Source organism: Pipra filicauda, unplaced genomic scaffold (assembly GCF_003945595.2).
Source record: "Pipra filicauda isolate LSUMZ 115617 unplaced genomic scaffold, ASM394559v2 scaffold80_size11013439_pilon, whole genome shotgun sequence".
In the NCBI taxonomy this organism is placed as follows: domain Eukaryota; kingdom Metazoa; phylum Chordata; class Aves; order Passeriformes; family Pipridae; genus Pipra; species Pipra filicauda.
In genome coordinates, this window is record NW_024104987.1 from 2,349,884 (window position 1) to 2,471,779 (window position 121,896).

Consider the following 121,896-nt stretch of genomic DNA (forward strand, 5'->3'; position numbering starts at 1 on the left):
ACTGCGGGCAGAAATCTCCCTCCTGCTGGTGCCCCAAGCCATTTCCAAAGGGCAAATCCATGGGCTGCGTGATCCAGCACAGCTCATTTAGTGCCATTCTTGAGGTAGCTCTTCACTGACAGTAAATTCTGCCAGACAACTGCTCCTCCAGCTGACGGCCACAAATCCGGGAGGCTCCGGCAAATCTCCACCAGAGTTCTTTCATTTGGATTTCACTTCCATAAAGGCAAGGCAACAGCAGAAGATTAAAGTGAATTATTGTATGCTATGGGATTCGGAAACATCCCTCTGCTTCCTTCCTAGGTCAGGCAGAGCCCTGGGGGTTGGGACTGCAGGCTCTGCTCCCGTTCCCAGCAGCTTTCCATTCACACCGAGCTTCTCCCAGCGTCCGACCGAACGTGTCTCCCGGTGTGTTTGGAAGGGGAAATGATTAACTCAAACCAGCTATAGAAAGAGATTCTTCCTATTTAAAGACACTCCTGACAAAGCTGAGTAGGAAAAAGGGCTGTGGTGGCTTCAGTTAAAACATGCATCACTTTTTCCGAAAATGTCGGAGTGTTTTCCGTGAAGGATAAAGAGCAGTTTCTGCAGGAGAGTATTTGAAATCCTGCTCCAAATAATTGCTTTTGAAACTAATATATCCACTGCTTCCTCCTTTGAAATAAAGTCCTCTGCACCCAATGGAAATATTGATTTCTAAATAATCTCTAGTTGGAGTGAGAAATAAAAGTGTAGACTGAAGGTGTAGTAAATTAAAGAAAAGGGATATTTAATTACACAACAATTAGTATTTGGACTTGTATTTAAGTGGTGATGGGAAAAAACATGACACCCGTGGACAATCAGACTCAAAGCATTTTTATTTTATTTTATTTTATTTTGTTTCAGAACTGTGTTCAGGACTGAGACATTTATCTCCAATGTCCTCCCTGCTGAAGATTTTAAACAAAGGTTAAATCAAAAAAAAAAAGAAACAGCATAAGCAAATTTCAAGGGACGGGATTAATTACAAGGCATCTGCAGCTTTTTTGCCATTCTGCTAATAATGCACCCTGTGATATTTGTGTGTTCTCACTGTGCTGCCCTGTGCCAGCAGCCTCTCACTGCAGTGATCCCAAGCCATCCCAGCAGCTCTGAACTCACCGCTGGCCTCAAGTGGCTGCCTCGAAAGCCAAATGGAACCAGCCCTTTTCCAGAGGGGTCATCTTTGTCAGCAAATTTTCAAACTGGGATGCTGGTTTTTCTTTTCCTGAGTCATCAGTTTGCCTGTGCCACAGCATTTCCAGCAGAGTGGGTTGGTTTTTTTCCAGGCATCTGCCTGGGGGGCTGTTCAGGGGATTCAAAATCCATAGTAGGAGTTTTCAAAGTTGATGCCCTGACCCGTAAATTCGATGTTTAGGATGAAGCTGTTCCCATGCATATGCCCAGAATTCTTTCTCTCCCTGTAAACAAAAAGAAATGCTTTCAGTTTACATGCTTTCAGCTTTCATGGCATGGAATGCTGATATAACAACGGGGGGAAAGAGAAGAAATGAAGGAATTCCCAATAACCCAGCAAGGCATCCAGAGCTAAACCTGTCAGGCTCCGGGCTGGGGAGGATGCTCGTGGGGAGAGCTGACAAGTGAGACTGCAGAACTCCAAAGATTTATTGCACACCGAAAGAATTCCTGTGCTTGCTGAGCAGAATTGCTGCCCCAGCGTAACTGCTCTCAGAAACATTTTCCATCGTCAACTCCAAGTGCTTTTCCTTGCCCAGATTCCATCACAACAAACAGCCCGAGGATTTACGTGCCTCCCACTTACCTTGGGGTGACTTGGCTGCCTGAGGGACAGGTTTTATGAAGAGGAGAGTGAAGGGGTGCAGCCCCTTTGGAAGTCACAGCAGAGGGAAGCTGAGGATGGTCCATGCCCATGGGAGCAGAGGTGCCCAGGTGGGGTCCTGGGAAGTGGGTGCTGCCTCAGCCCTGGCTCTGTTGTGAGAGCAGAGCAAGGATGTGTCTCACCCAGGACTAACAGTGACCAACTTCAAACCCTCTGGGTTTTTTTAGAGGCATTTTCAGCACTGTTACATCACTTCCTCGTGGTTGATACCAGACTAAAAAGAGCAGGTTTGGAGTAATGATGGGGAAATTTAAAGTTCTCATTCTGTTTTCTCATGCAGGTGCCCAAAATCAATGGGACAGAACATCATCTTCAGAAGAGACATTTAGTGACTGCCATTTACTTACTGCAGCTCAGCAGCTGGAACTGGCTCAACTAAAAGTCACCACTGCCTTCTTGAAGGGGATACTTCACAGGGAAATTAATCTTATCTGACTTCAGGGTGTCCAAAAATTAAATTAATAATCCTGGGCCTGTGCCCTGGACTCCTTTTATATTCACTGAGGAAAAACAGACAACTCCAGAATTTGCTGTGTGCACAGGTCTGAGGATGAGACAAACCTGGGCTATAAAGGGATCACAGATAACAAGCCCAGACTGAGGTGTCAGTGGCCTATTTATAGGATTTCAATAATAAATCAGGGAAATTATATTGTCAGAATTCCAAATAATATCTTTGTCCCACTGCCCATCACACACTGCTGACAAAGATGGCCTGGAAATGAGAGAAGGGGCATCAACAGGGGCTCCTGTGACAAACAGGGCTGAAAACATTGCAAATGGAAAAGAGATGTGGCTGCATTAAAAATCACAGGAGGAATGAGCCATGAGTGTAATAAGAGCTGAAAATCATGGTGGATTTTCAAGGTTGGTTCAGGAGGGAGAAGGAAGGTCCCTCCCTGTGTGGGGCACTGGGATCAGGATCTGGAGCAGGTGCAGAGGAAGATGTGGGGCGATCAGGGAGGTGGAGAAGAAGCTAAAATAGCTTTGTTTAGGCTAGGAAAAGCAGGAAAACGCTAGGAAAAGGATTGCTTTCTATAAATAGCCCAGGTAAACCCCCAGGGAAGGGAGAGAGTTATTTAAGCTAAAGGACAATGCTGGCCCCAAATCAAACTGGTTGTGAGTAAACAGGGGGTGGAAACATGAAGAAGGTTTCTGAGCATCACAGGAAAGATGTTCTGAGACAACTTTCCAGTCACAGCAGGAACCTGAGCACTTCTAAATCTGTCAGAGTGGGAAATTGGTCCCCGTGCCAAGACATCTTCCAGATCTACATACACATTACTCAGGCTTTATTTAATCTTTATTTTGCCAATGACAAATTTTTGCCCTTCCTTAGAAAATAGGAGCGGACAAAAACTTGAGGGACTGCATGGCTGAGAGCTGGAGTGAGGGCAGGGCCATTCCTACTGGTGGGAGAAGGGCTGGGACACCCACAAGTGACATCCCACAGCTTTCCAGGCCCCCACTACCCTTAGTAATGCAACATCTTGCTGATAGGTTGTGGTTTTTTCTTGTTATCTCCCTCTCTGCAGTTTTAGATCATTAGGTTAAGAATGGTTTATAAACTACTGCAGAGTGGCAGGATTTTTTGGGGAGCAAACGCTGTGAAATCACCCTGGGAGAAACCCCAGTCAGCAGAGACTGTGGAAACAAAGCAAAAGCAGGACTAGTGCACTGGTTTGAACATGGACAACCAGTAAATGGGGAAACTGAGGAAGCTGGGCTCAATTTTCCTTTCCTCCAATTAGCCATTTCACATGGGCATAAACAGAGGAATTTGAGAGTGATGCAGGAGAAAGCTGCATTCCCACAGAGCTTCTGGTGCACACACTCGAGCAGCAGCACACGAGGATAAACCAGGGTGGTCTCTCATTTTGGGATTAGCCTCAGATGATCTTTAGGCTTGACTATGCACCTAGCAAAAAAAAAAAAAACTCTTCTAGCCCAGTTTGCAGAGAGTTGGATTGTCAGTGCTACAGAGTTCTACCAAACTCCTTTCTTTTTAAATCTTTCTATCTGAGATAAATTGTGCAAGACAGGCACCAGCTCTTTAAGAAGTTAATACATCAGTTGAAGGGGTTTCTTTGTTATATGGAAGAGATTCTACCTCATGGCCCTAAAACCAATAAGTGATTTTATTAAAACTAGTTCACTTTTAAAAGGAATTCTTATAATGAGATGAGAGATAAATACATAATTTCCTTTTTTCCTCTCTTTCTGCTTCTTAAAAAGATCAAATTCACACTACCTTGAACCTCTAATTTAATCAGGCCACTGTAATCTTGAGTCATTCACCACTGAATTGACCAAAGTACATCAAAGCAAGAAAATGGCTTTTTCACAGCTGAAAATGAGTCAACTGGCCATCTCATGCCTTCAAATGAAGAACAGGCAACGTTTGCAGCAGGCTGAGATGGGGAGGGAGGTTTTGTCGATAGAACCAGGCTGTGACCCCCCCACTCACCTCGAATATATAACCCTGTGCTTCAAACTAGGAGGGCAAACAGACCCTCTGCCAAGTCCATCATCATCATCCACCTCCCTCCTGTGTCCTGTCTGAGCCTTCACACCCAGCTCCAGAGCAGTGGGGGGTTATCAAGGGCTGAAGAACAGCCTTTCCTCCCTGGAAATTCTCTGTTTAGTAGAAGCTCCTGCTGTGTCCCAACAGCCGCCCCGGGAGCCCCGTCCACCTCCCGTGGCCTAAAAAACCCACTTGTGAAAGCACAAGAGCTGAGTCAACTTGGACACAGCTCCCAGCCAAGTCATCAGCCCGCTGCCAAACATGGAGAAAAGTGCATCTGATTCTTCTGGTGAGGCGTCCAAGGAGGGCCACAAAATTATAGCTCAAACTATAAACAGAATGAGTACATTTTGTTCATTTTCCTGTTCTCCTCCTAATCGATGCAATATGAAGAGCTGCTATCAGTGGAGAGTTATACAATCAGATGGCAGCAATAAAAAAGAACGTTAGCAAGTCTGGGATATCGCAGGAGGTTGAGTGGAGGAAGCAGTTACAAAACAAACCGTTTATATCTATTTAGATGAGAACATCAGATTCGTGACAAAGCCATTTTGATGTCTGCCTGCCCACTTAATAGTCCACTAATGGACATCTGCGTGGAGAGTCACAGTGGTTGCCTGGAGAAGGATCAGTGCTGAGGATTGTGTGTGCACCTTGGATGAGATGTGAGTTATCCACAGCCATCAAATATCCACGTAGACATGAGCCCATCTTATCTACACAAGGTATCATGTGCATAATTTCATCATTATTATTATTATTATTATTATTATTATCTGGGTTACTGTTTTCTCATTCTGTTAGAAACGTGGAAAGTTTTATTGGCATTTGAGCACAAATCAGGCTGCAGGTACACAAATCTGTGGTGTGAGGGATACAGTAGGAATACTGTAGAGGAATACAGTAAGTGCAGGATGGGCACCTCCACCAGCTGTCAGCAGGGAGCCTTTGCTGTAGAGCCTTTTGTTCTTTGGCATCTGAAAAGTTCCTGGTTCTCAGATGGTCCTCAGACTAGTTTTCTCCTCTTCCAGCCACCTCTCCTCTGGTATCTGCACAATGCACTTGGAAAACTCAGGGACTATCAAAATGAGAGCTGTAAAGCTTTAAAAACAAACAGACATTTCACCTGCCTCCAATCAGCCCCATCTCATGGTTTGGCTTTGATTTCCCCAGTGCAGCAAAGAAACTTATAGGATCTTAATTTCCTTGGCTCCCCAGAGCAGGATGAAGGAGCTGCAGCACTGCTTTGGCCTTGTGTTATTAATGGGCTCCATGCTTGCAAATGTCTCATTCAATATGTTTGCTCCAAGTGCTTCCAAAAAGGAGGGGGGGGGGGGGGGGGGGGAAGAAGAAAGAAAACCTCAGGTTTCTAGGTCTAATGTATGTGACCTGACAGCATGAATACATTAGATCCTCCACAGAAACACAACAATCCCAGACTGTGCATTGGATCTCCAGCCTTTTTATCTTCATCTGGGCTCTAATCAATGTGTGAGTGTACTGCTGGAAACCAGCCCTGTTCTCCTGCCATTCTGTCTCATACTTTCTATCCCTTTGAAAGGGTATGACATGCCTGCTTATAAAGTGCCTGGGAGCTGGGAATGTTGCTGAGCTCTCTCTGTTCAAGCTTCCTCAGCATCTTCCCGTTGAAGTTTTCTCTCGAGTTTCTCGGCCCCTCTGTGCCAAAGCCAAGAGTCCCCCAGACCCTGTGCAGGCACCACGGGCTCTGCTGAAGGGCCTGTGCTCCTGTCTCACTGCTGAGGATCCCATACATCATGAAGAAGGTACAGTCCCATAATCCTAAACTGAGACCTACGAGATCTCAGTTGTTTTCTAAAACTTCAGGCAGGTCGTGTCTGTGTCTGGTTTTCCCCTCCCATGCTCTGGTTATCTGCAAGTCTTTAAGTTCTTAAAAGGAAGAGCTGGTTTATGTTATGGATCTGGACAGTGTCTAACACAGGAGGGCCCCACTTTGATTAGGGTCTCTTGTGACTACTGTAATACAAGCACTGCTAATAAAACGTATTTCAACCAGGAAAAGGGCAGTGATGCTCCTTTTCCAGTTATCTCTTACCTTGGGAGAATCTGGGGAGGTGGGATTGCAAACCAGAGGTGGCCTGACTTGACCCATCCCAACCCCTTGAGCTGTCCTTGCAGAGCTGCAAGCTGAGCTTAGCAAGAGCCGTGCTCATCCGTGCAGAGCCTTCTGTGCACATCCAAATGTGCCACATATTTGCCTTCCCACAGCAGGACCTGCTTCTGTTAACAGCAATTAATCACTTTACAGCCAGTCTTTTATTATTATGAACGCAGCAGATGTGTTTCCATTAATAGGTCCCCAAGTGAGCCTTATCCAGCATCACTGATACTTAATGAAGGAGATTATGTGGCCTGAATAGACTTTTCATTTTCAGCATCCTCCCATTTCTATCTGCACCACCAAGTGAGCAAACAAACCGAAGTGGGAATCTCGTTTCAGGCTCAGTTACAGGACAGAAGATAAACTTGTTGCCAAATAATAAAATGTGTCCATTAGTTTCAAGCGATTAGAAACAGCTAAACCTTGCCCTGGTGTGTTTACAGGGATCTGAAACCAAACCTGAAACCCGAGCACGGAGATGTCTTTACACTGCAGTGGTAATACAGAGCTCTCCACTTCCCCAGCTAATCTCAGTATTTGAGCAGTGGGAGAGCAGGCACACATCCCCCCTCCCCAGGGATGTGTCTGTCTCCAGAATGTGGTTCAGGCCTGGGGAATTTTTCTGGTGTGCTGGTTGCCATTAAAAAGTCATCACTTCCAAAACAGTGGCTGAGACCGAGTGAGTGTTTGGGTGCTCATAAAACAGTGTCTGATGGTGGCAATCAGGAGGTTACCAAGCAGTGCCATGTGAGGTTTCTCACGTGAAGAGGATGTTTGATATTTTCCAATGTTTTTCCATTAGAAGGTCAGGCTCTGCAATTGCTTTTGCTCCCCTAAATTATTTCCTGAACCAGATCCCTTCTACCCCAATGGCCTCTTCACCTGTTTTCTGGTCAGCATTGACTGAAGCTTATTGAATTTTTGTCTGTAACTTACTGGAAGTTAAAAGCAGATAGGCAAGGAGCTACACTGCTCCTTATTCCCAGTAAATAGAGGAGGCAGTTCCTTGTGTGATACAGACAGAAAAAAAACCCTCTGCATTTCAAATAAATCCTCCGGGATTCCTAAGGAGCATCTCCACTAAAAATGTATCGTAGAATTTTAATTAATCTTATCAGTTCTACAGATCTGTCTTCCTCTGCTTTGTGCAATGAAGGATATTGAAATATGTTGTGTGTGCATTTCTAGATCAGAGTAGAGTGTAAATAATAACAAAGCTGTCTAAGGTTTGAGAATGAAGTTGCTTGGGGGGTGCTGGTTGTGTGTGAGCCTCTGCAGAGGGAGTTCAGTCCCTCAGGGTGGAGGATTTCCCCCTGGACAGTGAGGAACTGGTCTCCCTCCTGCAGGCACGGGGGGAGTGCAGGCAGGGGTGGGATCCCAGGGTGTTGTTGCACAGAGCTCTCCAACTCACCAGCGGGTCTTGGGTCCCTGCACGAAATGCTTGAGGTCTGAGAGAATGGAAAAAACTGGGAACTTTCTCTCACACGCCCATCAGAGCAACTGTGCCATAAAACCCCCAGAGATAAGAGGGGAACCGTCCCCCCCAGCCGTGTCCCTTCAAACCCAACCAAGACAAAGCGCTGCGTTTTTAATTAAAGCCCAATTAATTTGAATAAAGTGAGGCAATCACATCTGGGCCCTCGCTGCTCTCGAGCTCCCAGCCACAGCCTGCGTGAGGTGATGTCAAGGACTTGCCTGTCAGCTTTGCTTTGACTCACATGTGGGACCGGGTAGGAAAGAAAACCCAAGAGTTTCTACTTTCTGCAGTAAAAGCCAAACTAACATAAAATGAGATTAATGGCAACAGCAGTGACTGCTTTCATTTCCCAGTGAACTGTCTCAATGGTACCGGTAATCAAGATCAGGTTGGCTTTCCTTCTTTTTTTTTTTTTTTCTTCTTTTCCCTTTTTTTTTTCCCTTTTTTTTTCACTAAAAAAACAACTTTTCACCAGAGAAAAGAAAAAGAGATACTTAAAATACATAGACACATCTGTTCTCCCACATTAACAACATTACGTCTTTCTCCATGTGATACATAATGAATCATCTCAGTGTGTTTTGCTTTATACTTCTGTACAAATCCAATTCCTTATGACTTTTACTGTAATAATAATATTTTCCAATTCAACAGCACCTTTCATTTTGAGTTTCTCAGTGCTAACAATAAGTGAAGTGTGTTGAGCCCATTGAAAAGGGAGGCACAGCTGTAATTACCAGAATAACAACTTGCCTTATAATGGGGAGAAGATAACAGCACATATAGGGTTTTTTTTCTTTAATGCAGACATATAATTTAATAACAATAACTACATCCTGGTTAAACGGGCAAGTGTTGTCATCCCCATTTTTAATGCTTGGAAACACAAGGCTTACAGCACCTTACAAGTGCTTTAATCTTTTTTTTTTTTTTGCCTTCTTAAGGGGATTTAAATCACATCCATCACATTCACTGGGCAGGGCAGACCTCCCGTTGAAGCTACGACTGGCCCTGTGTGATGAACACAGGGCAAATCCTGCAGCTCATCCATCCATCCATCCATCCATCCATCTATCCATCCATCCATCTATCCATCCATCCATCCATCCATCCATCCATCCATCCATCCATCCATCCATCCATCCATCCATCTATCCATCCACCCATCCATCCATCTATCCATCCATCTATCCATCCATCCATCCATCCATCTATCCATCCATCCATCCATCCATCCATCCATCCATCTATCCATCCATCCATCCATCCATCCATCCATCCATCCATCCATCCATCCATCCATCCATCCATCCATCCATCCATCCATCCATCCATCCATCCATCCATCTATCCATCCATCCATCCATCCATCCATCCATCCACCTTTGGAGAGATGGTGCTGAGGCTGTAACAGGGCACAGTTAAGAACATCCAGCCTCTGCTCCCTGCCCTGCTGCTGTTTGGATGCCCTGGGGCACCACGTTTGCCTTTCTGGGCAGCTCTGGATTTTACTGATGCTCCTCGTGGACCAAAATTTTCCTTTTCCTTCTGAGGTAATCTGAGAGAGCTTTTTTCCACTGAATTAGTTAAACTGCAGCAATCCCCAGCTCAGACTCCCAGGATTAGTGGGGATTAATGCTCCCAAGGAGGTACCAAAGCCATATCTACACACTTCCAGTCAAGGGAAAACCTCTAAGCTTGGACACCTATCTGGGTTTTATGGGAATTGTTAATCTGATTTGGCAGCAATAATTAACAGTTCCTTGAAAGACAGAGATCCTGAGACACTGGACCACGTGTCTGAAATGCTGCACGAGGACAAAAGTCTTGTTTGTGTTTGCTACCAAGACCCAACGGGAGCAAAGGAATGTTTTCTGCAGCAAGGAATGGGAATGATGGTTCTTTATTTAAAAAAAAAATAATAAAAAAGAGGGAGAAAGAGAGAAGAAAGAGCAAAAAATTCTTGATTCAATTAAGTCTTAGTCATGTAAATAGTTGGGAGTTTCCAAAAAGTAATGTCTTTATAGCAGGATGCCAATGCAGTGTATAATTAAAATGTAAAAAATGTAGGAAGTTGGCCAAGCCTTTGATTACAAACAAGATTTTCCTAACCCGCCCATGACTTGGCATTTTGATGCTGAAATTTATCAACAGGAAAAGGTGATGATTTCTTTTTTTTTTTTTTTTTGGACTGCAATGGAAAATAAGTTGGTTTGTAGAGAAATAAATCTTGTTCACAAACTTTATTTGCTCGTTACAAAGGCTTTTAGCATTTGATCACACTTTAAAGGAGAAGGATTTTCTGGAAAGGGGGTTTGTTTTGTTTGATTGGTTGCTTTATATAATAACTGCTTTCTATTGTATAATATGAAAAGCAATGCAAAGCAATCAGCTTTTACATAACAACAATTTAATTACAATAATTTAATTCAGCTTTGCTGTGCTGTACCAGAATGATAACAAGACTAAGCCTGGTACTGGCAACAAATATTGGTGTTCAGCACAGAGGAATCCCAAAATATCATGGAACAGTTTATCCAGTGTTTTAACCAGCACCCCCCAAGCAACTTCATTCTCCAACTTAGACAGCTTTGTTATTATTTACACTCTACTCTGATCTGGAAATCAAATAAAGTCATTGACACAGTGACTGAATGGGTTGATGAATATAGTTGTATTTTACTGTGTAAAGGTAATATCATCCATCAGGGGCAAACAGTGAGAACCACATCATGTCCCACCCAAAACCCCTAAGCCCAGGAAGAGTTTTTCCATAGACTTTAAGCACTGCATGAGGGTGAATTTTAAAATTCAATATTGTCTTTTGCTTTATTGCACTCCCCCTTGCACTAAAGCAGCCATTAAGTGGAATATTGTAAGCAATAAATCTTCTTGCACAAACACAGCAAGGAAAGGCTTTTTGAACTCTAAACTCTGCTTGTTATAAAGTTCCTTTTGGTATGGGCAAGTCTTCCTCTCTGATAGGACTTTTCCATCTGAGCTCCTCAGTGTCCTTTCACCACGAACCTCCAGCAGCATCAATGACTTTTGCCAGTGGTTGTTGCTCAACCCCCTGTGAGCTGAAAGCTGGGGAAAGAGACCCAACAGATAATCAAAACTACCCAGAGCTGAGGAGCTCAGTCGGTTGTGAAGTTAATCCTCCAAACAGTTCACCCCTGGTGCCCCAATTGGGTGCTGCCACACGAAGGAATGAGCAAAAGCCAGGCACAAGTCCTGCCCTCCTCGCTGGGAAGTGGAAAAGTCCAACTCTCCCAAAATGCCACCAATTCAAGCATCGCTTATACTTCAAATTAGGAGCCTCCAAACCTGTGATCTCCAGTGCAGAGGCTCAGCTCCTTGTCCTGTTGATCAGGACTATTTTTGGCCTGTTGATCACCTATTTTTCGTGGTGAAGTCCAGGCTTTACATTTTAAACCAAGAGGAGGTGGGATCAGTGAAAGGTCACATGGCACGTGATGCCTCATGAGTCACCCCCAAACAGTTGGGGCTACAGATTTTCTCGTCCAGGTGTCTTGGGTACAAGGCACATTCCTCCTTATTTTTCTCCAGAGCAGTGATTGCAACGCTCGAATTCTGCAAAACACAAGCTGTGCGATCTCATCAGAATTTATTTGCTATCAGGCAGCTAAAAGGGAACATTGTGCCAAGAAAATGCAAGGAAAGAATAATTCACAAGCCATATATTGTTCAGCTACGCTTCTCAAAGGGTATTTGTGCGTTTTTAGCAGAGCACCCCAAGCATGTTCGTGTTTTTCACGACAGAATAAAGCATTCAGCATTCAGCCTGTGATACAACAATTCAGACTGTTGGCAGCAACCAGCCAGTTTCCATTTCTTTGAGTGCAAGATTCAGGGTGTGGAAACTTTCTACTTCCTTGGAAACTCTTCTGAAAAAGGGTTTTCACTCAATTCAGCCTCTAAGTGTTTAAGAGGTGACTGAAATTCTGAAAGTGGACGGGCTGTTTTAGTGCCATTGGCAACCTTGGGAAGTTTCTCACTATGTGAAGGGAAAGGAGGGGAGAAAAGTGGGGGAGAAATCCACTTTATTAAAAACCTAACTCAGGGTTTTCAGCGAGCACCTTCCCTCTCTCTCTCCCCCTATTCCTTTGAAAAGCAGGAGGTGAAAATAGCATGATACTTTTCACTTCCATGTATTATTCACCCTCTGCATCAAGATTTCTGCCCAGGCACTCGTGGCTTTGCTTTCTGCTGTTGCTCAGCGCTGCTGATTCAGTGACATTGATTTAACCAAAAAAAAAAACCCACACTTGAGGTAATTCCCACCACTGCCCAAGCAGCAGGCAAGATTTTGCCTAAATATACGTCATGACTCCAAGGATATTACCAAAGAAAGTAGGAACAGTAGTAACGGGACACAGTTAATGGATCTGAGATAGAAAATCCCACTGGATGGGATTAATTTTACGCAAGTTAATCAATTTAAGGTTAAATATCTATTTAAAGCTGATTGCAAGTCCTCTGGAGTCACTGGTGGTGGGAGCTGGCTGCTGTCAGAGGGTGATTCACCCCATCCAGGCATGAATCAGCCCCTGGATGCTCCTGCCATTCCCTGCTGACATGGGCAGAGCACAGCTGATCTCTGGGATGGTTCTGCCCATGGGGTTGGAGCTGGCACAGATTTCTCCCCCCACCATGAGGCTGTGGATGGTGTGAAAGCAGGAGGACCTGGGGGTGCTTGTCCTGGCTGATGTGTAACAGGGAGAATAGATCATGGAGAACTAATAGAGATACAGAATCAGGGAATATCCTGAGCTGGAAGGCACCCACAAGGATCATCAGTCCAACCCCTGGCCCTGCACAGACACCCCAACAATCCCACCCTGTCCCTGAGAGTGTAGTCCAAACCCTCCTGGAGCTCTGGCAGCCTTGGGGCTGTGCCCACTGCCCTGGGGAGCCTGGGCAGTGCCAAGCACCCTCTGGGGGAAGAACTTTTTCCTAATATCCAACCTAAACCTCCCCCGACACTCATCCTCCCTGATAATAGAGAAAACCTGTGAAACCTTTGTTCAAATAGATATTTCTATTGCTTTATTTACAGCTGGCAGGAGAAAGCTTCTATCAGTGACTTGATATATCTCTGTGTAGCATTTAACAAGATAGTCAAAAGCTTTTATGAACTTTCTGCCAGGCTGAAATAGTCTGATTTGTGTCTCCACTTAACTTTGGTCTCTAAATCTTGTCCTAATCTCTCTTTTTTTTTCCACTCCACTTTTAGATCTCAACATTCCTTACCTTTAGGCAACCTTCATTACACAAGAAAAAATTAGTACTGAACAAACTAACCCCGGGATTGTTAAAGAAATAACTCTTTTCCCAATGGAAATATCTGAAATTCCTCAGCAATACCATGAGAAACTAATCTTGAATGTGATCTGATTTCAGAGGATGATTCATGGTTCCTGACTCAAGGAAAGTAAAGTTGTTGATTACGGTTTAGGTGTCTCATCTTAAACAAAGAGACACTTTTTATTTTGATACTTTCTTTAAACAAAGAGCATCTTTTTCTTTCCATGTTGCCAATATATTAAGGATATTCACAGCTGATATCCTCTGTGGGCAGAATGACATGTGGAAACTTAACATTTCCCCCTGACCAGCCAGAGGAGACCCAAAGCAATGGGGGAGTTTGCCCACGAAGCTCCTCCTGAACTCTGCCGTGGATTCAGGGCCAGCAGAGCCTCCTCTCAGCTCAACTTCCCTGACTTCGTGCTGGCCACCTTGTTTTTTGGGGTTGCTGCTGTTTTAATGGAAGTTCTTGGAACAGCCTGTGTGTTTCTCAGGGTAAGGATAACGCACGTGCCACAACACAGCAATTCCAGTTGCCATGGAAGGAACGGGGCTGGTTTTACCCCCTGGGTGAGCTCTTGGTGCTCCCCGGGGTCTGGTCACCCACTGGCAGGTCTGGATGGGGGCTCCACGAGGTGACTGCTCAGCATTTCCTTGATCCCAGCACCGTGTTTGCATTCCTGCACCCAAATGTCCATCATCTGACAGATTTACAGGAGATTCTTCTCTTGTTTGGTGATTACAGTGACTCCCTGTATCCCACTCCCCTTCAGCTGTGGGTGGCATTTGTGCCTTTGGGCGTGAACGTGGCAAAACCAGAACACAAAGCGAGCAGGAGGCAAATAAAGCCCCAATCCTGCATTTATCCTGGTTCCTACTGATCATGCAGCAGTGTCAGGAGTCCCTCTGCCACCAGTGGGTGGAAATGAGAGGGAGCTGGTTTGTCCCTGCGTGGTGGCCCTGCAGCAATGGGGACACCCCTCGGGAGCCAACATCTGAACTCAGGCACCACCAGCAGGGATGCTGGCCAGGCTGCAGCAGGAGCAGAGCTTTAAAGCAGATGCTGAGAGACTGGGCTGCCTCTGCCTCACTTGCTGGGAGAGAACAGGGAATATTAAATTATGAATATTTTATTATTGTTATCTACAATAACACAGCTACGCTCACTGTTGTCAGAACGCTGCAGCAGAAGGAAAGACTTTTGAATTATTAATTCCTGAAGGCTAATTAATAGGAAGGATGCTGGAGGAGTCTGCAGCCACGAGTTCAAAGCCTGCACGTCTGTAGCTGTGAACAACCATCACCTGGCCAAGACTTTCAGTCAGGCAATTACACCCTTTGACGTCACACACGCATCCAAACAATGCTCCAAATAATTACACAGGCACACCAACCTGGCAGGGCAGAGCCTTTGTTAGCAGCAGAGGACAACTGAAAGAATTTGATTTATAATTTTTTGATTACAGAAAAAAAACCAAACACAAATACAACAAAAGCCTCTTGCCGGCTGTTCCTTGTCACTGAGCCAAGAGAGCACACGATGCAAAGCACAGTGCCCAGACTGAATTTCTGACTTCTGGACTTGTCCTTTTTTTTTTTGACATGTGCAACTGAAATCTAATTTAAGGTGTTGTTTCTACAAGGTAAAGATGTTGCTGCAGTTATTACCTTTTTAACTTGCTGATTCACTGCCTTCTGCAAGCAAGGGCCAGAGGAATTAGGAGATTGCAAAGCAGAGTGTGCTGGGAAAATGGAAATTGCTTTTGCTGCTGCAGCAGCTCTGTTTTAGCCAGAGATGTGGGCTGTGCTGGCTGAGATTCCACTTGTCCAGGATTCTGGATGGACAACACGGACATCCCTGCTTGTTTGCAGCTTGGTCCATGTAGGATGTTGAAGAGCAGTGGGGTCTGTATCCCACTGACTAATTCCTGCTGTGCTGGAAGGAACTATCAGGAACAAGCTGGAACTCCATTAGCACATATTCAAATCACTATTTCTCACCTTGTTCCTTCCTTTTGGGGTGATCATGTAAAATCCTGACCATCTTCAGCTCTGATGGGACGAAGCACAGAGCTGAGAAGCCCATGGGAAAACTAGGACTGTTTTTTTTTTCCTTTTCTCACCAACACACCCTTACTATCAGCACAGTGAAACCAATTTCTCAGGTGGCAGAAGAAGGGATCATCAGTATTATCATCCCTAAGTACTGGTGATCTCAGAAAGGGCTGTGACTCAGAAACTCTGGGTACCTGGGATGACATGATACCAAACAAACCTTGTCCCTCACCCAAAGATGCTGAGATTCAGCAAACCCTCTTCTAGATAACATAAAAAATACATAGATCAATGTATTTAATAATTTAATAATTTAATACAATTGATACATAATTTAATCCCAGTCTCATATTAAGAATATCCTGATATTAAGTGCACTTGTGCTGTGGTCCCACAGCTCCAGCAGGAAATGTGTCAGGAACAGCCTGGCCCAGGCTCTTTGCTGGGATCACACGGACTCCAAGCTCTGCCTTCTGTCTCTGATTCCCCTCAAAGTGGTGCCATATCATGTGTTCACACTCCCAGTCACATGCAAGCATCAAATCCATGAAAAGAAGGGATGTAACCCATCCATTTCCACCCCGGGTCCGTGTGAGCAGCGGCAGCACCCGCAGTTCAAGCAGCTGAGCTCACATTGATTTAACACTGAGGAAATTTAAGATGGTAAAAGAACATATTTTGGCTGGTCCTAATCCTTAGCAACCTCCTAATGGTTTAGGCAGCTGCTCATTTCTGAAGGACGAGCACATCTCAGACTGTGAAGGTTAATATCTGTGAGAGAAATTTTTCCCCCATAACTGTATTTTCTTTGCCAGGTTTTTTTTTTCCCATATGGAGGATGTTTGTCTGTTTGTTTGTTTGTTATAAATTGTACCCAGCAAACAGGTGAAGTAAGTTCTCAATTATTTGTTTTTTTTTTTTAGGGGGAGGGGAATTGGAAACTTAAACGAAGGAAATCCAGGCAGCCAGGTCTGGACTATCCTAAAATATCCTGATTTCTGCAAAAATGTAATTTTTACTTGACAGAACATATCCAAGGGATAGAAATTCCTTTATCATCAGTTGAAGGGTGCTTCAGCCAAAGGACTTTGTGAAATTGTCTTCCAAATTTTGATTGAATTTACTTCATCCTGTGTCACCTTATAACACAGCTGCTCAGTAAGAGTGTTAGTAAACACAAGGTTTCTATTTCTATTTCACTTTCTCTTCTTTTTGTTTGTTTTGTTCTCTTCTTCTTTGGTTGGAAGGGGTTAGTTAAAAAACTGCATGGATTCGGGGGATTTTTATTGCCTAAATGGTCTGGCCCTCTGAGCCACCACTGCTACCCAAATCCAAGAAGAAGGAGGATGAAGCAGAGCCACCCCTCCTTTGGATTGCACGTGGTTACATCCCAGTTGGAAAATAGGGCAGCATCCCCTGGCCTGGAGACATCAGCCTTTGGGAAATTTCAACAAGAAAAGATGGAAAATTGAGAGGAGCCTAAAGACAGTGAGATAATAAAGGAGATCTTGAAAGAAAATGGTGTAACCTCAAAGAAAAAGGCAGAAAATTGATCTAAGGATCCATGTGATCAATTGGAATGAGGAAAAAAGTGAGATAATCAGGCCTGTGATGGAAAAGGGTTTGGATTGTTTGATAGCCCCTCTAAGGAAGATATTCTACTGTATTATGCTCCATTCTGGCAGCAGGATGAGGGCACATTGCTGCCAGAGAGGAGGATAACTAGAGGAGAAAAACAAGCAGAAATAAAGATGGGAAACACGTTGGGCTTGATTGTGAAGAAAGGTCAGCCCAGGTCCATGAGTGCTCTGTGTCTGTGCAGTGATACCACGGAGTGGAGCAAATCACAGCGAGGGAAATGGTTTTGGGAGAGATGCTCTGGGAACACAGGGGATTCTGAGGCCATGAACAGCCTCATCCCAGCCAAATGTGTGCACACAGCCACCCGTGCTAATGGACAGGTCCCACTGCAGAGGTGGGAGGAGGTGAAGGAGGTCTGGGTACAAAACAAGGGATAAAACACCTCCTGCAGTGATATCACCAGCTAATGTGTGTGAGGGCCCAGCAGGGCTGTGAGGAGGCAAAACACTCATTACTGAGGAAGGGAAGGAGATGAAAGCAGTGGGAGTGGGTCACCAGGCACCTCCCAGCACAGCCCTCACCCTGTCCATGCCTCTGTCCTGCCTCCAGCATCCCCTCCCGTGGCCCTGGTGCTGCCCCTCACCTTGGGGATGGATGGACTGATGAGATCCCCATTCCCACACCTTCCAACATCCATCTGCAAACCCTGGGAGGGACAAACCCAGAGCAGCTGCCAGCTGGCCTCACATTTGGAGGGCTGACATCCAGTTGGCACCCAGCAGGTTATTCACACTGGGACAGGAAGCGAAGTCCTTGCTGCAATTACCCTCCAATTTCTACTGTTTACCCCAGGAATAAACCACTTGCTTCTGTAAAACACCCCTCCCAGCAGGTCTAGGAGGAAAGTATGGAAGAAATGCATGTCAGCCAGTTGGTCAGTGGCCAAAGGACTGGCCAGTGGCCAACTGGCATCCCATGGCTTACTGGTGATGGAGGAGGGCCCGGGGGCCTTGCTGAGATAACCTGCCTGACATTTGCTCTTTACCCTACAGATGTCACATGCTAAATCAGTGTTTCCTTGGTGGCCTGGCAGAAACATGGAAACCAGGACAGGTCTTCCTTCTCCCACTGAATAAAGTCAATTAATTTGAGAGTTAGGAGCAGGGTCTGAAAGGGAGATGGGAGCAAGCTGGAGGAGGGTTGGATTATTCCCATGGAGATGTACAGTGGACATCCCTCAGTGATTCAGACAGAAATGTCATCTGCCACTGTACATCTTCAGTATTTTTCCTTCCTTTTTTGTGTTTGCTCTCAAGAAATGTGGCAGGGATGGTCTCACACTGGGTGTGAGCTGGCAGGCTGGAGGGTTCACTGCCTTGCAGTTCTTGATCCCTACCTTGGACTTGCTACCACTGGTTCCCTCAGGCCCTGAATCCTTTCAGGAGGGGGCAAGCTGGTTTGTGAGCCCAGCTTTGAGCAGCATCCTGCCTCCCTCCCAACTTTCTAGCAGCTTTACATCCCATGCAGGGCAGCCAGCCTGGATGGAGCCAGTCCACCTCTGGCTTCAGCTGGAAGGAGGAGGAGGATCTTAAGGGCTGTCTCTTAATTGCAATGCAATCCACAATCACTCCTCTATTTCTGTCTTTCTAAATTCTGCTCACAGTGGCAAAGCCAATTTTGGACACTGGCAGTAAATATCACTTGTTTTTCCCTTTAGTGTTGTTATCCCAGCAAAGAGGAGTGACAGGAGTGAGTCACTATGGCATTTTGCAAAACATCCCAGGAAAAGTGTTTGTCTGAAACAGTGAGAAACCTTGACCCAGGAGAGGTGACAGGATCCTTCAGAGCCTCTCAAAAACTAAAGGGACAGAATATTCCAGTGATAAGCAGCAAAAAGCAGCTCCCTCCAGAGCTGTTGGAGTGCTCCACTCTTGCCTGGTAGATATTAGCAGTTGTATCAGGTTGCATGCCTGACTTTTCCTCTTTTTCCATGAGGAATGACTTAGCTCAGCAGCTCAGGTCCCCTGCTCTGGGCTGAGCTTTGCAGAGCTGCTGCCCCGTGGAGGAGTCCCCTCTACCCCTGGCCCTGCTCCCAGTGCCTCAGCTGGGCTGGGAAGAGCAAAGAACATGCAGGGATGTGCCTTTGGGCAGGAGCTTTGCTCCTTATCCAGTGGGAAGGATGCACTGGGGCTGTCCCAGGACTAGGGGTGAGCTGGAGAGGGCTCTGTGTAAAAATCCAGCCTGCAAAAGTGCAAGGATTCACTGATTCAGTGTTTCTACAGAGCATTTCAGCCTGTTACCATCAGCCTTTCCCAGCTGGGATCAGTGATAAAGGAGGCAAAGGAGGTGAGGGCAAAACCACTGCTCCTAAACTTTCAACCTCTACACACTTTCCACCCCGTGGGAACAGCAGCAGCTCCAGGTACCCTCAGCACATCGTGGGCAGGGACACAGAAACCTTTAAACTGTGAAAAGATAATTAGGAAAAAAACATATATGAAAAAAAAAATCCAAAATTACCCAACCCAGTTGGGTAAAAATGCCCCTCCCTCCTTGTCTCACTTGTTCTTAAACCTTGCAAGCACCATCACCTGATATTTTTAGCCCATCAAATGTCTGTGTTCCACTGAAGTGAACCCCAGAACCTGTGTGCAGGGCTGCAGAGTGTAATAGCAAACAGATCACATACTTAGCAATAGACTAAGCACAATTAGGCCTCACATTCCTCTCACTCCTATAAATAACTCTCAGTTTCCTCTCTGTGTCTGCAAATTTCATTAGTATGATGGAAAGAAAAGAAAAATACACACACACACACACACTCACAGTCACACACCCCAAGCTCTCTCCCTTCTTGCAAAGCCCAGAGTTGATCTCTCAATCAAGAGCTTTGTTCAGCCCTGGGGGAAGAAGGGGGGAGTTAAACCCCCCACCCCCAGCAACCCTTGGGCCATGTGTTCCTGGCCATGAAGGGGAAAATTTTCTGCAGATGGCTGAGGAATTCACCTGCAAGAAACAGCAGAGACAAAAAGAAAAAATCCCCCTCTTGGCTGGTCTGGTTGTGCAACCTGCAGCTGAGGCTGTGGGGAGCAGGGATGTGCCGCTGCCTTTTGGAGCATCATCACCTCTGCTGCTCCTCCATCCCAGGGGAAGGCTGGGGGTTATTCCCAGGTCAAAGCCATCCCTCAAACACCTCTGCTGTAAGTGTGCTCTCCTCAAGGTCTCCATCTAGGCTCGAGGGTTCCCAGTGCAGGGATTCAGGATTCGGCTCTGAGTTTCCTCCTCTATAAAGGATGACTCTATAAAACTGTTAACTGAGTATTCAGGGTTTGGAGGGCTGTGAAGTGTGTGCAGGTCTTCATCATCTCACCTTCCCTGAGTGGAGACCCACCCAGTAACCCAAGCTCTAAGTGCAAACAAATACAGGGTGTAATTGCATGGGGAGCAAGAGCACATCGTGCTGGTTTCTTCTGTCCATGTGACCTCAGCTAAGTCATTAAGAGAAAAAAAAAATAAAGTCTCTAATTAATTGCAGGGAGAACAGGGGGAAAAAAAGGGGAAAAAAAGGTCAGGCTCAGATAGAAGATGAGAAACCCTTGGATACTTGCTACAGTCACTGTGGTTGAATTGATAAAAGCTGGAGATGTTTCCTGGGTCTCAGTGCTGTTGTGTTGCACTCACTGGCTGTTTAGTTTTCAGAGATGTCAAAATTAGATGACTGAGGTGTAAGGCCTGGGCAAAGGACTTCTGCCACGTGGAAATGGTGGCAGTGGAATTCAGGTGAGAATGTGGGAACTCAGGCTGTGTGTCCCATTAAAGGGTGCCTGGAACTCTGCACCAACACAAACACTAATTGTTAGTGTAACGTTTGGCAGGAGAGAGGTTTGGAGAGTTACACCAGAAAAAAGCTCTTGAGAGACAAAAATGATGTTTCACTGTGCAAGGCTGAGCTGTGAGCCTCATCCTTGGAGCTGGAATTGTGTCTGCCACCCATAACACATCATCCACAGCTCCACAGCACGAGTGCCAGCAGTGGCACAGTTAATGCCACCATCCCCTCAGCCTGAATTCTGCTCATCTGGCTCTGTTCTTCTGGGCATCCTCCTTCATAAATCTCAGCAAAGGTAGTGGAGAGAAATGAGGTGGTGGGGGTTTTTCACCTTGATGGCAGAGACATCTTTATTTTAATTTCTGTATGTTCTCTAACATATACTCACATGTTAGTATTCTCAGGTATGTTGAGAATAAATGATAAATAATAAATAATAAACCCCATGCAGTTAAATTAATTATTTTCTCTTTATTCCTAAGAAAAAGCATGATTTTTTCCCCCCTTTTTTCCCTCCTCCTTTCCCACACCCTTCTCCTTTCATCTTTTGAAGACAGACCCTATAGAAATGATGAGCAGCCACGCAGGAATAATGAGACAAAGATGACAGTGGAAACTTCAGAAGGAAAAGAGTTGGTTATTGCAGCAGCCTTTTTTGCATTGCAGGGCTCTGTAGGGCCAACAGGAGGAAATATGGCCTGTGAGGCATGGAAAGTACCCCAAGAGACATTAAAAGAATATGAATACAAGGCACAGTCACCCTCCTGAGTCTACACTGAGGTGTTAAATGTGAGCAGCCCAACTCTCTCAGGAGTGGAGCATCTCTAGGTAGGTCCAAAGCTGATACACAGACCCTCCAAAAGAGCGCTGGTGTTGGAACTTTGGGATAAAATCATTGCCAGCCTCCAAAGGGGAGCAGTTACTCACTCACATTTGGGTCTCTGACGTCAGGATCTCAGCGACCCACTTTAGTCCCTGTGCCGTTATCTGCCTCCAACTCTGAGAAATCCATTAAATTCTTACTGAAGTGAAATAATTGCCTGGCTTTCTTGCTGCATTCAGCCCATTGTTGTTTTAGTCTCCAGTGGCTGGAGGATGCTGAGATTGAAAGATCCAGATGAATCTAAGGAGTTAAAGGCTGGAAGAGCCCATTGTTCTGCCTCGACATTTAATGAGTTCTTGCCCAACCTATTACTCTGCCTCATCTCTCCTTTGCTATCAGCTCCACGTGTCTGCAAATAATCATGTCCTGGTCCTACAGCCCATAATGAGCTCATCCCAATGCAAAAGAAATGTTATCTCCAACGTGTTAAAAAGCCAAATTGCTGCCTACCTTTGAAGTCCTGTAAAGTCCCAATCAATGGTATTGAGGGAATGAATCACTCCTGAAGCCACACTCTGAACAGCCCGTCGTTATTATTAGAATGGGGAAGCAGAGTTCAAGATAAAGTTTGATTCAACACAACGGGAAATTATTGTAATAATAATTTCTCAGAGGGAGAGAGGCCTGCCCGCTGAAGAGATAATGCCAAGGTTGAGGAGAAAACACTTAATATTTCCTCTCCCTTGAAATCCCAGTGTACATTTTCCAGGCTGACTGGAGAGAAGCTGTCGCTCAACACCTGGGGAGAGGAGACCTCCCTTTTCCAGATGCAGAGGCAAAGGCAGCACTCACCAATACTGTGTTACATCATAGAATCATGGAAGGGTTTGGGTTGGAAAGGATTTTAAAGCTCATCTCATTCCAACCACTTCCCATGGGCAGGGACACCTCTCACTAGCCCAGGTTGCTCCAAGCCCCGTCCAACCCAGCCTTGGACAACTCCAGGGATGGGGCAGCCACAGCTTCTCTGGGCAACCTGTGCCAGGGCCTCCCCACCCTCCCAGGGAAGGAGAAGGAAGGGAAGGCAAATGCCAGGGGACAGGAGGACAAGGCTGTGGAGGGCAGGAGGACACCCTGGAGTTTCCCACCTGCTGTGTCCATGGGGCTGCACACGTTGGCATCCCGGCCATCCGTAAAATCCCACCTGGGATGTTTCTCCTGCAGCAGGTGCCCAAAGTGAGATCTGAGCTGATCCCGTTCCAGTGTTTGGTCTGTGGTTTCAAAGACAGGAGGTTTTCAAGCGCTAGGAGAGAATGTCAGCTCTGCTTTCTGACGGGATGAACATCTGCTTTTGCTGCTGTGTGAGCACCACTCGTTTCACAGAGCTCAAAACCCCGTTGTCTGTCAGACAGGAAGGCCCCTCTGTGGTGCAGAACACACGTACAGTCTCTCCTGGGGCTAAAATATCTTCTTATCCATTCACCTGATTTCCACTTTGGCTGGATAAAGTTGATTTTTTTTTTTCTTCTTTTTCCCTTTTCATTCCTGTGCTCGGCAACCTTCACGTCTTTTCCACCCAGGGATAATGGAATCTCCAAAGCAAAATGCCACTATCAACATTAAATCTTCCCTGACATATATATGCACTTTATTGAATTTTATTAAAACACATGGGTGCTCCACCAAAATCACAAAAAAGCATCTCCCTGGGAAACTAAATCTTGTTCAAGAAACCAAAAGTCTGTTTTGAGGAGCCCGGAACAAAGGATGGCAAAGTCTCATTTTATGGAGAAAGCTTTCAGAATCCAGGTTTGAGTCTCAGTTCTTATCCATTCCTGATAGCATAAAGGCATGAAAAAAAGCTGTTTTATAGAGGGAGGGAAAAAATCCTTTGTTGTTTGAGTTTCTCCTAAACAATCTCAGTAAAACCTGCTCCTTCTGAGGGCCCATATGCTGAAATTTGCATTTTCCCTCCTGCGAGTCTTTAAAGACACGGGGAGTTCTGTGAAAACCAGGTGACTTTTCTCCTTTAGAAAGCCATGAACAGCAATGTTTAATAAAATATTGTACTTCACAATGTGCCCATTTTACAGAAATAAGGGACCAAAGTGATCTGAATTAATTACTCAGCTCTGGTGACCACAACAGCTTCACACCTAAATGTGGGAAAAGGGCTTGTCAAAGGTTGCCAGCTCTTGCTGAGGAACATTTTTCCCTTTGCCTGTTTTTGGGAACCTCAGAGTGAAATAACCAGCGGAGGTTCTGTCCACAGGTGAGGGAAGGAGTCAGGAAATATGGGATAATTTCTCTTAGAAGAAGGTGAATTACTCTTTTAAAAGATGAGATCCATGTCCCCTGAGTGCAGGCGTTGTCATTGTCCTGTCCTGGTGACACACAGCGTTGTGTCACCTCCAGTGAAGATCCTGTGACATGTCTGGGCACATGGATACTTCAGGAATACAAAAACACTTCCCTGTGAAGTCTTAAGCTTTGTCTCTGCCTCGAGCATTGCGATCAAAACAAAGAAAAATAATACTTTTGTTTGACTAATCTTCTGTAGACTCAGTAAAAATATATAATACGTTCCATTAAGGCCAAGTTAGTTAATTACTAGGTAGGAAATCCAATATCTTCTCAGGGTTATTTTCCAGCTGTCATTTTTGCAGGAGAATTTTGCTTTGACGTCACCGAGAGACAAAAAACACTCTGCGGACAAAAGAAACCACAAATAGGGGAAAATACATCAATATTGTTTTTCTTATAGCCCGCCACTCATTGGGTGGAATTTTTTGCAATATTGTGAGCCTGCCTCTGGCAAAGCTCCCTTTTCAACCCTAATGTGTGCAATAATAGAAGGCAGCTTATGGAGCCATTCCTGGAAAAGTTCTGCAGATCTTGCAAGTCCTTTAAGGGCTGCCTTCAGGGAGGCCAAACACTGACCAGCATCTCAAGGAAGAGTCCCCACTGGGGAAAAAAAAAAATATATATATGAAATAAATATAGTATATATATGTATATTTACTTATATTTATTTATTATACGGAATAAAAATAATATATATGCATATTTTCATGTTGAAATTCAAGACCCTTGTTTAATTGTTATTTCCATAAATTCCACTGCATCCCCACCCAGGTGTAAATCTGTTCCACGACCTTCCCTGGTTAACAAGAATATTAACATTACCAAGATGCCATTCTTCAAACAGGGAGACAATTGTGCTCATTAATATTAATCTGATCAGCCACTCCATCTATTTTCCTGCTGCAGCAGTAGTTGAATTAAATGAAAAATGATTTTAGTTTCTAATCTGATTAATTTCTATCCAGCTTATTTATACACAAAGCCATAAAAGCACCTATCAAGACAAAATACCTGGTCATTTGCTTTGCTTGTTTGTGTGTGGAAGTGCTGACTGCAAAAATTGCTACAGAAAACCCCTATTCTCTCAGATTTTGCAAGGTTGAAGTGGAAGTTAAATAGAAATCTTAATGAAATGTTGGGTTTTGGTGTGTTTTTTTTTTCCTCTGGAATTTTGTTTTGGAAGAGAACCTGAGGGAAAAAATTCTGACAATGTCAAAATATTCTGTTTTGACTATTTCAGAACAAAATGTTTAGAGTTTCCTTTTCGAGCCGGATTTTGTTTTGAATTTTTTTGGTTTTGTTATATTTTCTCTAATTTTTTTTTTTTTAGATTAAATATATTACATTATAGGAAGAAAAGTAAGAGGGCCTTAACAAAAATAGATGGTTTTATCTACAGAAAACATTTTCTGGATTCTTTCTGTGGAAAATTTGACTTTGGAGCTTTGCACAGAGTGTGGTTTGTAACAAAGGGCTGAAGGCTGTGCTGGCCCTGGAGGATGCAGGGTTGGTCCTGTGAGAAGCCCCATCAGATGGACATTTTCCATCACACATCCAGCTTGGGTTCAAAACTCCAAGGAGTCAAATGATGAAGAAACAAAGAAAGTTTATGGACTGGTCCACATCCCATTATGGATGTGATGCTTTCCCATGTTGTTGGATATGTGTGATACAGACCCAGGAGAAGGCATTTCCCTCCAAAAGCTGCATCCTTGTTATGTGCATCCAGCCAAGGAGGCCATTAATTAGAATAATTTTTCCAGGGCACTGATAGAATCATGGAATAGTTTGGGTTGGAAGGGACCTTAAAGCTCATCTCATTCCACTCCCTGCCATGGGCAGGGACACCTTTCACTAGCCCAGGTTGCTCCAAGCCCTGTCCAGCCTGTCCTTGGACACTTCCAGGGATCCAGGGGCAGCCACAGCTTCTCTGGGAAATCCATTCCAGGGCCTCCCCACCCTCACAGGGCAGAATAAAATCTTCACCTCTTTGCCTTTGGCTTCTCATTGCTCATTATTTAAAGAGTTAAATGTCTACTTTGGACACGGTCCCTCTGGTAGCTGGCAAACAAAATGCCAACACTCCCTAGGCTGAAAGAAGATGTGTAATATTAATAAAATTATTTCCCTAATGAAATTCAAGCCTGGAAAAAAATACCCAGCAAGGTTTGTTCAGGGAGGGGAAAGTTTTCTTGCCACAATCTGCTTTGCTTCACCTCTGCTGGGAGGGGTCTGGGAGGGAGGGAGGAGGTTCCTGAACAGAAAAGCTGCAGTCTAAAGGCATAATGAAGAAGGTATCTTATTTTTAATCTCTTGCTGGGTCATTAAGTTGATGACACAGCGTTGGCCTTGCTCCTGTTCCCATGGCACAGCTGAAAAGGTCTCAGCAGTCCCAGGCTGGATCCTCACCTCGACCAGTGATGCCCCCAGGACCTGGGGCCTGGCTGAAGGTCCTCCCCAGGAGGATGCTGCAGATCCTGACCATGCTGGGGAGCAGCACCCTTGGCTGGAATATGGAAATTTGGAAGCTTATTACTATAATCTGTGGTTATGATTTCCAGCCCTGCCAGCGGTGCCGGGAATCCAACCACAGTCTCCCGAGTGCAAAGAGCCTTTATTGTAATCCGATAAAACCTTAACAGCCAGTCCTCTTCCTTTATGGTAAATTAAGGGCCTCATTTACTCTGCAGTGGCCTCCTTGCCCTTTTGTTTGAGTCCCAGGAAGAGCCAGGCAGGGAACAGGGGCAGGGAAAACGGATCCCACGTTCCCCTGTTCAGCCTTGTGGCTTCAAAGAACACAAACCAAGCCCCATTTTGTCTGATTTCCAGACCCCCAGCTGCCTGATTTCCAGCTGGCACTTTGGCACCTCACTAGAGCACCTTGGAGCTGGAAACCAGGCCAGTGGAGAGGCTGCATGGGATGAACTCCAGTGCACCTACCCTGCAGCCCTGTCCAAGTTTCCCTGTTTCGTTTCTTGGAAATGCAATCAGCTCCGAATCTTAGATTTCTCCCACACTGGCAAGAGGGAGATTTTGCCTCAAAAGTCTTGACTGGAAAGCTCCCAGTGAAGCTGTGCTTTCAACTGTCCTGATTTCCACGTCAAATAGTCCCAGTGCAGAGCACTGTCCCCTCAGATGGAGCTGTGACAACTGGCAGCACTAATTGCAGGGATCCGTTTCTTTATGGGATGCAGATGGGATATGGGATACCCGGGGATGCTGCTGCTCCCCGAGCCCCTCTGCAGAAAAGATCTGTTTCCATAACTGCAGGGTAATTTATGAACTTCCTGCATCTTTTTGGCAGCCTGGGGCTGATGCCCCGCATCCCGCAGCCCCGTGGAACACACTCCTCTCCCCCCGCCGGTGCCGCGGGTTCATCAATCACCCCCCCGACATCCCTTAACATCCCTTAACGACTCAACCTCGACATCCCTTTAACGACTCAACCTGTTCAAAGCCACCCCCGAGCTCTGGGGAATCCCTTTTATCCACAGCAGTTTGGTTTTCCCTTCCCAGTGCTCTCCTGTTCACTCCTCTGTTGCAGCCTTGCTCCTGAGAGGGGAATATTTGGGAATAGTCATTTTGGGATAATTTATCCAGCTGTCACAGTCCCAAGTGTGAGTGGTGATGGACACAAGGACAGCAAGTAGTGCCCACTTGTCAGGAGCTGCCACCCCTGTGTTGTTGCACCAGGATTTGGGAGGGTTTGCCACATTCCACATCTCTTTGATTGATTCCATAAATAGGTGTCAACCCTCCCCATAGCTTTAATAAGAAAGGAAAAACATGTTTCAGCAACCTTTTTTCTTCCTTCTCAGTTGTTTTAATATATTCTACCTCAAACAAACAAACAAAAAAAACACCACCAACAACCAAAAAGGCAAAATAGTTTTAAATAATTTATAAAAGACACGTTAGATTCTCAGTTCCTTCAGGCTGACAAATGAGAGGGAGTTACAATTTGAGTTTTGTGCCCAACAAGATGTAATTTCAGGTGTTTTAAAGGAGCCCTGGGCACCTTCCTTTTTCAAAGCATTTCAAGCATTTCTGAAAACCAGGCCTGAGAGAGGTCAGCCTGGATCTCCAAAAATGAAGAAACCTAAATCAGAAACCAGCTCAAATCGTTGGTCTGAAATGCCTCAGGCACCCTCCCTGCTTCTCTTCTCATTTCCCAGCACAAACTCGAGTGGAGCTTGTTATCTGCCTTAATCACCCAGAGAATCACAGAACCCTTTTAAAAGGCAGAACCAGCAAACAAAAGAAGCTGGAATGAAGATTTCAGGCATCATAAAATGCTGAAAAGTACCAATGGTTTTCAATAAAGACATCTTGATTTAGGATTTCCTTTTCAAAAACTGCAGATCTTGATTATTAACAAAAAAAAAAAAAAAAAAAAAAAACAAAGCAAACAACCAATCTTGAAGGTATTTTTGTCAAATATTTCCACTCTTTTTCCAAAGGAAATGGTTGATTTTATAACTGCAGATGCCTCTTCGTGAGCTGCTCGAGAAAAATCCCATGATTTTTCCACTCATTAGCCAATCCAGGCTCACTCTCTCATCCACAGAAAGGTGTTGCCACGAAAAAACTGGGACACAGTGTTTACATTTTTATGATGTGCTCATAATTAGCAACTTTCTTCGATGTCCCTCTGGTGACTCATTAAAGAGCAGCCGATACTCGATGGAAACTTTAAGAACATCCTGTTTTGAGATTATTCTGCCACTGCGCCCCATGTTTGCTGCTTTATATTAAAACTTAGGGTAGTTCCACAAAAACAAGCTCATTATTGTTTAAGATGGGAGCCCTGGTGCTCCAAATTCTGATATTGTCATGTTGCTGAGTGACATCCTAACGTCACCTGCAGCACCCAGCTCTGATGCCACAGTGCACCAGAGGCATCATCATTTCTGCCCTCAGGACACCTCTGGGCATGAGAAATTCAAGCAAACTCTCCAGGAGTGGAAAATATGTCCCTGAAAACTCCAGGCACCTGGCATGCTTGCTGAAATAATAGCAAAAACCAGGTATTTTTTTGTATTCCCACGTATGTGGGAAATTAATCTGAGACAAAAATTATTCCACCAAACAGGTGCTTCTTGTTTTCTGCTCAGATCAAGGCTGTAGGTCCCACCAGACACCCAGGTCCTGCAAAGTACCAAGCCCCCCATGGGTTTCCATGGAGCTGAGACCAGCCTGCTCCTCACCAGAGATCCATGGTCAGCAGCAGCACAAGCCCCTCTTGCCTCTCTCCGTTGGAGCCAGTGGGAATTGGGGCTGGAGACCCTCAGCAGGTCTCTAGAGAAGCCCCTCTGATACCTCAAGTTGTTATTTATGCCTCTGACTCCAGGTCTGCTGTGCAAATCTGATGAAAGCTGTTCACCCCCAAATCTCATGTCCCTGGAGAGGACCCCTGTTTGGCCAGAACCGAGTGAAATTTGTCACAAATTTGGCTCCTCTCCACACAAACACTTGCACGTGAGTAAGAGGAGGGCTGTTAAATCCATCTGTGAGCAGCGTGGGGAGTTTTTGCTTTCTGCTCTGCCTGTGTTCAGGCTCCATGGCTCCACTGCCTGCCAAAGCAAAAACACAAACCAAACCACCCCCAAAGAAGGTGTGGGATCACTCCTTGCACCGGGAGGGAACTCAGAACTAAATGAAGAACCTCACATTTACCAAAGGCTGACAGATCCTGCTCACAGCTTTTTGCCTTGTCTCTCCTGATGGATTTTTCACCCCTGGCAAGCTGATAGAATTCCCAGGTTACAGGTGCTACAAAACTGCTCCAAAAGAGAACTAATGTCACCTTTTAGCTTTGCCATTCTCTTCCAGATGACCTCCTCCAGCTTGGGTTATCTGTCTGCCACACAGCCCCCCGTAGGCAGAGAGTTTGTTTTTCCCACTGGTGGACAAATTTCGAGACTCCACCACTTCTCTCTCTCCTCTGCTCCCTCCTCCAGCTATTTTTGGACTCGCTGGTGTGGCTCTTGCTCTGCAAATGACCATTTCCCTGCGTGTCTGCCGGGTGTAAACACCATCTTGCAAAACAGGGCATGTGCTTCCAGCAGGTCTGAGGAGCAGCAGAGGGAAGGGGAGTTGCTCAAAGCCCGTCTGATCTTGTAGTAACAGCGAAGAGTTTCTCAAATTAGAAATCTGGCTGCAGGATTTCAGCGTCTCGGGCTGCTGGAGCAGTCAATGAGTGAGGAAATAAGTAATAGATGGAGAAAATAAGCCCTGCAAAGCAGATCGGTGTTTTCTGTAACACTTAAATACTGCATGGAGCGACGTGGGATGAAGTTTCCTGTCTTACAGGTGAAGGAAACATTAATACCCACCTTGCTTCAGCTCTCTGGGGAGGTGTATCCCCAATTTGCACACCTGGATTGCTGCTGAACAGGGACAAAGAACACAAGGCTCAGAAGAAGTCTCAGCACAGACCAGACAGTCAGAGCCAGCCTGAATTTTCTGGGTGCCACATGAAGCCTCTGCAACACCAGCACTCCCTTTGCTCAGCAAACATCTCCCCCTTCCCACCTGCCAGGACACAGTTTGTTGTTTTGCCTCTGCAACCACTTTCAGACACCACTTAACATTTAAAAATAAACCCCAGGTTCTGCGAGGAAAGCAGGTGTGCACTCATTAATTCCTTATCACAGGGATTTTGCAGCAAGTGCAGGGACAATGAACACATGGGAAAATATAGCACCCTGCTACTGCATTGTTTCTTATATTTTTATATCGATAGACACTGACTCACCTTCAAAAACGTAACCCAAAGACAATAAGGGGAAGTACATGGGGATCTTTGCTGACTTTGTTTTGTTTGTGACCCCAAAAACGTTGCAAAAGACATATCCATAAGTGTGTCCCGTGTCTGCAAAGTGTGGCCTTTCAGCCCTGCAGGAGCTGAAAAATCAGGGAGAGCCTCTTTCCTGACACGGAGCTGCAAACGTTGGAGAGTCACAGCTCAGCATTTCCAGTTTGCACACACAGTCCGTTTTTTTCTGGCTGTATCTGCTCCCAGAGAATGAAAAAAAGTGCCATATTTTTCCCATTTGTCTCTTTCTTTCCCACCAAATGCTGCATTTCATAACACTCGAAATGTTGGGAAAATGCATTTCCGATTCTTAAAGGGGACCGTGCGTGGAACCAGCTCCAAAAGGGGCCAGCAATGCTCACAACTAATAAACATCAAAGGGAACATTCTTCTTCTTCTTGCACTGCTTGCTGTAAAAGCATCAACATTCCCACTTCAAAGTGGATCTGCCAGGCATTAGGAGTGTGTCCTGGACACGACACACCAGGATTTTGATGAAACACAACAGAGAATTCACCCTAAAAATACTGTGCAAACACACGTCCCAAGAAAAAGGTGATGAGGACTCAGGTTTCACACCCTGAGCTCTTTTTCAGGGAATCAGGGAGGATGTCCAGAGCTGCAAGTCCAGGAGATGGTTTGAAGATCATCTCTCCAAGGTGTGGACTCTTGGCAGCAGGAAGGAGCCAGGTGTCCATGGACAGGATGCTCTGGTCCAGCACCCCAAATCTTCCCTTGCAGGAGTATTGCTCCATGTGAATACTCCTCTACAGCTCAAAAAATCAGTGGAAATTTCTTGTTCTTCTCACCACCAGCAGGATATTACCTTACATGGCCTAAAGCTCACCAAAAATCATTGGAAGTGTTGCCATTAAAAAAAAAAAAAAAAAAGAATGAAAAAGGCAGAGCTTGTCCTATGGGCACTGTTGGCTTGGGATGTGTGAAAGCCACACTGCCAAGATTTCAGCTTCATCCTTTAACAGCCCTCAGCTGAGCTCAGATTCCCACATTCCCACGAGGCTCAGGGTGATGAGACATAAGTGCTTTGACTCCCCGACCAAGATTGATTGCACAGCTCCAAGGGAGGTTTTTTGGTGACAACCAGACCTGGGCAAGATGTAGGTGCTGGTGAGCAGTCAGAGCAGGGTCTCACAGGACATTTTATTGCAAATCACAGCCCGAGCAGGGGCAGGGACTGGCTCTGGCAGATCCCCACCAGCAAACCAGGTGACATCCCTGTGGCCATCTCCCCACAGGGAGAGGCAAAGTCCTCTATTCCCCCCACACCACACACCCATGGCAGTCCCCTGGGAGCCAGGTGGCAAAGGGAGCTGCATCAGCTTTCCCACAAAGACCACAGGGCATTTCTCTTGGTCCTCCTCTTTCCTGCAACACCATCCTCACTCAGCCCCTGCCTCTCCTTGCCCAGGTAGAGGGAGGGACCCCAGTGCCTCCATGAATGTTTGCCTGCTCTCAGAAAATAACTCAGCTGCTAAAGCAGGGCCCTCATCCTCTCTGTGACAGCTGTTTATCTGCTGCTACTTTTACCTGCTGTTCCAAGAAAAGTGACTCCTATCTTTTCCCTGATTTCCTTTTTCATCATGCACAAACATCCCACCCAAATTTCTCTACGTCCTTCTCTTTTTTTTTTTTCTCTTTAGTTACCACACAACAAAAATGTTTCTCTTACATTAATTTCGTTACTCAGGCAGAGTAAACCATATAAAAGCCAGAGCTGGAGTGACTCAGTCAGGCAGGGTTTTTATTTAAACCATTTGTCCTGTGGTCAGAGCAGATTAAAGGCAGATCAGGTTGCCCTCGGAGCAAGGCTGGGACAGTGAGAGTGAGAGATGTTGGCACTTGCTCCATAAACCACATGCAGCTCGCGTGACTGCGGCTTCCTCGGCCTCTCCTTGCCTTCTGGAAGTGCCTCTCCGTGTAGGAGCACCTGTGTGCACATGGATGGGGGGATCAGAGTGGCCCCAGCCAACAGCACATTTGGGGAACTGTGGAGTGATGACCTTCAGGGATGGCCAGGAAACACCTGGGGTGGCAAATACACACCAGGGATGGCCAGAACATACCAGGGATGGCAAACACACACCAGGGATGGCAAACATACACCAGGGATGGCAAACACACAGCAGGGATGGCAAACACACACCAGGTGTGGCCAGAACATACCAGGGATGGCAAATACACACCAGGGATGGCCAGCACACACCAGGGCAGGGCAGGAGGAGGACTGGGTGAGAAAGCACGTTCAGCATCCCCTCATCCCTCCACACACTGCAGGGTTTCTTGTCCCGCCTCGTGCTGCTCGTCTGCAGAAGAGTTAATCAGTCTGGGAGCATGGGGCGGGTACACCAAAGGTTTTGGGATGAAAATCCGAAGCCTCACAGAAGATCTGAAAGGACATGCATGTGATGAGCTGGCTGTTCTCTGCAGGGATGTCCCTGCTGGGCCATAACGGTCGCAGGAGGATCCGGGCGTGTTTTCATGGATTTCCTCGTGGCTGTTCCAGTGTCACCACCAAGCACTTGGGGCAGACTTGGAAGGAGGTGAAAGACAGTAAAACCCAAACCCGCTGGAGGTGCCCCAGACCATGATTTCACACTCTGAGAGCTCAGGGATGACACTGAGTCCTCTCTCTCCTCTCCCCAGCAGTGTCTGCTGGCTCTCCCACGACCCCTTCCCAGGCTCCCTCCCGTGCCAGCACAGCTGGCCATGGATTGCACCACCGACCAGACTGGGGATTGATCTGGCTGCAAAAGAACCCAGCAGCAAAATAACATTTGGTTTAATTTTAAGGAGCATCATTTCCCTGATCTGGTTTGCAGCACGTGCCAGCACCGGAGGAGCAGGAGCCGCTGGATGGGGAGGGAACCAGCCAGGGAAACACCTCGTGCTGCCACCACTGCAGGTACCCAGAGCCTCCCCCGAGCTCCAGGAACACTAACTTTTTATTTAGAAATTCAATTTAGGGCTTTATTACCTCTAAACAAAGCATTTACAAAGCTGAATCTGGCAGCAGATGGCCAGGGTCTCTTCTGGCTCTCACCAAAACACAAATCACAAAACCACAACAGTGCTGTAAAAAGGGAGAATAAACACAAAGCTGCAGTGGGAACAGCTGCAAACTGTCCTTTTCATGGCTACACAGGACATTTCTAGGGGCTAATATATATTTTTATATATATATATATATATATCACACAGGAGGATGGCTACCTAAGTCCAGGCAGTGCTCATGCCACGCACCATGGATTTATGCAAAACCTTTCTCCCAAATTTATCAATCCAGCAACTCATATAAACAATAATTTCCCCCATATTAAAAAAACATGTTGAAGGCTTTGATTAACTGCCTCATCTTCCCGAATCCACCCTTTAGATCCAGGGCACGGGGTTGCAGTCTGGGATGCATTCTGTTAATGTCAAATCAACTCATTACCCAAATCCTCGGAGAAACAAAGCCTGGCAGCCTCGCCTGGACTTTTATTATGGATTACAACTCTCGTGATCAGTTAATCCAAGAAATTACTCAGTTCTTCCAGTTCACAAAGTCAAAATATGATTGCTCTTCAAAGAATGCAAACTTGTAGGAATTAATCTCTTCATCGAGGGATATAATCGTTTTTTTCACTAATTTTGTACAAAAATATTGCCATGTGTGGCCTCCATAAATCTGTCGCACGCTGTTAGTAGTTACTTTCCCCAGATGCTTTGAACTTTTACAAAAAGTTGCTTAACCAAAAAAACACAGCTGCCACATGTTGTAATTTCCTCTTTGGGGGCATCTGTTACCGTCTTTACAAAGGCTCTGCCAACTTTTCCTGAGGACTTTTTCTCTGTTTGTTGTATTTCTCGGTATCTTTTGTAATTTTATCCCAGAAAACAAAGCTGTGCTTTCAGCACCTTCCCAACCCCCTGAAGGATGAATTGCATAAACTCAGGTTATATTCAGCATTCGGCCAAGAAATCACATTTCCCAGCCCTTTGAACTCCCTGGGACCAGTTTTCCAACGATTCTTGGGCGTTTGACTTTTTGCCTGACCAACGCTGGTGTCAAATTCAGGGAAAGGAGGGAAAGGAGGGAGGAAAAAAACTTCCGTAGGACAACAAATTAAAATGAAAAGGAATAAAAGGTCGTGGCGCGAAATTCACCTTTATGTTCTACTGCCCAAAAGTTCCCCCTCGTGCTTGTGAGTGTTTCTCCCGACTTCAAAGGCATTATTTTCAGAGGTGAGTAGGACTTGGCCCGAATTCCTGATGACAAACACTGGCATTCCTTGGGTGACCTCTCAGCCCAACACATCAAACGTTCTGCTTAAGTTGCACCGACAAAATATATCTGGAGAGGCCCAAACGGCTCCTCCACTGTCCAGCCAGCAGGCACCTGCCAAAATCCATAAAGGAACAGGGCAGGGAAGATCTTTGCTCCCTGGAGAACGGCGCCTTTGAGGTGGAAATGAGTGAAATTCAGACTTGAGGCAATGTGGGAGCACTTTCAGCCCCCAGCCCCCACGGAAAATGGACGTCTGGAAAATGCCCAGCTGTGGGCTGACATCTGACACGGGGAATGGGAACAGCACTAATGGGGTCCTGATGGGATCAGGGTCTCTAACATGCAGCAGGGATGCTGAAGGAGCCAGGGTGGTCCACCAGAGAGACGTTGCCTCCCTGTGAAACCATTGCCATGGAAAAACTGCCCAGAAGTTTCTGTTGCAAAGCAAAACCATTCCCGTGAGCATTCCTTGGGGCCAGGAACCCCCCTCACCGACCTGCTGCACACAACCTGCTCCTCCTCTCCAACACCCTGCTCTTTCCAGCCCAGAAATATCCCTGCTTTTGGGAAAGTGAGACAAGTTTGGCAGGAAGGCACCTCCTGCTCATCCCCTCAGGTGCCTCGGTGGGTTCCCAAACCCCTCAGTGGTGCAGAGATGTGGCACAAACAACTGCACACCCATCCAGGCAGCAAGTTGGCTCAATTACTCCTCCTCTTCTGTGCTTTGCAGTAAAGGATTGGTTTAAATCACCACCCCTGTTTCCAGATCCTGGGGGCACATTTTGCACCAACGTGCTGTTTCCCAAGAAAATACAGAATAGTTCAAGGTCAAGCAGGAATCTTGACTCCTTGTTTTCTAACTATACTTAAGGATCTGTTTTACTGTGTGGGCATCTAAAAGTTTATTCCTCTCCTGACTAATATGAGGAGCGAGTGAGTGATTTTATTTGGCAGATATTGCTCATTTCTCCCATTGATTTTGTTGTTGTTTTTTTTTTCACTGGCTTTTTTCGGCTTGTTGTTTCTTTTTCAAACCACGGATAAAATTAGCTGAGTTTGAGTTTTGTTTTGCTTTCTGCAGCTTAATTTTAAGTGCAGATCTTGTCATCATTCCTCTGCCCTGAAGACACTGAGAGGGGAGCGTGAGTAAGCCAGAACTTATCACCTCCTTCCTGCCCGGGAGATGTGGCTCAGGTTGTCAGAGCACTGGTAACTGTGAGAGAAAACATCAGCCTGAAAGTAAATATTTGATTTTTCCTCTTAGCTTACACTTAAAGAAATCTACTATTATTTTTTTTTCACCATGACTACAGCAAATTTGGCCTAAAAGCTGCTGTGAATCAACAGGAATTGCCTGCAAGGTGAATGTCAGGGTGCAGAGCTGAAGTGATGGAAGAGGAGCAGCCTTGGCTATGTGGTCCTTCCTTTTTCCTCCTCACACACACATGAGCCACCACTTTCCCCATCCTACAACAAACTTCCCAGCAGCTGGAGGAGTAACAGGATGGACCTACATTTCTTAGAATATCCTGACTTGGAAGGGACCCACAAGGATCATCAAGTCCAGCTCCTGGCCCTGCACAGGACACCCCAATAATCCTACAAGTGCCTGAGAGTGTTGTCCCAGCGTTGTCCTTGGAATTTTTTCCACCTTCCCTGGTTTTATGGCACTGACTAATAGTCTGGGGCTTTTCCCATCTCCCCACCAAGGCTCACGGGCAGGGTTTGTGTTGTGTCTGACGGTGCTATTTAGGGCTCTCGTGGTAATTACCAGCAAGCACAGAGGGAATTATTAGACCTCTCCACATCCCCCACGAGTGGCTGTTCATTGTAATCCCAGGCTTAGTACCTGTGGTAGTTCTGCTCCTGGAGCAAGGCAATATCCTGTCAGAATCGCAGCAGGACAGCTTTTCAAACACATCATTTCGTGGAATTCCAGCATGAAATCTGAAAAGGAAACAGGGAAAGAAAAGCCAACCTAAGCTCCAGGAGCTCAGCACCTCCAAGAGCTGGGCCCTTCAGCAGCACTGCCCTAGCAGGGGTCCCTGCTATCCCTCTCCTTTAATGGCCCATTTGACTACGATTTGCAGAAGCAGACTCAGTAATATAATTAATCTTGGACTACAAAGTAGCTGCTGTGCTGCCATGAGGCTGAGAAAAATATACCTTCTGGAAAGTGCTTTGTCTTGTAACAGGCTGCTCTGCTAATATGTATTCTAATAACAGTGCAAAGAGGAAAACCATTTGGAAGGGTATGTTATTTCTCAGCGCTCCGCGTTGGAATTCGTGTCACTGTAGAAGTTATTATTGTAATAAAAAGTAAAAATGAGTTCTCAAAATACACTATAGCATATTATTCAGGACAGGCTGTAAGCAGAGCCTTAATGTTAAGCACATGCATGGATCACTCTGAAGTCAAAGCAAAGGGATGGATTGAAGCAAACTGTTTTCCTGACTCGGGACTCCACACTGATCCTCCAGATAATATAAAAAGACAGACACGAACTCATGGGGAAAAAAAACCCCTAATCACTTTAAATCAGTGCTAAATTCCCCTGCACCATATTGCAGCCCAGTTCAGGCCAGAGTAAATTACTGTATTTATTTTAGAACCATCTCTGGGCCAGCTGTGAAGCCAAGCATTGGGCATTGCATCCATAAGCTCCTCACCACTGAACAACACACATTTCCAGAGGGATTCAGCTCCATCTTTAACATTTGGTTGATTTGCCTCTTCTACAGATTCCTCCAGTCCCCCTTGCACTGATGGTTAAAAAACTTCCACGCTGCATCCAGGGTCAGTTTTCCTTCTCCCATAGTTTACAAATCCTCCCACTATTTACAGAGTTGTCTTACATGTGTTTTGAGCCTTCACTGTACAGGGATGAGCAAAAACAACCTCTCCTATTTTCCTATTAGAGGAGAGATCCGTGTTGCACTAACACAGGTGACCTCAAAGGGAACCTGGAAATCCCTGAACTTTTAAGGAGCAAATTTAGGAAAAGCAGCAGAGCAGAATATGTGGTAAAAAAACCCCCACAGGCTGAAACACCAGGAGATTGAAGTTCTGCAACTTCAGATCACATTGTTCAGAAGATTTACAAAGTGCAGTTGTAATTCAAGCAAAAAACATCTTAACAAACCCTCTCCATGACATCTCTCATTAAACACCCCCCCCCCATATATTAGAGTCAGCACAATGTATTTGATTTTTCTTCTGGTTCAACTTCTACCATCCTGAATTCAGGGGGAAAAATTGTAGTATTTGGGGAAGATTTCTCAGCCCTGAAGTGTTTGAAGAGTCTGCTCTGCGTGCAGGGACCTCTTACAGAGACAACTGGTGCCACCTAGGCCAGGAGAGCTGCTCTGATAAACTCATCAGGCACAGCTCTTTAGTAAATAATGAAAATAAAAAAAAATACCCACAGATACAGCCATGGAAACTTATTGAAGGCTTTGACAGTACACATGAACTAAAACATTTCATTGCTGAAGGCTCCCTGTGAAGGGAGATCGTGGAACTGGGATGTAAAGGAGATGCTGACAATAATTCTTCTGTTTTTTCTTTTGATTTTTTAAAATCAGATTGTTTCACAGTCCTTCCCCATGAGGTGAAACAAGCCACTACTGCCCATCCCTACACATCTGGTGAAACCTGCCAAGACCCAGCTGTGCAGAATCCACGACCTGTCCCTGCTCTATCCGGAAATCCAGCGTGCAACAACCCACACTGCTGCCAGTAACAGCATTCAAAGAGGTGTTTCTCATCTTCCCCACCTCTTCAAGTTGCTCATTACAAGAACTTCTTCAGGCAAAAGTCAAGAGTGAAGTGTTCTTCCTTCCTATCCTGCAGCTTGTGGAGATGCTTAACGGGATTTTAGGAAGGCAAACTCACACTGAGCATCAGCCTGACGGAGGCAGAGAGCTGCCAAGTTATTATTGCAGCATTTCGTTATTATTTAATAGGAAGCATCCCAGACATCTTAACAAATAGGAGTCCCTCGAGGCTATTTTGCACAGTATTTCTTGGATCCTGTGACTCAGCACTTTATCATCACTGAAATGATACAAAAAATAAGACTCGAAGAGGCAACAAAGAGCACTTCCAGCAGATGAGAAGTGGGTGCACTGGTCAGGAAAGATTTGGTGGGTCCTGTGGGAACCTCAGACCTCTGGGCTGGGCCTTTCCAACACAAAATTGTCCATCCCACTGCCCAGAGGAAAGATGCTGCCCCCGTGCTGGGTAACCAGGATAACGGATCCGTCTGGGGGAAGCCTCCAGCGCGTTTCCCAACCTCCTCGTGGTGGCCATATGAGGGATGAAAACTGGTTTCACACCAGCATTTGCTGACAGCGAAATATAATGAGAAACATTTATATGAAACAATGTCGACCGCATCCTAATTGGCATTTTCTGTCACCACCCCGGGGATCAGAGCACTCCAGTTCAGCAGAACTAATCACGGCATCGATCCCGCTCCCGGGGCTCCCGACTGCTCTGCTGCCCCGGGGCTCCAGGGTGGGCATCCTCCTCCTCCTCCTCCTCCTCCTCCTCCTGTCAGACCCTCCGAAGCAAAATACTCAGCACGGGAAGCCCGGGGGTGGTGGCTGTGAAACAGGTCCTTTGGGCTGAATCCCAAGGAAAGGAAAAAGAAGGAATTCAAACTGAGTCCGATCTGTTGAATGTGGCCATCGCTGGTGTGTCAGTAAGTGTTGGGAAGCCTGAAAGTCTCTTTAAGCCTCTTCAAGGGTACCCAGGCCCTGGGATCTTTGGACTTTCCATCTGAGGTACAGGTGTACGATGATCTGCAGAATCCCAGAATGGTTTGGGTTGGAAGGAACCTTAAAAATCATCTTGTTCTACCCCCCTGCCACGGGCAGGGACACCTCTCACTAGCCCAGGTTGCTCCAAGCCTCGTCCAACCCAGCCTTGGACAACTCCAGGGATGGGACAGCCACAGCTTCTCTGGGCAACCTGTGCCAGGGCCTCCCCCCCTCCCAGGGAAGGGGAAAGAAGGGAAGGCAAACACAAGGGGACAGGAGGACAAGGCTGTGGAGGGCAGGAGGACACCCTGGAGTTTCCCACCTGCTGTGTCCATGGGGCTGCACATATTGGCATCCTAGCCATCCGGAAAAACCCACCTGGGATGTTTCTCCTGCAACAATGAGCACATGCCCAAAGTGAGATCTGAGCTTTTTGAGTGTTTGGTCCATGTTCTCAAAAAGAGGAGGTTTTCAGCCTCTAGGAGTCTCCTCTTTCTACCCAATATTTGCTAAGGAAGGTCACAGTGGTCCTGGACTGAATGAGATTTCACACACTGGTCATGACCTGCCACTGCTCCCGTGCATGTACGTAAATAAAACTTGTTGCATCACACTTCAGCTTTTAAACTCGTGAGTCATTTCTATCTAAACATCATTTTTGGCAGAGCATCTTGGACATTTTCTACCTTTAAAGGTTAGGGTTTTTCCTTTGCAGGAACACCAGCTACTGTAAAAGCCTTACTTTCAACCCAGATCAAGGCTGGAAAAAGCAGCAGAGCCACTTGTGCTCCCTTTGGCAGGCTGGGGAAGGCAATGCAGTAGTTTTAGTCCCACTGGTGGTTTCCCCAAGTGTCAGTCTGTTCCCACAGTTATCCTCCATCCCTCTTTGTTTTGTGTCCTGAGAGATAGAAGCAAAAAAAAAAAAGACAATGCAAAAAGTTTTGATGAATTTTCCTTCTGTTGAGCTCTGCTGTGGAGCTGCTCCACTCCTGCTCCCACCTGCCAGAGCATCTCAAACCTCCAGAGCTGCATTTTGCTTCTCTTTTCTCCTCCCTCCCACTCCAGTCCAGGGCATAAAAACACATCCATTCACACGGGAGAAACACTGAAAACCCCCCGGGGGAGCGCTGGAGCAGCAGGAGGAGCTGGTGCTCAGGCAGGGCGGTGTGTGGGCAGCCACCAGCCCCGGCCAGAAAGTAGGTCCAAGGTGATCGGAGTTAAAAACAAACCCACCCCGTCCCGCACCCGGGGTTGTTGTTTTCTCCTCCGAGGTTACTCAGGAAGTTTGCGGCAGGATACGCCGCTGACCTCTGCTCGCCGTTAACACTTCGCTTACCTTTTCTCCCACAGTAAACGGAATGTTTCCTCCCTGGGAATCTGGCTGGGGCTCCGGGTTTCCTGTGCTGGGGAGCAGCTTAACCCTTTGGGATGCGCCCCGGGGCACCCCGTGGGCTGGTGGGGTTGGGGTTCATCCCGTGGGAAGGTGGGATGCTGCAGGTGGGACCCCTTTGCTGCCCAGAGCAAGGGCAGGGTGGAATGGGGTCTCCTTGGAGGAGGCAGGGGTTTGGGGAAAGGAAGGAAAACAGAGGAAAACGGGGAAAGGAGAAATGGAAGAAATCAGGGAGGAAAACAGGAAAAGGGAGAAAGGAGAAACAGAAGAAATCAGCATTGGTTGATATTTCCAGGCAGAAAGAAAGGAGCATGTGAGCTCGGGATGGAGAGAGAGGGACCTGTGGGGATGAGTTCATGTCCAACTTCTGTCTGAAGTCCCCTGGAGAGACGTGGATGTGAGGGGGACACAGACAGGGCAGGAGGTGGCTTCAGCAGGAGCCAAGGATGGTCCACAGGGCCACAGAGTGATGTGGAGAGGCTCCGACACAGAAACCTTGGCAAAAACCAGGGCACTGGGTGCAGGGTGGTGCTGGAGGGAGCTCACGGGGCCTCTCCTAATCTGGCAGAAGAAATGCTGCAAATAACTCTGGGATAACACCTGCTGGAAGTGGCAGGGTGTGGGAGGGGAGGATGTTCACCTGCCCCATGTGCTCAGCCCTCCCAGCTACCCCAGTGGGAAGCAGCATCAATTTGGGTTCACTGGCTGCCAGGGATGTTGTCCTCAGTTATCCATGCTTTACAGGAGGGAAGGAAGGAATAGGTGATGAAAAACAAATAAATGAATTAAAATGGTTTCCAGTCAAGAAAGAGTCAAAATCAGGGGCTTTGCAGGATGCTCTGCTTAGTGCCATGACCAAGGAGGCCAGAATAGAGATGGTCCATTCCAGAGGCATGAGGAGATTCTACCACCTGCATGCAAAATAAAAGTTCATTATCCAGAAAATCTGTCCTCATGCTGAGGAGAGGGAACCTCTCTGGAAGTGACTCCTTGGGAAAGCCTTTGCCTTGTCCCAAGAGATGCTCTGTCCCATTTGCTCACTGGGACCTTGCAGCCCCTGACAAGCTTTGGACTAATTATGCAGGGCCTGGGAGGTGGGAATCCCATCTCATACGTCCATTTGAGCCTCAAACACGCCCTGGAACGGAGCCAGGAATTATCCTTACCCTCCACCTCCACCTTGCCCTCGCTGGGTCCATCCAGGGATGTACACTGGAAGAAGGAGTGGGACAGCACCATCCCCAGGGCTCTGGTGGCTCTGACTCTCATGGTTTAATGGCACTTTGTAGCCGGGGGGGGCCACGGGGGCCACAACAATGGCTCGAAAACAGGCTCTGGAAAGAGCAACTCACTTGCTGAGCCATTGAGGATGTTGTTTATATGTTAGATCCTGTTTTCTTCCTCCAGCAAAGTGCTTCTCCTCCCAGGTGCATCTCCCGAGGCGGCTTCCTGCCGCTGTGACCCGCGGGAGAGGCCGGGATCAGCCGGGGGTACCCCCTGCCACGAGGGGCCAGGACACCTTGGCCAGGGGAGAAGCCCCCCAGCCAAGGGTCTTGGGCTGGCTGACCTTGTGAGGTGGCAAATAAACTCATCTCTGTGGTGGTGAGAGCGAGGCCTGGGTGTGCCGCTGTCTGGCCTGGATTCTTTGGGTCCATGTGGGATTCCTGGCATCCTCCAGCCTCACTGGGAACCAGCCCCAAGCGTTGGGGGAGCTCAGGGTGGAAGGGGTCACCACCACCATGAGACCCTCTGTGGGCACCACCAGCCCTTGGAAAGCCCTCAGGAGCCAGGTGTGCACAGAGGCTCCTGCTGCTGCAGTGGGATTTTCCATAAAAATTATCCTGGACAGTGCTCCAAACGGACAGAAAACGGGACAGTGGTGCCATCCACCTCCAGCCCAGACCTGCTGGAGCTGCTCTGCACACTGCTGGTGGTGAGGAAGCAGATGTGCCTGTGGGGACGCTGACTCAGGGGGACAGGCCAAAAAACTGGAGATTCCTAATTATACTCCAAGAGAGGGAATCCATGAGAGGGAATCTGGAGAGGCTGCGGGGCCGTGCACGAGGACACGGTGGTGTCACCACCCTGAGGGGTTCCTGCTGCAGCTTGTGATGCCCTGGGGGAAGGACACCCACCTCCCTCCCTGCCTTCAGCATCTCCCACTTGCCTGGGCTGACACACGTCCCTCCTTTACGGGAGGGGAGACGGGAACCGGGACACGGGCTTGGGAGCGCAGCAGCTGCCAACATGGGAATGTTTGAACAAGGAGAGAAACCTCATTTAAACAAATAAATAAACAAGCTGACATCCTCCGGGCCCAGGTTTATGATAATAAAAACAGAGCGCGCAGCCTGTGGGAGGAAAATACATCGTGTGTTTTCACATCTCCCGCTTCCTCCTCGGCCGTCGCAAGAATTTCCTCCGTGTCCATCACTTCCTTCGGACATTTCTGAGCTCAGAAATCCCTATCTGAGCCCTGCTGCCCTCTCCTTGACGAGTGACGCAGGAAGAAGCGCCTTTGAAGGATCCCTCTCGGGCAGATTTTTTGTGCCTGGTGGCTTTGAAGTGCTGGAGGCAGGGCAGGGAGAGAGCAGAGCCCACCTCGTCCCAGCCTGGTGTTTCCCCCTTTTTCCAGCCTCACAGCAAGCCTGGGGATCTGTGCAGAGCAGCATTTTGCAGGTTCATTTACTCACAGGAGGGTCTTCTCCAGCCAGGCTTTTCCTGCTGATTTCCAAGGGATTTTCAGAGAAATCATGGAATGGTTTGGACTGGGGGAACCTTAAAGCTCATCTCATCCTACCCCCTGCCATGTGCAGGGACACCTTGCAGGCTGCCCAGAGAGCAATCCCTAATTATGAGGAAATAAGATGCAGCTGGGACCTGCACCTGCTGCTTGAGCTGAACCCATTCCACCTTTTTTTTAATAAAAACCTCTCTTACAGTTTGCAGTCCCACAGACATCCCCCCCACACTGATGCCGTGGGGTGCAGCAGTCAGGAGCTCAGTGCAAAGCTGTGGGTCAGGGATGGGTAAACTGAGGCACTAAGCAAGAAACTTGCTCAATCACCCCCCAGCTCCACTGCAGAGTCCCAAATAAACCCTGGGAGATTTTAGTGTTGTTTTCATGTGAGGGTGCTTACAATTATCTGTGCTTTCCAAAAGTGAGGGTGAAGCCTTTTCCTGGTGTCTCAGAGCCTCTCGTGCCTGGAGCAGCTCTCAGTTGTTTGCACTCAGTTGTGAATGAACTCGAGAAACCAAACCTAATATTACAGTAAACAGGTTACAGAGATGTGAGCTGGGATATCCTGGAAAGCCCCAGCTGCCCTAAAAAGGAAAAAAAAATAGGGAAAAAAAAAGCACCAAGTGCATTCCAGAATCTTTTAACGGAGGTGAAGTTGCCCCAACTCTTGCTCCAGCCAAGGCAATTTTTTTTTCCCAGGGAATGCATAATCTGGGCACCTCTGCCCTAAAGCAGTGACCTCCAGCTTTCAACCCGGGGCCGTGTCCCCAGGGCAGTGCCATTCACACCTTGCCAGCCCCCCACACCCCCCCGAGCCAGAGAGAGAGACCCAGCAGCAGTGCCACAGGGGAAAAAAAAAATCCAGTCACCTTGGGAAGAGAATGCTTCCCATTTTTTGGCTCTCAGAGGTGTCAAAGGAAGCAATCTGACGTCGAAAGGGCCGGAAAAAAACAGCTTCTTGGCTGCTGTTGCTCAAGCACAGCGAGGTCACTCCAAGAGATATCAGTGGCTTAAAAATAAATGCAGCGTGGAGGCTGCCATTCAGCCATATCCTGCATCCCAAAGCTGCGAGCAGGAAGAAACTGGAATGACCTTCCCTCTCCCCCCCTCCCCCATTCCTGCTTTTTTTAATTTTTATTTATTTTTGTCCCTTTTCCACGCTCCTGGCAGTAAATCACTGAAATTTCCGTGTTCTGATTGTGCCTCCTTAAAACCAGCCCGGGGAAGGGCCCCCGAGGGTGATGCCCGCTGGTCCCACTCACCTCCACGGGGGTGGGAGGCTGAGCCACGGCAGGGAGCTGGGACAGGGACACACCACACGATCCCAGGTGTTCCCAGCGGGAATTGCTGCGTGCAGTTTGTGTGTCCCTGCCCGGACAGCTGGGCTGGAGGCTGAGCTGAGCAGGCTGGCCCTGGGAGGAGGATGCCCAGGGCACTGGTGAAGGGATTTAACGTGTGGATGTGGCACTTGGGGACATGGGTTAGTGGTGGCCTTGGCAGTGAGGAGGGGACAGTTGCACTTGATGATTTTAACTATCTTTTCCAACCAAACAGATCCTCTGATTCAATGATGATGATGATGATGAGCAGCTCCAGGCAGTCCATAGTCCACACTCCTTGGCCTGTCTGCAAAGTGAGTTCATAGACATGTATGTGGGAAATAGAAATTCCTTCCTAATATATTTAGTAGCTTCTCCAGCAGATTAAAACCACATCAGAAATACATTAGTATTGTCCTGATGGAGCTTGTCCAGGCAGGAGTCACTGCTCTTGCCATGGGATGCTGAGGACAAGCAGGCAGGAGGTGAAGCTGTTGGTCACACAGGTGGTGCTGCCTTTCTTGAGGAGCAGCTCAGTGCTCTAGGAAATGCTCTGGCACCTCCAGATCTGACCCTGTTCACTCCTAGTCTTTGTACTTCACTTTTTTCTCATCTTCCCACCTCCCTCTGGGTCCTCCAGCAGCCACCAAGATGTGAAGGAAGCTCTGATTGAGGAGCCTGGGTCAGGCAGGGGCAGGAGCAGATCTTCCCGGGAAAGAAGCTCCCAGGTAGAGGTTTAAGATTTTAGACACTTTAAACATGGAGTAAAACAGCCCTTGGCCCAAATGCTTCTCACTTGAGAAGACCCCAGAGTATTGTTTCTGCTCCATCAAGCAGAGGGTGTTGGAAGAAGGACCAGGCCAAACCAGGCAGCTGTGAGGCTCCATGGAAATAAGGTGTCCAAGCTCATGGCTTGTAGTAAAATTAGAAATATTGATTTTTATTTTTTTTTTGGCCTGCACTTCCAGTTTTAGTGAGGCTTCCCCAATCAGTCCCAGGGATATCCACAAAAGGGATTATTTGAGGAGCCTGGTTCTGCTTCCTTCCCTGCCTGGCCACACTGAAAACTCAGCAGCACCATTCCCAGCATTAGCAAACTGCTGGAGGCATCTCCCCATTGCAGCAGCACAGCAGTGGGTTTACTGAAACAGGTCTGTTTGCTGGCAAGTTAAAATTCCTGCTGTCCCTTCTGCACCCTGTTCTGGTCCTTTCCAAACCCTGTCACTACATTTTCCAACTATCAGCAATGACAAGAATCACCAAAAAAAAAAATAAATCTGTGGACAGAAACCAGCTTATAAACCCGTTTACATTTTCTCCTGAGAAACTTCAGAACACAGGAAAGAATCGACACCCAAACAGAGAAAGAAAGAGGAAGAAGATTTATGTCTCCTAGGCTTACAGGATCAAAACAGGCCATGATGTCAGATGTGATGGAGCCCACAATCCCCTTTTGATGTCTGCAGGAAGGAAAGAAGATGCTGAGAACTTTCTCAGCTCTGTGGACGTTATTTCCACGTCCAGGGTCAAGAGGTGGTGGAAAGAAAAATAAAGCCCCACTGGGAAATGAGAAGTTGAAAGAGCTCTTTCCTTCCCCACTGGGCAGGGGCAGAGCTGTGCCCGGGGGTGGTGGGATGTCTGGGATGGTGCTGCCCAGGCCTGGGATGAACAGGAGCCCCAGCCCCATCCCTGTGCTGTGCCAGTGGCTGTGCAGCACCTGCACTGTGGTGCTGCCTTCAAACAGCTGGGGAGGTTCACAAAGGGATTTTAAAAAGCAAATGGCCTCAGTTGTGGCCACAGGTTGACCTGACCACGTCCCCTCCGACAATAGTCCGTGATCCCACCACGCTATTCACAGGGAATCCCTAAATTTAGATAGACCAGCTGTGAGGGCTATGCAGGGTATTTAAGGGGCTATAATTTTAGACAAAGCATAATTGTGAGATATATTTAATTGTGTTATATGTGGGGCTGAGCGATGCCAAGTATTTTCCATGGTTATTCATGTAGATCTTTACATGAATTAGCAATAGCCATGGGTGTCCCTGCCCAGCCTGTCACATGAGGGAGAGGTGAAGCCGAATCTTGCATTTTCCCCCAGTTGGTGTTTGTGAGGAAAGGGCTCAGGCATCTGCTGGAGCAAGGAAAAGAAAAATCCCCAGCTTGCCTGGGGTGGGTCACAGGTATCCTGCCTGCAATGGGAATGGATTCTGTCCATCACCACAGTAAACACAAATACATCAATAATAAAGGGAGTTTACCAAGCAAGCCAAGAAATTTAGGGAAATTTTTATCTGCTCACAGATCTTCCACAAACAAACGAAAGTAAAACCCCTGAAAGGGGCCAGGTCAGGGACTGGGGCAAAGCAGCAGAGCTGCCTTGGAGTCAAAGTGCTATAAAATGGAACAGCTGAGGGGATCTGGCTCTGAGGTGCTGGTTGAGTCACTGGGGAGCTCTGCTGGGGGAGCCCATCCCTGCCCTTCCTCAGCCATGAGCACCCAGCACACGCCTGTCTGCAGGCACAGGTGGCTCAGGAGCATCTTGGAAAAATCCTCCCAAACCCACTTCTGCCCAGCAGCTGGGGAAAAGGAGTTTTGCTTCCAGCCAGGACAATAATTTGTGCCCACAAGCCTCTGGCAGCCCTGCCCTTCCTGCTGAAGGGAGGGATAACACAGCTCCTCATTTATATGCCGCTCTCTGGGCAGCTCCAAGATTCCATGGGAATTCTCCCTTTGGGCCACCTCTGCATGGCAGGATCAGTCCTGGAGCAAAAGGGCAGTGCCAGGAAGCGCTGGAATTGCATTGGGGTGAGAAAAGCCAGGATCCTGATCACTCAGTGCAAGGGGCTCAGCGGTGGGCAAATATTTCACTGCCCACTTGAAGGTTTTCTTAAACCCCTCCGCACATTTTCCTAGACCAAGACGTGGAAGTGAGCATCTCCTGCTGCAATCCCCTTTTCTGCATGGGTCAGGCTTTCATCCCTGTGCCAGGGATGCTGCACTGCAAACCCCAGAGCACCTTAATTTCTGCAGCCTGCTGTAGGATCACTCCCAGCCGAGCCGGTTGGTCTCGGTTACGCCCTTGCCAGACAGTGTTTTAAGTAATGTCATTTTTAATAAGTCACAGCCAAAACACTGAGTTAGGTCTGGTTTGTTTTGCTGGCTCAACCTCCACACTCGTGTGCCTGGGCAGAGCTGATTGCCTGTGGTGTCTTAAGGAATTCCTTCGTGCCAGTTCGAATTATCCTGGGCGATGGAAAACCCACTGGGCGTGCTCTGGGGCGCTCCCCCCGCCAGCCCAGTGCCCGCTGGGGAGATGCAGAGCCTGTAAAATGCACCTACAGCGTGTGTTCATAAACTCTCTGGCCTCCAGGGAAATTAAAAAAGAGGAAATAAAGCAAGAGTTTTATAACTCTTGCCGTGGTGGTGCTCCTGGGGCTCAGCACTGAACGATGCGGGGTGAGAAATTGTTGGTGTGGAGAGCCAGGATTGGATCAGGGCATGGAGATCTCTGCCCTGGGCAGGGTGGACCACAAACCAGGGATGGGGTGTGTGAAAGAACATCTCCCAAACCCACTGCAGATGCCCTAATTGCAAGTTCTTGCTGCACTGCGTGTTCTTTGGTGCTTTCTCTAAAAAATATGAAAATACGGAGAAATAAAATACAGATTTTGGTCGGAATGCCCACGGGCTTGCTCGGATGTGAGGGAGTTATGCCAGATCAAAAGCCATGAGTAGTTTTATTTGAATTGCTCTGGGATCTCCTGCATTGCTGCAGAAAGGGCTCCTGGAAGGGTCTGGGTGTCCAGGATACTGTGCAGCATCCCTGGAGCTCCCACAGGAGCATCCTCACTCGTGGACCGGTCCCTCCCCTGCCCTGTGTCATCCTCAGCCAGACCCACCACGGCACCAGCTGGGTCCAGTTTGCCCCATTTTACATCAGAGACATCATCCATCCATCGTGATGGCAGTAAGTCTGTTCTTCCCCAAAGTGTTCCCAGAGTTTCCTGCTGCAAAGGCCTCGGGAAGGTTTCAGCTCCCAGCACTTCCCAAATAACCTCGTGCGGGATGAACGGGGCAGACAGCAGAGTCATCTGAGCTCCTCCAGGAGAAACAACTGCACTTTCTAAGCTGTCCTGATTTCCTTTCTCTCGTCCCCCTCCCTCCTTCTTTTCATCTTCTTGTGTTTCAGGAGGGAGAGGAGGAGGAGGAAGGAAAGGGTAATTTTGACTGATGAGGAGGAAACGGTTTGGTGTAACTCGAGCCAGTTTTTTGTCAAACACTCAGCACCCAGCATCATTTTCCCCAGCCTGGGGAGGCTCATCTTACCCTACTACCTGGAGGGTGTTTAACAGGCTGCATCCACCCCCCCAGCAGGTCAGAGCTTTCCACACTTCCACAGAAGGGGGGAATTCATGTTTGGTTTTTTTTTTTTAATTTGCTTTTTTTCCAACATGACTTGTCCCCTCTGCCTTGGGCCAGGCTGGGGAGCAGCTCCTGAGCTGGCCCCATGCTGTGGGAAGCAGCAGCACCTCTTAGCAAGGAAAAAAAGAAAATCCCAACACATGGAGAGCCTTAAAATCTGCCATTTTGGCTTTTGTGCATTGTCAGTGCACAAATCACACGTGTAGGCAAGGTATTTGTCTGCATTATGAACAACCAACATTCCTTCCTTAGCTGACTAAAAAGGATTAATTTTTAAAAACCCAACTGTTTTTTATTATTAATGTTCTACCTGGGTGCCTCGAGCTTGTGAATAAAATAAATTTGGGTTGGTTTCAGATTTATCTTCAGGTGGCTTCACATCAAGTGTTTGGGAGATAAAATGTGGTTTGCAAACAGACAGAGTGGTTTTATAATATGTTTGTGATCAGATGGTTTCATGGACATATTATTCTCTACCCATAGAATCTTATTAAATTCAGTAGATGGATTTTTATATTTGATGATTGCTTTGAATAAAACAGTTTGGAATTTGTTTGTTCGTTTTTTTCTTATCATTTGGGATGAATATAAGTACATGAAATCTGGTAAAGTTGTGTGAGCATGTGGTTTAAACCTGCCTCAGAGCAGTTGCAAGTGTGTTCTGCATATTTATCAGGTATTGCAATACCATGATTCACTACTCGTCAATAAAAAAGGAATTATCATAGCAGCTTCAATGTCACACACGGGATCACACTGCAATTAGGAAGGAAGAACCCACAGTTATTCACTGCAAATTGTGCTTTACAAGGTACCAAGGGGAACATTTCCAGGGAGAAGTCACGCCCTGAAGATGCTGTGGCTCAGCACCCACTGCTGTGAGCCAGTGCAGAGGTGTCAGGACCAAACCAGTGTCACCCTCCTGCAGTGCTGGGCAGGGGCACGAGCCTGCAAAGCTCTTCAAGCCAGAGTTCTTTTGTCACAGAAATCACTAGGAAGTGATACAACGAAGAGGATTTAGGACCTGAATGACTTCTGCAGGTCTGGGCAGATGTGGTCCTGTATGGCAGCCAACACACGAGAAAATTTAACCCGAATCCCTTGCATTAATCCCACTATGGAAAAAGAGCTTGTGCGGCGAAAGCAGAGAGGGGATGGGCTGAGTGCTCCCCCCAGAAGTGTTAAACTGCACCAGAGGGGAGCAAGGGGCAGCAGGGACGGCTGTCCCACCACCACAGGCTGCTGGAGGACCTGCATGATGCCCCTGTCACTGTGGGGCAAAGTGTTTGCTGCCAGGGGGTGACAACAGTGCCCAGAAAAGGCAGCGATTTCTCCATTGCCCCATGGTCAGACCAGGGAAATGGGAGAACTGTAAATGCTGCTGCGAGACACTGAGGGGGCTGAGACCCGATTTCTCCCTTGGCTGCTCAGCTGGGTGTGAGAGAAGCCCCTCTGTCATCACCCAGCCTCGTTCCCTCAGGCTTCCAGGGAAAGGTGCCCTCGTTTCCCAGAGCCTGCAGCGTCATGGAGCTCCTGGAGCTCCTGGAGCTGCGATCGCTGCCGGAGCCGCTGCCGGCGCCGGGGCTCTGCTCAGGCCCCGGCCAAGCACAACAAATGCCTCGACCACCAGCCCCACGAGGCTTTGGGGATGGATATTCCGAGAGCTGCTGAGATCCGGTGGAAGCGGGACAATGTAAACACCTCAGAAAACACCTCGGTTTCCACACGAGTTCCTTCCCCACGTGAAAAACTGCAGGGGCTGGTCCACCAGAGCAGGCCAGCAGTGAAGCCAGTGCACTGGCTCTTGGGCTGCTAAGACGTAGGAGAGATGGACAAACACCATATTCCTTCATTCCTGATCATTCCTGATCAGCAGAGGTCCAGAAACTTGGCAACTGAGAGCTTTTTTCCCCAGATTTTATATATAGAAGTGTCTACGACCGTTATTGATTCCTCTGCTACGGCACCAAATTTCATGCTCAAGGATGAGTTATAGCACCTAAAAAGCAAAAGCTTTTCTTTCTCTGTGGGCAACAGGGGTTGGAAACATTTGATCCACCTTTTCAATGTGTGTTTTCCTCTCCCGGAGGGGCTGTGACCTTGGGCATTGCCCATCAGGGGTAGTAAAACCCATTCTGCAGACTTTGACATTATCTTCCATCAGAGAACCCCGAGGCCTTTTTAAGCTCATTAATTAAAACTCACATGCTGCCTGGGAGGTAGACACAGGTTATTCACCTCAATTTAAGTTGGAAAAGTTTAATTGGCTTGTTGGGCCTCACAGAGCCAGGCGAGCAGGTGCCCTCCCATTCCTGCCAAGCTCCCAAATAACCCAGGACCAGGTTATTTGTGGTGGTGCCACTTTCTCTTGAGTCTCTCGCAGACAACACAGGGGAATCAAGAGAGCAATAGCAAAAAAAAACCCTCCTGCCCGTATCCATCATCGCCTGCTTCCCCTCTTGCTTTTCTTAGCATCCAGAAGAGAGAAAGAAAAAAAAAAATTTAAAGGCAACCTGAAACCACTCCACACTCCCAATGAGAAAATAAAAATGGATGTTGCAGGCTCATGTGTTCTATACGTTTCCAAATATTTCCATCTGCTCCTGAAATTTCCATTAAGAGTTGCCAAAAACTCTTACAGAATTGTTAACACGATGGTAAATTTAGATTCTTTTTATGGAGAGACGTTTCCCCACCCTCTTAAAAGTCTGGTATCAATTTGTTCTGTCACTGATAAGCCAAAGGTATGGCTGGGTTTGCCCTTTTGCCCTGCTCGGGGCTCAGAGTGGGCAGAGCCCTTTGCTAGGACGGGCTTGGGGCAGAGAGGCAGCACCCACGTGGGGAGAGGGTCCTGCTGCACCCCTGGGTGTGTCCCCTCCATCCTCCCGGTGTCAGCACCAACAACAGAAATACCTGGAAAAAAAATTCCAGCCCATCTGTAACCCGTTTCCCCAGCAAACACACCCTGACTGTTGTTCAGTTTGGAAGCTCCCAAAGGTCAGAGACTGTTGGTGCGTCCCAGGGTCCAGCCCCTGGTTAAAATTTTGGTGTTAATGAGCAGGTTTCTGTGCTCAGAAGGGTTCAGGACAAGAGCACATAGTGACAGGACAAGGGGGAATGGCTTCACACTGCCAGAGGAGGTTTAGATTGGATATTAGGAAAAATTCGTCCCAGTGAGGGTGGGGAGGCCCTGGCACAGGTTGCCCAGAGAAGCTGTGGCTGCCCCACCCCTGGAAGTGTCCAAGGCCACGTTGGAGCAACCTGGGCTAGTGGAAGGTGTCCCTGCCCATGGTAGGGGGTGGAACTGGATGAGCTTTAAGGTCCCTTCCAACCCAGGCAATTCTGTGAGGGCAGATCACCACTCAGGGGCAATGGAAACCCAAACAAAAGAGCAGGATGAGGTGGAGAAAGCAGGGAGAGGCTGACACTTCTCCTTGGCCAGGCACCAGCTGCCACCAGAATGTCACTTGGTGTGTCAGCCACGTGCAGTGGATGCTCTCATGAATTTCTGCACGTGCAGTGACGCACCAGGGCCACAGCTCTGGCGTAGCAACTGGATTCAGAGGAGGTTGTGTCATCAGGCTGCTTCATCAGGGAATGGTTTGATTAAAATACTGTTGCTTTTTCAGTGAAACAGGGCATTCTTTCCTGTCAGAAAGAGCCTTTTCGGGCTGGCTCTTGTGGGTGCTCCATTTGGTGAATTAGTAGTGGCATCATTCAGGGCTGATCAACCTGTTATTGGAGCCACAGAGCAAGAGCACGGGGAGTGCTCTGCAATATTATTTTAAGGCAATTACTCCCTGGGACCATTTAATAACAATCCTGTTCCCACGGCATAGCAAATAAGGGCCACTTTCCAGAGGAGGTACTTAATAGAGATTAAAAGATTCAGAGCCCTTACGAAGAGGCAGAAAGCACCACTCCCTTCTCGGGCAGCAGGGCTGATGTGAAGAACCCCCAGAGCCTGAGCCTCACACAGCCTCTTGTTTTGCATCTCGAGACAGACCCCACGTGGCTCAGACAAGTGAGCTCTGACCTGACTCCGGTGTGACATCAGAGCCCTCACCTCACCTTCCCTGCCCTCCTGGCAAAGCTGCTCCGTTTTCACAAGCATTTCTCCACGTGGAAAGGGATGTTTTTCCCCTCCTGTGTTCCCTGGTTGCTCTGCCAGGCTGCCTCCCCTCAGTGACCCCCCGTGGAAAAACCCCTCACAGATGCCTTTAGTTATGAGCAAACCTCTGCTAGAGCACCTAGACAAGTGGGATTGCTGGATGGACACTGTGAGGGCTCTCTAAGGCACTTAGGGATGTTATAAATCATCACCTAATTAATCTGAGTTTTACTCTGGTTAATCTCCCTTAAGGAAGGAGGGAGAGCTGCAAGTCTGGATTCGTGCTCCCGGGGGAACAACAGCACAATGAGTTCAGGGAAGGAGAATTAAAGACGCCTCATTTCATCTTTTCTGCTTCCAAGATATCCCCTGATGTGCCCCAGAGCTCTGCCCAGCTCGGGGGATGCTGTTCCTCTTCCAGCTGACTTCTCTGCCCGACTCCCAGCACCACACAAACGCGGACACGGACAAACCACGGCAGCTGCCTTTAGAAACGAGCCCTTCCCACCGAAAGGAAACCTATTTGGTCTCCTCCTGACCCGTTCCCTGCAATTACACTTATCAGATTTCCCTCCTGGAGCATTTCTTCTTCGAGAGCAACATCCTCCGCTCGGATCCCGGGGATTTCAGGGAGAGCTCTCGCGCTCCGAGACACCAACAGGAATAAATGTATTGCCACCTGCAGCCTGCTCGGAAAAGAGCTGCTGAAATCACACTCGCAGGCTGCTCTTCAACCTGCTGCTTCCAAATCCCTCAGTTACTCAGGAATGATGGGCAACGACCCTTGTTTTGTCTTTGTGTAAGTTAATTAGTCCGTTTGACTTCAAATTTCAGAGCTCGATCCGTGTCCGGAGAGGTGAGCTTGGAGGAAAGAGGGAAGTTTCCATCTGATGACATGCCTGGGGATATGAGTTACTAACAATTTGGGGTGTTGTTATTCAAACCTCCGTGTAAAAAAGATGTTAATGTCGATGAAAACCCTGTTTTTTGTTTATTTTCAGAGTAAAATTTCCCTGCCTTCAGTGTTAAATACACACAGGGATCCACGGCAGCACTCCCTGGCTCTGCAGAGATGAGAGGGAGTGTGTTTATGCTGCCATGTATTTTAAGTAGTTTTATCTTAAAAAATACAATGTTATGAAATATTAACATTCTAAGTATTAGTGACTGTGTTCTTAGCCAGATTTGGGGTGGGTTTTTTTAATATCTGTAGGAAAAAAAAAAAATCACATTTGCCTGAAGAACACGTCAAGATTTGAACAGATGGGAGTTTTTACCAAAAGAAGACTGTTTTGCTCAGAAATCATTCCACTTCCAAAGTAAAGTTTCATATCTTTCAGTAAATCTTGGAGCAGGTTTATAAATTCAAAATAAAAATGGAGAAATTTCCTATGTCGAGCTCATAAATGCCAGTTTACAGCATTTTCTGGTGTCTTAATGAGAGCCATGTGACCAAAGTTATATATTTGAGGAAATAGCCAAAAGGCACGTATTATTTTACAAGTCTATTTTTAAATGATGTTTAAAATTTTCACACAAGACGTTATTATCCTTTTTTAATTAAAAAATTACTGGTTTTTTCTCCCCCCCCCCATTTTTAATACGCTCTGTGCTGCACCAGAGAACCGAGTCCTGTCTCCAGGGTCCCAGTGCCCTGCAGATGGTCACACCAGGGACATCAATATTCCCCTTGCAGCTCCCAAAAGCTCAGACTCACCTGTTTTCCCCCCCTCACTGTTGTTTTGGGAAGGGTTGCGTGAGTGCAGCACTGATGGTGATGTTGGAGCAGCATCATTAAACCACATTTATTTTATTTAAACCCAGCAAACTAAGACAGTGACCATAATGGCTCATAATGGTGTTGGAGAGGGAAGACTCGGGGCAGTTGCTGAGCCTCTCCAGTTGTGTGTTGTCAGCTTTGGTGTCACAGGTCTGAGCTCTCTGGTCCTCACAACTTGATCTCCCTGTAATTACCCACGGTCTCACCCCTGTCTGTCCCCATCGATGAGTTCCTATTGAACCCCCAGTAATGGGTTGTAGCCTCCAGCAATCCTCCCTCACGATTTCCAGCTCAGGGAAAACACAGCAGATGAGCCCATGTGCTAAAAGGACTCCAGGCAGTGGTTCCCTGTAACGTCTCCAGAGGAGCTCACTGGGGCCTTGGGCACATGGGGCACCCACCAGTGGTGACCCAGGGGTGGCTTCTGTGTCTGCATGTGCTAAACTGTGGGTTCAGTCTGCAGCTAAACCCAGCACTGGGTGGGCAGCTCAGGGCTGACCTAAGGAGGACACACACTGGGTCAGGCTCAGGAGCAGCACAGGGATGTCCCTCAGCCCACCCTGGCTCACGTGGTGGGCTGGTTCTGCCTGGGATAGGGTTAATTTTCTTCACAGTAGCTGCTACAGGGCTGTGTTTGGGTTTGTGCTCAGCACAGTGTTGATAACAGGGGGATGTTTTCATTGTTGCTGAGCTGTGCTTGCACAGAGTCAAGGCTTTTTCTGCTCCTCACCCCACCAGTGAGGAGGCTGAGAGCTGGGAGAGGGGACACAGCCAGGACAGCTGACCCCAACTGACCCCAGGGATATCCCAGACCGTGTAACATCAGGCTCAGTGTGCAAAGGTGTGGGAAAAAGGGGGAAAGGGAGATGTTTGGAGTGATGTTTGGTGTGTTTGTTTTCCCTCTGACCCATGATGGAGCCCTGTTTTCCTGGGGATGGCTGAGCACCTGCCTGCCATGGGCAGTGGGGAAATGAATTCCTTGGTCTGCTTTGCGTATTCTTTAACCCTTAAAATCTTTATCTCAGCCTGTAAGTTTTCCCCTGATTCTCTCCCCACCCCTCCATGAGGGGAGCGAGGGGCTGTGAGGAGCTGAGCTGCCAGCTGGGGTTAAACCACAACCACTGGGAAGGAGCCACAGCTGAAATCTGTCCTGGCACCTCCAACCTCCACATGAGACCACGAGGTCAACACACATCCCCCAGACAGTCCCTTCAGTGGCACCAATTTCACTGTCAAATATTTGCATGGTTCCAATTATAACTTAGCCCAGGAGACTCTGCAACACCGAGCCTGGGTCATGGATGAGTTACATTCTTCCCTTAAGCACTGCCTGCTGGGCCAGAGAAACACTGGGCTTGCAAGAGTTAAGGACTAGGGGCTGGGAATTAATTAACATCTGCCATCTTCATATGATCTCAGGTGGATACTTTATGTTTTTGTCTGCAGAGGTTTATTTTCCTCCAGATTGATTGCATGAATTGTGTTCCCAGAGATCAGAGAGTTCAGATGGCAGAGGATCCTCTTACCAGAAGATGAAAGCCAATATAATCAACTGCACAACTTCAAAACATGCAGCTTGTTCTTGTTGGCTGTGCCTAAGTTTTCCCTGCAGAGAAGCTGTCGACAATGATTTGATATCAATCCAGTAACAATCCCTGGTTTCTAATAATAATTTGCACTTCAGTAGAAATGTTCATGTGAGGCTCTGAGAACATTTAGCAGATGGTCATTAGCAAAGCTCCCCAGTTCTCCTGCAAGGAAGAGATAACAATTATTAGCCTTGTTTTACAGATGGTAACACTGAGGTGAGGCACTGAAAGGTGAAATAACTCTCCTAATTTTCCATAATGAGCCAGTGGCAACAGATCCATGAATGAAACCCAGGCGTCCTGCTGAGATTACTCCACAAACCCTGTATCCTTATCTCTTACAGGAAAACGTGGTCAAAGAGGTGAGCCTGGAAAGCAAAAAGCAAATGACTCAAAGGCAGGATTCATGACACATTTCTGGAAATAAGGAATTAGGTCTGGGTCAATAAATAACTGGAAAACCAGGGGGACGCAATCTGAGAGGCATGTGAAATGAGGATGGATGGAAAAGAAAGAAGATAATGGAAGGGAGGGGAAGGAAAACAGAGCAGCCTCTGACTTTTTATTTCCACTCTTGGTTTCAATCAGTGTTGTAAAATTAAAGGTTAGGCTCAGGGAGAAAGAAGAACGAGCTCCATCTGCTCCCGTGGGGATAAATCTAATGGGTGAGGCTTCGAACAGGAATTGCCGATAACAAAACCCTCCTCCCCTCGTGTCCAGTGGTTCCTCACCCTGCAGAGAAGCACCAGCCATGGGGACATCAGCTGTGTTTTGATGGCAGAGACCTGGGCAGGGCAGGGAAACAGGGCTGGGTCTCTTGGGAACGCTGGCTCTGCCCAAGGGCATCCGAATCCACCAGAACACAGGTGCTGGCCGGGCTGGACAGCGCTCCCGGCTCGGCTCCAGCGGCAGAGGCCGAGCTGAAGGTGTGTGGACCAGCACTTCAGGGACTAATTTTAGCTTTCAGTTCCACTGTCTTTGCCTTTCTCACCCAGAACGTCTGGGCTGCTCCCAGGGAGGGACTGGCTGATGCTCCAAAGCGCCCCGCTCACATCACACGCCGAGGGGAGCATGGCCCAGCGTGCTGGCCCGGCCGGGGAGTTTATAAACAGCCAAATGGAAGCCAAAAGACTGGAGTTTAATCCCTCCAGTTAAGTCATCTAGATTCCTTCTCGCCACCAGCCATCTGATCTCAATCAACAACTCTTGGCCTTCATCTCCTGACCTCGCCGAGAGCCGCAGTGCTGAAGCCTGAAGTAATCTGCATGCAAAATGCTTCAGTAATGATTCCTTCAAAAGGGCTTCTTTTATTATTTCCCAAAAGCCCTCCAATATGAAAGCAGTAGGCAAACAACAAAGATGGCTTAGTAATGTTTGCCATTAATAATTTGTTAAGTGTTCTGCCACTACATTTTCAATACCTAGAATTAGAAGCATGTTGGAAGAGACCTCTTAACATGCATGTGCTAAAACCAATGGTTGGGTATCAAAATGGGATGTGCTTTGAGAGTGGAAGTATTGCCAAGTTATGTTTCTCTCATATCAGTCGAATTCAGCGAGGAAATGACACAGAATTAAACATCTGTATCTTTAACACTGATAATTACATCACCTCTAGGTGCAGTGCGTATTCTTCAAAAAATTTGCAATGCATTCAGAGATTTATAGAATCACAGAATGGTTTGGGCTGGAAGGGACCTTAAAGCTCATCCACTTCCACCCCCTACCATGGGCAGGGACACCTTCCACTAGCCCAGGTTGCTCCAAGCCCCGTCCAACCTGGCCTTGGACACTTCCAGGGATGGGGCAGCCACAGCTTCTCTGGGCAACCTGTGCCAGGGCCTCCCCACCCTCCCAGGGAAGAATTTCTTCCCAATACCTAATCTAACCCTGCCCTCTGTCAGTTTTAAACCATTCCCCCTTGTCCTGTCACTATTACAATACTTCCAGCATCACTCTGTGCACTTCCAGCCCCAGAAAGCCAGAGAGGCAGAACTGTGACCAAGTGTTGTTGGAGTGGCAACACGTGGCTTTGGAGCAGGAAACACCAGGGCAGGCTGGGAGAGCAGCAGTGATGTCTGCACTGGCAACATCAGACACAGTTTGAAGAACCCTAACCGTGAATCCCAACCACTCTGTCCATGGGAGCTGCTGTGCAGGTGCTCCTCAGGGGCACGGAGAACCTGCTGGAAGGAGCGAGTGCTCACCACCGGTGTGAAAACTGGGATGGGGATTTTGGAGTGCTTCACCTGGCATATCTGCTTTTTGGAAGCAAATATTACTGCCCACCCAGGGGGATCCCAAAAGACAGGAGAAAAGAGATCATTAAGGGCAGTTCTGCTCAGTCACCAGGACCTCAACTTTCCCCCTTCTTCTTTTCCTCACGTCAGTGTGACGTTGGTTGTGTATATGTGAAACAATGCAGGACGTTATTTCAACATTTCACTCTCTCCACATATATATGAAATAGTAGGCAAGGGAGACAGAGGGAACACGATCTGCCATTTTCTCAACTCAAATAATTGCATTACAAAGCAGAGCACAGTTCACATTATTGTGCCCTGTTCCATCAAACTCCCTCCCCAAGGTGCACATGTATCTCAGACTATTGCAGGGGTTGGCAGCTGCTTCACTGTACTTACTCCTTTTTATTTATTTATTTTTTTTTCATCTTGGGGCTTTTAAAATTGATGGGAGGCTGAAGGCAAGAGCTGATGCATTGTAGATGACAACAAAAGAGGCTCCATAAAATTGCTTTTGGCATCTCGTGTGCGTTCCGTCTACATCTTATAAATTACTGCTGCACTGCAGCAATAAAAATAGGTTTGTATTTGGAATTGATTACAGTGAGATAAAGCCTTAATAAAATAAAATTAAAAAAAAAGTACCAATGCATAAATATTCTGAACACACACAGGGGTAATTTGATTTGATAAAATAAAAGTACGGCTCTTAATTTCTCCCTTTTAAACAGAACACACACTCACATCCCGCAGCGCAGAGAAAACTTCAGCAGCTGTTTTGTTCAGGATTCTCAGACATGGGTCTGTGCCTTCTCGCAGCTCTTCTCTTCAGACATTTTTATGGCACTCTCTGTATCCCCAGCATTCCCATTGCTGACGCAGGGCAACATTCCCCCTGCAATCCCAAAGTGTTCAGCTCAGGTCACTGTGCTTCGTGCAGGGATAAAAGCTGACTCCTTACCTGTGCCCCTAGAAATTATTCTGGTAACTGGGCTATTGCTGTCCACAGCACATCGGTGCTTTTGCCCTAGCTGGGACTGCAGGATCAGCAGAGGGAGCTGGGATATTGTTTTCAGCAGTTCTAATATAAATGGAAGGCTAATTTTATTTACAGGAGAAAGAGGGAAACAGCGATTCATGTTTCGGCGTGACCCGGGCCAGGATGCTTTACTCAAGCAAAACGCTGTTTGACTCAGATTAATAAATTAAGGGTGAGCATCGGCTTTGCATCACGACAAAGGCAAACAGTCAACCTCTAAAGCAACGAGAGGCTTAACTGCAGATAACAGTGATGGGGCTGGCAGGGGAATCCAGGGCTGGATCCAGGAGCCGGTGAAACACGGAGCAAAGCACCACATCTGTTTTCCAGCCCAACAGCTGCACAAAACCCTTCGGCCACGTCGCTGCAAGGTGCTGAGCCTCCAACCCCAACAGCACGGGTGGGTGCCCAGCCCTGAGACCCACACCCCGGGCGATGCCAGGCTGTGACCCCTTGCAGCCCCTTGCAGCCCTCTATCCATGCTGGAAAGCCGCTTTTTTGGGGGGTGGGAGGCAGGAAGCCGTTGCTCTGGCCCCACCAAGGCCCTGCCAGCGCGGCGGCGGGAGCCGGGGCCGAGCCTTTGATGTGGGATGGACGGGATGTGGCTGCGCCTGCTCCCGCCAGCCGGAGCGTGGAGAGGAAAACCATCGGCAGCAACGCTCACAATTACCCCTGTGGAGCAGCCTGAGCATTCCTGAGCCCTCAGTAATGTATGATAAGCTGTTACAAGTAAGATGATCCTTAAAAAAAAAAAAAAAAAGCAGTACAAAGTGTATCCCCCCCAAACAACTTCCCCCTGGGAAAAACACAGGTAGGCCGACAGCAGGTTACTTTTAAATTTCATTTATTTATTTTTGTGTACATTTCTCTTAATTTGACTGACATACCATTGCTATAAAGATGCCCTGCTCTTTGAATATTTCATCCAAGACCACTAGTTTCAAGTGTGGTTATGAAAAGTCACGGCAAACATATGACTGGAAAGAGGTGGTTGGTTTTGACTTCCAGGCAGTTGTTTGAAGCATTTCATAGATGCACACAATATTCAGCAGAACACACGCACACACAGTGCTGAGTTTTACACACACACACACACACACACACACACACACACACACACACACACATCTGGAAAACGGTTACAGTGGTTGAAGTTTCAAAAAGGTGTCCTGTCCCCTCTCTCAGCAGCAGTGAAAAACCTTTGGATATCCTGAGAAATAAAACCAAAGTGTAGTAAAGATGATTAACTTATTCCATCAGTAAGGTTTGGTGGTGGTTTTTTTTTTTCCCAAGTCAAATATATTTTCCCAATCTAATTTCTTTTTAAGTGAAGAAGGTGGGGAGAAAGGATCTGGGGCAGTGAAGGTTAAAGAATAGCAGTTCAATTGTTCCAATATCCTTAATCCAGTACAATATGGATCCTAAAAGCATCTCAATGAAACAACAACATGAAGTAGAAGCCCATCAAACATTACACACGTGGTCCTACTGTCAGTCTCCTATTACTGATCATCCTCAGGAACAGAGCTGAGACGGATGAAGACAACACAGGTCAAGAGAAGAGTTTGAGATGGAGCCAGATGGAGTGGGGGTGAAGGCCAGGTGACCACTGAAGGACTCTAGAGCACAGGGAGGACCCTGAAGTTTGCCTGATGAAATTGCACCTGGCTGGGGACAGGGACAGGAGCTCGGGGTGATGGTCCATCCCAGCACGGGGCAGTGCTGGCTCTGCCCTGCTCCAAACCCTGGGCAAAGCCCCTGGAGACCTTCCCCAGCACTGACAGCCCCCTGTGTGCCATCTCACAAAGAGGTCAGCACCTCATTTCTTTTAAATAACACTCTCCAAGTTTGCTATCTCTGGGCCAACCCACCCTCCCCGAGACGGGGTTTGCGTTAGGACGCGGCAGTTTTGAGTCTCACAAGGAAGGAGTTTCCTCCACGAGGCTAAAAACTGAAAATCGCCCCTGATGCACTGGATGCCTTCTCATCTGACACCACCTTTGCTGTTCCTGCCACCGACGTGACCCCCGGTGATGCTCCTGAGGAGCCCCAGAGCTGTGAAGGGCCCCGTGCCCTGCGCTCCCTCGCTGCCAGAGGGGTTGTGTGAGGTGACAGGCTCTGAGCAGCGACAAGCACTGCAGAGGAAACGGGGCCAGCAAAGACTTAAGACAACAAAAACAAACACGAGGCAATTAAAAGAAGGACGGGAGATGTGGTCTGATGTACTTCTGCCAAGAAATAAATATTTTTACGTTGCCTTTTTTTTTAAAAGCAATTGCATTATGGTTTTTTTTTTTTAAGCCTCCAAAATGGTGGAGTTACTCCCTGCACCCCCCCCTACACACACCACATGCACACACACACACACACACACACTCTCTCTCTAATGCACATACTTTTCCAGCTTTGTAGAGCTACTGGATTTACTTTGAGACAAGTTTCTTGTGCATTTTGACAATTTACTTTGAGACAAGTTATTTGCAAGAAGGCAAAGTTCATGCATGGCTTTGACAGCTCCACTTTCTCATAAATGGTTTTTGAAAAGCAGAAAGCAAATGAGGGCCAAAGCTCCATTTAAAGTTCACCTCGGATGCCTGAAAAGCATTTATACCCACATCCTTCTGAGGTCCCTGCTTTATGAACTTCTAATGAATTCCACATTCTGCTACCCAACGTTTCTTATACACAGGGGGAAGAAAAAACAAACCAGAAAACCAGTGCAAGCTGTCTGAAAACAGATGCACCACAGCGTCCAGGCTGCCCAGGGAAGGGGTTGAGTCACTGTCCCCAGAGGGATTTAAAAGACATGTAGATGTGGCACTTGGGGACATGGTTTAGTGGTGGCCTTGGCAGTGCTGAGTTTGTGGCCAGACTCGATGATCTTAAAGGTCTTTTCCAACCTAAACGATTCTGTGGTTCTGTGATTTTACTATTCTTTATCAGAAAGGCTGGGGAGGCTTCTGAAGCAGCAGAGCACCTTTCAGAGAGGAGAAAGGGGATAAAAGGAACAAAAAGTGATGGTTTTGAGCCCCCAGTCCTGCTTCTCTCACCCAAGTCACAGCCACACAGGATTTCCCCTAGACGTCTCTTGCAGAGCAAGAAGCAGCTGCTCAGTAGTTGCTCCATCATTTCTGTAGGATTTGTGTCCTCCATCCCAGAGCTGACACTCAGCCAGAGGGTGCCTGGGTGACTCCCAGCCCTGCCTCGAAGCAGTCCTGGCCATCTGAGCCCCCCTCTCCAGGGCTGAAGGCAAACTCGACAGAGAAAAGCCTGGTGTGGGACTTGGAAGAACCAAGCACTTCACAAACCAGACTTTAATTTTCAGGTGGAATATGATTGTTTTCTCAGAATTCCAGTGTGATTTTGGTTAGTGATGTGACACAGAGCATTTCACCAGCTAAACTGAACTCTGGTGTTAGTCAATCCCCTCTCAACTGGTGCACCCAACTGGTGCTTCTCCTACTAAAAACTAAAGTGAGCAGGTTTCTCCAGAAGCCTCCAAGATGTTTAAAATACATTTTTTTAAAAAAGACTCCTTATCCCCATCCCTAATTCTAGAGCAAACCAGGATGCTAAAAAAAAAAATCTAAATTGCTACAAATATAATTTGAAATAATAATTAGCCATTACTGCCATCCCAGCTGTTAGGAGATACTACAGGGATTCCATATGGCTCAAGGGCAGGCTGGGAGACACCTTCAGCACCTCTTGGATAGTACCAGAAATGGATAAATAATAAATACTAAGAACATGAGAAAGAAAGATCAGCCTTCCACATGTAAGGAAAAGCAGAGACTTTCACAGTTAGAAAACAAATGATGGTACTGTAAAAAAAATCCTAAAAATAAAGTCAAATAAGGACTTGTATTACAGCAGGTTGGGAAGTCTTCTTTCTAACATGTTCAGAACACACAGGTGCTTTCCCTGTGCCCTCTTCAATACCAGAGACCACTGGGCAGTGGTTGCTTTTCCATTGTGCTCATATTTTGGTTTTTTTTTCTAGCCAAAATTATGTAGAAATACCCTTGTTACAAATTTCCCACCATCTTGAGAAAAAGCAGATTTCACACCTCAAGACAGAAACTCTAGAAATTCCATACATTGATGCTAAACGTGGATCTTTGCCAATAAAACTGTAATTCCTTAAATTGAAAATTTTGGACGTTTTTAGAGGTTTGGGTTTTTACAAGTTTTACTGCAACTCATTTCCAGCTTACAAGAAACTACATTTAGCAGCTTCGCCTTGATGTACTGCTATTAAAAAATAAATGCAAAATCCCAACTATCTGGTATGTTGTGACTATTTCCCCTGGCCCAGGGACAACTCTCACCAAGCACAAACTGCTCGAGTCACTATTATGGAGCAAACAAAACAGTGGCCGAGCTCTGGAAATTCACTTTACACACAGATTAAAAAGGGAATATCTGGAGTCAAATCCTGGTTTTGGTGATACTCTGATTTGAACCCCAACCTGCCAGAAGCCCCCCAGAAGGCACAGTCCATGCTGTGGGTGTTTATATGCAAGACTCATGACTAAATTTGGGCTAAACATGGACGGAGAGCTCTGCAGCTGCACCTGTACATGGGAGAATTTGATCCTGGCTGAGCGGCTACGACAGAGACTGTAATTCATCTTCAAGCACACCTTTTTGGCTCTCACGAGGCACTTAATCTACATCTCTCCACTCTGGCTGTGTAAATCAAGGACACCTGGCCCTTCCTGGCTTTTCACAGCATCCATCCTGAAAAAAACCCCACAGGACTGAGCTGAGAAACACTGAAGGCTTTTGGATATTGTTCCAGGACACTCCAAGATGGCTGAATGTTCTTTCCTAGAGGGAAAAAACCCGAGACGTGGCAGACCCCGATACCTCCATCACACAACCTCTGGGGAAGCTGTCTCTCTGTGTGTTTTTCGAGGCCATGGACATTCCTGCAGCCAGGCTGCTCCTTCCAGCCCTCAGACATTGGCCCCCTCTCCCTGCAGCACTTATCTCCATCCACCTTCTGGCACTGTTTGATGGGTCACAGCCTTTTGGAAAGACCATGGTCTGCTCTCTTATTTTCTCAAAAGTAATAATTATCTGGGGTAAAACCAGACTGAATCTGAGCTGGCCTGAATTATTCCTGTAAGATAAACCAAACAGAAACTTTCCTGATCGGTTCAATAACGCTTGGGGTGTGTTTAGTCTTCATTCAAGAATTACACCATTCCGAGTTTCCTGGATTTAGCTAAGCCCAAAAGCGAAAGTAACAGATCAAAATACCCTGAAATAAAACTTCTAGGAAGGGTTTTCAGGTCTGGCTAAAGCCGTGTAGCTCTGGAAATCGCCGAAAGGCGTCTGATCTTTTGAGATTTCCATCCCTACTTCCAGAGCATTTAAGGCGCTTCCAAGCTCTTCCCAGCTTATCCTCGCGGTACCTCACAGCCCCAGCTGGACTCCTGCCCCATCATTTAGAGAAAACCAAGAGCCTTTCGAGGAAGGAAAGGCGGCCCATCCTGGCTGCTGGCAGGGATGAGCCGCCCTGGAGCGACGCTGCCGCAGCTCCGGAGCTGCTCCGCTTTCCCACAGGGATTTTTAACGGAATGGCAGCGAAGCACGAAGGGAGAAGCTCTTGCTTCAGCTGGATACCTGTGGGGTAGCGAGTTCCTGGTTTGTGGCTTCCCTTCAAGCAGGGACTGGAGAGCACAGGCAGCTCCTTCCTCTCCCAAAGCCGAGCTGGCTGGAGGCCCCTTTCCCTTCCCTTCGCTCTGACCAACCGCCGAGAAAAGAGGCTGCCAGTAAAACCCCCGACAGTAAAACATAAGCCATGAAGGTGACTGAGACTGAGTCAGGTGTGGATGGAGGCAAAGGGCTTTTGAGCAACCCAGGGGGGCACTAAAGGAGGCCGCGTCATAAACATCCTGCAGCCCCAAGTGCTCCCGCTGGAACGGCACTGCCGGCTGCGCAGGCCCCTCAAGGATTCACTCGTCCTGGTGGCCTGGAAATTAGATATTTCCAGCATTAGGCTTGTCAGAGACCACCTTAAAATGTTTAGCCATTTCTCTCTCAGTTCCAGAGGCCTCTCCTGTGCTTTTCCCATGGTTTAAGTGGGAGCTCAGCAGGGGAAGCAGCGACGCACGAGGCCACGCAGCAACAACATGTCTTGGTTCACTTGGAGTTTTTTTCCCTGTGGGTTTCTTTTTGTGTTTTAGATTTCGCTTCCCTTGCTGGAGTTGGGGATGCAGTGACAACCTGGAACTTGTGAGCAAACTCACTGCCCCCAGATCTGAGCCTGAAGGAGTACATGGGGAGAGAAGGGCTGCTCTCAGCAGGCTGTGCACTCGATGGAATCTGTGGCTGTGTCCTGCCCTCTCCTTTTGCTCCTGACTTTCCCCTGGCAGGGTGGATTGGCACAGCTGCCTATCAGAGGACTCATTTTATCCCTATGCCATTAAATCCATCACTAAATTTACTGCACTCTTTTAGACTCCTCGTCATTTATACAGCACATGGGCCTTTGTGTCCAGACTGGCACCACCAGCTCCTGGCTGTGTCTATATGCATCTGCAAACACCTAAAAACTGAGATTCAATGAGCTTTTTCTGGCCCTGTTTACTAACAAAATCCACTGTTTCCATGGTGTGGGGTTACGTGAAGGAGCAGTGTCCTTTCAACCTGTCACTGCCCAGAAAGCATCTCCTCCAGCCACGGTCCAGGAGAGAGAATCTCCCAGCACTGCCAGAGCACACGTCAAATTTCATATTCTCCATCTGCTCCAGTAAAGGCTGAGCTGAAATATTAATTAGGAGATCTGATCCCTTCTCACCAGAAACAATCTGGATTTTATAGCCCAGGCAGAGGCCAGCAAGGCAGACAAAGCTCTGGGATACATCCTTTGCTGCTGGTTAACGGCTTTCAAGGAAACAAGGAACCTGGCGGGAGGACACAGACTGTAAAACATGTGGACATCTGGTCTGCTCTGTCCACCCTCCATCTCCCCCATGCTCACCCCCCACCTCCTCAGTGCATGTTCAGAGCAGAGAGAGGCGACTCCTCTAACATAAACAGCCATAACATGGCAATAAAGATTAATGAGTAAAACTTGCCATTTTATGTATAATCCGTGGGGATTTACAATCATTAATCTTTATTAGTGTGTAATAACTGTTTAGACATTAAGGACAGATTCTCGGCTGGACAAAACTGGCCTTATTCCAGCCAAGCCAATGGAGCAATGCCAGTTTACACCCTCCGAGCTCTAAATGAGACCCATCCCATCGGTAGAAATCATATCACTAACAGTATTTCCCCAACAGCAGGGGCAGAGCAGTGAAGGCAACTATTTGTCTTTCCCTGTATCTGAAAAAGAGAGCTGCATGTGTCCAGGAAGCTCAACAATAGACATGTCAATAAACATGAGGAAATTCAATGAAAAAGCAACAGCAACAAAAGGAACCCCAAGGAGCAGGGAAGTGCATGATTTTTGAGGCAAGACTATAAGATCTGGTTTGGCAGGAGAGTAACTAAGAGGGATGTAGCAATCTTTGGCATGTGGAAGAGTGAAAGCACCAAGACGGGCTCCCAGAGTTGCTCTAAGAGGAACAAGATGGAAGAGAGGAAAAAAAAAAAAGAAAAGAGCATCTTGGCTGGCTTTTCTGAGAGAGGAGTTTGGGGGTTGTTTTTAATAAAAAAGAGGTCTATTAAACAAGGGAGCTGGTGGGAACCTTGTCTGAACTACATCAGACCAGCCACTAAAGCAATGCTGTGCTGGCCGAGCGGGATTTCCTCTTCCAGAATGTCCAGGGAAGAAGGGAAATGTGCAGGTACACACTTGGCTTGTAGCAAGCATGGAGAAATCCCAGCTAAGGCTGTGCGTGCTGGGGTCTGCCCTCAGCACCAGGCACTGCTCCCTGCCTGGGCAAAGGGTCTGGCAGCCCCTTCCCACCAAGGAGCAGCAGCACATGTTGATAACAGGGAGATCAACTGCAAATCTTTCTTGAGAGCTTTTTCTGAGTAGTGACCCCATCAAGTGCCTCCTCCATCACACAGGGGAGGCCACCTGCCTCCAGAAATGTTGTTCCACCTCTTCAACAAGTCAGAGCTGCCTCCTTCCTCACCAGTAAACCTGACACAAGCCAGGGAAAACACAGAAATACAGTACAGAGATATCTGTGTAAGGGTTTGTACACCTGGAAAAAACTCCAGAAGAGATGGGCATTGCACCCACTGCAGCAGCATGTACCTGTTGTTTAAAAACAGTAACCAGAAAATGCCCTCTTTCAGATTTAAGGGGCCAGTGGGCTCTTGGAGACCCAGAAAACAGCTTTCCTGCCAGTGACACTTCAGAGCTGTAGCGATGGCAAGGCCTCAAACATTCAGGAGATTGCAGGAACATCAAGAGCTGTAAGGTGGGGGGAAAGAAGAGGATGAATATCATGCCCAGGGATACCCAGGGATGGGCTGTGCCTCTTTCCTGCAGCCCAATAACCTGTGGCAGAGAGACCCTCCCTGCCCTGCAAAAGGCTCCCTGTGCTGGAATCCATCCACGGCTGGTCCAAGTCACAGCTCAGTGCTGAGCTCCAGCAGTTTTGCTCCCCTCCCTGCTCCCTGGTGGAGTTTGGGTTCTTTCAGGTTTATGGCATGAGACCTGTGTCTTTAAAAATCCCAGTTCAGGGCAATCCAACAGGCTGCCCACAGTCCTGTGCTGTGTGAACACAAAAGAGCTTTCTGAAGAACAGCTTTAAGCCTCAACACCTTGGCTGTTCAGGGGTTGGGACAGGTTTAATGTCCCAGCAACCATATCTGTCCAAGGCAAGGCTGTGCTTGTGTTACAGCCAAGCAAAGATCTGGGCAGTGACCAAAGGCTTTTCATCTCCACAGAGGTTACAATCAACTCAAAGAGAGAAGAGTCTGACTTTCATCCTGCAGCCCAGTGTTTTTGCAGAACTTCTAAGCACACAGGAGTCTCTGGCTCTCCTCCCTGAGCCGAGGCCACCAGCTCAGGCTTCTCTCTAAGAAATGCCTGGGTCAGGCCAAGCTTTGTGTCCACACATGCCACGAGGGATGCGTGGACAGACCAACAGCCTCTGCATTCTCCCCTCCACAGTGGTGATCCCTCAGATCACTGTTTTCATCCTCACACGGATCCACACTTACTCTGGGCTGACGCAAACGACTTTTAAAGGAACAAAGTCATGGAGAATGAGCAGGGAAGGGAAGTGATTTGTTGCCTGCCCTATTGAAATGTCATTAAAACAAAAGGATTAGAGGGCCCAAGCACTGTAAGAGCAAAAAGCATAAAAGCAAGCACTCAGCATGCAGTGTGGAGGCATGTAGGAATCCTTTTAGAGGGTTACTAGCTGCAGACAACACTGACATTAATTTTCTATTGGAAAACGCTGGTGACATTAATATCTGCTATTAATACTGAACTTTGACAGTATCTCATAAATTCAACCTGTCAATTACAATGGCACTGAAATAAAGGTGCTCTGAGGTCAAGGAGATGCGGTGTCCAAATGAGACTTATATTCCAGGAGAAAAGCGGCAAAAACAATCTTTAACAAAAGCATCAGATCCATATGTAGGAAAACCAAAGGGTGGTTTTAAATGTCATGTTTTTCAAAGCGAGAATTGATGCTGGAACCACGTCTATAAACTGGCTGGCTGGACTTTTAGCTGCAGCTGAGGACAATCAATCAAAACAGCTCTGCGACTCTGAGAAAGTGAGAGAGAGAAAACACACACACAGACACACCATGGAATATGAGAGGGCAGATTACGAGCCATGCGAGGCCTCTTAAAATTACACTGTGAAGTAAAACATCCTCGTGTTTCATCCGCCACAAAACGCAACCTGAAAGGTTCCCCTCGGCACGGAGCGGGATGTGGAACCTCCTCCCCAAAGTCTGCATGACCTGTGAGCTGCACCCCAATCCCTGCAAGCCCTCTTAGAGCCCCCCCCCGAGGGGCACAAGGGTTGATAAACTCCCGTGAGCAAAGCTCTCCTATCTCTTCCCGTTTTTGGGTTCACAGCCACCCCCGTGGGCAGTGCCAGCCACGGCCGTGCCGGTGGCAGTGCCAGCCCAGGCACTGGTGGTGTCTGTGTGCGCCTTCCAAAGCGTTGGTGTGTCCCCAGCACCAGAGGTGCCACCGTTGGGGAACCCCTGCTCTTAAATTCTGCCCTCCCCATCAGCCCTTCCAAGGGATCGCTTCCCAAAATACGCTCAGACTGTTCCGGAAGCCCAGCCCGCACCAGCGGAGTCTGGAGTTGCTAAACTGGGAGAGCAAGAGCTGGACCCCAGGCTGAGTTATCTCCTGCACAATGAACACTGCAGAGCAAGGCTAGTTTCTAGCTGGGGTTTGACTCTGAGAGGCTGCGCCAAAGCGATGGATGGGGATGGGAAGCGTGTGGAGGGGCAGGAGGCACAGGCAGTGCCCTTCACAGGGCTGGGAGAAGGAGACCAAGGCCTTCCTGGCCAGGGGAGGCAGCTGGGCGGGTGTGGCTCAGTCCAACAGCGTTAAGCTGGAGCAGCCTCGCTCCAGCCCCACAACACCTCACAGTGCACAGTCCCCCCCTCTCTGGACAGTAACTGTGTGACCCAAAGGCTGAGTGATCTGTGTCTCCCTTCCCACCCCAACAGCCCCTGTTCTCCTGCCCTTGGCTGGCAGCTTTTCTCCAACAGCAACGAGCCCCTGGTAGGGGTGGGCTGTGGTGTCCCTGCATGGTTTCCAGGCTGCAGCTCCCACAGGACACACCTGCAGCCCATGCCAGAGCCCAGCGCTCCTGCTGCCTTCAGCATCCCAGCCAGAGCTGGACACAGCCCAAACCACGTGCCAGCACGGGCTCCTGGGGAGCACCAGCACTCCCAAAGTGTGGGCAAGCACGGAGGGATTGCTGCCCACACAGTGCCAAGGGCCCTAGAAACCAACTCTAAAGCATCCCATTTTTCACAGGTGTCATGCCATGCATCCTGTGATCCTGTCCCATCTGGAGAAGGAGAGAGGAACTCCCTTTTAGGCCCAAAGCAGCTCATCCCCAGCCCAAGGGAGCCTCGGGCACTGCAACGCTGCTGGGCCCACGGGCAGGCGGGCACTGACCACGCAGCCCCCTCCTCACCTTTGTGCAACTCATCTGACAACCTCCTTCCCTCTGGGGCTTTTGTCCCAGACACCATCCCAGCGATTCCCACTCCAGACCCCATAACCTACCCACTGTGAGGCCCTGGGACATGGGGCAGGGGCTGTCCCAGCTGGGGGCTGGCAGTGCCCCCCAGGCTGGGCTCGGAGCACGGTGTCCAGAGAAGGGGCACCGGGACCTCCCTTTCTTACACCTCACACTCTGTGAGAGCAGCTCGAGCAGCTGCAAGTCTTGCTTATAAATTCCTTTTACGATGCACATTAAATATTTTCCACAACAGAGACACTTCTCCTCTTCTTCCTCTTTTCCTCTGACACCTTTTCCCCCAGCGAAGCCCTACGACTGCTGCTTGCTGTGGCCTCATTTAGCATCATCATCGTCACCACGCACTCATCCTCATATAAAACAGAAATCTATTCCATCAAGCACTTAACATAAATATTAAAATAATGGAAGGGACAAAATATAAATCTACATACAACTTCATGACTACCATAGCACCTATTACCATGACAAAGCAAATTCTGGTTCACGGGGAAGGGAAGGGGGATGAGGAGCAAGTTAGGAAGAGGGACTTCGACTGTCATTAAATATGTAAATCACTCTTTTAAATTCTTTTTTTTTTTGTTGTTTTGTTTTTGTTTTAAGGTTACCAACCTTATTAAAATTCATTTCACTAACCAGCTCGTTCTATGTCACTATGGATACCAAAGAACCCTTTAAAAAACTTCGGCAAGGTGGGGGTTTCTCAGAATAAAAAAACAAAACAAAACAAAAACACGGCGACTTTCTGTTGGTGCTTCCATGACAAGTCCTGCCACGCGCCCCTCCCCTGCACCCACCAGTCCACAGAAGGGCAATTCATTTACAAGTCCAGTTCTCAGTCTCCCAGGATGAGCTTGACAAAAGAGGCGACGTCTGTCTCTTTGGATTCGTGCAGGGTGAAGAAAGGATGTTGCTGGGAAAGAAAAGAGAGAGAAAACAGCAAAGTTTATTATTCACGACGCTGAGGACCGAACCAAAAACCTTTTCAGACGACCCTCTAGACAGTGAAAAAGGGTTTGGCATCAGCACCATAATATTGGGCTTTCCATGTTTGCAGCTGAGGCAAGTCGGGGAGCCCCAGGGGCCACTCCAGGAAAGCTGCAGAGCTGTGCTGCCCTCATGGATTCCTTCTAAACTCTGGCCTGGTTAGGAGGGCTGAGCTGGGCTGCTCTCAGTGCTCAAACAGTGCCTCCATCTCTAGCACATCGTGCCCCTCGGAGCTCTGCTGCTCCTCCCAAGGCGGTGGTTACCCATCCCACCAGCTCCAGCAGGAGCAAGGAAAACCTTGCAGGAAGGCTGACTGCAGTGGGTTTTCCCTCAGCTTCCTGCTTTATCTGTGTATTTACCCTCTGGTGACTTCTGAGTCTCATTTCTTCCCTGAATTGCTCCTATTTGCAGCAGGACATGGCTACGTTACCCCAGCCACCGCACAGGAAAGCCATCCCGACTGGAAAACCATCCGCACTTGTATGTTTAACTACTTAATCCTGACCAACACGGGGAGACATCCTGCCAGAAAATCTTGCCTACATTTCAGCACGAATGGAAAAATACGTGTAAGGAGGGAAAACACAACCAAACACCCCCTGACAGCAACAGAAGCCCCTCTCAACCAACACCAGCGATTCCCTTTGGTACCGGGGGCTGCAACACGTCAGCTGAGATCAGCCCACTCCCACCTGAAATCCCCAAAACGCTGCTTGACACCCACTGTCCTGGCAGAGAAGTGGATTTATTTGTATGGAGAGTGTCAGAGAGAACCAAAAACCAGCCAGGGCCCTGCAGGGTTCACAGTGACCTCTCTGTGCAAGGTTGGAGGAGCTCAGTTTGAATAAAGACCCTCTCATTTCAAGACAGGTTTTTAAAGACAATTTGGGATTTCCAGGGGTTTGTTGTTTTTTTTTTTCAAGCTGGCCCCCCTCACCTCAGTCCCCAAGCACTGGCTGTTTCAATGATTGTTTATGGCAGTGAGAAGGGCAAAGAAAAGAGATTTTCCAAGGTGGGCTTGAGTGGAAAGTTATCGAGGCAGCTCTGAGGAGATGGGAAGCGACCCAAAGACACACCAGAAAGGAAGAGGAAGCACAATTATGTGGGAAACAGGGCTGAAATGGGTTGAGGCAAGGATCCAGGCAAAATTTAAGGTCTCCCTAGGTCAGACAGTCACAGGAATTGAAGCGTCCTGAATAACTGTGGGAGAGGTGACCTAAATGACCTGCCGTGTTATTATCCCAGCGTGATGCCGCTGCTTTCACAGCCCAGTGAAGTCACACCCAAAGCAGAGCTACCACAGCCTGGAAGCACCCCCAAGTGTGACATGGGTGGCAGCAGTGACCTGCAGCTCCGTGTCCCAGTGAACCCAACCCCTCTGCAGTGCCTGAGCCTGGCCAGAGCACAGAGCCCCCCGTGCCAGGCAGGATGTGCTCCACGCCATGTGCAGACCACCGGCCCTGCAGTAGTTTCACGCTCCACTTCACCTGGGGAAGTGGGTTTGAAAATGAAATTAAGCACCCATATCAGTTTTCCTGATGCTCAAGATAGCACAGAGTCATATTTTCCATGAGAAACCTCAATTCCACAGGAAAGCAAGGGAGCAGTCTTGGTCTAAATGACAAGTCCAATCCAGTACCGCAACTTAATGCCATAAGAGAGAGAAAAAAAACCCCAACAAAACAGCAACCCTCAACCACAGGACCTCACAACATTCATGTCAGCCATAAAATACCACAGCATTGAGATACTCCAGAGAGGTGATCCAAGAACCTAATTCAATAGAAATGCACTCGCTTGCCAGTGGGAATTAATGCTGCAACAGACGGAGCTGCTTCGGTGAACCTTTTTGATAAAAGGCCATTTGGCAAAGTTCAGAAATTTGCTTAAAATAAATATATGTATTTATTCAATAATATACCAAAAAAAGGGTGTTGTTTTTTTTAAAAAAAAAAAGTCATAAACCTCGGGCCTCCCTTTGTTTGAAACCAGTATTTGGGCAAACTGTGTGTCAATCAGAGCTATATATAGTCTAATTGAATTACAGGGCCCAGCACGAAATGCCACGGGAATTATTCATTGCTGACAACTCAGGTTCAAGAGGTACGTGGATTTCCAGCATGACCTGCAGCCAGAGCACCCTAAACCCTGGCACCTTCAGCCCTCTGAGCAGACAGCGTGAGGTGACAATGACACTGATCCTCCAGATGGCTTGTCCCAAGAATTACAGCTCGAGGGATACCACCACCTGAGGAACTTCTGCAGCAGTTTCCAGCCTTAACCCAGAAGATCTTGCCAGTGGCACCAGTAAGGGGTGGGAATGTAGGGACAAGCAAGCATTTGGGTCAGGATCTTCAGAAATAACAAAGTTAGGCACCTTCCTGCTTTTAGCAAACTGTGAATGAGGTGAGAGTGAGAAAAAGGACTAGATGCCTACAGGAGTGAAACACTGACTTCCTAAACTCTCCTGTGCTTGTTGCCAGCTTTTAGGAGCACCAGGATCAATACCAGAGAGTCAGAAGAGAGAGGCCATGAAGCTGTGGAGCCCTAGCAGAAAAGTCTGCCCAAAAGAACCTGTTCTTGCCAGCTGCAGCCCAGAGCAGTGGCTGAGCAGACCTCAGTGTCTGCTCTGGGAGCTCACCCAGAGCCCTGCCCTGCCCTGCCCTGCCCTGCCCCATCCCCAGACTTTATTGGCCTTTTCTTCCTCAGTTATTCCTCTGTCCCAGACGTGCTCCCAGCAAACAGTCTCTAAGCAGCAGATGAAATTCAATAACCGGAATTATTAGTCACAGACTTGTCTCTGTCCCGAACATCCAGGAATTACTCTGTCCAAAAAGTCTCCTCTCCAAGGCACCATAGCAGTAAAGCCCAGGGCACTCAGCTCCTGCAGCCCATGTGGATCATCCAGGGCACACTGAGGTGTCTGAATCCATCACACAAACCCAAGAGGATGATTTTATCCTCACTGATTCTTCACAGCCTCGTTCTTTTCCCTTAGCAAATCTATTACCTGCTTTTACCAATTTTTCTCTCTTGATGTGACTGGAAAAGCACCTGAATGAGATTTCAAAGAGCATCTCTGACTGGCAGTCACCCTCACAGGACTCTGAAGTGTCACAATTCTCACGTCTGTTATGAAAAAGGAGATGCTAAGCATCCCAAATCCTCATCATTACTGGAATCCTTGCCTTCAGCATCTCACTGTAACCCACTGCAGCTCTGAACCAACACACTGCTTGATGCAGCCACACTCACCATAAGCTCTGGGTATGTTGGCCGTTCTTTGGAATTCTTCTTCAAGCTTTAATGGAGAAAAAGAAAAAGAAGAAAAGATTAAAAGTTACATTCTGTCTGCAATTTAAGCCATAAAATTATACCATGAAAAAAGCAAGGTTTCAAGCCCCTGGAGAATAAGTTCAGCTACTCATCCACGCTGAGCAAACTTAAACCTTGAGGACACCTCAGCCAACATGATCAAGGCCAGTCAGATCAATCAACACAGGGCTGGGTACACAAGTGCTTTGAGCTCAGGGTCAAACAGGACCTGGAGACACCATAAGCACCAGTTAATACACTGCCTGTTGCTGGTGGTCAGGCACAACTGGGTTTTTGGGTGCCCTGCAGTAGGTCAGTGACTAAGGGAATGGATACAGCCTGCAACCTCTGACTGGGAGCAGTGACTGAGTGGCTCCAAAGCACGTGTACAACTATTTGTTTATCCCCGTGCCGTTATCAGCGGGGACGGTTCCATGGGACATCCTTTTTTTCTCCTCTCCTACAACAGATGGCTCTGGAGGGTTGTAGCTGGGAGCTATTTTGGTTTCCCTCCAGCAGAAAATAGCTTTTTTTAAAAAGACAGGACGTAATCTCTACTCACTTCCTGGCAGTGTATTTAGGGGAAAGACGCTTGGAGCAACTTGAAAAGATCTTCACACACGTACACGGCGGTGGCGGGGAAAAGGTGTCACACTGAGCAAAACAAAAGTGAGAACCTCGGCAATGATAAGTCGCTCCTCTGCTGGGATTTGCAGGAGCCCAGAGGAAGCAGGGGACACACACTGAATAGATATTTCCTGCTTGCTGTGTGTAGAGGGCTCGTGTTCAGTGTCATGTTGTGAATGGACAGAGGAACCGAGGGCCGATACGTGCCAACACCGCCGAGCTGAAGGTAACGGGATGTGTCACATCCTCTGAGCTCCAGAGCAGCCCGAGCCAAGATGACAAGGTGAATTTCAAGGTTAGGTGTGCCCAGATTTGGTATAATCCTCTTAATTTAGACCCTCTGTGAATAAAAACCTCGCTCCTAGGTTATTAATACCAGGAAATCTGGTGACAAATTACTGAAATCAATGTAAATTTTCAGGAATTAAGAGTCATACTGGGATCTGATCCTGACTCAGACATCCCAGGAACCTTCCTGCAGTGGATACAGGTGATCAGACTTCAGTGCCCCAGGCAGCAGATGGATTAGACACAGAACCAAGCCAGGCTTGATACACTGAGTGGATGTGACCTGGTTTGGTGACAGAAGAAATTCTCAGATTCCAGCAACGCAAAACTAGTGCAATCTGCAGCCAAACTCCCTGTTCTGAGTCCATGCCACAATGCTGGCGTTGACAGATCTTCAGTGATCCTAAAGGGCAGGATTTGCAAAGAGAGGAATCGCCACATGCTCCCCAAAGTGGCCGTGGATGTAACTCCTAAACCAGCCACAGCTTGAGCTGCAGGACACTGGGCTTGCAAGAGCAAATCACTCAGTGAGGAACAGCCTGCCTGGCACAAACAGGCAGCTTGGCAATAACAACCAGCATGGGAGGACAGCAGCTGGTCCAAAACCTCAGCGTGGGCCTTGTGAGAACGGTGGGCATTTTTGGGGGGGGCAGCTCCCACCTCTCCAGACACAGAGCAGTGTGGGCATGGCAGGCATTCCCCAGCACGGGTCGGTGGGGAGGTGAGGAGCTGAACGACAGGGACATGAAAACATGTTTGGACACGACTCCCAGGAATCCGAACGCCGGCACTGAGAGTCCCCGGGCAGGAGTGGCTGCTAATCCCCTTCCTGGGTCACGGCAGAGCCGGCCGGGCTCTGGCCCCGACCCTGGCACTGGGGAACAGTCTCACATTTCTGTATTTGTCGATGTGCCGTCCTTTCTTGGCCACCACACAAACCCACCATCCACCTGCCAACTTGGCAGGCGGCGCGTGGCACTGCAGCGCCTGGAAAATCCAGCCGCCTCCCCGGCGGTTCCAGGGAGCTGGAGGGAGCGGCAGTCAGGAGCTGCGGGGCAGCTGCCAGCTCTGTGAACCACGGGCTGAGGGCAGCTCTGAGCCTCCCCGGGCGCTGCAGAGCCGGAGCTCTGCACGGCCCTCACAGCTCCAGACAGCAGCGTCTGCTCCAGCCCCGTTCCTGCGCCGCAGCCAAACTCTCCCGCTGCTTCCAGCGCCGAGTCCCGTGGAAAGCGGAGGAGCAGCAGCTGGAGGGCCTTGGGAGCGGGGCAGAGTCTGACAGGGGCCACCACGGGGCAAACTCTGCCCTCAGAGCTGTGCCCCCTGGGAGTGGAAGCAGGAGGAGGCGGCCATTCCATATCCTGCTCCCCCTTCCAGCCGCAGGGACATGAGGGGGCTGGAGGAGCCCCCTGGCTGCACCTGCCTGTGCACACAGGAACCCTGTGCTGCTGCTGGGGGGGCAACCAGAGCCTCCTAAACCCCTTCCTCCTCCCCAAAACGGACCGAGTTTGTTCCTCACCACCTCAGGCAGTGAGACCCTCACAGCCACCATCACCACTGCTCTGCCCACACAGTGCCAGGCGCCCACCAGGCCCAGCGAGGGCACGTTCTACCCAAAAACCGGGTTTGTGCCCCCAGGAGCTGCCTATGGGGACAGGGGTGCAGGATGCCAATGGGCAGGTGTGTCCCCCAGCCTCCCCTAGCACGGCAGAGGCCGGGGAGGTGTTTTACCATTGCGAGGTAAAATCCACGAACTCCGCTGAGAACTTCTCTGCTGGGAGCTGCGGCGACGGCTCCTCCACCACCTGCTTGAGCTGCTGGAAGGGCGTCCCCCAGGAGTCGTAGGGAAAGCGCAGGATGGCCAGCTCGATCTGGGGAGACACAGCCCACACCTCAGGACTGGCACTGGACACCCCACAGCCCACCCGCCCCACGGATTTCGGACTCCCGTGTGCCCCACCCTGGGGTGTGGGGTTTTTTTAGGTTCCACACAAATTGGAGGGCTGGATCACCTCTGCTATGGAGATGGGCTGAAAGATCTGGGATTGTTCAGCCTGGAGGTGGGAAGGCTCCAGGGAGATCACAGAGCACCTTTCAGTGCCTAAAGGGGGCTCACAAACAGGAGGAAGAGTGACTTTTTACATGGGCAGACAGTGATAGGACAAGGGGGAACAGTTTTAAACTAAAAGAGGAGAGATATAAATTAGAAGTTAGGAGGAAATTCTCCCCTATGAGGGTGGGGAGGCCCTGGCACAGGTTGCCCAGAGAAGCTGTGGTTGCCCCATCCCTGGAAGTGCCCAAGGCCAGGTTGGACAGGGCTTGGAGCAACCTGGGCTGGTGGAAGGTGTCCCTGCCCATGGCAGGGGGTGGAACAAAAGCAGCTTTAAGGTCCCTTCCAACCCAAACCACTCTATGATTTCCTCACCACCCTGGCCATAACATCTTGCTTAACCTCCCCTAGCAAAAGGGAGAGGTCAGAGGAGATCCACATGGATCCATACTCAATTCCCTGTTACCCCCATGTCCGACATCACCCAGGAAAGAAGAAGTTAAAACCAGCCCCACACAGCACAGGGTAACTGTGCTGTAAAACAACTTTGTGAGCAGATGGATTCCCCCTAAACACTACGTGGGAGACACTCCCCATCCCTGCTCTCCTGAGGGGGACTCTGCTAATTGCTGAGTGCTGGGAGGGCGTCTTTGTGCTTGGAATCCAGCCTGCTCCAGGCGCCAGACGCCTGTGCCTTAGTCCATGCTGCCATCTCCTGGCAGCTGTGGCAGCAAGGAGCTCACAAAGCAGCTCCATCCTCCTTCCCTTCAACCCTGCAGCACATTCCCTTGTCCCCCCAGAGCTGTATTCCCATTCCCAGTCCGCCACCCTCCCAAGGAACCGGTGCCACCGGTGCCAGCAGGGCTGTGGGGTCACCCTACCATGGTGATGCCCAGGCTCCAGATGTCAGATTTGACACTGTACCCCTTCTGGTTCAGCTCCGGGTTGATTCTCTCAGGCTGTGAAGAGAGACAGAGGTGGGTGAGGAACAGGGCTGGTCCCAGTGCCATGCCCACACCCAGGGCTCACCAACCTCAGCAGGGGCTTTTAGGGGGGCTCTTAGCACAGGACCCCTCAGCCCACATCACCAGGCTGCTCTCTTGGTTGTTGTGGGGCTAAATCTGGCTCCCATCCTCACCAGTAAGGGCAGGCAGTGAAATGGGTCACCAGAAGCAGGTGGCACCTGCACCAGGGACTGGTGTGGTGGAGGTGACCTGGCACAGCTGGCACGGAGGGGTGACAAGCCTCAGTTCTCCAGGACTGTTTTCACCCCATGCTAGTGCCCCACAAAGGGTGAAGCCTGAGGGACCCAATCCCTGGGGACTGTTTTTCCTCCCAGATGCCAAGTACTATTGTCCCCATGAGGCAAACACACAAGAAGGAACAATTCCAGAGCATTTCCCAAGGTCACAGGGAGGAGAGAAGGCAGCAGGAAGCTGTGCCCAGGAGACCCACGAGATCCGACTCCCTCTCTGCCCCTTTACAAGGGATACATCTTCCCAAAGGAGTTCCCAGGGCACATGCCAGAGGCTGATCCTTCCCCCCGAGCTCAGGTTCCTTTGGCTGCTCCCCACGCAGCTTCTCCACAGCTCAACTTACAGCCATGTAGGGTTTGCATCCTGCATCCATGGTTTTAGCAACCGAGTCGACGAGGTAACCGCTAATGCCGAAATCGCACATTTTCACCTGCCCCTGCGTATTGATCAACACGTTAGAGGGCTTTACATCTGCAAGAAGGAACACAGACCACAGTCACTGTCACACGTGGGTGCCTGGGCCAAGCCAAAAACAGCTGAAGAGCTTCCTATCAGCAGAGGGCACCCAAGGAGCCCGTGCAGAGCCCTGAGCCTTGGACACGCCACAACCCCGCTGGCTGCGTGTTCAGGTGACAACCCCATGGGCCTGTCACGCGTTCAGGTGACAACCCCATGGGCCTGTCACACGTTCAGGTGACAACCCCATGGGCCTGTCACGCGTTCAGGTGACAACCCCATGGGCCTGTCATGCGTTCAGGTGACAACCCCATGGGCCTGTCACGTGTCCTGACAGTGTCCCTTCGCTTGCAGGCTCCCCTCTCCAGTTTGGGGAAGCAGGAGGTGACCCTGCACATAACCATCACATCCCACTGCATATGGGAAGGCCACAGACATTGGAGCAGCTCCACAGGGCTGGGGGCATCTCTGTGGGATGTCTGCAAAGGGCTGCAGCTCTGGCAAGTCCCCACAGATCTGGCCTCGTGCCAGCAAAGGAAAAAACCATGGAGGAAGCATGAGGAGTGGGCAGGAAAGGGTGAAAGGGAGCAGGGGGCGCAGGGAAGGAGGGAGCTGTAACTAAGACAAGGACCAAGATTTCAGAAATGAGCTCTGATTTTGAGGATCCCAGGCCTGGTGGCAGCGTGAGCAGCAGCAGGTGTGTGGGTGCTCCACACCTTATGGAAATCAGGCCAGTGTCTCATCTATTTATTACTGCCAGATTTATCTGCTTCCCATCACGGCCTCACAATCCCTGGTGTGTTCACACTTGCAGCACGTTATAATCCCCATCAGAAAGGGAAGTAAAGGCACAGAAAGATGCCAGGAAGTGATATCCAGGAGAGCATGGAGTTGCTTTCCTGCACAGCAGACAATTGCTCCATGAGGATAATCCCAAATGAAATCCCAACACAGCAGAGGTGACTCCAAAGGGAGCAATCCTTTCCCTGCTGTCACCTAGAAACCCCAGGTCTCTTCTCCTCTGTCTGCATGTGATAAGCTATTTAATACAAGGCTGAAACACCATCTGAAGGAGGCCAGAAGCTGCTTTTGAGTCCTGCTTATTAGAACTGGGTGGTTTACAGCTCATTAACATCTGCTCTCTTATCAGCATTCTGCAATCAAAACCCTCAGGTATGAGATCCTCGCCCATCTGTTACTAGGCTGAAATAAGACAATTTTCAGTGGAAATCAAACAAGTAAACAGAAACACAAGCAGCACTTTCCACCTCCTGTAAATGATACAGAGAGGGCAGAAACTCAACTCCCAGCCACAGGCTGAATGTACCCAGTGTGGCTGCCTGCTCCAGCTCAACTCTGCTGCTTCAGATGCTCCTTCCCAGGCACTCACACACTCCAGGGAGGGCTTTTTCCTCCTCGTGACAAATTGAAAATGACCCTTTGAAAAATAAAGGTGTCAAGCAGCAACTTCAAATTTGCTTCTTTCTAAGTGTGTTCATGGCATCTGTGAGATGCTCTAGAGGGGAACATGTCACAAGAGCTTAAGGAGGGTATTTATGATTTCACTGGAGGCTATTTTAGCTATCAAACTGCTCTGCTCCACCAGTGCTCAGGGAAGCTCAGGGAAGGGGAGAGGATGGGTAGATCACTGCATGAGGCATCACTCTGGCACGGAGATGCCTCTCCCTGCACATCAGCACAGAACTGGGGGAGAAACCTTGGCAAAGCCTGGTCCAAAGCTCACCAAGCTCAGGAGGAGAAGACTGGCTGAATTTCACAGAGGTGCTGAAGCAGACCACAGATTTAGGGAAACGGGGCAACCAGCACAACCAGGCTGGAGCTCACTTCTCCACCTCAGGGAAAAGTTGGGACCAGCAGGCAGTTTCCAGCAGCCATTTCCTCTGACTGGGTTTTGCTGCAAGTCATGAGATGCCGGGGAACAGTTTTGCTGTCAAAGGCCCATTTTATCTGGGGTGTTTTGGGAGCCCTTGCCAGGCTGAGAGCAGGGCAGACAGACAGACAGACAGACCCCAGCATGGCCAGGGCTGTGTGCCTGGCACTCACCTCGGTGGATCACGGAGAGCTTACTGTGGAGATGTTCTAGTGCTTTTACAATCTGAAACAACAAATGCAGAGTCAATCACGGCTGGCAGCACCTTGGGGAGGAGGAAATGACATCTGGCTTCACCCCATCAGACCTGCCTGGAGGGTTTCCCACAAGTCCTGCACCCTCCCAGCAGCCCAAGGTGACAGTGGGTGCCCAGGGATGTCCCAGGACCCTAATGAGAAGGCAAAGGAGCTGCAGGACCCTCCCCACATTTCATGCTGTGTTGTTTCTTCATTACATGTACAGGCACTTTTTGGATTATTTACAGCTTATAAATAACATCACCTCAGACCTGATCCTGGAAGCCAGCTGGGAATGGCCACATGGGCTGTGGCCCATGGACTGTGCTCTTCCTGGTGCAAACAGAGCAGGGAGCTTGGGTCATGTAGGACTTGGCTCAGAAGGAAAACCCCCTTTCCCTCCCCTCCTCACCCTGCTAATACTCACAGAGACGGCGATTTTCCCCAGGATGTCCTCGGGAATTGTCAGGCCTTTGTCAATGACATGTTTGTAGAATTTGTCCAGTGAGGTATCCATCAGCTCCATGCAAATCCACACGTCTCCCTGTAAAAAAAGCAAGCAGATATCTGCCTACTGGAACCAAGCATCCTTTCCTTCCTTGCTTTCCTTTCCTGTCCTGTGCAGGTTTTCCTTTCTTTCTTTCCCTTCCTGTCCTGTGCAAAGCTCTTTGGCACTTGCCCTTTGCTGACCTGTTTGCTTCTTCCCTGTCTTTTAAAACTCATTCAGCAAAACTGTGCTGAGCTTTCCTTTCCCTCCTCTCCAGCTGGAATTAGGTGCTGTCCACATTCCCTACCATTTAGGGTGTGGTTTTTGCTGTCTTTTTCCCAAAGCAGAGTCCTGGTGATTTAGGAGCCCAGAAAGTTATCGGAACTCAGGCTCCTAATGCCCAGCCAGGAAAAGTTCAGCTCTGCAGGGTTATGCTTAAAGCTCTTCAGTAAATCCTGCTTCTCAGAGCTTTCCACATTTTCCCTCCCTGTGGCTTTCTCATCCCAAGCCAGGGCAATATTAACACCAGAGGACCAGGCTGTGGGCTGGTGGCCTCGGTGCCCGGCTGTCCCCAGCACTAAAACTCACTGTATGTGACAGATCCTGGGCCAGGACTGAGCAAATCCATATTGTACCAAGTCCTGTGTTTAGACAGACATTAAACCCCTGGCACCTGGAGGGATGGGAATTCAGAGCCTGGGAGAAGGGGCAGCAGGGCTCAGCCCCAGGATCCCGTACCTCTCGGAAAAGTGCCCCGTAAAAGGTGACAGTGAAGGGACAATCCACCGTCCTCATGGAGATATCCAGGTCCATCAACAACCTCTTCTGCTCCTGGCTGTTCACTGTGGCTCGGATCCGCTGGAAGACAGGGAGTGTCAGTGGTGACTGCCAGACCTGGGTGCCACAGCCACACCAGGGCTGGCCACGGGGCCCTCACACCCCCCCTGACCCTTCCAGCACATCCCGTGAGCCCCCCGTTATCACACAGGCACTTCACAAGCCCAGCACCCACGGCAGGAGCACAGGGATCCTCCCTCTTCCCTGCAAACACCTCTCTTTGCAACAGCCAAAAGAAATGAGTGTTGGCAGAGGAGGCAGGAGGAGGAAATCAGACTGTAGGTTGGTGGAAAGCTGTGATTTTGGAGCTGCAGTGGACATCTGTTACAGCAGGGCTCCAGCCCTGCACCAGAGCATGGAAAATGGGCATTTCCCAGTCTCCCAGGAAGAGATGTCATTTATGGGATATACCTGGAGACCCTCAGCTGGGAAACGCCACAACAGGGCATGACACAGTCCAGCATGGGTCACACACAGATTCCAGGCTCCCTGGCCAAAGCCCCTCGGGGCCAGTAATGGCACAGAATTAAACTGTTCAGCATCACAGGCAGCCTGAATGCTCCTGCCATACCCTGTTCAGATCTTTCATCACACTCACAGGCATCTTTTGCACTTTGGTAACCAACAAAGCAAACAAGAAGACCAAATGCAGAGCACAGAGGCCCTGAGGAATGTCCCACCCAGGACCCACAGCAAAGTCTATCCACAGCTGAGGAGCTAAGAGTCTTCCCTCAGTTTGCTCACAGCTTCCAACTCTGCATCTTTTTTTTTCTTATTCAGAAAGGAAACTTGAGGGAAAATTCAGCCAAGCAAAAACTGGTCCTACCCAAACTACAAATTTTCCCATGACCATTTCCCTAAGCTCCAAATTTATGAGTCTAAGCTGTTGTTATGAAAACTTTTCATAACAGCACCTACAAGCCTGCCATGGATCAGGATCCCACTGCAGCAGGCAAAACGTGAAAATCCCAACAAAAATTTCCCCTTCCAAATAGCCTAAAAAAAAGTCCCAGGCGGAGAAAATTCTCCTGTGCAATTGAATTTGCTCTTCTTTACAAAGTGCAGAGCCCTGAGTCTGAGGGCACGGCTACATCAGAAAAAAAAAATGTTTGTTTAAAAAATCATGGCAAAGAGAATTCTAGGGAGACAGGGATATTGTGGATGAAGGTGAGTGATTAATGCACTGCAGTGCTGGAAACACACTGAGCATCATAGTTTTAGAACACACCCATTGGCTGAAAGGCCTGAATCTCTCTGAGCACTCTTTGAACCCCTCGAGCTCAAAACTGTCCTGGGGGTTTTTTTGACTGCTATTTTTTCAGACCATCAGGTGGACTGCTTTTCCATGCTGTCAGAAGGATCCAGGACAGCAAGATCCACCCTGAGTCAGACTCCTGAGGAGAGATGGCCTTCAACATTAGCAAAGGGAAACACTTTGGCTGAAGGCTTTAAACCAGCAAAGGAACTGCAGAGAGTAAAACACCGTTAGAGAATGTCTGTAGAAAGAAGAGTTTCACGAGGAAAGAAGCAAAGCAAAGGCAGTAAATCTCAGCAAAGGCACGTGTGAGAAGAAGTGAGATGAGAGCTGTGCCCACACACCCCGACAGAGACACGAAGCCCCCCAAAGGCTCACTCTACCTTCACTGCCATGATCTGCCCGCTGGGCATGTGCCGCATCTTCTCCACCACCCCGTACGCACCTCGTCCCAGCTCGGAGATGGGCTCCAGGTCATCGGCCTTCACCTCAAAGTTCTGGGGGAGAAAAAACAGCAGGTGGCCACGGCTGTGCAAGGGGAGAAATGCCCCCCAAACCCAGCCCTGCCTGGGACATCCCCTCACCCTGCGAGTCCCCTCCCCAGGACACACAGTCGCTGTTCTGCAGGGTCACAGAACTATGGAGTGATTTGGGTGGGAAGGGACCTTAAAGATCATCTTGTTCCACCCCTTGCCATGGGCAGGGACACCTCCCACTAGCCCAGGTTGCTCAGAGCTCCATCCAGCTGGCCTTGAACACCCCCAGGCATGGGGCAGCCACAGCTTCTCTGGGCAACCTGTGCCAGGGCCTCCCCACCCTCACAGGGAAGAATTTTTCCCTAATATCTAATCCAAACCTACTCTCTTTTAGTTTGGATCTATTCCCCTTTGTCCTATCTTTACATGTTCTTGTCTTGTCCCTCCCAGTCACCTTCAGCCTCTCCATCCTGTAAGAGCTGGGATGGAAAACACCACAGCAGTTTCTCCCCTGGGAATCACCTTCAGTCTTATTTTAATATTTCTTTTTCCTTCCACCCTCTTCCCCAAAACAATCACAGAAATATCTCCCAGGTTTTTTAAGGCCTGTAAAAGCTTATTTCTCCAGACCTGCAGATGGGCCAAATACCAGCTGAGTGTGTCCCATTTTCACACCACAGAGGATTTATTTTGTCTTTCATCTCTTTCTCCTGTCCTTACCCAAAGGATGACTCTGTTTGGACCCTGCATCCCAACCTGCCCTTCTCCCTTTCTGTGCATCTGCTCTATTTTTTTATTATTATTATTATTATTATTTTTGGATGTTTAAAACATGCCTTTGCCACTAAACCCAGCCATTCTGTTTGCTGAAGGCACAACCACATCAATCAGTCACCCTCCAGAAGGCAGGGGGTGAGTGAACTGATTCACAGGGAATAATCCCATGTGGCTTTTTGCTGGCACAGCAGAAAAATTCCTGCAGCCTGCAGTGGCTGGGGATGCCATGGGGAGCAGGGATGCACTGTGGGAATGTGCACAAGGAGCCCTGACTAACATTTTGGAGTGACAGCAGAGATTTAAGCATCTCTGACACTGCTCCTGCTGTTCATGAGGACCCTTCTCCAAAAAAGCACTTGGAGCGCTCTCTTCAAACAAGCAGCAAAGTTTGAAGGGAGAGGAGGGAAAGTGGCTTTCCCTCGGGATCAGGGTGAGTGCAGAAAGGCTGGTGGAAGAGGGAGCCCATCCTAAAGGAACCTGGCTGGATAAACAAGTAGCAGATCCATGGGAAATGCAAGCCATGGCACGCCAGTCCCTCTGGAACAGGCCTGTAACACACCGAGCTCTGGGGTTTATGAGTGTGTTTGTCTCTGCACCATCCAGCACTGCCTCTGTGCACAGAGCCTTTCTGGAGCACTGGAGCCTTTTCTCATCCCTGGGACTGCAGGGGAGAAAGGATTTTCTTGGAGCCTTGCTTGCTCTAGCAGCAGGCAGCATTTTCTCTGCCTCCATGCTGCACAGTTTTGCTCCAGAAGCATCTCACACTGTTTCCACCTTCCAGCCCCTGCTCCATGCCAGGGAAAATACAAAATGAAAGAGAAGCAATCCAAAGATAGATATTATAAAACACTATTGGGTTAGCATTTCACTTCATAAATTAACTCGCTGACACCAAGGCCTACCTTCTGCACCTAATAAATCTGTTGTCCAGTTTTGAAGTGCTTTTATGGGTTCTGTTCTGCCCTTTTTTTTTTCCTATCAAAATAACTGTCCTGGGTTTTGGTTTTTTTTCCCTGCTATTTTTTTTCAGACCATCAGGTGGACTGCCTTCCATGCTGTCAGAAGGATTTGCTTCCAGGACAGGAAGATCTACCCTGAGTTCGACTCCTGAGGAGAGATGGCCTTCAATATTAGTGAAGGGAAACACTTTGGGTGAGGGCTTTAAATCAGCAAAGGAACCGCAGAGGAGAGTGAAACACTCTGTTAGCAACCCCCTCGCTTTGTAATCGTTATTTCCAGGGGATTAGCTGCACCTTGTTGCAGGAGGGAAGGAATTTCCAGGGTGGAAAATATGAAGGGAACCCACGTGCCAAGGGAGGCAGAGGGGGAGTGTTTGGGGCATGTTCATCAGAGCAGTGCCAGCCAGTAGGTCCCTCTGCAGCTGGCCAAGGGGCCACACTGGTGTCCCACACACACAGTCCTTGCTGCAGGAGCACAAACACCAGATGCCAGTCAGATATTTTAGGCTGGAGGTGGCTGTCAGGGCTCACAAGCCCCCAGAGCTTCCAGGCTGGCTCTTCTCAGCTTTTATTTATCCAGTAACTGCCTTCCATTTCAAGTAAAATGGGCTGTGTTGTTTTTAATAGCTGGTATTTATTAATCTACCCTTTTTGGAGGGGGGGGTTGAAGTGATGGTCACCCAAAGGTCCCCCAGCCTTACCTCCTCGCCAATAGAGATGCAGGCTTTGGAGTCTAGATCTCTGGGTGGCCTGAAGAAAAGAAGAGGGAAAAGATGTGAAATGTGCCTTAAAAAGATCAATTTTCCCTCAGTGAATAAATACAACCCCCGGGGTCCCCCCAAGCCATCCCCTCACACCTTCACCCAGCAGCCCCTGAAGTCCTGAGCAGCCTTAGTCTCCTGGATCAACAGATAGAGCCAAAGGCACCCCAAAAAGGGCTCAGGAAGGAACTGCTGGACTCAGCATTTCTCACATCCAACTTCCCCATGCAGGAACCCAGAGAGATTCATTGTGAAAGGCAAGGCAGTTGGCAAGCACCAAATCTCTGCCAGCCTGTATGAAAAATGGATTAAACGGGCATAAAGGTCTAAACCCAGTGTAAATTATTACCTCAGCCACACAGCACACGATAACAGGCTAAAAAAAGTGAATTCCCAAGGAAGCAAGGAAAGCCAGGCTGGCTGGAGCTGCACAGATTGCCTCAAAAACAGAGGGTTTCCTTTTGCAAGGCTGAGTACATAGAGAAGGGGACACATTTTCATGCCTTGACCAAATGCATGTTATGCAAACTGGGTGATCAGAGTGCCACATGAGTCAAAACTGGGTGCCCATTCTGCTTTTTGACTTTTCCTGCATCATTAAGCAGCACATGAGACTTGGGGATGTGATGGGTACAGGTGATGGGCTGAGATGCACCTGAGAAATACAAGGGCTGTGAAGTTACTATCACACAATCCTGGAATGGTTTGGGTTGGAAGGGACTTTAAAGCCCATCCAGTGCCACCCCCTGCCATGGGCAGGGACACTTTCCACTCTCCCAGGTTGCTCAGGGCCCCATCCAGCCTGGCCTGGGACAGTTGCAGGCTCCAGCAAAGGCTGGAAGCAACTGGGCTCTGTGGTTTTCTCCTCATTCTGCCTTTAGTGTTTGCAGACTTACGTGGAGCTTGTCTGTGGTTGCTCAAATGCTTCTTTAGGAATTTTCAGCCCAGGGTTTCTCTTCTTGCCTGTGAAACAAGAAAGAGGCAGAGTTAAAGAAAGGCGCTTTTTTTTGTTGTTGTCCTTGTTGTTGTTGTTGTTGTGATTGGGTTAATTTGCAAAATGCAGCTTGTCTATATTTGTTGACCTTATTTAACATAAATGCCTGGCCAGGCTGGTGGTGTAGACTCAGGGCACAGAGTTCAAACATAAAGTGCCTTTGTTCAGTAAGTCTTCATTTAGACCTGCAAGGTCTGGCTGCCAACTTGGTACAGAAAACAGGCAAAAGCTCTGGCAAAGGCAGAAAATGCAAAGGGAGAGGTATTTCTCCTCCTACCCACGCAGGATCCCTTAAAATATTCCTCAGATTTTAAACCATGACAGATACATAACTGCAAACCCTGGCAGCATTAAAAATCTTTTTTTTTAAATCGAATCTGAAAGTCCAGATTCTGATTCTGGACTTTCTGGATGTTTAACTGGATGTTTCATCTCCTGGTCATTAAAGTTGTGCAAACCCAGCAAAAATAAAGCAGAATTAAGTTTTGCAGGCTTCAAAGCTGTTTGTTTCTGTTCACACTGACCAGCCAAGCTTTTCTGAGCTGGATGCAGCTCAAGCTCTCAAGGAGTTCAACTGCAGCTCTCCTGTAAAGGGGGTCCAAGCAGGCACACACAGAGCCAGGCAGAGAGCAGAGAAACACAAGAACCTTTTTATGACTGCACATATACAGCCACATTTCAGCAAGGGGTTTGGAATCCAGGGATAAAATAACCTGGGAACATAAGTCATGTCACCAAAACCCCAAGGTAAACATCTGGCTGTGTAAGAAAATCCCTGGTCCCCCCTCAAAAAGGCACAGGCATCTAATTTAGGTGTTTGACATTTTCAATCTAACAATTTGTATCAGTTACTGCCTTTCTTTTAAGCAGGAGTTTTACCCTCTATTCCCAACACTCCCTCTCAAACTTCACCTATCCATGTTCCAATTTGTTTTTCCTTCTGACACAGACTCCTGTCAATAGATGCCTGTGAATCCCAGTGCCAGAGGGGTGCTGGATCAAAGTGCAGGCACCCAGGATGGAAAATGACCTTTAGGAATCAATTAGTCAATTCAGACTGCCGTTATTATTATTTTTTTAATATTTTTTTTCCTTGTCTGCTCCAAAAGATGGGATCAGGCTCACTCCTTTTGGCAAAGAGTCATTCCAGGATGGGACAGGATGGAAGAACCCAGCTGACACCTCAGGGGAAAAGAATTTATTGGAAACCCCTGTGCACACTCACTGTCAAGATTAGAAATCAACAGAGCTGTGAATTTACATAAGAGGGAAAACTGGAAAAAAAGCTAATTCTCTGCTCCCAGGAACTTCCAATCTAACACAGAAAAGGCAAAATAAAAGCAGCAATGTCGCTCACAAGCACAAAGAACAGCCCTGTCTTCCCAACAGGTAAAAGCTGGTCTGTGAGGAAGCAAAAATGATACTAAAACCCAGTGGAGGAAGTCCTGCAGTTCTGTGACCCTTTTCCTTCTAGTTTTCGTAGTTGAACTACACAGGCACCCAGAAGGCACAACTGAGGAGCAAGCCCTGCTGTGCTGGATGCTCTGGATTCCATTCCTTGCCCAAGCTGTGCCAAGTGCCCCTCGGATCCATCGGGATGCTAAATGGGTAACAGTACTCTGGATGGTGGTGTGGCAGCTAAAAAAGGAATCCCAAAAATACAGGTCTGGCAGTGCAGGCAAACAAAACCCCTGTTTCTGTGGATATTCCAAGCCTGCCATCCCAGTGAACTCTCTGCCCCCAGAGTTCATTCTGCCTGCATCCCCGAGCAAACGAGACAACCACAGGCACAACAAAAGCATCTTCATCCTGATTCTGTGTGCGGAAATCCAGACACAAACATCCACCCAGGTGCCCACAGAGGCAGGAACTGCCTCCTCAGAGCTGAGCTCTCCCTCTCAACACTCACCAGCTGCCTTTTGACACAGCACAAGGACCAGCCCTCCCCTCTGCCACAATCGCATTGGCACCACCAAAATCAAACAGGCACAAATTCGCTCTGTTATTGCCTTTCTTCTTTTTTTTCCCTTCGTGGTTTTGCTTGCACCACCCCATATGCTGCATCTGAACCTCAGGAACCCGCTCTGGGGCAGCTCTGGGAGGGTGAAAACGAACCTACTGGAAATTACCCTAATTTGAACTGGAACCAGAACAGGTTGTACAGCGTTTAATCTTATCGTGGCTCACAAGTGGTGTCAGCAGAACTAGGTAGCCAAGTGCCAAACCCAAATAAATATTAAAAGCCTTCCGCCTTCTGGTGAAATAAAATCTGCATTTTGGGGAGTTTATTTTCCTTGTCTCTTCTTCACAGAACACAATATTTTGAAACTTTGCCATTTTTTTGAAGCACAATCTGTCGGTGCGTTCGAGCTGCCAAGACGCAGGAACAGTTTAACATTCTTTGGGGTTTTCTTTTCAAGAAAGAAGAGAGAGAGACAACAGCAGCAAGAATAGAACATGGATTTCACGATGGCACAGGGAGAAGGGATTGCAAATGGGAATTGCTGTATCTGGGACTGGAACCTGCAGCACCAACGGGATGAGCTCGGGGTGAGGAGGGGGAACGTGGTGACTCCACTCACCGTGGGGTTCTTTAATGAATCCTGGGCTGAAATCAGGCAATTCCAAGCCTCCCAAGTGGATCAGGCCAAGTTTCTGAGCTCCTTTTGTTCCAACATGCAAAGCACTCATCTCTCCAAGCCTCTGGGGTTGGTGGCTAAGAGTGGTTTGCAGGAAGCATCAGCAACCCCTGACACTGCCTTAAAACCAGGAACACGGAACAGAGCAAGGGCTGCCACCCCAGCAGGCTGCAGTGGGGTGCAGGAACTGGGATCCCCTCTTATCCCAGCCCCCAGGTCTCCATTGCACAGGAGAGGCTCAGCTGAGCCCCTGAAGCTGCTCCAAAACTCAATGGTCCAGGTCACACACCCTTGAAAGAGTTTCTCCCCAGACACGGCTGCTTAAAGGGTTTAGGGTTGTTTTCTTCAAGGAAAAAAAAATAATTGGAAGTCCCAAGATCAGTTCTGTTCAATAGGAACTGCCAAGCAAGTGTCTTGCTGTCAAAATAAAATCCCCCAGTTTGCCACAGCTTTGAGAGATGACACCATATTAAACTGCAGTTTGCAGAGAGAATCATCTGCACAGGAGCTCGGAATGTGGAGGCAGCTTAATAACATACAAAATTGGATGTTACCTGTTCCATCCACCAGAAAACCAGTATTTTCCACAGCGTTTTTATGATTCATTACTATTTTTGGCTTTGTTTCCTGAAGAAAATCGCCCCACGTGTTTATCTGACGGTCTGTGTCCCTTGTGGTAAGTGTAAATCCACTGGCCCATTCCAGCCCCATCTGACAGAGAAACTGAGCTTTGGGAGACTGCAAATCTAATAAAAGCAGGTGATTAAATAAAGAAATCCCCACTTCAGAGACAGGCTGCAGCACAAAGGCCACCCATGGCAGGACAGCCATCCACACCCAAGCTGTGCAGAAGCCCTGAGTGCCTCAGACACCAAAATAACAGCACAAGGTTTGATCCTGAGGCCCAAACCAGGGTTTGAGCACCAGTGCAGGGGGTTCACTGCAATTCCTTGGGATTTGCAGTAAGGAAAGGCCCAGTGAGCCATCACACACAGCACAAAGTCTACACGTGGCTCCTGCTGCAAAAGGTTCCCTGTGCTGGTGAATCAGCAGATGGGATTGTGCATCTGCTCCCCAGCACCCAAAAAGCCATGAGCTTTCTGTGGAAACAACCCCTGAAGCCTTGCTGGTCCCTGAGCCTTCGAGCTAAAGCTCTTTTGAGAGCTCTCCCTGCAATTTGCCACACGGAGACATCCACAAGCACTTGACTCAAAAGCCAAGTTTTAAGAATAATTGAGGGGAAAAAAAAAAACCAGCCTGGCTTGGAGCAATGCTGAGAGACACCTCCAGAAGCCAGTCTGGATTCAGCAAAACATCCAGAGTATCTGCAATGTTAAGCACAAGCTTGAATCTACTTTCTTTTAGCAGAAAAATTACCCACAGTATGTATTGAACCGACTGGGGCTGGAAAAGTTGCCACCTTTACAAAGCCTCCGTCCTTTCTCGCAAATGCACTGCTCAAGGAAGCTGGAATAGTCTCGGGATGAGAGGAAAACAGCCTCTGGTTGTGCCAGGGCAGGTTTAGATTAGATTAAGGAAGAATTTCTTCACCAAAAGGGTGGTCAGCACTGGAACAGGCTGTCCAAGGGAAGTGGTGGAATCACCACCTTTGGAAGTGTTCCAAGTGTTCAAGTGGATGTGGCACTTGGGGACATGGTTTAGTGGTGGGCTTGGCAGTGCTGGGTTAATGTTTGGACTCGATGATCTTGGAGAGCTTTCCCAACCTTAATGATTCCATGATTCCATGATTTTAATTCCAGCAGTTGGCTGCAGCATCACCACAACCTCCCGTGCCCCAGCACCGACCCCTGCACGGCTCAGACCAGCCCAACTGAGCCAACACTAAGAACCAAATGAGGTCTGAAAGCAAAAATCCTAATAGGAAAAAGAAACCCTGACTTAATGAAAACACATTAAATACTTCCCTGTGAAGGTCTTAAACCCAGTTCCTTAGGGAGGGGAGAAAAATACACTTGCAGTGGGCTCATTGACCTCCTCCCACCAGCACTGACAGAGCACAGAGATGGATGTTGTCAACTCCCCTCAAATAGGGCACCGTTAAATATCAATATTGAAAAAGGAAACTTCAAAGTTTCGCAGGGAAAGGGTAGGAAGCAGAACAGAGAATAACAAAGAAAGGGAAGACAGAGGAATTCACTGCCCACATAGGCTGTAACAGAAAACAAACTTCGACTTCAGAAGGAAAATCCCATTCCCCTGTCTCCTGACATTTCGCTGCAGTCAAAAACTTTTTCATGATTCAATCCAAAGTTAATGGTTCCTTGCCACAAAAAGCTCCTATTTCCATCAAAGGATATTAACTAGTTCTGTCTTCACCACAATTTATTATTAAAGCTGTGTTCAATAGCCATGTAGCAACGTTTTCCTTTCAAATAACACTCTTTAGCACAGAACTTGCTGGTAAAATCCCACAGGCAGGAAATGCCTCTTTCTCCCACTTTTTCAGGAGGTAAAATTGGCTCATTTACTATTCCTGTCTTTCCTAAGGATTTTTTGGTCTGATTCCTTGGAAGTTTTTGAAAGCCAAATGGTCTGGTTTTCCCCTATCAGCTGTACTCCCTGTGTAAGCAAACCCCCATCTCTAACATGAGGGAAAAAATGGAACTGTTTGGTGGATTTCCATGGAAAAAGAGTGAAACTGCATCTCATGGAAACCCCTCCACCCCACTCCTCCACAACCAATGTCCTGTCTGATCCTGAAGTGCCACTTTGCAGTGGGAATGGCTTAGGTGCAAAACCCCAAACCGAGATGGTTCTTGCAAAACCAAGAAATAAAGATTAAATTTTTTTGTTTCCCAAACACCCTGGAAATGCCCAGCAGGAGAGAGTTCTTCATGCAAAGGCTTTGTCTTTAAGTGCAAAAGGGCATCTCTTATCCCATAGCTCAGTTCTAGCCCATATTTCAGCAAGCAGTGGGAGGTCTGATGCTGTCAAAGAGAAGTTTAAGCTTTGCAGGACACGTGGAAATGGTCAAATCTCTGAGAAATTCATTAATGAACAGTCCTGGACATAAAAATTGAGAAACTTTAAAGCTGCTAATGATACCCAAGGCAGAGCAAGGTCACCTGGAGCAGCTGCTGCTGCTGCAGAAGATGTAGCAACCTCATATTTAACATCAGCTTCACACAGAGGGGAAAAATACTTTTAACAAGTATTAAAGATCATCTCAGAGGTTCATTATTTATGCTTGCAAATTATTATGGTTATTACACAAACCCATCTTAGCACACTTTAGAGTCCAAGGGCTGGGGATGGACTTGCCCATCTCCTCCAGGCCTCAGTCACCTGCCCCAGCACCAGCTCGGCACCACTCCCCACTTCTCAAGGAAAACACCCTTTAGTCCTGCCCAGGTCTTTCCACCAAGGAATCCCACAAGTGGAGACATCCCAGGAGCAGGAAGGTGTCCCGTGAGCATTCCTGGTGTCCCCACAGGCAAACACTCATCACCTCCAGACTAAACAACAGCCACCCAGCAAAGGTTCCTGAGGTTCCCAGCCAAGCTGCTGCTTAAAAATGAAAATACACAGAGATAACAAAGCACATTCTGAACGAGTGTGTCCACGCTGCTGTACCTGGACTCGTTCTCACAACCTGGCTCTGTTCCAGCTCCAATGGGAATCGAGTCCTCAAAGAGAACAAACACCAATGGGGGAGAAATTCCTTGAACCAGCCACTTCTGGTGGTTTTAGCAGCACAAATGTATCTGCCCCCAGCGGCCACTTCCCCGAGGCAGCCCCACAGGTCCTCCCTTGGGTTGTTGTGGCATCTCCACAGCTGTGACCACAGTGATTCCTGCACCACCACCTTCCTCCCAGGGGCTGAAACCCTTTGAATTCTGCCATACAGAAAGTCCAAGTGTGGAACCAGACCGTGGCTTTTCCATTGAAATGTCTACGGGACAGAACTGCAGGTGACAGGGAGGTGGGTGTTGGTGACAGGGGCTTGGTGACTGGGATGGGGAGGAACGAGGGAAGTTCTCTCACCACTTCTGCCCCTGTGTCTGGGTTGTGTGTCTCGAAAACCCTTTGGTGAAGCTGCCTAAAATCCCTCTGGACAATGCTCAAAGCAGGGTCCCAGTGACAGGGTGGGTGAGTGGCTGGAGCTGCACCCACCATCCAGTTTGTAAATGCAGAGTTTTAGCCAAGCCCTAATTTCTGGAGAAAACCAAAAGCCAGGTGTTCACACAAGCATCAATAATATGGAAAAGCAGGCCTGAAAATCTGTTTTCCAAGCCCTTGTGAAGCCACAGAAAAAGAATTTAATATGCAAACAACACTTAAAAGCTGCTGAAGTTTCAACCAAAGGCCAAGGGAAGGGATGAGGTGGATAATGTGCTTTAGTTGTCTCCTTGAAATAAACTGAGCTGCTTCCCTGGCCAAGTGCCACTGGCTGCTCTTCCATCACTGCCACGAGAAACTGGATTGGAGGCAAATGGAGATGCTCCAGCAAGGATGGTGGTATGTCCTCTGTGCAGGACAGGGACGTTTCCCACACTTCCTTTATCTGTGTCTTCCCTCGTGGTTGTTTGCAATAACTCCTTGGAAACGGCAAATTTGAAATCTGTTTCCTTAACAACTCGTTTCAGGGCTGTCTGGGGAACAGAGCTGAGCCTGCCACGGGTGAGGTGGCTCCAGCTCCCGGCTTTCTTCCTCTTGTTTCGGTGCCATGGAGCTGCTGGGTCATTTGGTGGCCACTGCCACATCCATGTCGGACTTAAAGCATTATTTATTTTCCCTTTTTTTCCCCCCAGGAACCACATTTTGGGTCAGGAAGAGGGAAAGGCAAGAGGGAGAGCACTTTTATGCCTGTGATGGGTTTTGCCAACGCGTTTCAGAAACGACATCAGAGTAGGAAACCCTGAAACCCTGGCACAACACACGAGCAGACCATGCTGCAGTCACGGCTCACTTCGATTCCCAAGGCTCCCAAAGATGAGAAGAGCAAGGCAAGGCCTGGGCACAGCTTGATACCACTTCCACCCACATTAAAGTGCTGAGAATGTAAGGCACTGTCCTGCCTGGAGGGTGGCCCTGCCCCTGCACCCAGACACAACCCAGCAGCTGTCCATGTCCCAGCACCCAGCAGGGCCTCAGCACCCAGCCATGACCCAGCATCCAGTCATGTCCCAGCATCTGTCCATGTCCCAGCACCCAGCCATGCCCCAGCATCCAGATGTGCCCCACGTCCAGCTGTGCCCCAGTACCCAGCAGCGTCCCAGTACCCAGCCATGCCCCAAGCACCCAGCTGTGCCCCAGACATGCCCCAGCACCCAGTTGTGCCCCAGCTGTGCCCCAGACATGCCCCAGCACCCAGCTGTGCCCCAGCTGTGCCCCAGCACCCGGTCGTGCCAGCGCCTGCCCTGGGGTTTCTCCGTCGCAGGGCCCAACTTGCTCCTCTGACTCAACCCTGCAACCTGTAATAAACCCAGGGCAGGAGAGGCCCCAAACCAAAATAGCAGGGCAGAGCAGGGAGCGGTGGAGGTGCACCCAGTGCACCGGTGGCAGGGGTTGAGCAATGCCAGGGTTATTTGTGTCTCTGCTGCAGGAGCAGCTCCCAGCTGGCGGTGGCTGACATGGGTCAGCTCTGCCGAGGCACAAACACGGCCCAGACAAAGATCTCCAGCTCTGCTGAGAGGTAAATCACAAGGTCAGCCCTCCGTGCCTGCCTCGGGCTGGCCTCCAGCAGGAGACACTTCTGAGGGGAAGCTCTGGACAGCACAAAACGCTGGAAGAAGGCAAAGTACAAAGCTCTGCAACACAGACTCCAGGAGACTAATCCCTGGATCCTGCAGTGCAGACACACAGAGAAATGTCACCAAACCCTGCAAATATCAGAACCTATTTGCCCCCCTTTCAGTAAGCTCTGTATTTCAGTAATTCAATTTTGAAGGTAATTTCCTGATTCAGGCTAATCTCTCTTACTCTGCCCATTTTCCTCTCAACACACCCCACAAAAGGGCTGCAGGCTGCTGGGTTATTCATGTCAGCACAGAAACCAGAGGGATGCAATTTCTTCTTATCTATCCGCACATTTTGGTTAAGAGAGTCTGTCTGTCACTCTGATAAGAGTGCACCTCCAAATTTTAGAAGACCTTCCAAGGGCAAAGCGGAAGAGACACTTTGATAGAGGTTAGACATGAGATCCTGTGCTATGACAAGCACTGAACATGGGGTTGCAGGGACTCTGGGGAGGGGGCAGGGAGCTGATACAGCTTTGGGGCAGTTGTGTACCCTCCTGGAATCCCCCAGCAGGGAAAAATGAGCCCCTCCACAGCTCTAGCCCATAGGAGCTGCAGGGAGCACCGGGATAATCACATGCTGGAACAACCATCCAGCAGGTTTTGTGGGACACCAGCACCCAAGGCCAGTCTGGAGACGAAGGCTGGTCGTCTGATGGAGAGGATGATACAGAACAGCTGCACAGGAGAGGGCTGGGGAGTTCAGGATCATCTTTCATGTCTTGTGGAAGTCGCTGCCACATCACTGAGCTGTTTCGTGGGCTCCCACACGGGCTTGGACATTCCACTGCCAGGACTTTGGACTTCACTTCCCAACTGGGCTCTGCCCTGTGTGTTCCCTGCACCCCATTCCACTGTTTCCTTGCAGGGAATGTCGATATGAGAGGAAAAGGGCCTTCAGCACCTGTTTTCACGCTCACAGATCAGCAAAGAGCAGCCACATCCTCCCTTCTGATGTTAACAGGCAGGTGACAACAAACAGCTTTTCCAGATGATGTCCCTTCCCAGCCCAGATGCAGCATCACTTCCAATCTATCAGAGGAACTGCAGGCACAGCACAGGGCCACCTTCATGTTCCTGCTGGGCTGGTGCCAGGACCACACTGGTATCTGCAGATGTGACAAGGCCAGACAGAGCCCTCCCCTGGCATCCTGCACTGCCAGGCAGCCTTTGGATCAGCCAGCTTTCCTTCAGAAAACAGATGCAATGCAAAGCAGCCCTAAATCCATCCTACCTGAGGTGGGAGATGGTAGGTAGGAGCGTTCTGCCTGCCTACAGCTTTCAGCACAGAGTACAAGAGACTGGAATATTAAAAACCTTGTTACAACACTTTGGTTGAACTCATCCGGCGTGTGCATCGAGCTGCTCCAACCCCCATGGCCTGGGGGAAAGGGCACAGCTCCTCCCAGACTGCAGCACCTCCTGCAGACAGTGCAACATCCCCCAGCAGGAATGGCCCTGATGCCCCCGGGCTGGGAAACCTGCCCTCAGGGAATTCCACCCAGCCAGGGCTGGGCTGATCCCGGCACCAGCAGGGATCACAGCCATCCTCCTTGGAGCCAGGACCTCCCAGGTGGGTGAAAATGGGAATGTTCAGCTCTCTGCTCACTCACCCCAGCTGCAGGATGCTCTGTCAGGGACAGGCACTGCGAGGTGGTGGACAGGAGGAACAGGGCACCGGGATTTGCACACTCCAATTCCAGCAACACCCACCCCATCCACGGCCATGGAGTCAGTCAGAGAGTCACAGAACATCTCCAACTGGAAGGGACCCATAAGGATCTCACCAAGCCCAAGTCCCAGAGTTGCACAAGCCTTGTTTGTGTGCATGTCCCCTCGGCCTGGCACGGGGGATGTGTGCAAAATGAACTCAGACAAAAACACCTCTGTTGCCGTGGGCTCTGACTCACATCCACCAAGGCAAAGGACTTCCATGGATGAGGGCACTGGCAGCCACCAAAGGAGCAGCCCACATTGCACAGGGGGCACGAGGCAGCAGGGGCTCACACCACCATCCTGCTCCCCCCTGGCACCTGAGAACATTCACCCAAATCCATGGAAGTGGTTCAAGATAAGGATGGGAAAGCAGCACTGATCCCCACCAGGCTTGTGAGACACCTGAGACCCTCTTTAGCTGCAAGGAAACACATGCCTGTGCCAAGGCTGGGGCTGTGCCTGGATGCTCCAGAGATGCTGGATCCTTCCAGAGACCACCGTGGAGGCAGAAAGCAAAATGCAAACCCACAAAATGCAAAATCCAATGGTTTGCCCACACACATTCCCATCTCCAACAGCCTGACATAAATCCTACAGGGACCGAAGCCTCTTCTTCCTTCTCACCTTCCTTTGCTTAACTGTTTTTCCACCCAGCAGCTTAATTTCACAGGTGGCCCAAGCCTCCCCTCATCACACACAGAGGAACACCACTTGCACTCCTCTGTCCCCACCACGCCACCTCAAACACCCTCAAAGCCTGCAAATCACCCGTGGCTGCACAACAGGAGAGCCAGAGGCAGCCCGAGGCTCAGGGGAATCCCACTGGGGTCCAAGAGATGCCCAAAAGGACTTGGTTTTCTGCTCCTCGTGGTCGCTGGAGCTGGTTGCATCCCTCGTGGTGTTCCTGCGCCTCCAGCGCTCGGGCGGCCGCCTCCTCCCGCTGCTCTGGGAAAGACGTGATGGTGGTGGAGATCCCACGGAGAAACAGAGGCCCCTGGGGCCTCATGGCCCCTGGTACCATGAGAAATCCCAGCAGTGGAGCTCCGGGGGCAAGAGAAGGGGCAGGCACTCCCTCCAGCCCCCGGCACACCATAAATCATGCCCGTATTTTCCCTCTGCCAAGGTCCACCGGCTTCGCTGCCTCCCCATCCCAGAGCCTGTTTTCTTTGCTGCTTATCTCAAATTAGGAAATCCACAGGAATTGCAGGCTGGGGAAGCTGTTTGTCAAGAGCCTCCAGCCCCTCGTGGGGATTTTTTTTTTTTTATGAGGGACTTTTCATTTGGTTGCTGCTTTGTTTCCAGCCCTCCAGCCTGTCTGCTTGCAGTGGGAGTTCGCTGGAATCAAAACTGGAGAAAAGCTCTTGGAATTCACTGGACAAACAAAAGGGCTTTTGTGCAGGAGGATTTGGAGGACGAGGCTGCTTTCACTGCCACCACCTTCGTGCCTGTTTTCTCGGTGCCAAAGAGCACCTGCCCGTGGCACTGGAGGAGGTGGGCTCTGCCCGGGCACAGGGGGACGTGTGGGCAGGGGCACGGACACCTCCCACACCTGCCAGCAGAGGAAGAGGAGCACAGGAAGGCAAAGAGCTTTCCCAATGTTCCTGCATCGTGGCGTGCAAGGCTTATCCAAGCCTTTGTGCTCCCTGCCCCTCAGGAAGGCAGGGTGGGCTCTGCTCCTCGGGGCAGCAGCAGCACCCTGAAGGGTCTCCCTGTGCTATGGGTGCTCCCCGTGCAGCCCCACAGAGGAGGGGCTGAAGCTCCCACAGCAACGTGAGAGCTGAGGGGATGCTGAGGGTCTGCCCACGAACTGGGCATCATTCCCAGTGCTCCACTTGCTTTTTTTAACTTCCCCTTATCCACCAAGACTTCACCTCAGTGAGTGACCACACGCAGCTACGGGGCTCTGAGCGACTTCCCACACGAACAGCGAGCAGGCAGCAGCAACTGTCCTATATTTAACATAAAAGCAGGTGCTCCATCTGCCTCAATGCAAATCCTGCCACAATGGGGGCAGGATTTGCCTTAAATTCATGTGCCACAGCCCAGCTACAAACACTTCTGTGCTTCCCAAACCCGCTGCTCCCTGGGAAACCTGACACAGTGAACCTCATACAATCACAGAATCATAGAATATCCTGAGTTAGAAGGGCCCACAAGGATCATCGAGTCCAATTCCTTTCCCCATTTCTCTGCAGAGCCTCAACCCCCAATTTTCTTAGGGTGATAAGATCCCCTCCCCATCAGACACCCCACAGGCACCCTTTTGCTTGAGCTCTCCCTCCAGTTTCAATTTTGCTTTTCAGGTTTTTTTAATGTGCTCAGTGCACAGCTGGGATTTTCTCCCAGGGGATCCTGCAAAGTGTTTTTAGGGAAGCAGAGCGGGGGCCCTGCAGCAGAGCTTCACCTCCCCTGAAAAACCAAATCAGCTCCTGCATCTCCCCCAGCTGCCCAGCCCTGAGGGCTGCCCAGGAGAGGAGGGGCTGCTGTCCTGGCAGAGCCAGGGCCTCTTGGAGCTGTCGGATGTGCTGCCAGCACGGGAGATGCAAATTGCTTTGGAAGAGGAAGGTGACATTTCCACTCTCTGCTGTGCTGCACTCGCAGCCCTGTGGCTCCAGCTGGGAAGGCTCCTGTGCCTTGTTGGTGCTCAGATTTAAGCACATGCTCTAAGCCTGTCCTAAGTGCCAGGCTGAGAGGGATCTTGAGTGTAAAGGCTGTGCCAGACCGCTGGCTTAGCCTTTGCAAGAGCTGCAGCACGTCTGGGCACCTGCCACCTTCAGCCCCTTTTCCAGTCCCAAAAGGGACAACCCACACAGGGACACCGGTGGCTCCCCATCATCCCCTCCTGCGCCCGACGCTGCCTCGTAGCATCCACTGGCAAAGCCATGTGAGCAGGAGCTGAGGCTTCTTCAGCCAAAATGAGTCAGGAGGCTGGAACATGGGAAAAGCAGGACTTTGCTAAAGCTGGAGGGTGTGATGGGCCAGGCAGGACTCCCCTGGGGAGCTCAGCCAACAGCCCCTTCGGGGTGTCACCGTCCCCAGAGAAGCAAGCACAGAGATTCGTCCCCCAGCTCCTGCTCCCCACATGTTAGAGCAGCCCCACTTCTCCATGGAGATGCCTCTACCCACTGAACACCTTCCCTGTGGGGTACCTGTCCTGGTGTCACCACCCTCACAGCAGGATGGAATAAAATCCAGCTGGTACCACGGGGCAATCCAAGGCACGGCTTTATTGCTGTTACCAGGTGCTCCAGGCAGCCACAGGAGTCTCATTTTACCAAGCACAGATTGAATTTGTTCAGCATATTATAAATCTGCACATTTCAACTACACCTCTGTCAGACATCTACTGCTGATGCTCTGCATATAAAACCTGGGGTTATCATTTTCTGCTCATGAGGAAAGCCACCTTCAGCCTAAATGAGCAAGTTATGTTCCAAAGAGAGAAAAGTGCTCATTGATTTGGTCATTCTGTGAGTTATGAAGCATCAATAATATTTACAGCCAAATGGGAATATCCATGGAAATAGAGGAATGTGCCCTCAGTGACCATCCTCACCTTCTGTAGAAGTCCCTGGGGAGCAGGAGGACTATGTTAATCCACGTGTAGGTCAGAAATTAGGTGGCAACCTCACCCAGAGGTTTTCCTGCATTAGAGGAATGTCACAGCACCAGCAGCGCTGCCATGGAAGGAGGATCTGCTTCCTTGCCTGACATTTTGTCATGGGAAATTCTGGTAAAGGTTCAGCCAAACACTGTGCTTAATTTTTCAACATGGCTTTGACCAGCCTGACTTTGTGCTACCCTGTTAGACAGCTGTTCTTTAATGATTTAAAAGCTTATTTGCTTATTTGTATATCTGAATCATTAAAGACGGTATTTCATAGTTCTGGACAGTGCAGATGGGAGGAACTAACTCCTGCTCCCTCTGCTGGCAATGCCTCCAGCCAACGTGTAGGTCCTACTTTAAAAACATACAGGAGCACTATTCACAGGGAGAAGCCAAGGGAACTGCAGGAAAGCCAAACCCGTGTCCCCTCCAAGCCACCCAAGGCTCCAGCTCTGCAGCTTTGGGCACTGCCCCAACACCAGGACAGGACAGGAGGCTCCAGGGAATAACTGCCCTCCTGTTTATTGCTCTGTCAGCAATAACAGCTCCAGGAAACCACCGGCACACGGAGCTGCTCCACCAGCAGCAGCGAGTCTGTCCCACCACGGACAGAGCCTGGGCCTGCAAACACCTCAGCAGGGCAGGCTGGCACAGGCAGGGAGGCTCCAGGAGCTGTGCAGGTGAAGGTGGATGTGGCTTCCAGGGAAGCTCTTTAAAGTTCAAACTCATTGTAGCCCGAGGTCAGAGAGCATGACCTGCCAGACACCTGCTGAGAATCACGGAATATCCTGAGCTGGAAGGGATCCACAAGGAACATCAGTCCAAACCCTGCATGGGGCACCCCAACAGTCCCACCATTGTCCAAATGCTCCTGGAGCTCTGGCAGCCTTGGGGCTGTGCCCACTGCCCTGGGGAGCCTGTTCAGTGCCCCACCACCCTCTGGGGAAAGAACCTTTCCCTGAGATCCAACCTGAGCCTGCCCTGACACAGCTCCAGCCATTCCCTGGGGTCCTGTCACTGGTCACACAGAACAGAGATCAGTGCCTGCCCCTCCACTGCTCCTCAAGAAGAAGTTGCAGAATTCTATAAGGTCTCCCCTCAGTCTCCTCTTCTCCAGGCTGGAGAGCACACACTTGCTTGTGTGTCAAATACAGAGCAAGCAGTATGGAAAGAACAAAAGCCCTTCCCCAGTTTTCATCATGCCATTTTATCTCAACTTGGAAAACACACTGAAGAAATCCATTACAGCACAGCACTGTGGCACCAGGCAAGACTTCTCCTTTTTTCCCTAATAAAGTGTCCCTGACACAACTGGGCACATTTTTTTCTCTCCCCATATGTCCATGTGGATCAAAGCCCGTCAGGTCACATCTCTCCACCCAGCTTTCTAAACGAGGAGCTGAAAACACAAACCTCTCTTTATAAGCCTTTCTGTCAAAGCCTTCACAGAACTCCCCGTGCGAGTTTTGAGACTGTCACTGCACTTACACACACACACGCTCTCCCAAAACTGATCTTGCTTTCTGTGTGCAAGAGCAGATAAGCAGAAATGGGAAAAAAGAAGAGTAGAAATGAGGAAAAAAAAAAAAAAAGGCAACCAAGAGCAGCAGGATAGCATAAATCATGGACACAAATCCATAATGTCCATCCCACTTAGCAACCGGGACAAAATACATCCCAAACCTTGTAAATTCTTATGCGTGTGCTCAGCCCCAACCAAGCACATTCAGTCCCACTGACTCCTGCACGAGGGCTTGGATGCTCCAAGTTCAGCACATGCACATGTAGCTTCAAGATGAAAACACCAAAAAAAATCCTATTTAGCTTCTCCTTTAAGGGGAAAGAAAAAAAAATTCTTCAGCCCCTACTCATCCAAAACAGGGCCCTGCTTGGGTACAGCTGCTCCGACTGAACCTCAGGATTGCTCCTGCCTTTTTCAAAGAAGCTGCTGGGAAAGGAGCCCCCCCTTTGCAGGAGGTGCTGGCTGGGGAGATGCTGCACAGGATGGGCCCTCAAGGAGTGTGCTCAGAGGTGAAGTGAAGGGCTGATGACACTGGAAGTGCTGGCATTGTTCTGGTCTGGCTGCAGGAAGAGCCAGAGGAGGAATGCTCTCCTAGTGCAGGAAGCTGTTCCAGCCCCTTATCAGACATAAAGCTTCTGATTTCTTGCGGGGGAAGTACCAAATGTTTTTTGAGGGGAAGAAAAAAAATAGGAGAAAAAAAAAATAGGAGAAAAAAAAATGGCCTGCTTAGCTCCAAAGGAAGCTGCCCAAAGGCATGAATGAGGCTGAGGGGGTGCCAGAGGCAGCCTATGGTGCTGCCCAGCTCAGGGCACATTCCCCTGCTGCCACCCCAAAAAGACCTGCAGAGGTGCAAGCCCTGGGGTCCTTCTCTCTGCCAAATGCTGCCAATTCAGCCCTTCCTGCCTCCAGAAAAGCAACTTACTACTGATCATCCCTGAATGCAGCTCCTGTGCCGCCCTCCCCAGCTGCCAGGGGCTATTTTGGGCTCTCCCCCTCCAGTTCCAACGCTGTCGGGGGGCTGGTGTGGGATGTCCTTCCATGCACTGCACCAACCTGGTATTTCAGTTAATTTGTGGAACTGATTCCTTGGCAGGAATTCAAGTTTTTTCCGTAGAGATGTTCCAAGTTTTATTAGCAATGAGCAAATTGCTGGTGTCCTTGGGAAAGGTAAGGAAGTCAGAGTCTGTGTTAATTGCCTGTATTTTTTTCCAGAGGGTATCTCCCAAAGGACAAATCTGTGCCACACAGCACAGCTCTCTGGTTACACAAGGACCTGTCTATATAATAATGGTTGTCTTGGCTTATTGTAGAGATATCTGAATAAACTTCAATTTTACGTATATTCACTATTTTATCAGACTTTGTGCCATGTTTCAGCCAAGCACTCCCTGTCTCCAGCCTGGTTTCTCCTGGTAGGTTGTTAGAGGATTGTGGTTTTCATCTCTTAAGAGTTAAAAAGCAGAAAAATGCTTTGGAACAGGTCAAAACCCAACAGTATTAGAGCATTGCCTTTCTTCTGCTTTAATAGGCTACTCTGACAACCCTCTGCTTGTTAAATGAGAGAAAAATCTGTGGGCATGCAGTGAAGGTCAATCTTGTGGTTTTGGAAAGCATTTAATTAACAGAGTTAAGTACCAAGGTCTGCTTGGGAGGGAGTTCTGCATTAACCAGCATCTCTCTGTTCAGAGAAGCAAACCTGCAAGAGGAGACAGCAGGACACATCTACAGCTCCACAGCCCAAACTTCAGTGCTGTTCACATTTAACTACAGCAGCTTCCCTGTCCTGTTGCTACCTCCCAAATGTGGAAGGAGTCTGGAAATCCCAGCCAGACCCGAGTCTGCACCTCACTAACAGCAGAGTCCCAGCTGGCCAGACCCTGACCTTGTTCTGCAGGGGCTGGGGTGGCCCATTGCACCTTCAGGGCCTCTCAGGGCTGCCAGAGCCCTGTGCTGTGGTTTGTGCTTCTGCCTGAGGCACTTTTGCCAAGTGCTGAAGTTCAGTGCTTAAACAAATCTACTTAAGATGTAGCTTAGCCCAAAGGGGGTTTGATGACAGCGTGTAAAGTCCCTGTCTTTTCCTTCACCCAACTGGCAGAAGAGGATGGCTATTCTCAGCTCCTCCAGGTGTTCACTCCTTGAATAAAACTACAATAAATATCCCATATTTGTACTTTAACCCTGGGCAGCCACAGGCACAAACCCCACGGTCCCAGGCTGACACCTCCCTTCTAAAAGGCCACAGCATCAGCTGTCTGAGAGAAGGAATCAACCCCAGCCCTCACAAAGCCAAACTGGGTTTTATTTCTTCATACTTTTGCAGCACTGCAGACCCTAATTGCAGGCAATTAAAGCAGCCCTAGGAAAAAGGGCTGTGCTGAAACCAAAGCTGGGAAGTGTGTCTCTGAGTGGGGGCCAGCTGCCAGCACTGGAGAAGTGCCCTGGAAGAAGGAGCCGGTGCCCAGGGCCCTGTGAGGTGCTGCACAAACCCTCCACACAGAGCTGGTGCCAGAAGGGCCCTCTCATCTCATGTTCCCTGGTTCTTAAGTGAATCCTTCACCTCCTGCCTGCAGGTACTTGAGTCAGCCTGTGAATCCAGCGGGCTCTGACTGGGGCTCCTGCACACGGGAGGTGATGAGAGCAAACAGAATGGAGCAAATCCAGGGAAAGCATCACTGGATGGTTTGGGTTGGAAGGGACCTGAAAGCTCATCTCATTCCAACCCCCTACCATGGGCAGGGACACCTTCCACTAGCCCAGGTTGCTCCAAGCCCCGTCCAACCTGGCCTTGGACACTTCCAGGGATCCAGGGGCAGCCACAGCTTCTCTGGGCAACCTGTGCCAGAGCCTCCCCATCCTCCCAGGTGGGATTAGGATTCCTTCCTAATATCTAATCTAAACCTACTCTATAAAGTCAGTAATGAATGCTGGGTTTGCCTTTAAAATCCTCCCTCTCCCTTCCTTTTTGGTGCCAGTTCTTTGGGAAGGTCTGTCTTTGTCAGATGGGGACTTCCATCACTTTGGAGCTGTCAGAACAACAAAACACTTTTGAGTCCTTTTCTATATCTGACCTTGAACTACTGGAGAAGCAATAAACATTCATAAGATAAATAATAACGTGGAGTGAAGCTGTAATTTTTATAACTTGTTGCTCGAGTGTGAAATAAGCCCTGCTGAAAACACAGGAGAGAGGAAATTCGGGATCAGACCCCACTGCAGGATGAACACAGCCACAAAAACATGTTGCCTGGGACTTCTACAGAGCAGCCAGAGGATGCTCTGAGGCCATTTGGCACTGATAAGCATGTTTCACTGAGTGTAATTACATATTTTTGTTTAGAAAAAGATTCTCCTTGAAAAGCAGCTCCCAAGTCCGTGCTGATTCAGCCTTCATTAGAGGCCTCTTATTGCAGACACAGTGAAGTGTTGACTCCTGCACTGATTTGCTATTGCTGCCTTATCTTTGGCATCTCATCTGCAACTTCTGCTGGTTTTTTCTTTCCTTTTTTTTTCCCCCCACTGTTTCCATCTGAATGCAGTAAAAGTGGATGCTGCTCAGGCTTCAGTTCCCCTAATGATTTTTGATCTTGCCCGGGTGCAGGCTGAGAAAATCCAGCCTTGATTATAAAATTGCAGGCTAAGTAGGCTAACAAAACAGCAACGGCAAGAAACTGGATCAGCTTTGCTCTGTGAACTTTTCCTGCTCAAATAAGGGGAAAAAAAAATGCCTTTTTCTCTTACAAATATGAAACCCTACCTCAGCTGCAGAGGCTGTTTGCAGCACTCAGATTCCTGCAGCCCAAAAAAGCCACAGCCGCTGCTCCTATAGCAACTGGGAGTAGCCAGAGCAGCTCCTGCCCCAAAACCCTCTCCTGGTGCCATCAGATGCTGCTCTGACCGTGCCTGCACAAATTCAGGCTCCTGCCTGACTCTGGGATAGCAAATCCAGAGGGATGTTCAGCCCCACCAGCAGACCAGGATGCACGAGTGGCTTCTCGGAGCTTCCACAAAGGATGTTCTGCACCTTGTCTGCACCATCTCCAAAGGAAAGGTGACTCAGAAGTGCTTTAGCACTCCAGAGACTGTCATGGTGGGATGAACCCTCTGAAACATCAACGGGGTGTTTGGAATTCCTGCCTGAAAAGAGTGAGGTTTGAAGGATAGGTTTAATTCTGGCTCTGAGGCGAAAGAAAGCCCTACAAGCAACAGTCTCGAGACTTCCCCTCTCCAAATTGCTTTTTACTGAGCCAGGGTTACTGAGCAGGGGACACTCTTCCATTCACACTTGTCAAAGTGCAGAACGCTGTGGATTTGGAAAACAAAAGCAGAAAAAGCCCCAAGTTTTTGCGCAATGAGCAGATAATGGAAATTGCACTGAATGGCCTTCACCACTTTGCCACCACAGATCATAATATCTGTCATGGCACAGCTCCAGGCTCCTGGATCTGCCTTCCTGCTAACACTGCTCTAGCTGATAATGCTAATCCCTTAAACTATTCCCAGACAGGCCCTAAGGAAGGGAGTGAAGTAACTCTACAGGTAATGAAACAGATTTTTTTTTTAATTATAGCTCCGTTCATGTCTAAAATTAAAACAACAGTCCTGCAATTTATCCAGGCACTGGAGACTGACTCAACACTCCACACAATAATGCTGCTGGTGGCCAAGCTGCCAACTCCAATGCACCTCAAAATAGTCCCCCAAAACACGAGTGAATGCAGCAAGGGACACCTGTGTGCTCAGGTGAGTCATTCTTACCCAGAAGTACCTGTGCCACCCGCTGCCATCAAAGCTGGGACCGGCCCAGCACGTGAAGTGCAGAGCTTTGCTTTTGGAGCTGGAGCAGGAGCAGCCCTGTGGGCAGGCTGAGCATGAGGAATGCAAGTTCATGGGGTGAAGGCATGGAACCCCACGGGGAAGGGTTGGGAATCCTGACCAGGACTGGGCTGTGGTCCTCCAGGTGCATTTGCAGAGGGCTGCAAGGCCATCCCCACTCCTGTGCTAGCAGAACTCCCATACTGGTCTTCTGTCTTCCAACTTAAAAAAGGGATCAGAGCTTTTTTCAGGTGTGTTGGTTTTCGATGCTTTTCTCAGAGGCTTCTATAGGTGTTGCTACAGCTCTTTTCAGCAGGAGAAAACGGACAAGTGACAACAAACACAGGTACTGTTTGGAGGAAAAAAGGCAACTTTTCAGTCACCTTGTGTATTTGCAACTACAGGACCCAGAACTTGCAAACCTGTGTTCCAGTAATGCCAGTGCTCTGGGAGGAATGAGGTGTCTCATCTCCCTAAATTACTCCTGTGGTTTTAATTGAGCATCATTTGCTTCACCTTAGCAGCTTGTGTGTGTGTCACAGGAGGGAACTCACCCTGAAGGAACCTTGGAGTTTTTGGTGACTGAGGTAACAAACCAGCAGCACTCGGTGTGGCAGCGAGGAGAAAACAGCTCTTTGCTCCTTTTTCCCCTGCAACTTATCACTTTTATTGCTATAATTGCTTCTACAGTTTAAGCTTTTCAATGCTTGTGTGCTGTCCCTGCCAAGCACTGGGGAGGTGCTGCCCTGACCAGCACGTTGCTGCTGTCGTGACATGTCAGGACATGGGGACAGGGCACCCTAAAAACGCCTCCTTAGGGCTCTGCAGGGGTGCAGACAGCAAAACACAGCAACTGCAGGGGCCCAGCCAGGTGTCTCAGCTCCCCGGGCACAGCAGTGATTTGGTTTATGCCAAACATCATCTCCAGCCAAAAACTCTCTACCCCAACCAGCTGGTTTTCCCTCTTCCCCTGCTGGTTAATTCCTCCAGCCTGGCACTGCACGAGGCTTTTAAACCTCTTTATAAACATTTGCCCCCTCTCAACCCAAAGCAGGTCCACAGGCACTCCCATCCCTGCAGCAGAGCAGGCAGCACACGCAACAGGGCGAAGCTAATTCAACAGGGTATCCTTAAAAAAAATAAATACATTAAAAATAAATCAACAACTCCAACCGAAATCGGCTGTTTGCTGCTAGTCCAGGCTTTGCTAGGCTTGTACCTGGCTGACCATGTTCCCTGTGCCCTTGCCAGGTCCTGTGTCATGGGAGTGAGTGTGTGAGTGGGGAGAAGCTGAGGTGGTGCTGACGAGGCAAAATGCACATTGCACAACCCACAGGAGCTGCTCACGGGTTAATCTTACACCAGCAACAACCTGCCACCTACCTAGGATTTAAAAAAACAACAACTACCACCGTTTAGCCTCTACATCTGCTCCACTGAGACTTCTAGCTGGGGGGTTGAGGGGGGGGGAAGGAAAAAAAAAGAGTGTTTCACATAAAACTGTAATATTTTGAATAGGTGCAGGGCCTGTGGTCAAAGTCCAGAGGGTACACACTCAGCCAGCATCACGTGGGACGTGCTGCTCATAATCTCAGTCTTCCCTTTGCAGCTCAAGCACAGAAAACTGCATTTGAAACCACAAAGTCGAAGATCAACGGGCAGCAATATTTAGCTTGAGCATCGCTCCTTTCCATGTACTATTTCTGAATCAGTGCTCTAATGGGAACTGCTGCCCCTCCCCTTTTCTTCTTCCAGTGGAGAAATCTGCATATTTGCAGGTGGCTTCTCCAGTGTGGGATTCTCCAGGGAGTGATTCCCCCCGTCACAAGGAACTTGGGAGACTCTTGGATACATCTGCTGCCACCGGAGTTCAGATTTACAGCCTCAAACTGTGCTTAGCTTGTCATTTATATGGACTTCTGCTTTTGTTTTCCCCCTCTTCCAAAATCATATCCTATTAGTCATGACAGCCAAATGGGCCCTGTTTGGGCAGCAATTCAACTTCTCCTGAGCTCCCATCAGCATCAAGTCCCACTTGTCTAGAATGGGCTCACCTCTGAAGGTGAGGAACAGGCTGCAGGGACCTGCTGTGCCCAGGGAATTTTGCTATGGATTGCTCCATCCAACAAAAAAAAAATATCATTTTGCAACTTAGGGAATGAAGGCAGGAACGAGCATGGGGTGAAAGGCATATTTGAACTGTATTTTATATTTTGATGGACTCTTGGCGAGCCCATCAGCGTCCAGGTAACTTGGCTGAGAACTACGAGCACAATGCTGGAGGCAACTGCTCATTCCTACCATGGAAAGGCCCCGAATAAAACTGTTGCTTCTGAATTCCAGGGGGAGTTTTGACCTTTGCAGCCCATGCTGTGGTTGTGCAGGAGGCAGATCAGCTCTGCTTGCTCACGTGGCACAGGTAGGGTCCCCCTGAACTAGGTGAGATTCCTTGCAGGGAATAAGCCTCGTGCAGGAACAACCCTCCTGCTCACATGTTCCCCTGACAAGCTGCACCAAAAAAAAAAAAAAAAAAACATTAATCTCTGGCAAATTCTCAGAACAACTTTGGAAAGGATTCAAAGCAGGGAGAGGGTTCAGCAGCTGGCTGGGGCTCTGGGCTGTATTTTAGAGAGCTGACGAGGAACCTCCTGTGCAGCACATGAAAGCTGATCCCGAAACACAGATTATGCCTCCCTTAATTCATCCCGAAGAACGACACCTCTGGTGCAAAGCCCCGGAGCTGAAACCCCTTCCCAAGCAAAACCTCGGCCTGAACAGCTGAACTTGGAAAAGTTATCCGTGTAAGGAATTCCAGCTCAGACACTGGGATTGCAGAGCACGGGATGGACGGAAAAGGGACTCAAGAATGATGCCATTCATTGGGATCGTGTTTTGTGGGTTGGCTACTCCTGTTTTCCCTTTTTCCTGGTGCCGAGGAGGATGGAGAAGGACAGGGCTGGGGAGCACGGAGGCTGAGCAGCCCCTGGGGAGGGTGGGCTGCAGGGCCACCAGCACAGGTCCCTGCCTGTCACCAGCTCTGCACACTCAGGTTTTCCCACTCTGAGGTTTTTTGGGGACCCTCGGGCAGCAGCTGCCCCCCCTGCCCCTCCGAGGGTCTCCCAGGGACCCCCCAGCCAGGGGCAGAGTGCTGTGGGTATCACCAGGTCCAACCCTGCATTATCAAACTTCCTTGGCTCTTTCTGTCGGAAACTTTTACAATTCCCTGCTTGGCTGGAAAAGATGACTGCAGCAAACCCAAATTAGGAATAAATTATACAACAACTTTACATTTTTCTTACAAAGGAAAACTGTGTGGCAAGAGCTGTGCAAGCACCTCCTTCCCCATGTCCTCCCTGCAAGGATTACTGGGAGAGGCCACTGACTTCACAGATGGCTTATTAAAAAAAATTAAATAAATAAATACAACAAGAGGCAGACCCCAAACCCAGTCTGGGACCTGCTCCCACCGGGCCATGTGCTGCCTCTCACCCCCCCAGTCCCAAATATGTGCGAGGGCTGCAGGATGCAGGGAGAGCCAAGCTGCAACATCCAATCCAAGCATTTAAAAGGCTCCAAAAGCTGCATCTGTGTGGCTGCTCGCTGACATATGGGCATCTATTTTCACAATGAATGGCCGGAGCAACTCCTCCTTAAACCTCTCCGCCTGCTCTTGCAGGGGCTGTTGCATTCCCACAGCATTTTTGCAATATTAAATTCTCCACCTCCTCCCCCCTCCCTTGCAGGACACAAGGCAGAGCCGCTCCGGAATAACCACCGAGTTAAACGCGAAGAGCGAGCGCTCGCCACCACGCTGGCAAAAATAAATCACTGCTGTCCCCTTCCCAAACCTCCCTCCCGCTGCCTCCGGGGGGCTGGGCCCCTTTCTGCCCTCCTGCAGCTCCTAAATGCTCCATTTCTGCCCCTTTGCAGCCTCCAAGTGCTCGATTCCTGCAGCTCTCAAATTTTCAACTTCTGCCCTTCTGCACCTCCCAAATGCCCCAATTCCTGCCCTTTGTGCAGCTGCTCAATGCCCAATTTCTGCAGCTTCCAAATTCCCCCATTTCTGGCCCTTTTGCATCTCAACTTCCTTTTGCATTCTCAACTTGTGCCCCTCTGCAGCTCCTAAACGTTCCATTCCTGCAGCTCCAAAACGCTCCGTTCCTGCAGCTCTCAACGTTCCATTCCTGCCTTTCTGCAGCTCCCAAATGCCCAATTCCTGCCCTTTTGCATCTCCTAAACGCTCAGTTTCCACCCTTTTGCAAGTTCTAAATTCTCAACTTCTGCCCTTCTGCAGCTCCTAAACGCTCCGTTCCTGCAGCTCCTAAACGCTCCATTCCTGCCTTTCTGCAGCTCCCGGATCCCCGATTCCTGCCTTTCTGCACCTCCCAAATGCTCCATTCCTGCCTTTTTGCACGCTCCGAGCGTCCTGGTGTGACAAACCCCCGCTGCTGCCTCTGACCAAAAGTTACCAAATATTAAAAGGGGGGGGGAGAGGAATGGGTGGAAAATGATCTCAGCCCTGGCACGAGAACAATACTTTCCCATGGAAACATAGGTATATATTTAATTCCTGGTAACTCCACTCCAGTTTCACCTTTCATCTCCTCCGCGGACTTGTCTCAAAGTTTGCTTTAACCCCGCACCGAGCGCGGCTGCAGCTGCTCCTCCAACACCCCCTTTCCCTGCGTCCCGGCCGTGCCAAAGGCGGCCAGGGCTCGGTAATCCCGGGAGCGGATCCCGGCTGGAGCCAGCGCGGGGCTGCTGCGGCGCAAGGGAGCAGGAAATGCGGCGGGAGCTGCACCGGGAGCTGCACCCCCGGGACACGCGGGCGTGCAAACACGCGTGCACCCGCACACTCGCATGCACCCGCACATGCAACTGCACGCTCACATGCACGCGCACATGCGATTGCACGCGCACATGCGACTGCACACCCGTGCACACGCACATGCAATTGCACGCTCGCATGCACCCGCAGCCGGCGCTGCACCCCCGAGCTCTGCGGGCGTGCAAACACCCGTGCACCCGCACTCGCACCCGCACTTGCAGCCGCTCCTGCACACGCGATTGCAGCCGCTCCCGCACACGCGATCGCGGTGCACATGCAAAGGCGCGCAGCCCCGCACACGCACACGCACATGCACACGCACACGGCCGTGCAATTGCACCCGGCCGAGGTCCCGCCGCCGCCCCCGCAGCCCTCGCTCACCTCGGGGCTGAGACATTGTCCCCCGCCTGGCCTGGGGGGAAGGGCGCGCACAAAGACTTCCCCCGTGCGGCTCCTCCAAAAGGGGCGAGTTGCCCGAACAAAGATGCGGCGCTGCGGCCCCGCTGTCCGCGGCCAGCCCCCGCCTGCAGCGGGGCGGCGGTGGCGGCGGGGCCCGCGGGGCTGGGCCGTGCCCGGGCCGGGGGTCCCTGCGCGGGGCCGGCGCGGCTGCACCTACATGATGGGCCGGGGCGGCCGCCCCGGCCTCGGAGCGGCGGGGGCGCGCACTGCGCGTGCGCCGCGGCCGCGCTGCCTCCTGGGGGATGTAGTTCTGCTGTGCCCCCCGCCATGGCCGGCAGGGGGGGCGAGAGGGGGGTCCTGGTGGGGCGGGGGGGGTTCGACCCGCTCCGCTCCAAACCACGGCCCTATTTTCTGTTTCCAAACATCCCTTTTCTGCCGCTCCTCCTTCAATTTTTTCTTTTTTTCCTTTTTTCTTTTTTTGTGTTTGTTTTTTTTATTTTTCTTTTTTCTTTTCTTTCGTTTTTCTTATATCTTTTTTCTTTTTTCCTTTTTCTTTTTTATTTTCTTTCTTTTTTCTTATTTCTTTTTTCTTTTACTTCTTTTTCTTTTCACTTTTACTCCTTTTTTCTCTTTTATTTCTTTTTTCTTGTTTCTTTTTTCTTTTTTCCTTTTTCCTTTTTTCTTTCTTTTTTCTTTTTTCTTTTTTTTTTTCTTCTTCTTTTTTCTTTTTCTTTTTTCTTTTTCTTTCTTTTCTTTTTTCTTTTTCTTTTTTCTTCTTTCTTCTTCTTTTTTCTTTTTCTTTTTTCTTTTTCTTTTTTCTTTTTCTTTTTTCTTATTCTTTTTTTTTTTTCTTTTTTTTTCCCTCTTTTTTTCTTTTAATTTTTTTTTCTTTCCAGAATCTTACTTTTGCATTCCCTTGGAATCAGGACCTAATTCCTGAAGGTGTAATACAAGGAAGAGCCAAAGAGAATTATTAATTTGTTATTTATAATCAGTGACAGTTCCATTAAAGGTTTCAGCTGATATGATGTTGAATGAAGCAAAATCACCAGTTTTAACATATTATTCTACAGTGTGGAAATGGATATATTTCCCATTTATTTTCTTATGGATATAAGGTATAAAATCCAGTGAAAACGTTGCATGGAGAGCATGGATGGGAGTGCAAGCAGTGCTGCCACCTCTTCCTCGGGCTGGAAGATGTGTATTATAACTGATTTTGATACCACACCTCCGTTTCCCAGCTGGCCCCAGGCAGTGAAATCACACTGGTGTGGCCTTGCCACTTTTAGCTGCAAGGGCCAGATTCTGAAGGAGGTTCAACCCTCAACTAGGGACCCGTGTGCAACTTCCCACTGTTCAGAGGCTTTCAGGGATGAGGGAAATGAGATGCTGTGCGTGGTCCTTCCTGCCAAACTTCCAGCTAGAGCAAATCCTCACAGCCAAGCAATAAATCCCCAAAACGAAAGGGTTGTGATGGCAATGCTGACAGACCCTTAACTCACACCTCAGCAATGCCAGCCTTGCCACTCAGTACCCGTGAGCTGAACCAGCATCGGGGCAGGATCCCCCTGGGAGCCAGAGCCCTTGTCCTATAAAGTTGTGCTGCAAGGCTCTGGTTTTTCATTGGATTTTATAGCGTTTCTAACAAATTTTGTTGGTCAAACTTGCATGCAGGGTTTTCTTGAGGCTTTTGGATGGCCATTGGAAGATCATCCATTGAATGTTATCAAAACCCAGTTGCTTTCATAGAATTTCAGTCAAGGGATATCGTGAGTTGGAAGGGACCCACAAGGATCATCCAGTTCACCTCCTGACCCTGCACAGGACACTCCCAAAAATCTCACCATGTGCCTGAGAGTATCATCCAAACCCTCCTGGAGCTCTGGCAGCCTTGGGGCTGTGCCCACTGCCCTGGGGAGCCTGTTCAGTGCCCAACAACCCTCTGGGGGAAGAACCTTTTCCTGAGATCCAACCTGACCCTGCCCTGACACAGCTTCAAGGAATTTTGGTGTCCTTGTTCTCCACAATTTCCTGGAGCTCTGCCATGTGCCCTGCTGGCTCCCAGGTGCCATCAGGTGCCCTGGGATGTCCCTGTCACACGGAGTGCTCAGCAAACCCCGTGTCCCACCAGGAGCACCCAGCAAAGAGCATAATGGCGATTTTAACTTTGTTTTTGATGTTTTCACTATTCCCCCTTCCCAAAGGTGTGCAGGGATCCAGGATCCCACTGCAGTGCTGCCTTCCTCAGTATTAGGGCACCCCTGTACAGCGCCCTGCTAGTGCCAAGGGGAATTTTCTCCCAACTTTCACGGGTTTAGGCTGCGCTGGGACCTGCAGAGGCTTGTCCTTCTCGTGTGCTGCTCAGTGGTTCGTGTGTGCAGGGTTGGAGGGGGTGTGAAGCTCGGCCAGAGGACGAGTCCTGACAGGCTGCAGCAGGACCAGGAAGTGCAGGGGGAGGCAGGGGCACATCACCCCCAAACTGGGGGGCTTCCCCCAGGGTGTGAGGGCTGCAGCCTTCCCCAGTCCCTGCAGGATGCCCTCCCCTGCCCTGGAGCCGAGCAGGGACGTGGGTGGGTGACACACGTAGGTAGGACTGGACTTGAGATCATCCCAGTGCTGTGATCTGGTTACTGTCAGCTCTGAGTCATAGAGTGGTTTGGGTTGGAGAGTATCTTTAAAGGGCATCTAGTCCAACCCAAACCATGGGCAGGGACACCTTCCACTAGCCCAGGTAGGAGAAATCCGTCCAGCCTGGCCCTCAACTCTTCCAGGGATGGGGCAGCCACAGCTTCTCTGGGCAACCTGTGCCAGTGTCTTGCCACTCTCACTGTATAAAATTTCTTCCAAATATCTAAATCAAGTGCTACCAAGTCTCTTCATTACCTTTACTGTTCACAGCTGCTCCAGCACAATGCCCTGCCTGTTTAGGTTTCCCTTGTCAGACCTGGTTCTTACTAAAATCTACATTCTGCAGAGAATGTGACCAGATCTCCTTTGTCTAGGTGGGATTTCATGTCTAGGGAAAGGGAAGTGAAAGGGAAAGGGGAAGGAAAAGGAGAAAGAGAAAGGGAAGGGGAAGGGGAAAGGGAAGAAGAAGGGGAAGGGAAAGGGAAAAGGGAAGAGGAAGGGGAAGGGAAAAGGGGAAGGAGAAGGGGAAAGGGAAGGGGAAGAGGAGTTACTGCAGGGGGAATCCATATGGCTGAACAAAGAGATCCAACTTCTACATTTGGGTCTGGCCATAACTTTTCCCTCCAGTGCTTACTCCCTGTCTACAGTCCTTCAAATTTCCTGCATGTTCTGATTTATTTATTCCTCCTTCCAGCTCGTTCCTGCATTGCTAAGGGACGAATTTACTGCAGAGAAATTGGACAAACACGCTGTGCTTTCAGGGCCCTACTGAAAAAATCTCCTCTCTGCGCCTGCAAACAGGAGATTTGCACCCAAATATGTGTTTGTTTTAGGCACAACATGGTTTCCAGCACTTGCTTTGATCGGGGCGCTTGGAAGCTGAGCCGGGTCACGCGTTGGGTTTGTCCAGGGAAAAAACAATTAGAGGCTTCAGTGTCAGTGTTTGTGTGAACGCTCACTCGGGGGGGAATTAATCCCAGGGCTCTGTCCACAAACAACAGCAAGTCCCAAACTGTCCTGCTTTGCTCCTGCAGGACCATTCTGAAAGGTTGTTTCTGTGTTTCAGTTCCTTGCACCTCGGTGGGGAGAGGGGTGTTTTCCCCCTGTCCATCTAAGAATTATTTGGAAAATTCAGATGCTGGTCTTCTGTGGTTTATAACTGTTGTAATCACAGATTACAGGGAACAGAAGCAAAACTGGTGTCCTAACACCTGTGTTGCCTCTTTGTGCATCCTTGAACACCAAGACCAGGCTTTTGGGCTCAAATCAGGGTTTTCCCAGCGTGTCACACAGTGTGAAGGTGCCGTGGCTGTTGCTCTGAAGCTGTTGTGTGTTTTGGGTGACAGCCCTGTGCAGGGTCAAACAGAAGTCCTGGTGCCTGGGAAATGGGATCTTCCAAAACCCATACCTTTCACAAATGAAGAAATCAAGCAGAGGAGCTTGGTGAGCCAACTTCCACGGAGCAGGAGGTGGGATAGGCTCCAGCAGGACCTCTGCAGAAGGACCCAGGGGCTATTTCAGGTCTCTTCGGTTCTGCTTTGTGTTTTGGTTGGGTTATGGTGCTTCCAGCCATCACCTCCCTTCATGGGAATGGGAGCTGTGGGGAAGGAAGGATATTGTGGGACAAACGTGGCGAGGGTTTGGCTTGGTGTGTCCTGTGAGGGTGACAACAGCTTCTAGAGACAACAGGCAAGGCAGTGACATTGTCGAGTGTGATCCCATCCCCTGGGCAGCATCCTCTGAGATTTCCCACTGTTTTTTGGCTGAGGAAGTGGTCAGTTCCCACAGACCCTGGGGACAGGCAAATGCCAGCCATTCCCTGGCGCTCCCGAGGTGCAGAGGCCTCACACTGAAGCTGAAAATTAAAAATAGTAGGAATAATCACACTGAAGGCTCTGCCTCCTATGGGGCAGCAGACAAGGCAGGACTCTCTGCTACAAAAGACTGCAGGAAGTTTTCCAATACACGAGGGACCAGCTGGGAAAGGGGATGCTCCCGAAGGATGTCTGGGGAAGGAGCTTGAAGAAAAGCCAAAGCAAGCAGAGGGTGCAGATGCCGGGGAGGAGAATTCGACCGGGGGAGAGAGGAGGTGAGAAACAATGAGCTGTCCTGAGCATGAGCCGCTCATGGGAGCAGAGACCATCTGCTCCTCAGGGGCTGAATGGGTGATATCCTGCATTCCTTTGTTCCCCGGGTTACAGGGAATTGCAGGCTGCAGGCATTTAAAGCCAAACACAGTCCCCGAGAGTTCAGCCACAGCTTACCTTTTGTCTGAATTTCCTCAGTCTCCTCCTCCTCCAGCCCTTAGCTCCCTGCACGTTTTTCCACCTCCGAGTAGGTGGATGGAAGCCCAGGAGGACGTCGCAGTTCTCAGGAGTTAAACAAACTCTGCTGCCCCGGGTGGGATGTTGGTAAACAGGGTGGGATGTTTGTAAATTCGTTTTTGTAGCTTTAGCTGGAAAGGTGGGGAATTGGGAGAGGATAAAATAACCCAAGAAGTACATGCAGCTCATAAAAGAGGCAGAGGCCAGTGAATAAAAATCACTTTCAGGTTAGTAATAATAAGGTCTCAGAGGCATAAATCAGGCTGGATAACAATGATGGGTTGAGCAGACCCTTCCAGGAGGGGTGAGGGTGATGCTTGCTGTTTGTTAACCCAAGAAGAGGGACAGAGGTGGAGGTGGGGAGCCAGGTAGGATTTTTCAAATCTTTAGAAAAATATGAATTCAATGCACAGATGAACTAAAGCAGCCTCATACCTCTGGAAATCATTGTCTTGTGGGATGGGAGAAAAGGTGTTTCTATGTGGCCTGTCTTACACTGCTTGTCCCCCCTTGTGAGCCTTGCAGTCCTGCTCTTGGGGATGGTTTTGTCTCTTGCAAAAAGCCTGAAATTTTACCAGACACGTATTATGTGGTCACCTTTTTGCTGCTGCACAGAGATGTCCGTGCAGAAACCCCCCCTCGAAGGTGCCACTCCTCTGTCACCTGTTGGGGTTGGGGCTGTCACGAAGGGGCAGAGTCACAGCTGCTTTTTCCTTGGCTGCTGCTGTGGGTTTTAATGCTGCAGATATTGCTGGGGTTTTTTTTACTGTTTGCATTTCCTCCTCTCTGCACTCCCTGCATCTCTCTCTGTGTACAATAGATTCTCTGTTTACTTTGGTGCAGTAATGGACCCAAATGCATCCTTCAGGCTCCTGGGAGCACTTAGCCCAGACTTCAGTCGCAGCCCTTTTGTGTTTGCTGCATTTGCAGGGCTGGCTCTGGGTCACATCCCCAGCCTGATGCTGTGCCACGGGCTCCCTGTTCACGGCCCTGTGACTGCTCAGCTCTGCCGGGGGCAGCTGGAGGCTTCAATATCTTTTAGGGTCAGATCCATCACCTTTAGTCCCCGTGGTTTTAAGATTTGCAGGCCTCTCGCCAGGCATTGTTTGAATGCCCAGTGATTTCACCCCGAAGACAGGAGCAATAAAGGACATTCAGAGTTTCCTAAATTCTGCCCAGTCATCCATATCCCAGCCCTTTCACAAGGCTGAGTGCAGCGCCACATGTGCTGCTCTGAGGGATTTTTAAATTACTCCATCAAGGTTCCTCTGAAGTCAAGGCATCTTTAAATCACATTCAGTACCAGCCAGACTCTGTTTGGGGAGGGATCCTCCCTCCTTCCCGGGAAGGCAAAGGTGGGAGCAGGACCCCAATGAGCCAGAGCTGGAGCCCCCAGCCCCGTAGCATCATTGGGTGACACTGCATGAGTCACTGGTGGCTGGGTGGAGGTTTGGGATCAACAGTCCCTCATTCCTGGATGACATTTGGGATTTTGGGGGGAGGGCTTCACCTCGGGGCACTGCTCTGCACTTTAGGCTTTGTTTCTTGCTGGTTTTCCCCCCCAGTTCCCTCCCTCCACCTTTTTTCTTCCAGCAAAATGAGTTACAGGCTCGTTCAACAACACAATTAAGGGTTTAATCACAAACTGCTCATTGCTCTGGATCCCCACAGATGCAGATCCATGTCTGCACATGCTCCTGCACGGGGGGCTTTCTGCAGGAGCCTGGGTCCCACCCAGGGCTGAGCATCTCCAGGAGGGGTCCAAGGGCTCCTCTGTGCCAGAGCAGAGCTGCCCATCAGCTCTCCGGGGCAGGGATGATCTCCATCCCTCACTGTGAACAACAGCCACCACGAGAGTGGTTTTGTCGAGGTGGTTTAATAAACCTTTGTTATATTTGTATAACTCCTGGGGCAATATGATCTGGAGTTAATTACTGGAGCTGGTTTTCTTTGTGAATACATCTGAGGAGTTTGTCCTTTGCGCTCCTGTTTAACACAATACAAATTTGGGTGGTTTGGTGCAAACACTGGCACCAGGGAGGCTGGGACCTGACACTTGGAGACCTTAGACACTGAAGGGGAAGGTGGCCACGAGCCCTGAGTGGCTTTGCCAGAGGCTTCATCTCTACATGGCAAAATCCCTGTCTGGGATGTGTGTTCCTGATGATATTTGGGATATGACTGCAAAGCTACACAGTGTCCCAGCCAGCCTGAGATTTGGAGGGAGAACACCAGGAAACTCCCAGTATGGAGCATGCAAGGCAAGGAGAAACCGGGATATTTAGGGATAGAAGCTGAGGCTTCACCAGCAGCCAGGGAGAGGAAGGAGGAG

General features: G+C 48.9%; 1 protein-coding gene across 1 annotated transcript; it reads right to left on the bottom strand.

The window, feature by feature from the left end:
- Positions 1-69,999: 69,999 nt before the first annotated feature.
- MAP2K6 (mitogen-activated protein kinase kinase 6) lies at positions 70,000-114,804 on the bottom strand. The gene is made up of 12 exons (XM_027736546.2): positions 114,592-114,804; positions 89,230-89,296; positions 88,274-88,322; positions 85,744-85,857; positions 84,007-84,126; positions 83,209-83,325; positions 82,719-82,770; positions 80,542-80,669; positions 79,824-79,901; positions 78,624-78,763; positions 75,921-75,966; positions 70,000-72,591 (listed from the first exon to the last, which is right to left on the bottom strand). Exons 1-12 carry the CDS (start codon positions 114,605-114,607, stop codon positions 72,514-72,516), a joined length of 1,005 nt encoding a protein of 334 aa, XP_027592347.1. The 5' UTR covers positions 114,608-114,804; the 3' UTR covers positions 70,000-72,513.
- Positions 114,805-121,896: the final 7,092 nt, after the last annotated feature.

Excerpts from the sequence above, each read along its gene's own strand:
- MAP2K6 (XM_027736546.2), bottom strand. Across the intron at positions 82,771-83,208 it reads TGGGGAAAATCGCCGTCTCT|ATTGTAAAAGCACTAGAACA; the intron begins GTGAGTATTAGC and ends TTGTTGTTTCAG. Across the intron at positions 78,764-79,823 it reads GGAGCCTGGGCATCACCATG|ATCGAGCTGGCCATCCTGCG; the intron begins GTAGGGTGACCC and ends GTGTCTCCCCAG.